The 144,179-nt window shown below is 34.4% G+C and overlaps 2 pseudogenes; one reads left to right on the top strand and one right to left on the bottom strand.

Annotated features, from left to right (window-relative positions):
* Positions 1–46,045: 46,045 nt before the first annotated feature.
* LOC114205715 (pre-mRNA-splicing regulator WTAP-like) lies at positions 46,046–137,421 on the top strand (annotated as a pseudogene).
* LOC148163893 (signal recognition particle RNA) lies at positions 137,136–137,405 on the bottom strand (annotated as a pseudogene).
* Positions 137,422–144,179: the final 6,758 nt, after the last annotated feature.

Genomic DNA, 144,179 nt, shown 5'->3' with positions numbered 1-144,179 from the left:
TTTTTTAATTTATTTATTTATTTGAAAGAGAGAGAGCAAGAGAGCACAAGCAGGGGGAGAAGCAGGCTCCTTCCTGAGCAAGGAGCTGGATGCGGCACTCGATCCCAGGACCCTGGGATCATGACTTGAGCTGAAGGCAGACGCTTAACTGACTGAGCCACCCAAGCATCCCAACAAATAAAAATTTTTAAAAACACTTCTTTTCATGCTATAAGAAGTTGCTGAAAGCTTATCATTTGAATAAAGACAAGTTGGAATTGATATAATGGACAAAAGGAGTTTAGAGAACAAGAGTAGGCACTCTTGATGAAATAAAAATGGAAGCTTAAAAGACACATTGTTTTTGGAAAGATGAAACAAATTTTTAAAATTGCTGCTTCAGAGGGTAGATGCTTTGCTGTTCTTGACTAGCAGATGCGAATAAATTTAACTTGTGTTTTCCAACAGGAAAGTAAAGAACAGAATGATTTGGGGTGAATGTTCAGGAAGCAAACTTTGGATATTTAGAACATGGATTTTTGGACCACTCAACCCCTAAAATATTTTCATTTGATTCATATGTGGTCTAGTCAGTTAAGGCCGCTTTAACAAAATGCATAGACTGGGTGGCTTAAATAACACAAAGTTATTTAACAGAGTCTGGAGTATAGGAAGTCCAAGATCAAAGTATCAGCATGTTTTAGTTCGGTGTGAGACCTCTTCCTGATTTGCTTTGTCCTCTGTCAGAGAGAGAGGGCTCTGGCCTCTTTCTTCTAATAAGGACACTAATCCCAGGGCACCTGGGTGGCTCATTCAGTTAAGCATCTGCCTTCCGCTCAGGTCAGGGTCCTGGGATTGAGCCCTGCATCAGACTCCCTGTTGAGTGGGGAGTCTGCTTCTCCCTCTCTCTCTGCCCCTCCCCACTGCTCGTGCACACAGGCTTGTGCTTGCATGCGTGCTCTCTCTTTCAAATAAATAAATAAATAAATAAATAAATAAATAAATAAATAAATAAATAAATAAAATCTTTAAAAAAAAATGACACTAATCCCATCATAGGGTTGCCATCCCAATAATCTAATCTAAACCCAATTACCTCTGAAAGCCCTCACCCCCAAATACCGTCACATTGAGGATCAGGGCTCAACACATGAATTTTGAGGGGACATAAGTATTCAGTTCATAGCAATATGTTTGGAAAAGGAATTCCAAGCAATTTACCTGATGAAGTATTTTTTTCTTTCATTTCTTATTTTTTCCAGTATAATTAACATATAGTGTTATATTGGTTTCAGGTATACAGTATGATGATTCAACAGTTCTGTACATTTGCCAGTGCTCATCATGATAAGTGTATACTTAATCTCCTTTATCTATTTCACGCATGCCCTCCACTCACCTCCTCGCTGGGATCTATCAGTTTGTTCAGTGTATTTAATGGTCCTTTTTTGGTTCATTCTTTTGTCTCATTTTTACTTTATTTGTTTTGCTTCTTAAATTCCACATTTGAGTAAAATCATATGGTATTTTTGTTTCTATGTCTGACTTATTTCACTTAGCATATTGTCCTCCAGCTCCATTGTTGTTGCAAAAGGCAAGATTTCATTCTTTTTTTTAATTTTATTGTTATGTTAATCACCATACATTACATCATTGGTGTTTGATGTAGTGTTCCATGATTCATTGTTTGCGTGTAACACCCAGTGCTCCATGCAGTATGTGCCCTCTTTAATACCCATCACCAGGCTAACCCATCCCCCCACCCCGCTCCCCTCTGGAACCCTCAGTTTGTTTCTCAGAGTCCATAGTCTCTCATGGTTTTTCTTCCCCTCCGATTCCACCCTTCATTTCTCCCTTCCTACTGTCTTCTTTTTTTTTTTTTAACATATAATGTATTATTTGTTTCAGAGGTAAAACATTATGTCATTGTGGTTTTAATTTACATTTCCCTGATGATTAATGATTTTAAACCTTTTTTCATATGTCTGATATCCATCTGTATGTAGTCGTCTTTCGAAAAATGCCTATTCAGGTCCTCTGACCATTTTAAACTGGATTGTGGTTTTTTGGTGTTGAGTTTTATAAGTTCTTTACATATTTTGGGTAATCCCTTACTGGATATATCATTTACAAATATATTCTCCCATTCGGTAAGTTGCCTTTTAGTTTTGTGGGTTGTTTCCTTTAATGAGCAGATGTAGTCCCAATAGTTTATTTTGATGTAGCCCCAATAGTTTAATTTTATTTTTGTTTCCTTTGCCTCAGGAGACATATCTAGAAAAATGTTGCTATGAATGATAACAGAGAAATTACTATCTGTGCTCTCTTGTAGGACTTTTATGGTTTCAGTTCTCACATTTAGGTCTTTAATCCATTTTTGTGTATGGTATAGGAAAGTGGTCGAATTTCATTCTTTTGCATGTGGCTGTCCCGTTTTCCCAGCACTATTTGTTGAAGATACTCTCTTTTCCCCTTTGTGTATTCTTGCCTCCTCTGTCATATTAATATTAGAAATGCCAAGTATCTACCAAATCTGCCTAAACTAAGGATTTAATTAGTCATTGTGTTAACTTAGAGTTTTACTATTTATGTCTTATTCATACCACTTGTTTTTAAAGACTAGGAACAGCTCCGTTAACAAAATTAAAATTTCCCTCCCCTCAGGACCTATTTATAGCTGTCTCTAATTTACATTCTTTACCAAAATCAACACAATGTATACTATTACATTTTTTTAATCTTTGTCAGCATGACCAATAAAGAACACAATCATCTTAATATCATGGCTTTCTTTATAATTACTATAATTTATAATTATCACTTTATAATTATTATAAAACTAATACATGTACTTGAGAATAGAATGAAACTGAAAAGAAAGTCTCTTGGCTCATCTCACCCCATTCATAATTCTTAATACTTTTTTATAGCTCTATTTTTATTACTTTTAGATACCATGAATTGACTCCAGACAATGAAAGATGAAAAATTTAGCTCACTTGTATGAACCATCACCTTCCCATATCGCCCTCCCCATGTGATTATTTTAGATCTGCAATTATTGTTTCTTCATTTGGTTATTTTGATAGCATAATATTTTCAGAAATTTTATTCCCTCAAAGTAGCTACTTCTTGAATCCGTATTATGCAGGATAATTTTTCCCTCTCATCATTGTATTTATAACATCAAGGTTTACAAAATGCACATCTTATTTTGTAATAAAAAGTGCCTCTGCTCTTCAACTATAAGTTTATTTTAAAAATCAACAATGCTTAGATTAGAAAAATTGCATAATTAATATTCTACATACAACAAAGTGCTGAGATTTTTCCAGTGAAAAAAGTGTGTTCCTTAAATTTTTTTTCTGTTATAAAATAGATCTGCTTTGATGTTTTTTATGAAAGAATACAGAAAGGAGAAGACATGCATTACCCTGTTTTCTTTTTCTTTTAGAGATGTTTTTCTTCTGCTCTGAGTTCTCTTTTATCCATTCTGTTTTTGCTTTATGCATATATTAACTTTTAAAATCTTTTTGAAGGCATTTTTTAAGGATTTTAAAAATTTATCTCTGTCCTCAGAGTAGTCTTTTTTATAACCAAACTGTGCCTTCTGGACCTTCTTAGATCTGATGCCAAATATGCTATTTCTGTCATGTAATAGATAGCTACCACATTCATACAAAGTTATGACTCAGTTGATAAAATAAATTTTGGCTCAGGATAGGCAGCTGTGGTCACAGTCACTTGATATCCTATGGTTTGATAATTAGTTTCAATCTATATCATGAAAGATGTTACTTTACAGTAGTGAATACTTTTTGCAGGAAAAGGAATATCTGCTCCATAACCATAGAACTGTATAGTGTGATTCTCATATGGGGGTGGTGAGAACACTCTCCAGCATTTTAATCCATTGCAGAAAGCACCACAGGATCTGCTGGGTAATAAGGCCCAGTAAGTAATAAGCTTGCCACCCAGTGGATCAGTGTAGAGGTCTGGGACTCACTTAGAACTGGCAATATTCCCAAGACTGTGCAATACTTCCTCCAACATCCAAAAGCCCACCAAACAATGTGGCTTTCTTTTAATGGTAGTATGTGAGATGCAAAAACTTATCTTTTACATTACAGGGAATATCATGTGAATATTTGCATATGTGTCATCCTCAGCATCTTGAGAAGTTTTTCTCCCATGCCTTGGTATCCATGTTTCTTGCTAGAGTATTTAGAGTACTTTGATTTTAACTGTGTACCAAATCCAATCAACATGATGTCGTCACTAAATTGGGCCAATCTGATGTTCTGCTAATGATGGAAATTCCTGAGTACTCTTCAGTGACAGCAGGAAACTTAAAATATCCCTTGGGCAAAATAGGGAGAGATTCCAACACCCCTTCTACATAAAAGCAAACACTTTTTTTGGATAGAATGTGGAGAAAAAAAAAAAGCCATGTTTGTCAGATTACTGGTCCCATAGCAAATGAACAGATTGGGGTATCTGTTTTGGTAAGAATTCCAAAGATAGCACAGCAACTGCCATTGCTCTTATCAGCTTGTTAAGTGATCGTAGACTGACATGATCTTTCTGTGTTTTGCAGGTGACAGTTAAGTAAATGGAAACAGGATATAATGTGACCTACAACTCTGCATCCTTTGGCACTAATCTGCAAATCCTCAAAAATTATGGTATAGTTTCTGCTTTACCATCTTGGTTGGAGGTAAAGAGATAGGGATGTGATCAATGCTAGGCATTTCCACTTTGCCATCCCTACTGTAGTGTTTTTTTTTTTTTTTTTTTTACTTATTTGGCAGGGAATAATATGTAGATTCTCATTTGCATTCAGGGATTAGAAAAATGCCCACAGGGTGAATCCATGGACCCACTGAGGCACAGATTTTAGACATTAGTCCATTTATCATTGGACCTCCTTAAGTTCCCAGTCTTAACTGAGTGCCATAGTGATGCTTGGGGTTTACTAACCTAAGTCAATGTATGAAATAGGTCTTTGGAGGTGTGAGATTTACCCTTTTCCAAGTATATATGTATCCTTATGAATGCACTCAGGTTTAGTTGGAGAAGAATTAAGTATTAGATATTTTATATTCTTGTAAGGTCAACTTCAAAGGAAAACAAACAAAACAAAACAAAACAAAACCAGAATCTCTTTCAATCAATAGACGCTGAGTATGGGGAAGTTATTTTGTCTGGAAATTGTTAGAGATTATCATTTACCTTTACTTTTGAGGCAGCTTCTACTTCCCAGATTTTGCCTTTTCTTCTAGGTTACAAAGTCCAGTACCACACTAGTTAATTTTCCATTGTTTTACTTCTACACTTTGCTCTACTAGCCACTGCCATGAATGACTACAGATTAAAACATTCTAGTTTCTCCTCTGGCTTTATTGCCTGGGCGGCATTTCTTTCTCCATAACAATGAGAATTGCCCTAGTGAGGAGAAACAGGGTCTTTGAGAAAATCTGTGTTGGCTCTCTATTGTAGTCCAGTGTGACCCTGAGAGCTATTGTCTTGCAACCAGGATCTTTGATATCAATAAGGATACTATGAGTCAAGAATAGCAGATCTGCTTTCCATTCCTTCAGGGAGTATACCTAAGAGGTAATTAATTTCTCAGGCTCACAAGACAATTCTACCCAAATATTCTTAATTCACTGAGTTTCTTTTCCTTTTTCCTCACTACTCTGTCAAGGCAGTTCCTACATCATCTCCTCATTTACTGCAAGGTATCATCATGCCCAAACTAGCATCTTGAACATGACTCCGAACCACAAATCACAAGAGAATACTTTTATGCCAATAAACCCTCCCTTATCTAACCGCAAGATTTACCTCCCACACATTTCCAATGCCCTCCAGATCTCCTCATGTATTGGTGAGGTGGTTCTTTGGATATGTGTACTACTCCTGGGAGGAGCCTAGGCTGACCCGACCCTAGTTGTTAGTTTGAAGATGGTGTGTACAAAGTAGGGATAAATATTGTGTAGAACAAGCACCCTCTTATGAGGCAACTGCCTGATTAGGGTTTTTTAGGGTCTTCATGACAGAGGCTTTTCTTTTCAAGAAGATGGAAGGAGCTGCTGCTACCAGCTTGGAGGCCTCAGGGAAATCTGACCTGGAAGAACCTCAGACTGTTCCACACAAATGACTCCATCCGAGGACTCAGATCTCATCGTTTCCCTATGGGGGCCCTGACTTCTGTTTAGAAGACTTGTTGAGGCTATGTATTCATCTTTTGTAGCTCCTAGTTAAAAGTAAATCCTGGGTCTGATTTTCATCACTGTTTGCCCTGAGGTTATCAGAGTTAAATATGTAACAATAGCTTGGGTGCTTTCTTTCCTGTGTGCCTTGACTTGTGATTTGGTATTCTGAATTTGCACAATTTTGTGAGTTTTTTAAAGCTCTTAACAGAATTCCTCTAACCCTACAGCTTTTATAATTACAATTGCCTTCCTATGTTAACAAATGATACTGTTGGTGAAGTGGTACGCTTTCCCTACTTAATACTATTGGCCAAATAACAAAACATTATTTGATGGCAAGCAGGAAATTCATTCAATGGACCTAGAATGGAGAAGGGGAGCTCATGCTCTAAAGGCACATTCTCCCCAATTAAGTCTCATGGTTCAGGTTTTAGGGGTTAGGGTAATTAAGGGGCTGATAAGCCAGCTGATATAGAGGTTTTTCAGGGAAGGGATGAGTGGCTTCTCTAAATCAGAATGCCCCCTCTTTTCTTCCCTTAAATGGGTGCAGTATGATCTGTTATGGCACTGGTAGGTGTGGTTTTTGTTTTTATGATTAGATCGTAATGATCCCAGGGTCATCCATAGGGTTAGCAAGGTGTCTGAACTGGATCAAACTGGTTGAAAACTGGGTCGTAGGGGCTTGTTTGGAGCTTGTGGCTTTTGGCATCTGGCCTTAGTTTCTAGTGGCAAGCAGCACCTGTAGGCAGAGCTAGAAAAATGGATTATTGTGGCTTGTTATCGAGCCCCTGGTGACAATACTGGTAACTCAAAAACTCAGTGATTTACCTTCTGAATACACCTCAGTCAAGTGCTGCTATAAACAAGAACTGTTTTTTGTTTGTTTGTTTTTTACCTTTCCACTTGCCACAGGCAATAAGGTTGTTTTTACCATCTGACCAGTTGGTTAATTACCAAGTTCAGAGTCCCATCCTGAGATTATACTTTTCAGGGCAACTACAAACAAGAGTTGTAGCCTGGGTTTGCACCCTGAAAAAGAGCTAGAGTCAAGGGTTTGCATGCAGGCAGATTTCTTAGGGAAGTGATTCCAAGGAACAGGAGTGGGAAACTGAAAACGGGGAAGAAAAATATAATCCAACTGTGGGTTATTGAGCTAAATACTACACTGGGAAACAAGGTTATGATCCCACTAGTGCCTTTAAAGAGGCAAGTAGAATGCACCTGAGAATTAACTGCCTGAGTATATATGTATCAACCAGAGTTTCATCTTGTTGCATTTTAACTCCCTTACATGTCTAGATTTGCACATGAATCAGAATTGCTGAGTGGATTCCAAAACTCATCCTGGTGGAGGTGGAGGCTGTGATGATGACCCAGGGCAGAATGTGAGTTCTCTGCAACTGCTTGCCAAAACAGCTGGGGTTAAGTCAAAAAAATAAAAGGTGGACCAGATGGGACACCAAAAAAGTTTTACATGCTGTTGTAGCAATTCCATCTCGATGGTTTTACACAAGTCTTTCTTTGAAAAATAGTCACAGTGATTCACATCGAAGGGGCTTTTCATTACAGCACTGTTTGTAATATCACATATTATAACCAACTTACATCAGAAGTCTCATTAGTGAGAGAGTGGCCTCAAACATAGTACACAACACTGTACAGTAGATAAAATGAATAATTTTCACATGGAGAGTATGGTATCATGAACATAAAATGGGAAAACAGCAAAAATGTAACTTGTTATATAAAAGCATATATGTATCGTAAAATTGCAAAAACCTAAAAGGTAAGGAAAGATACCAACTTCAGGAGATTGTTGAGTGCTAGCAAAATAGAGAAGCAAAGGGGTTGGGGAGGGCTGCATAGTCAGCTGCAACTGTCTGCAAAATTGTATTTATTTTTTCAATATGTTAACTGTTTAACTTGAGATTTCATTATATTTCCACTTCTTTCTAAGTTTATACTATTTTTTTAATTAAAATGGGTTTCAAAAACAGTTAGTAGTGGGGCACCTGGGTGGCTCAGTCGTTAAGCGTCTGCCTTCCGCTCAGGTCATGATCCCTGGGTCCTGGGATCGAGCCTCACATCGGGCTCCCTGCTCAGCAGGAAGCCTGCTTCTCCCTCTCCCACTCCCCCTGCTTGTGTTCCCTCTCTCGCTGTGTCTCTCTCTGTCAAATAAATAAATAAAATCTTAAAAAAAAACCAAAAAACAAAACAGTTAGTAGAAGGTACTACCCTACAATCCAGCAATTGCACTACTAGGTATTTGCCTAAAAGATACAAAAATACCAATTGAAGGGGCACATGCACCCCGATGTTTATAGCAGCATTATCAGCAATAGCCAAATTATAGAAAGAGCCCACATTTCCATCAGCTGATGAGTGGATAAAGAAATTATGGTATATATATATATATATATATATATATATATATATATACACACACACACACACAATGAAATATTACTCAGTCACAGAAGTGAACGAAATTGTGCCATTTGCAGTGACATGGATGGAGCTAGAGTGTATTATCCTAAGAGAAATATCAGTCAGAGAAAGACAAATACCATATGTGGAATTTAAGAAACAAAACAGATGAACATAGCGAGAAAGAAAAGAGGCAAACCATAAAAAAGACTCTTAAAGATAGAGAACAAACTGAGGGTTGCTGGAGTGGAGGGTGGAAGGGGGATGGGCTAAATGGGTGATGGGTATTAAGGAGAGCACTTGTCATGCTGATCACTGGGTATTGTATATGTGATGAATCACTAAATTCTACTCCTGAAACTAATATTTCACTCTATGTTAACTAGTATTTTAAAAAAACTTGAAACAAATAAATAAACAAATAAATAAATAATAAGAAATTGACACAGTGTGTAGAGGCCATTATCTCAGGTGAATTCTCTCTATGGGGGCAGGTTATAGGTTCAGTAACTTTTTTTTTTTTTCATTTTGTTTTTAAGAGAGAGGTGAGCATTTTTAAGTTGAGTGTATTTATATATCTATTTTGTTTTAGAATTTAATACAATAGGGGTGCCTTGGTAGCTGAATCAGTTAAGCATCTGCCTTCAGCTCAGGTCAGGTCATAATCCCAGGGTCCTAGGATCTAGTGCCCTATCATGCTCCCTGCTCAGCACGGAAGTCTGCTGCTCCCTCTCCCTCTGCCTATGCTCTCTCTCTCACACTTTCTCTCAAATAAATAAATAAAATCTTAAAAAAATAAATAAATAAAATTTAATACAATAAATTAAGAAAGAGTACAGAATAAATGATAACATATCAATGTGTAAAAATTGTAAGAAGAAATAAGAAAATAGTACAATTTTTAAATGATGAGAATACATGTACTGGAGAATTAAAAATAAGATCTCAATGATAAATGCATAATATAGTTTCAACTCAGAAATAATCAGATAAAATCAAAATTATATATAAATATATGTTATATAAATATAAAAATGAAATACTGATATTAGCTATTAAACTAATGTTTAAAAATAAAAATACTCATATGTAAATGGAAATATATGTGCACATATATCCAATATTCATATATATGTGAGGATCTAAGTAGGGGTGTGTGTGTGTGTCCTATTATATAGTATCCAATACAAATATTTGCCCCCTTTGATATTTCTTTTTCTAGTTTTATTGAAAAATATTTGACATACATCATTATAATTTAAGGTATATAGCATGATAGTTTCATTTACATATATTGTGAATTAATTACCACTATAGCTTTAGCTAACATATAGCTTCCTCTCATATAGATAGAATAAAAAGAAAAGAAAGAAAAAAAGGAAAAAATACTCTTCTTGTGATGAGAACTCTTATGATTACTCTCTTAACAACTTTCCTGTATATCCTACAGCAGTGTTAGCTACAGTCGTCATTTTGTACATTACATCCCTTGTACTTATTTTTCCTATAACTTGAAGTTTATACCTTTTGGCCACCTTTCTCCAATTCTCCCTCTTCCACCCTCCATCTCTAATAACCACAAGTCTGATCTCTTTTTCTGTGAGGTTTTTTTTCTTTGATTCCACATGTAAGTGAAATCATATTGTATTTGTCTTTTCTGTCTGGTTTATTTCACTTAGCATAATGCTTTCAATGTCCATCCATGAGGCTGCAGTGGTGGGTTTTCTTCATTTTTTTTTTTTTTTTGGAGGCTGGATAATATGCCTTTATATATAACATAGCTTCTTTATCCATTCATCCATAGATGGACACTTAAATTATATCCATGTCTTGGCTATTATAAATAATATTGCTATGGACATGGGGGTGCAGATGCCTTTTCAAGTTAATATTTTTGTTTCCTTTGAATATATTCCCAAAAGTGGAATTCCTGAATCACATGGTAATTCTATTTTAAATTTTTAGAGCATCTCCTATACTGATTTTCATAGTAGCTGTAGTAATTTGTAATTCTACCAATGGTATACAAGGGTTTCCTTTTCTCCACATTCATGCCAGCATTTATCGCTTGTTTTTTTGTTTGTTCATTTGTTCTCGTGTGTGTGATAGCCATTCTACCAGGCATGATTGATATTTCACTGTAGTTCAAATTTACATTTCTCTAATGACTAGTGATGTTGAGCATCTTTTCATGCACTTGTTGGTCTATTATATATCTTCTCTGGAGAAATGTTTATTCAGGTCCTGTGTCCATCTTTTAATTGGGTTGTTTTTCGTTTTGGTTTTGTTTTGCTATTGAATAGTATGAGTTCTTTATGTATTTTGAATATTAATCCCTTATTAGATACATGATTTACAAATATTTTTCCCCATTCCACAGTTGAATTTTCACCGTTTATGGTTTCTTTTCTGTGTAGAAGGTTTTTAGTTTGATGTATCACCACTTGTTCATTTTTTATTTTGTTGCTTGTATTTTAGATGCCACATCCAAAAAAAAAAAAATATTACCAAGACTCATTTCAAGGAGATTTATTCCTATGTTTTCTTCTTGGGGTTTCATAGTTCTAGGTCTTACATTTGAGTCTATAATCCATTTCAAGTTAATTTTTGTGAATAGTGTAGATAGGAGTCCAGTTGTGAATGTCCTTTTGCATGTGAATGTCCAATTACCTCAGCATATTTATTGAAGAGACTGTCTTCTCTCCATTGAATATTCTTGGCTCCTTGTCAAATATTAGTTGCCCATATATTCTTGGGTTTATTTTGGAGTTCTATTCCATCGTTCTATTTGTCTGTTTTATGCCAATATTCCAAAGTTTTGATAACTATAGCTCCATAATATAGCCTGCAGTTAGAAGTGTGATGCCTCCTCCTTTTTTCCCCTCACCATTCTTTTGGCCATTTGGGATCTTTTGTGGTTCCATATAAATTTTAGGATGTTTTTCCTACTTCTGTAAAAAATGTCATTGGAATCTGATAGAAATTGCATTGAATCTATAGATCATTTTAGTAGTATTGACATTTTAACATATTGATTTTTCCAATCCATGGACATGGGATACCTCTCCATTTATTTGTCTCTACGTGGGTTTCTTTCATCACTGTGTTGTAATTTTCAGAGTAGTGATTTTTCATCCCTTCAGTTAAATTTATTCCTAAGTATTTTATTGTTTTTGCTACTATTGTAAATGGGATCAATTTATTTATTTCTTTTTCAGAAAATTTGTTAGTCTGTAGAAACACTACAGATGTCTCTGTGTTGATTTGGTATCCTGCAACTTTATTGAATTCATTTATTAGATCTAACAGTTTTTTGGTCAGTCTTTCTTTTATATAAACTGATATTATCTGTAAATGGAGATAATTTTACTTCTTCCTTTCCAATTCTAATTCCTTTTACTTCTTTTACTTGCCTGATCTTTCTTGCTAAGACTTCTGATACTATGCTGAATAGGAGTGGTGAATGGACACCATTGTCTTGTTCCTGATCTTCGAGGAAAAACTTTCAAACCTTCACCATTGAGTCAGATATTAGCTGTGGGCTTATTTCATATGGCCTTTATTAAGTTGAGATGTTACTTCTATGCCTCATTTGCTAAGAGTTTCTATTATTAATGGAAGTTAAATTTTGTCAAATAATTTTTCTGCATCTATTGAAATGATTATATGATTATTTTCTTTCATTCTGTTAATGTGATAGAGCACATTGATTGATTTGCATATGTTGAACCATTCTCACATCCCAGGGGTAAATCCCTTTGATTATGGTGAATGATTGTTTTAATGTGCTGCTGAATCCCCTTTGCAATTATTTTATTGAGAGTTTTTGCATCTATATTCATCAGGGATATTGATCTGTAGTTTTCTTGTAGTGTCCTTTTCTGGTTTTGGTATCAAGACAATGCTGGTCTCATCAAATGAGTTTGGGAGTGTTCCCTCCTGTTCAATTTTTTGGAACAGTGTGAGGACTGGTGTTAATTCTTCTTTAAACTTATGGTAAAATTTGCCAGTGATACCATCTGGTCCTGGGCTTTTCTGTGTAGTGAGATTTTTTTATTACTGATTCCATATCCTTACTACTAAGTGCTTTATTCAGATTTTCTATTTATTCCTGATTCAGTCTTGGTAAGTTGTATGTTTCCAAGAATTTTTCCATTTCTTCTACGTTGTCCAACTTGTTGCTGTATGTATAGTTGTTTATACCAGTGTTAAATTTATAACATAAATTTGGTAAAGTACAGAGAAGCTATTCATATATTCACACAGAAAATCCAGTTTAGAATTTCTCCAAAGAAAAATACCCAAAAATATGTTAAGCATAGTTTTTCTCATTCTTTTATATTTTGTTTAGTTTTTGTTTTTAACAAATGTAAAATATTTACTTTGGTATTTCCTATATCTGATATTTGAAAAAAATGAATGGTTGATATAATAAAATGTACTGCATCATTTGATAGAATTTAGATTTTAAAAATGATTTGATTTAGAATATTTAAGACTGTTGGATATATTCATGATGCAGTTTGTAGCATATGCATAGAATCCAATTAATTTAAAGTATATGTGTTATACTTTATGTGTATATATGTGTGCATACATATATACAAATAGTGTTGTTAGTATACTTGATATGCATGTTTTTTTGAGCAACATTCTTCATTCCATCTCTGGGTTGTCCTAAAACACATCCTATATTTTCATTTTCTTCTTAAGGCTCTTCTCTAAAAATTATTTACAATAAGTATATATAATTCTTCATATTCTGATTTAAAAACACATTTTGTAGAAATATAAAAAATGTACAGCTTTGTTAAATTATATCATATTCTTTTATTGTAAGTAATACATAACAGGCCATAATTTCCTCTTTATGCTTTAGTTCATGCTCATTCCTTCAAATTAGAATATTTGTTACTTGATATTGTAGAACTTCCATATGATTACTATACTTGTAACTTTAATTACTTCAGTACCCTACACCAAACATACTGTGCATCTTTTTTGGTGACTGGTCATTTGGCTCTGAGAGATAGATGCTTCATATTTAAAGGACACATTATACTTTATTAGTAATAGACATTCAGATATAATCCACTGTGAACTCTAGTTGGTTAATCAAGATTTTATGAAGGAAACAAAGGCCATTCTAAGGATTTAAAGCAAAAAGGTATTTAATGCAGGAAGCTAGAGTCTCCCAGAAGCATCATGGTTCACATGGGAAACATAAGACATTCAGTCATCAATTGCAGGATTCTCATGGAAGCCTCCTTGAATGATGTCACCTGCTTGTAGTATCCAGTTATTGACTAGCGTGAGCTTGTCCAGAAGTTTCTAAAAATCTGCAATCTAAAGCTTTTTGGCAACTTCTACCATATAATTATAGTTTCCTTTCTTTTCATTTTCCAAATCACTTATGAATGACTTTCATTAATAGCATCTAACCCACAAAACTGCTTTTAAGGAATTCTGAGAAATGGAATTCCCAGGCTTCTTCCCTCAGGTGTGGGAAGAGGCAGAGCTGAGTTAATAATCAATAATCAGGTACACTTGAGACTAAAGTTCATAAAAGTTAATATTACACTGATTTCATTTCCCAACCATCTGAGAGAAAAGAGAAATATAAAAACAATTCATTTTATTTTGTCTTCTTGGAATTCAATTTGATAGCAACTTCTCTAATATAAGGTTAATTTGGGAGTAAGAACTTAAAATGCAGACAAGAAATGATTTTATGTAAGATAGATACATGTACATAGACTGGCAATAAATAGTAAGGGAACATCAAGAATGAAAAATGGCAGTCTCAGTATATGAAACAGACTTGCCTAAGATTTATTTCATCTAAGTGACCAGTTTGTCCACATGATATGGAATAATTTTCTCTACATAGCCATTTCTTTTTCTCTCTGACAATTTTCTCTATTTTCTTTATTTGACTAAAGCCCCATTTTAAAAAATGCCCTTTCTCATTAATTTTTTGAAAATAATATTACTGCAGCTATAACATCATCATAGCCTTAATCTGCAATGGAAGGTACTATCTCAATTAATATCATATGCAATTCCTACAGATTAGTCCAAATTTCCAATAAATGATTGGTTGTATAATTTGTATGTCATCCAGTCTAGCATTCTATTTTATATACCATAGAGTCTAGCATTTTATTCTATTATTCTTGAATATGTGTCCTTTAAGCAATCTCTTAAATGTCTAATAAAATCTATATGGATTATTAATCTATAAAAATTATATCATTTTTATTGATAAAATGTTGTAGACAGAATTGAAGTCTTGATCCCAATCTCTTCCTTCTCTTAACAGAGGCCACATTTATTCTAAAATAAGTATCTGTCAGCCTGGAACATATATTAATGGTTTTATTATACTTGATTTTTTTTCTACAAGTACTATAATGATTTTTCCCCAGGTTATTCCTGATGATATAGTTCATTATAGTTTACTCATTTCCCACCACTGTATGATGTCTCATTGTAAAAGTATATAAAAATGTTTCCATTTCCTTATGGGGTATTTAGTTTCTTTCCTTTTCTGTCTCTCTTAAAAAAAATCCATGTATATATATGTGTCTTCTTATTCATGTATATAAGAATTTCTCTAAAGGACCCAAGATCAGAATTTGCTTCAGATACCACTATAGTAGTTTCATCTGTTACCCCTAACTGCCAGATCTGTTGCCATTTTTACCTTTTTCACTTCCTAATACATTTCTACTCATTTTGAGTACATATTTCAAGCATTGCTTAAATAACATTTTCTTAAAAATGGAAAGTCACTTTCTTATGTAACTTGGGCACAGAGGTTAAAATAAGGATCTTTCCATCATGAAGCCTGTGCCAGATGTAATGAAGGAAGTGCAGGGTACTAAAAATGGTGAATACAAAAATAGAAGATAATTGATCTTAGGAGCTGGAAAAGTCTTTTACAAGTAAGGTGAAACCTGAAGGATAAATAGATGCCACCCAGATGAAAGGAAGAATGGTAGAAAATGCTTAATACACAGAGAATATAATAAAAATATTAAATGCTCAAATGTCTGAGCATAGTTCCATGTGACTTGAGTCTGTAAAAGTGTCACGTAAAGAGGTGAAGAGAGAAAACCCAGTTCATTTAGGAACTCAGGTGCCATATTAAAATACTTTTATCTCAAGGGCAATGGAAAGTAGAGTAATGTTCGAATTTTAGAATGACCATTTCAACAGGTAAAGAGATAAAGAATAGCCAAGTAAGACACAAAATAGGAAAAATAAATTTTAAGGAAGTCAGGTAATTTAGACAAGATACTGTGGTGACTCAGGGAAGTAGCAGTGAGGTTCTAGCAATGTAGCTGGATTTGATAGATATTGAAGAGATTGAATTGGCCAGCTTAGATTACAAGAAACAGGAGTTAAGGCAGGAGATCATCCATAAAAATTGTGCAGTATGAGGAAGAAAAGTAACATCCATAATAGAGCTCAAACACACATTTTTAATGGATATATTCAGGACCATATATGGGGTATTTGATACCCAGAATGCATGTGTCATCATTTTTTAATATTCCCCCATCTACAGGCAAAATTATTTTCAGTAATAATCTTATCATCAGGAATAATAAGCAGAGTTTCATGATTCATTCTTTAGTTTCCAAGCAATTAACAATAAAATGAAACTAAAGTTCAAAGACATAATTCAATTTCAGTAAAATACTGCATGTATGAACTAAACTTGGTAATTTACCAAACACAAGTATAGTGTCTTAGATTCCTTCTCTCCTTCACTGTTTTAAGCTGTAGACGCAGATGAAATCTCGATTAGTCTTCTAGACTGACAGAATTGAAGTTACTCAAGGTGCATTTTTTTTTCAACAATCATTGTAATACCTTTGCCAATTTTGAATCTACTGTTTAAAGGCAGGAATGAGGAGTACCATAGAGTTTTGAGACAAAACAAGCTCCAGATATTCCCAACCATTATGAACTTCCTTTCAAAAGAAACATGGATAGATGAGTCACTGTGTGTCAGGAAGCCAGCTGCATAACTTTGAGATCTCCAGATTAATTCAATTTAAATGACAATGTACAATGTCAATGTTTATTAAAGAATAAGTAATGAATTGTGTTAATCTGAAGCAATGTATATATCATATAAAATAGTATATACAAGCTGTACATATAAATACAATTGATGTGTATATATATATATATATATATATATATACACACACACATAAGTACTGTGATATTTATGTATTATATATTATGTTGATATGCACTTAGAAAGATAAAATACTCAGTTGTTTAAAGGCTAGTGCTAAGTCTGGTAATGCTTTACACCCTGTAACAATATCTAATGGAGTGAAAAACAGTCTATATCATTTTACCTCTACTTCCTAATAACAGCCTATATTGATTCTGTTTACTAGATCAGTGAGTCATTCTTTTCTAAACCTGCTCAAAATCACCTGACAGAGTAGGATAAAAGAGACAGGAGAAAACTGTACAAGAAACAACAAAGGGATTTAGAAGATATTTAACTTCTCAGAAGAATGAAAAGAAAAAAGAGCTATTTTTTTTCACTGAGTGCTTTATAGTGAGAAGCTCTAGATATACTATCATATCTAAACTGTCTTTTTAAAACTGGGGCATTTATAATTAAACAACAGTGAGTTAATTGACTATCAGGCTCAGTTCCATAATCAAGCAAACGGAATTTGATATTGTATTCTATTTAGGACAGAAAAAATCAATTATCTTCTCTTCTATTTTTTATAACATTTGAAGATTGATTTTCATTAAAGAATTTATCAATAATTGTCATTTAACATAACATAGTACTTAACTAAACTCTTCACTTACGGAGTTGAGGACAAAATTTATAAAGTTCAGGGGAGCCTGGGTGGTGGCTCAGTTCGTTAAGCATCTGACTCTTTTTTTATTTTTAAGATTTTATTTATTTATGAGAGAGAGTGCAAGGGGAGGGTTTGGGGGAGAGGGAGAGAATCTCAAGCAGACTCCCCGCTGAGCAGGGAGCCTGACATGGGGCTCAATCTCAGGACCCAGAGATCATGACCTGAGTGTAAATCAAGAATCAGATGCTTAATCAACTGAGCCACCTGGGCACCCCAAGCATCTGACTCTTGATCTCAGCTCAGGTCTCAGTCTCAGGGTAGTGAGTTCAAGCTTCCCATCAAGCTCCGGGCTGGCGTGTAGCCTACTTAAAAAAAAAAAAAAAAAAATTATAAGGGTCAAAAATATACCATTTTGAAAATCTCAGGCAATCAAAAGAGTACACATAGAAAAAATTAAGGACATATGTGATAGAATAATAATAAAAATAAAATCAATTTTTAAATTAAATTTTTAATAAAAAACTTTATAACAAATATTGTGACTTCCATCTCCTCCCATCATTTGCAGCTGTATAGGTAGGTTTTATTTGTCAATGAAGCAAAGTTTCTACAAGTCAGATAATCTGGGTTTAAATTTTTCTTCTATAAAATTCTGAGTAGTGTGACCAGATCATTAAACTTCTAGACGTCTCAGCGTATGACCTGAGATCTGTATTTCCACTTTATAGGATTGTTTGCATTATAAAATCCACTTCAAATCCACTAGTCTAGCTAGTCTAGCTTCAGCTTTCCAAGACTTTAACTCTGTTTATCGCTCTACCCTTGAGGAATGTAACAGTTCCCCACAGTTGCTTTTGTGACTGATATTTAACCCCCATATATGTTTCTTCTATCCTGCTAATACCTTTAGGAATATTTTCTTTATTACTGTTTCTCAAGTTAAATCATTTTAATTATGTTATCAGTATCCTTCCAGATACTTAATACGTAATGCTTAGCTTTTAAATGCTCCATTTGAGACAAATGTATGTCTTAGAAAACATAAACTAATAAACCAAATTTTGATTGGATATATTTTATTAAAACTCAAGAATTTATTTGATAAATTCACTTAGAATATATATATCATAATTCCACTGAATACTACTTGATTTATCTACCCAATTTTGTTTCTTTTATTAATAATATATTTCCCCTTAAGATATTTGACTTTTTATATGTAACCACCAAAAAATGAAAGCACATGATGTGTTTATGATTAGAAATTCAATATTTTTATCATAAAATATGTATGGAAAATTCAAACAGGAATGCATCTTATGAATTTGAATCTATAACAAATAATATCCGTATGCATTTTGTGAGAAAATTGATGCTTTAAGCAGTTATTCAAATCAAATATAATGTCAAGGAACTGTAACATATATGTACAAAGATAATGAGAGGTATAAAAGATTGTCATTCTCCATATAAAAGTAGGAAGTACCAATCTTCCCACTGATAATAGTTTTGAAGATCTTTACATGTATTTGAGAGTTTTTTGAAAGGGGAAGCATTTTACATCATATATTGTAAAATAAAGTGATTATAATCTTATATTATTATAAGCAAATCTTATATTTGCTTTTCCACTGTGATGTCAAAAGAGCTATAATTATTGCCAACTCAATTTATAAATGGCTACTTGTAAGAATAAATAATTAACAACAACCCAGGACTAATGAGTTGCGATTACAACATGAGTGATAATCTTCTAGTTTGTCAAATAAAGGAATGCATTTTGGAGACAGAGATAACTATAATAAATAAGTCAATCTGTAGTGTCATTTAACTATGAGTAAATATATTCATCTTTTGATATTTTAAATACATAATGATTTTGCATGTAGCTGCAATTAACTAATTCATTCCTAGTTTGTCCTCTTATAGTGTCATGTTTGTAACACTGCAGTTAAGACTATGTCAGCCCTTTCATTAAAAATCCATATTTGAAGCCATGAAATGTGATAAAAATTATTTTCATAATAATACATGGATTGTAAAAGCTCTTCCTAGGAGGTATTTTAAATAAATTTTCAAGACTGATTTTTTACAGGAAGGGTATATCTAATTATGAGAAGGGTGTATATTGATAAGTGATGGGCTATTGGTAGTTCTAAATTACTTCCTTTCTGCCTTTTAATGAGTATTTCTGGTAAATGAGAAAAATAATAGATGTTATTAAATAATTTCATTTTTGATTAAAAATAGACAAGGATTACATTAGTTTTATAAATATGTTTAAGGCAATAATTGATACACTACTATGCCTTTGAAGGTTGTTTCCAAGTTTTAAAAAGAGATTGATAGGCAGAAAAATATGTATGAAATTATTTGATAACTTTGATCTTTCAAAATCAACTTTAACCAACTTTACTGGTTGTTAATTAACCATATAGATAAATAAAGCTAAGTGATATGCTTCTTACCACACTTTTGTATTTCAACTACTTACATTTTAAACAAGCCAAAAAAATTTAACAGTAATAAATCAACAAATACTAATGTTGAAAAAATATCTTACTTCTTCATGGTCAAATTCAATGTAAGACTACTAGCATAATAGATGTAAAAGTAAAACCATTAAAATATTATTTCAATATAGTAGATGTTTTGTAGATAATAAAAATTTCATATTTGTTTTAAGTAAAGTCTATGGTAAAGTCCACAACCATAAGAATTATATTAAAATTCTAATTTACACTATTTTATTGATTCAATCATTGATATTTTTTTACTAGTCATTCTGAAATTTTATTTTATGAAGAAGATCAGGCTTTATAATAGCAGTTATAAAATCTGGAAATTTTATGAGGCAAATTATCCCTCAAAAATAAATTTTTAAAGAAATTCAGCAAATATAATCTTTGGAATTACTGACTATACCTCTGTTAGGGTTTGTGTTCATAGTAAGATTTCTAAATTCAGTAAGTTTTTTAAAGTATAAAAGTGTGTAAATCATATCCCTTGTTATAAAATACATAAAGCAGATTGCAACTATTTTTAAATACCTAAGTAAATCTTTATAAAAAATATTAAATTACTAATATTTCTGAAAATTTTGTATATGCTTTCCTGACAATATATAAATGTGTGCTAGATATCGAAATATCTCATTCTTTCCTTGATAACTTTTGAAATAGCCAAAATAATATAAAAGATAAAAGTTATATCAAACCTCCAAGGTTTGGAGTAACATTATCCTTAGAAAAGATATTTGAAGGACTGCTACTGTAGTGAAAATATTTGTGTTGAGTTAGAAAAAGGCACAAGAATTGTATTTGGTGATTATTTTTCTGATGAAATGCAAGAAGTGGAAGTAAACTAGTTTAAAGAGTCTGCCCAGTCAAGCTAACTACCTGACTGCAATAGATGCATGCTGAATGTGAGAGGCCTTTGGGGCCAAATAGGAAGCATATTCTAGGTTCCTCCTTTCAAACCAGCTACACTACTTGAGACATTAGAGAGTGCTGGGGAGAGGCTACCCCTTCCAGGCAAGATCAAGTGAAAGACCAGATTAACCTTCCCATCTGAAACAGCTAATAATAAGGGAATATATGTTGGGGGGAAAAATGACCCTCAAGACATTAGATATCAGGCAATAAAAGAGATCCATGGAAGATGGGGAATAAAGAGTGTACTCAAATTGGCTTAGCAAATGACTTGGAGAAAGTGCATAGGCTACAGTCTAAGGAGGTAAACACAAGATGAGCCCAGCTATCACCCCAAGCCAAGATTCCAGGGAAGGGAAGGTTAATAGAATTCGTAGGGCAGATTAAGAGAAAAGAATAATGTGGATAAAGAGAGTTGCAGAGATCTGTGCAGGATCAGGCTTGAGTATTCAGGTACTTGGTCATAGCATGTACCTGAGTCTAAGGAAAGAACCAAAGCAGGAGTAGAGGTATCGTGAGTGCCAAGAGCTCACATAGGGCCTGCAAAATGCCTGTTCCCAAAAGCCAGATTGGAAAACCTCATAATTCAGGATACATCAGTTGGAATAGTAAAATTCTTGCCTCAATTATGGGAAAAAAATTAACCTAACATAAACACAGCTCTTCCCGGGCGCCTGGGTGGCTCAGTTGGTTAAGCGACTGCCTTCGGCTCAGGTCATGATCCTGGAGTCCCGGGATCGAGTCCCACATCGGGCTCCCTGCTCAGCAGGGAGTCTGCTTCTCCCTGTGACCCTCTTCCCTCTCATGCTCTCTATCTCTCATTCTCTCTCTCTCAAATAAATAAATAAATAAAATCTTTAAAAAAAAAAAAAAAAACACAGCTCTTCCCTCCTGCCTCACCCAAAAGTGTAACAGTTTAAAGAAGAACCTAATAGATTACATTGTTTCCAAATACCCCATGCCCTAGAACAGAGTTTTAAAGGATATTAATGGAAGACAAATAATACAGCACTCCACAAGGTAAAATGTCTGATATCTAATCTGACATTGCCAGACATGCAGAGAAGCAGGGAAATAAAATTCCTAATGAGAAAATCAAACAAAACTGACCCCCAAATGACAGATTACATAATCAGTAGAAAAGACCTTAAAACAGTCAGTATGACTATATTCCATATGTTCAGTTAGCTAGAGCAGGTGTCAGCAAACTTTACTTACTTATTTGTAAAAAGCCAGATAGAAAAAAAAAATTAGGTTTTGTGAGACACATAGTTTCTGGTATAACTGTAGTATAAAAACGGCCATTAATAATATGTAAATAATTGGATGTGACTGGTTTCAGTATGAGATTATTCACAAAAAAAAGTCTGACTGTAGCCCATGGACTGTAAATTACTGACTCCTGAGGTAGACGAAATAATTCATATTGCAGAAGATAATACAGAAGAAAATATTACTGAACAAATCAATAGAAACTATTCAAACACAGAGACCAATAGACGCAACAGAATTTACCCAAAATGAAACGTAGATGAAAGAAAGAAACTTTTTTGAAAAGCATTAGTGAACTGGGACAAAGCTTCAAGTAACCAAATAATTGTGTAATTGGAGTCCTCTAAGGAGATGAAAGCAAGAAAGTAACAAAACACTTTTCCTTCAAACACTCTTTCACTCTATCTTCCTATCTTCCCATGGTTTCTTAAGAGAGTTCCAATGTAATTCTTATTTCTGCTCCTCTGTAAAGGAGGTATTCCCCCCAATCCCCCAACCCTGGCATCCTTCAAGATTTTCTACTTGTCTTTTATTTTCTGTCATTTGAATATGTTATGCCTAGTGTAGATATTTTCGTGTTTACCAGTTTGGCGTTCTCTGAATTTCCTGGATCAGTGGTTTGGTATCATTAGTTTTGAAAAATTCTGTCATTATAGCTTCCTTTCTTACTTCTTCTTCTGGTATTTCAACTATGTGCATATCTTTTATAATTGTCTCATTGTTCTTGGCTATTCTGTTCCATTTTTTTTCATTCTTTTTTTTCTCTTGCATTTCGATTATATGTTTCTTGACATTTCTTTAAACTCATTGATTTTTTTTCTTTGGTGCTTTCTATTATATTGATGATTCATTAAAGGTATACTTCATTTCTTTTATGACCTTTTTGATCGCTTCCACTTCCTTTTGATTCTATCTTAGAGTTTCGATCTCCTTGTTACCTTATCCACATATTCTTGCATGTTGTCCAGTTTCTCCCTTAGAGCCCTTATCATATTAATCATAGTTGTTTTAAATTCATAGTCTAGTAATTCCAACACCTTTTGCATATCTAAGTCTGTTTCTTGTGTTTTCTCTATCTCTTTAAGCTGTGTTTTTTTTGTCTTTTAGTATGCTTCATAATTTGTTGTTGTTGTTGAAAGCCTGCTATGGACTAAATTGTGTCAACTCAAAAATCCAATCTTAAAGCCCTAAGCCTCAATGCGACTGTACTTGGAGATGTACACCTACAATGAGGTGATAAGGGTTAAATGAGGTCCTAAGAGCGTGGCCCTAATCTGATTGGGCTGGTGCCCTTATAGAAAGAGGAAAAGACACTGGAATTTCTCGCTTTGCCATGTGAAGAAATGCTTAGACATCTGTCTGCAAACCAGAAAGAAGGCTCTCACCAGAAACCAGATCAGCTGGATTCTTGATCTTGAACCTTCTGGCCTCCAGAATTATGAGAAAATACATTTCTGTTGTTTAAGTTTCCCAGTCTGTGCTATCTTCTTGTGACACCATGAGCTGACAGACAATGCTGGACACGATGTACTGGGTAAAAGTAATCAAATTAAATAGGCCTTTACTGTGAGGTTTTTTTTGTTTATCTGACTAGGACTCAGGCTCTTTTTACTGTTTGCTGTAGCCGCAAATGTCAGAGGTTAAAATGTCTCTCATGTCCTTTCTTTATCTACTGTGTTGTCTTTGGGTCTCCCTAGAGAGTTCTTTTTTAAGTGAGGTCTGAGATATGTAGTACTTTTGGTTGTACTCCCTGTTATAAGAAGGTAAGATTTGGGGAAGCAGAAGGATCCTATAATCCTAGCAATAGTCCTTAATTTTTTCTTGCTTCTGTCCTCCTGGAGTATGACTTTCCCAAGTGTTTTTCAGATTGGTTCCCCTCCTTTAGGTGAGACAGGAAAGCTAGAAGTTAGGGTTTTTTATTTCCCAAAGTCCATTATACTTGCAAAGCCCCTAGACACTAGGAAAATAATTTCCCTTGAGGGAAAGCCATGTTAAGACATATAGAATGCTCTGGACATATTTAAAGATAGCAACTTTTTTTCCTCCAGCCACAGGAAGCACAAGGAGATATTTTTTTTCTTTTTCCTTTCTGATCCTCACTGTTTAAACCTGGTAGGGTTTCTGGAGGTAAAATTCACAAATGCATGGATGCCCCCTTCCTAATTTTAAGAACCACTGAAATGTTTAACTTTCAAACTTATCCACATTGAACCCCCAAACAGTTCTTCAGCTGTTGAAGTTTTGTGAGCAAGGGGCGCCTAGGTGGCTCAGTCGTTGAGTGTCTGCCTTTGGCTCAGGTCATGATCCCGGAGTCCTGGGATGGATCCCTGCATCGGGCTCCCTGCTCAGCGGGAAGCCTGCTTCTCCCTCTCCCACTCCCCCTGCTTGTGTTCCCTCTCTGTGTCTCTCTCTGTCAAATAAATAAAATCTTTAAAAAAAAAAAAGTTTTGTGAGCCATATAGTTTCTGTTGTAACTGTGGTGTGAATAATACATAAATGAACGGCTGTAGCAGGGTTTCCTTACACCAGATGCAGCGAAAGTTTCTGTTCCTAGGCTTGTCCTCCAGCAAGCTGGGATTCTCTCTCTCTCTGTCTCTTTCTCTGATTTTTCAGCGCAGTAGTTTGTCCTGTGACCTCATTACCCGTGGATCTAAGAAGAGTTGCTGCTTTTCAGTTTGTTTAGCTTTTGTTGTTGTGTGAAGACTAGAGTGGTAAATTTCAAGCTCCCTTCATGTTGGACTGGAAAGTGGAAGTCTCAAAATCTGCCAGTGTTTACAGTGCAGTGACCAAATGTTTACAAAATTGATGAAAACTGTAAACTCATGGATCCAAGAAACTTAAACCTCAAGGAAAAGACACATAAAGAAAGCTGCCCAAGGCAAATTGTATTAGTTTGTAAGGACTGCTGTAACAAAGTACGGCAGACATAGTGCCTTCAACAACCATTATTTTCTCACAGTTTTAGAGGTTAGAAATCTGAGATTGAGGTTTAAGTAGGGTTCATTCCTTCCAAGGGCCATAAGGGAAGGATCTGCTTCAGGCTTGAAAAGGCCTGTCTTCTCCTTGTGTTTTCACCTTGTCTTCCCTCTCTACATGTCTGGTTCCCACTTTTGTCTTCTAATAAGGACACCAGTCATATTGGATTAGGGCTTACACAAATGACCTCATTTAATTTAATTACCCCCTTAGAGACCCTATCTCCAAATAAGCTCATATTCTGAAGTGATATGGGCTAGGACTTCAACATATGAACTTCTGGAGAGGGGGGACACAAGTCAGCCCCTGAAACACATCATAATCTTTTTTTTTTTTTTAGAAACCAGAAATAAGGAGAAAGTCTTAAAATCAACCAGATATCAAAAGAACACATTGCATACAAAGGAGCAAAGGTAAAAATAATAGTAGACTTCTTGTCCAGTTTGACACAAGAGGAATATGAAGAGGCCCAAACATCTGGTCAGCTTTGCCTACAGGCATTTATTGATTTCAGGGAACTACATTAGAGGTGGTGGATGCGATGCTGCATGCTTTCAAGAGACAAAAAGAGAAAAAAGAAAAAAATCTCTCATAATTTCTCAATATTTAGAAGTCAGATAACTTCAATATTAAAGGTGGCCTTCTTCAATCTTTCAGCCAGTCTTTCTAACAAGAGGTTTGCCAGATTTTAAAGCTGTGGGGTAGAAAGTGAGGGAGTATAAAATGAAGACAAAGGACTTACTCAAAACCCACACAGGGCAAAACCAAATCTCCCACAGTCTTTAGTCTTTCAATTAAGACTCTGTATTATTTTACTCCTTGACTTTGCAGACTCTCAAGGATGGAGAAGATATACAAGACATACTTCTCCTTGAAGCCACACAAAGGAGTAGAAATTTACAGCAAGAAAGGAAAAAAAGGGGGGTGTGTGTATCTTACCTCTAAGTCTTTGATAAGAAAAGGTTTTATGCCTCCTTGAAAGAGCGTGACACACAGAAATCTTCCAAAGCCCAATAAAACATTTAATTTGCATTGGTGTGCCTGGAAATGTCTTCCAGATCCTTTTGACCCCAACTTATTTGTGTAAGAGTTCCCTGTCAGAAGAATTAGCTCTCAAATTTGTTGGTCAGGAAAAGAATGCAATTAACACTCCAGGGGACCTATATACACAGAACAGCTTTCTCTCTCAAAACAAAGATACACATTTTGTGTTTCGATAAACTTAGATAATTATGAACAGTTTCTGTTTTCTAGCACTTACAATTTTGCTCTGGTTAGATACTAATAGTTTGATTTTTGTAGGTATTAAGATGCCATAAAATAAAAGCTCACTTATACTGAGTCTCAGATTTAATGTAAGGAAGGTCAAGCTGAATATTTATTAATGGGATTAACAGATACTGAAATATATTAAAGGGAGTATAAGTGTAAAATGTAGTAAAACTTAAACAAGTCGGAAAATTCTGACTAAAGCATAAAAGACTTTCCAAAACTTACCTGATAAGCAATCAGTTATTTTTTTCACCTTAATTAAACATTTACTTAATGAACTAAAATAGAGTAACAGAACTGCTGGGGACCAATTTAAAATAAAAGTGAAAGAAATATTAGGCATCTTTGAGAGAAATTATGAATCAAGGAGGAAAAAGAAGAGAGACTTGGACGATGGATCAGATCTATAATGCAAATAATAGGAATTCTAGAAATAAAATAACACATGATGAAAAATAATTGAGAGCAAAAGGATATTCATCTGAGCTAAATAGGGACCTAAGTTGCATACTTTATAGGTCCATTAATTCAGACAAATAAATCTCAAAATGCAAGTCCTGAATTTCACAATTAAAAAAAAAAAAGCCTTAGGGCGCCTGGGTGGCTCAGATGGTTAAGCGTCTGCCTTCGGCTCAGGTCATGATCCCAGGGTCCTGGGATCGAGTCCCGCATCGGGCTCCTTGCTCAGCGGGGAGTCTGCTTCTCCCTCTCCCTCTGCTTCTCCCCCTGCTTGTTCTCTCTCTGTCTCTCTCACAAATGAATAAATAAAATCTTAAAAAAAAAACCTTAAATATCCCAGAGAAAAGAAAAATGATACGTTTATAATAAAATCATATTGAAATTTGACTTTTTGTTTTCACTCATGTAAATAAATTCTTATATAAAACATGATGAGGTAAAGGCATTGGGACCCTGAAATCTATACCCAGCCATGATATAATTTTCCTGTCATGGCAAGAAGACCAAAAAAAAAAAGCAGAGCAAAAAAAATTTTAGGCATATAAGAATACCGAGACTATTCCTCTCATATAATATAATGTATTTGAGAAAAATACATATTCTAACATAATTACCTTTAGAGGAGGCATCTTACTAGGGAGTAAGGTTTATTTTTGAAATGTTCCTGACAGATGAAACACATATGTCCTCTCATGCCTAACTATTACCAGAAATATTAATCAGAGTAAGTGTAATACAAAGAGTCAAATTGTCAGATCCAATTCCCAAGGACCATATATATAATACTGAATGATTTAAAGGATACTAATGATTTAAAGAATACAGGGAATTACAAGACACAGAGTAACCATTCTTCCTTGGGGGAATCCAGGACATTGGACAAACCTTTCCAACATTGGCAAACCTTTCCGTGAATCCTTTCTCTCCATAATTAGAATGGCTTCTACATTGGATTTAGTATGCAAAATTCATTCAAACCAATTTACATGGAGACCTTACTTGTAAAGACTGTGCCATTTCACTAATGGAACATACTCATTTTATCTTCCACTATTAATTCACCTTATATGCTCATCCTTCATTATTCATCCAGCTATCATAAACTCCATAAAAATTCTTAAGTTAAAGGAGTTTTGTTGTTTTGTTTTTTACAATAAGTGGCCCAGGTTTAAAACAATTCATAGATAATGAAAATGCATTAGCATTCTTCTTGTAAGCATCATAAGTATTTTTCGAGAGGTCTGGATACTAGTATTACTCTCCAGCTCCTCCTGGTCAAGAAAAAGACCTCCCTTTCCTTACTATTGTAGAATCTTAAACAAGTAATAGGAACAAAGAGAATACACCAAAACTCAAAAAAGACAATAAAAGAAGGAAAAGGAAAAAAGAAAGAAAAATGTAAATGCACAATAGTAAAACCTAAGATATGAACAACCAATTTGTTTATTGTAATGAATCTGAATGGGATGAATTCTCCATGGAAATAGTAACAAAAACCTGCATATAAGTAGAAAACACTGGGAATCAAGATTATTCAAAGAAAATTTAACTGCATGAATATATAAATATGCATATAAAGTGATAAAATTTATTTTATGTACATTTGAGACAGACAAAAGTCTCAAAAATTTCAGAGAATTGGGAATATCAGCAATAACATACTACTTAAAAATTATAGTATAGCTAAATTAGAGATAAATATGAAAATATACACATTAAATGTGTTTGGATTATTTTTTATTTATTTTCTTATAGTTTCAAGTTTTTATTTAAATGCCTGTTAGTTAAGAGCACCTGGGTGGCTCAGTGGGTTGAGCATCTAACTCTTGGTTTTCAGCTCAGGTCATGATCTCATGGTCCTGAGATCGAACCCCCTGTCAGGCTCCATGCTCAGTGCGTGGAGAGTCAGCTTGAAGATTCTCTCCTTCTGCCCTTCCCTGAACTCGCTCTTTCTCTCTCAAATAAATAAATCCTTAAAAAAATAAATATAAATTCTGGTTAGTTAACATACAGTGTAATATTGGCTTCAGGTGTAGGATTTAGTAATTCATGACTTATATACAATACCCAGTGCTCAATACAAGTGCCCTCCTTAATACCCATCTCCCCTCCAGTAACTCTGTTTGTTCTCTGTGGTTAAGAGTTTGTTTTATGGCTTGCCTCTCTCTTTTCCCCCTCCTATGTTCATCTGTTTTGCTTAAGTTCCACATATGACTGAAATCATATATTTGTCTTTCTCTGACAGATTTATTTCACTCAGCATAATACTCTCTAGCTCCATCTGCGTCATTGTGCATGACAAGATTTCATTCTTTTTAATGGCTGAATAATGTTCCATTGTGCATATTTATCCATTCATCATTCAATGGGCATTTGGGCTCTTTCTATAATTTGGCTATTGTTGATAACACTGCTATTATCATCAGGATGTATGAAACCCTTTCAAATAAGTATGTCTGTATCCTTTGAGTAACTACTTAATAGTGCAGTTGCTGGATCATATGGTAGTTCTATTTTTTTGATGTTTTTATTTTTTTATGTTTTATTTTTTAAATTTTATTATGTTAATCATCATGACGTGGATGGAACTAGAGGGTATTATGCTAAGTGAAATAAGTCAATCAGAGAAAGACATGTATCATATGATCTCACTGATATGAGGAATTCTTAATCTCAGGAAATAAACTGAGGGTTGCTGGTGTGGTAGTTCTATTTTTTTAAAGATATAATTTATTTAGTTGACAGAGAGAGATAGCAAGAGCAGGAACACAAGCAGGGGGAGTGGGAGAGGGAGAAGCAGGCTTCCTGCAGAGCAGGGAACCCAAAGGAGGGCTCCATCCCAGGACCCCAGGATCATGACCTAAGCTGAAGGCAGATGCTTAATGATTGAGCCACCCAGGTACCCCATGGTAGTTCTATTTTTAACTTTTTGAGGAACCTCTATACTGTTTTCCAGAGTGATGCACCAGTTTGCATTCCCACCAACAGTGCAAGAGGGTTCCCATTTCTCTGCATCCTAGCCACCATCTGTTGTTTCCTGTGTTGTTAATTTTAGCTACTCCAACAGGCATGAGGTTATATCTCATTGTACTTTTGATTTGTATTTCCCTGATGATAAGTGATGTTGAGATCTTTTCATGTGTGTGTGTTGGCCATCTGGATGTCTTCTTTGGAAACACATCTATTCATGTCTTCTACCCATTTCTTAACTGGATTATTTGTTTGTTGAGTGGTGAGTTTGATAAGTTCATTACATATTTGGGTCCTAACCTTTCATCAGATATGTTTGTTGTAAATATCTTCTTCCATTTGAAGGTTGCCTTTTTGTTTTGTTGGTTGTTTCCTTCACTGTGCAGAAACTTTTTATCTTGATGGAGTCCTGACATTTCAATTTTCCTTTTGTTTCCCCTCATATCTAGTAAGAAGTTGCTGTGGCTGACGTCAAAGAGGCTACTGCCTGTGTTCTCCTCTAGGATTTTTATGGTTTTAAGTCTCACATTTAGGTCTTTCATCCATTATTAATTTATTTTTGTGTATGGTAAGAAAGTGGTCCAGGCTCACTCTTCTGCATATAGCTGCCTAGTTCTCCCAACCCCATTTGTTGAAGAGACTGTCTTTTTTCCATTGGATATTCTTTTCTGTTTGTCAAAGATTAGTTGACCATATGGTGTTGTGTCCATTTCTGCGTTTTGTAATCTATGTGTCTGTTTTTGTGCCAGTACCATACTGTCTTGATCACAGCTCTGTAATGTAACTTGAAGTTCATAATTGTGATGCCTCCAGCTTTTCTTTTCTTTTTCTAGATTGCTTTGGCTATTTGGGGTCTTTTGTGATTCCATACAAATTTTAGGATTGTTTGTCTAGCTCTGTGAAAAATGCTGTTGATATTTTGATAGGGATTGCTTTCAATGTGCAGATTGCTTTGTGTAGTATAGACATTTTAACAATATTTGTTCTTGAATTTTTTTATTTTTATTTATTTTTATTTTTTTTAAGATTTTTTATTTATTTATTTGAGAGAGAGAGAGAATGAGAGATAGAGAGCACGAGAGGGGAGAGGGTCAAGGGAGAAGCAGACTCCCCGCTGAGCAGGGAGCCTGATGCGGGACTCGATCCCGGGACTCCAGGATCATGACCTGAGCCGAAGGCAGTTGCTTAACCAACTGAGCCACCCAGGCGCCCCGTGTTCTTGAATTTTTTTAAATGAAGCCCAATATAACTCCAGTATTAGAAAGGAAACCACAATAGAAATTACAATATATTTAGAATAGAATGGTAATGATATTATATATCAAAGCAGGAAGGAAAAAACTGGAGTAGTAATTAGGGATATTGAAGTCTTAAAATATTTTTTATAAATACTATGTTTAAAACAAATGTACAGCCTTGTCTTAGTTCAGGCTATTATAACAAAGTACCATAAAACAGTTGACTAATAAATGAATTTATTTTTCATAGTTCTAGAGGCTGAAAGTCTGTGATCAGGTTTATCAGCATGGTTTAATTCTGGTAAGAACTTTCTTTCTGGTTGTAGACTACCAATTTCTCATGTCTTTAAATGACAGAGAACAGAGTGGAAGCAAACTTTCTTGCGATTCTTATAAGGCATTAATTCCATTCACAAGAGCTCCACCCTCATAAATTTAACTCATCCTAGTTACCTCCCAAAGCCCTATGTCCTAATACCAATGCATTACAGAATAGGGTTTCAACATATGAATTTGGGTGGGGACACGCTCAGTTAATAACAAACATGTTCTATTAAATAATTCAATAAAATTGTAAAAAAAACAAAGTAATTATAAAGAAGGAATAATAAGAGCAGAAATCATGAAATAGAAAACCAAAAAATAAGAGATTTTAATAGGTTAAAATTAAAACCCTTAAAAAAAATCTATGCAATAGATCTCCAGTAATATATTTAAAGAGAAAAATGAAAAGAAAATAGTATTAGGGAGAAAACGTGGATATGATTTTATTACTTAACAAAGAATAATATTTACACCTTTGCTAATGGAAAACTTGAGGACATATTTTTTTTCTTATTGGATATTTATTTTTAAATAATCATAGATGTTAGATGTAATAATTTATATATATTTGAATATAGTTCCAATCTAGAGTGTAACTGTATGTATATAATAATATATTTTTTCTGTAATGTTTCTTCTTCTGACCACTAACACAAAATAAATAATGAAAGGATAAAAATTCTAATTATTTTAAATTGAAGTTCTTAGTTATGGGTAAAAATATGGGTTGTGAGGATCACTTCTTGTAATATTTCCTTTGTTCATTTTAATGAAAATTAAATTGACAGAATTTTTCTGATATTGTAAAGGTCTGAGAAGAGAAAAAAGAGAGCATAAATTATGTACAATGAAATATATCCATATGTTTTATGAATTTTTATTCTTATGATATATATACTAAGTGATATGGTATACTATACCACAAAGCTGAAGGTTTGGCATTCATTTGTAATTGTTATTTTGTTAATTCTCTTCTGGGTCACATGACAATTTTCAGCATATCTGAAACCTTACAGAATCTGTGTCACTCAGCTGGAGGTCTTATAAATTTGACATACTGCCATTTATCATTAAACATCATGCCATTTTCCAGTCAGTTTTCATGACAGTGTTCGTGTCCCAAACACCTTCAATACATTTTGCATAATGTTATATCTAACATTATATTCAACATTTGAATAACTTCAAGATACGTCAGTTTATATTTTTAGCAATTCTGTCAAAAACCATTCTGTTTTGTTTAATATGATAAATCTTTTAAAACTCAATCTACTCATTGTCTGGAATCACATTATAATGCACTTAAACTTTCTTCCTCCTTCATTTTTACTCTTTAATTTATTTCCTAAGTAGAATGGTTGGTAATAATTTGGAGAACATTAAAGGATTTACATCCCCATATATTGTTTAGGAAAGTCAGGTATCATTGTAAATAGTGTGTAAATGTGTTAGTTGCTTTGATGCCAAGAGAAATTATACAAACTATTTAATACAAATTAAGTATACTTTCTTGTTAGCAAAAGATAATAGCAATATTTTAACTATTTTACTTTAATAAAAATGCCTTGTGTTCTTCACCAAAGTATTTATGGGAGTTTAGTTGTTAATAAGACTAATAAATCTTTCCTTTCTCAATCTATTTACTTTTATCACACTTGCATATTATTTATTTATTTTGAAATTATTATTATTTTGGAGTATAGTTGGCATAGAGTTCTATTCGTTTCGGGTATACAATATAGTGATCCAACTCTACATGGTATGCTATGCTCATTAAAAGTGTAGCTGGCATCTGTCACCCTACAATGCTAGTATATTATCATTTACTGTATTCTTTATGCTGTGCCTTTTATTTCCATGACTTACTCATTCCATAATTGAAAACCTGTATCTCCTACTCCCTTTCACCCATTTTGTCCTTTCCTTGACCCCCTTCTCTCTGGTGACCAGTTTGATCTCTGTATTTATGAGTCTGGTTCTACTTTCTGTTTGTTACTCATTTGTTTTGTTTTTCAGATTCCACATATGATTGAGATCATGTGGTATTTATCTTTGTCAGTCTGACTTATTTCACTTAGCATAATAAACTCAAGGTCCATCAATGTTGTAATGGTAAAATGGTAAAATCTCATCTGTTTTTATGACTGCATAATATTTCCTTGTGTGTTTATGTGTGTATACATACACACACATACCACATCATCTTTATCCATTCATCTATCAGTGGACTTCCATATCTTGGCTATTGTAAATAACGTTTTATAAAAATAGGGGTACATATATCTTTTCAAAATTACTGTTTTTGTTTTCTTTGGATAAATACCCAGCTGTGAAATTATCTGATCATATAGTATTTCTATTTTAATTTTTTAAGAAACCTCCATACTCTTTTCCATAGTGGCTGTACCAATTTATATTCCCACCAAGAGTACACAAGCATTGCTTTTTCTCCACATCCTTGCCAAAATCTGGTATTTTTTGTCTTTTTGATTTTAGCCATTCTAACAGGAGTAAGGTGATATCTCATTATGTTTTTTGTGTGATTTTTTTGTTTTAATTAAATTCAAGTTAGTTAGCATACAGTGTAATATTAGTTTTGGGTGTACTATATAGTGATTCAATACTTCCACACAACAGCTAGTGCTCATCACAGCAAGTGTAGTCCTTAATCACCATCAAACCCATCCCCGCCACTTACCTCCCCTCTGGTAACCATCAGTTTGTTCTCTGTATTTAAGAGTCTTTTTTGGGGGCACCTGGGTGGCTCAGTTGGTTAAGCGACTGCCTTTGGCTCAGGTCATGATTCTAGAGTCCCAGGATCGAGTCCTGCATTGGGCTCCCTGCTCAGCAGGGAGTCTGCTTCTCCCTCTGACCCTAACCCCTCTCATGTGCTCTCTCTCTCTCTCATTCTCTCTCTCAAATAAATAAATAAAATCCTTAAAAAAAAAAAAAAGTCTTTTTTGGCTTGCCTCCTTCTCTCTATTTTCCCTTTGTTCACTTATTTTGTTTCTTAAATTTGATTTGAATCTCCCTGATGATGTTAAAGCATATTTTCATGTGTCTGTTGGCCTTCTGTATTTCTTATTTGGAAAAAATGTCTATTCAGGTCCTCTGCCCATTTTTTAATTGGATATATCCAATAAGGGGTCAATATCCAAAATATATAAAGAAATTGTAAGATTCAACACCAAAAAATAAGCATGATATTAATGTGTGGAAGAATAAACTTCCACTTTTCTGATTATTGGATTAAAGCACTCTTGTCCTTTATTATAACATTCCAAGTGCATTTATGAACTGTAAAGACTCACATGTGGTAGGCCACACCATGTTCTCTTCTAAAATCGTTAACTTAGGTATGAATTTGCTAAGTGTCTGCTCTCAAATGTTTGTTAGTTTTACTTGTGGTGGTTAGTTAATCAAATATTTTAAGACCCTCTTATTAAATATTACATAAATTATATTTGGAAAAGAGTGTGTTTCTATAAAATCGTTGAAAAATTTTGAAAAACTCAAAAAAGACTTTCAAATTAGCAACATATGCCGGATATTTAGTGGAAAGATAACAAAAACTATAAGAATTCTATGTACATATCATTTCACAAAGGTTTTTAAGTTCTTGATTGTGTCTCCGGAAATTTTTTTTAAAAGATGAAAATAGCAGGAGATGCAATTTTGACTTTTTTTTCAAGAAATTTGCCAGATAACTCCTATAATGTAAAACATATTTAATGGAATTATTTTCTTAAAAAACCTTGGTGAAAATGTAGTTTTAAATATTTTTAAAAATATATTTGAGTTAAATACACACTTTTAAAACAGTTTATTAACTTATCCGTTGCAGTGTCATCAGACTCCAACAGTATTTGTTGATTTGCAAAGAAATCTAGTTTGGTGAAGTCATATCCATCATTAATTGTGTTCATCATATAAGAACATCTTATGCTTCTATTTTATTAATGTTATCATAAATCTGTCTCCTTGTAAATATACATGTAATACTTAGAAACTCCCACCCTCTTCACATCTGCCTTTATCCTATAAAAATATGTGGCTTTTTGTTTGTGTCCTAAATCTGTTTGAACAATGTTTAGCACCACTCTCGCTATGCCACATCATTCCCAAATGGATTTTTAAGCAATACAAATGAAACCACTTATGTGCAGATTCTTCACAGCCTATCTTCATAGGTCAACCAAGTAGAGTACTCAATACAAGGCTTTCAATTAGAGATGAGAAATTAGTCCATAGGGGTGTTATAGGCCAATAATTTCATAAATATTCAAAGGGCAAATAAACAAACAGAAGCATAGGAAAAGGTATGACACGAATAGCACACTTCCCATTCTCCTACACAAGGCCCAACAGAGTCATGCAGGTCTGGATGGAATTGGTTGCTAATTTCCATGGTATAAGAAACATGACTGCTTAAATGCAGTGATTTCCAGGTGGTTTGCTTGCCTTCTTTGCCAGAAATTAATGGGGTTTGGATTTGGTCTTAAATAGACTTGGACAAGTTAGATATATCCTACAAAATTTCTACCATCTGAACTCACACCACAAATTCTCATTTTTTTCTCCATTAAGCAATGGGTTCCTCACACCTCCCTCTAGGTTAGTTTTCTATACCTTTCAGAAGAGAATTGTACAAGTGTAGAGCTCTCTTTAGTATGTGTTCAAATATGTTAACTTGGTTAGGCTATAGAGTTTACTTATATTGGGGGGGAAATTGGAGGGGGAGATGAACCATGAGAGACTATGGACTCTGAGAAACAAACTGAGGGTTCTAGAGGGGAGGGGGGTGGGGGGATAGGTTAGCCTGGTGATGGGTATTAAAGAGGGCATGTACTGCATGGAGCCCTGGGTGTTACACGCAAACAATGAATCATGGAACACTACATCAAAAACTAATGATGTAATGTATGGTGATTAACATAACATTATAATAAAAAAAAGAAAACAAAGCATCCTTCTAATGTAATTACACTGAATGTTATAATTTGTCTTTAATTAATTCTATATTTTAAATATAAGCATGGTTATTATTTAGTGTTGTTCCTCAGTCGAGGAAGTGTCTCTCTTCTAAGGCACAATCATGGTTTCTCTGGCCTTCTAATGACTTGCATATTATTGACTCTCCCACCTCTTTTCTCTGTCTTTAATCTCACCTTGACTTCTACTCATCCTTCTTATTTAGAATTTAAGTATAAGTCTTTCTTTGTTTTGGCTTTTGTTTTTTAAAATCAAACATACTCTTTCAAAACCCATTCTCTGTCTTACTACTATTCTGGCTATTCTCTTAACAGCCTAAATGATCTCCATATTCTGATTCAGTTTCATCATCTGACACTCCTCAATTTACTTGGCCTCTGTTTCTATCAGTACACTGAATGAACCCTCCTCATTAAGGTCAGCAATTACCTCTGTTAATTGAAATTTAAAGATTTATTTCTTATATAACTTGACTTTATATCATTCTATACATTTGATAATTTCTCCAGTTGAAACACTCTCCATCTGTAATTCCCTGAGCTTTCCTTACAACTCACTTTTATGAAGGGCATAACTGTCTAACTCAAAATCCAACCTGATATCCTAAGCCACATTTATATCTGAAATTATTAATCTCACTGCCTACATAGAAATCAGTAAATGAAAGTGAAAAATATCAGTGAAATGGTCTGCTGAAATTAATAATCTGTTTGGCATATATATATGTCTACTGTGCAAACTAGATATTGCATTTTAATTATTTTTTTAAGATTTTATTTATTTATTTGAGAGAGAGAGAATGAGAGCCAGAGAGCATGAGAGGGGGGAGGGTCAGAGGGAGAAGCAGACTCCCCACTGAGCAGGGAGCCCAATGCCGGACTCGATCCTGGGACTCCAGGATCATGACCCGAGCCAAAGGTAGTTGCTCAACCAACTGAGCCACCCAGGCACCAGGCATTTTCATTACCTTTTGGTTAAATATTTCAGTGTCCTTTTAAATATTAATAGAATTCCTTGCATCATGATTTAAAGTAAATCATTAAGATCTGTCAACTTTTTTTTCCTTTGTAGTATTGGGTTTGGAGTGAATTCAGCAGCCCTTAGTCATGAGTATTGCCTTAGAGTCATTTTATTCCTAGTGAGTGGAACTGTGAGCTGACAAACTTGTCCTTACACTTTGCCAGTATTGAAACTGTTACAAAGGGATTATGAGATTTATCCAGGGCCAGAGTGCTAGTCATTGACTAGTTGGCTGAAAATTATGTTGCAGATGTCTGGTTCTTAACCCAGTTGGCTGTGTAACATCCCTAGAGAACATTGGTGCTAAAAGATTCAGCCTGTTTCAATTTACTCTTTTAATTAAAACATAGAACTGGAGAAGAAACAAGTAAAAACGATGAAAACAGAGCTTAAAATATCCTCTAGCTCACCCTCAGTATTCTTTGTTACAATTCTGCAATAAGGCTCCATCAACATATCTCTAAACAACTGCCACTTTTTCTTTTTCATTATGCAACATGCCACATTTACAGGCTCAAAATGATACTTCACATTCCATTTCCTCAACATAGCATCATTAGAAGGAGCACATAATTCCACACCCTGACACCTAGAAAATGCGAGGCATTGTGTTACTTCATAATACTTTCTCGTTTAGTTAGAGACTGTAGATTAAAGAATCCATCAGCAACTCTTACCAAGCACAAAGTGTTCAGAACCTATCAAATATAGGCAGTGGCTTAATAGTAAAAAAATAAAACTTGTTTTTAAGAGACTGGTGTTAACATATGTTGGTGAAGAGGGAAGGACTAAAAGCACAGTGTGGTCTAAATGATTTATACATGTAAAAACAGATCCCCTCTCTCCACCAAGAACAACTCGTTATGGATTTAAAGGTATTAAAAAAAAATAATAAAATTGGGGAGAATTATTTTAGTTTTCATTATGTATTCATTCATTTAGCACAAACTGGGTCTGTGCTAAGCATTAAAGAAATAGACATGGCTCTTCCCCACAAGTAGCTTATATTCTATAAAGTGGGGCAGACAACATGTATTTACCCTACACAAAAATCAGATACTGATAAGTGGTAAGTATCAGGAAAGAAAAATCCAGGACATTTAGAATTTGCTATTGAATGAGCTTGAGTATGTGACTTGTGAAATTTGGATACACTGCGTTTTTTCCAGTTACTTTTATAACTCTAATGACAATAAACACATATTTAAGAGAAAAAAATAACTGACATAATTAATTCTTGATGAAAATCTAATTAAAATATAATGGCAACAAAATAGTTTATTGCTCTGGCAAACTTATTGTGATCTGGTTAAATATCCATCATAAATACAGGTTTAGATATGATCAGGACCTATAATTAATGTAATTGAATCTATGTAATTGTGCTATGGCTTCGCTGTCTTTCTTGGCTTTGGAGAAATATTCCAAGATAGGTCTACATAGAGAGATGATAAGGTTACATTTACCTGTGTTGTTAATACAAGTCATACAAGTATGTTCTTATTTGACAGGAGCATGCATATTTTAAGTGCAAGGTTACCTTCACACAGTATAATGCAGTGTTGATATTATAGATTCTGGAACCAGAACCACTGTACATGAATCTCAGTTTTGCCACTTAACTGAGTTATAGGATACTGGACAAGATATTTAAACTATCTAGCATCAGTTAACTCGTCTATTAAATATAGAAAAACAGTATTTCTTACATGTTTTTGTAAGGATTAATTAACTTGATACATATATGAATTTATTACAACAGTGCCAGCTTCATGTTGAATATTCAATACAAAATATAGTGACGTTGAGGCTTACAATAATACTGATGCTAGAATATTAAGAGACAGTCAAATTTAAACTTACGGTATAACATCAATAAATGCAATTGTGGACTATGATTTTTTCATCGTCCTGCATTCATACTTAATCAGTTAATGTCCAATCAGGAGAAAGAAACCACACATTAATTTAAACAGGGGAGTTTAACATAAAGAATTATTAGTTGTAACAGAGGACTAGAGTGAGAAGGGATTGGCTAGTAAGAAGTAGATAACTCTAAATATAGAAACAGTAGATGCTAACCCTAGGGCTGAGCCCAGATACCTGCAGAAGACTCCTGCTTCCCTGAGGCTGAGGTGCCGTCCTTGTTACAGAAGGCACAGGTGAATGGCAGAGAAGTACCTAACCCTACCCTTACCCTTAACCCTAACCCTAACCTGTGGGAGAAACTGCCGTAAGTCTGCCCTCTGGGGTGCCAGAGAAAGCTGTCCTTTGTGGGTGCTGCTGGCTATCATGCACTGAAGGAGCAGGGCATGGGGAAGCTGAGTGTGACTCAGGAGTCTGAGGGACTCTGCCATAAACATCCCTGGTGATGGGAGGAAGGTGGTGAGGAAGGGGCTGCAGCAGAGTGCCCATGAGCAGGCGCTGTAGGAGCTGGGCTGAGAAGAACCTGCAAGCACTAAGAGAGCTGGAGAGACTCTGCTACAAAGTGGAGGGGTCTGGGTGCCTGGAGAAGCTACGAGCTGCTTAGTGTTGCTGGCCCCTGTGTTCTACAGGAATGGGCACTGAAGAGGTACAAGTGCTTGTAGGAGTCCATTGCCTTGTGAGTGAGCAGAACTGAAGTGGGAAGAAAAACTCCTTCCTGAAACTCCTCTTCAGTCCCTTCTACTGATAAAGCTTCTTGTCAACTGTAACAGGAAAAAATGTGTATGTGTTTGAGGGTCAAGTACCATTTTCACAGAGCAGTCTAACAGGGTCAGTTTGGAGCTGGAAGGCAGTAAAACAGTAAGTGACACATTAGGACAAACAAAAAATTGAGTATGAGAAGTTCATATTTCTATTCTTTGTGCTAATTTATTAAACATACTTCATTCCCATGTGGATTCTAGAAATTCTTATGAATGGGAAAATTTACAAATATTATTTGCATTTATAGTATTGAAAACAAAATCTCTAATTGACAACCAATCCTTAAGAAAATAATGTACTCGTGGGGCGCCTGGGTGGCTCAGTTGTGGAGTATCCATCCGACACTTGATTTTGGCTCAGGTTGTAATCTCAGGGCCCTGAGATGGAGCCCAGCATCTGGCTGTCTCCCTGCTCAGTGGGGAGTCTGCTTGAGATTTTGTCTGCCCTTCCCCACCCCCCACTCACTTGCACGTGCTCTCTCTCAGATAAATAAATACTTTTTAAAATATTTTATTTATTTATTAGAGAGAGAGCATGAGAACGGGGAGTGTCAGAGGGAGAAGCAGACGCCCCGCTGAGCAGGGAGCCTGATGTGGGACTTGATCTTGGGACTCCAGGATCAATAATAAATAAATAATTTTTTACAGAAGAGAGTATACTCTTGAGGGGAGCCTCTGCAGTATTGACCAGAGTGACATCATCTATTAGAAATCTATTTGTATTCACATATTTTAAAACTTTTACAGAGATGTTTTACTATTTTAACATAAAAGCAATCCTGTCTCACGTTAGTTTTTCATTATTTCACCCATCAGCACATTCCCTCATTGCTGAAACATTTTAAAATTGGTTTCCAAACTGCCAAGTTCTCTTTTCGTACTGCTTTCTACTCTGTCCTTTTCACTTGCTAATCCCTACAAGTACTATTTGCTCATAAGATGTCTTGTCTACCTGTGTTTACTTACTAGCTCCTCAGTTCCATGCCTTCTACCAGAATTGAAGATTCCCATTTATAAGAATAGAGTACAAGCACTATTATTATTATTTTTTAATATACTCAACAGACTGATTTGGGGCAGGAAAGGGAACAACACACACATGGCATCTTCAATCATGCTAGGTACCAAGGAATCCCCACCAACCCTCAAACATAGGGATAGGTGGTGGCCAGAATCAACAGCTTTTCAGTAGAAGTGATAGAGAGTATAATATGGACACATCCAACAAGTCTAAGAATGAAGATAATGCCAACAACTTTTACACCCCAAACAAGAGGCATTAGGCTGAGTAGCCAGTAGGTGAGTAAATCTGAGAAAACTGACAAAATTTAAAATCCTCACAGGTTTCAATAATTAAAAAGTACAAAAGGAACTTCTCTTCCAATTGATAGAAGTTTACCCCCAAACTCTGCAGGGGGCAGAAATGCTGGGCACAAATTCTGGGACTCCCAGATGTAGAGTGGTTCAAATATGAAGAGAGGTTTAAAGGAGGCCAGGTTCTGAAAGTAGTATAGCAGCAAAATATTTCATAAACAAGAGAACTACTTTAAGGGACAGGTTTATTGAGCTCTGAAAGGTACAAATACAAAAAGATACAAAGGAAGTACTTCTGAATTGACTTACCTGTGAGGAATAGAGATGTGACCACACAAAACGTTTTTTTCAATACCTCATGGTAAAAATACAAAGGGAAAGGCTGGATATCAGTTGTTAGACTGGGGAAGCCAACCTGCTCTATCACTTCACTGTTTGTGGAAAGTTCTTCCTAATAATCTAGGAAAAGTCAACTCTTTTAACCATGAAAAATCAGTAAGAATGATTATCAATTCACCTATATGTATTTTGTAACAAAAGGTGAAAATTAATGAAGTCCAAGAGTTAATTACACACACACACACACACACACACACACACACACACACAGGAAAAATATAGTGTCAGGGCAGATGAGAATAGCAACAATATTTCAAAGTGAGTTATAACAAATTAAGAAAATGATAAAGTGATTCCTATGAACAGAATGTGTTAAATGTTTAAAATTAATGGTTAAACTATAGCACAGTGTTACAAGAAAGCTGACAGAACTTAGAAATAAAATAGAAAAAAATCATTTTAAAAAGACTACATTCAAAGGTGTACAGGAGTGAACTGACATAAGAGAAATCAAGGGAATAAAAAATGATGAGCTAAAATAAGGATATAGAAGCCAAAAAAAAAAAAGAGGCAAAAAATTTCTAGAGTTATGGTAAAGGAGATAAACAATAGAACAGTTCTACCAAAATGATTAAATCAATAGAAGAAAAAATATTTAAACTCATTCATTTAAGAAAAATTTCCTGAATGAAAGCTCAAATATACATATTTTAAAAGCATACACATTATATAGTGAAACAAAACCTAAAATATTCAACAGTGAGACATATCTCAGTGAAATTATTGGGTATTCAGAATAATTAAAAAAATATTTTGGACACCCACATAAAAGATCAGGTGCTTTTAAGGGAAAGAAAATCTGATTGGACTCATAATTTTTTTTTTAAGATTTTATTTATTTGACAGGGACAGCAAGAGAGGGAACACAAGCAGGGGGAGAGGGAGAAGCAGGCTTCCAAGCAGGGAGCCCAATGTGGGGCTTAATCTCAGGACCCTGGGATCATGACCTGAGCAGAAGGCAGATGCTTAACTGACTGAGCCACCCAGGTGCCCCATGTGTCCTATTATTTTCAAGTACAAGCTTATTCCTCACCTTTGTGTGCTCCTATGCACATGGGTAACACTTGACATAGTTATTAAACGAAATGAAAATAGTGAGTTTGCATATCAATATTCACTTATTTTTTAAGATTTATTTATTTTAGAGAGAAAGAGTGAGGGTGGGAGGGGAAGAGGGAGAGGAAGACAGAATCTTAAGCAGATTCTGTGCTGAGCATGGATCCCTATGCAGAGCTCAGTCTCATGACCCCGAGATCATGACCTGAGCTGAAACTGAGTCTGATGCTTAACAGACTACACCACACAGGCACCCCTCAATATTCATTTCTAAACCTCATGTTCATGGAGAGGAAGGGGTGGCACCATATTTAATCTCTCTTTTAGGCACATTGCAAAGTGCTTGGCACATAGTTAATGTGTAGCAAATATTGATTAAACAAATGATGAAAAATGGATGAATGTTATAGAAATTCATATATGCTAAATTTTCATTAGGATGATCAAAGAGAATTTTTGCTGAGTTGGCATGTAAACTGAGTCATGAACATGGAGGATTATTCAAGTAGAACAGTACGCCAAATTGCCAAAGATATAAAAAAATCTGAAGTGATACTAGAAAATATCAAGAATATGAAGCTTACCTCTATTTTGGAGTATTTATGCTAAGGACAAGTTAGAGATTTAAAAAAAAAAATCAAGTAGCCTGCAATTAAATCCAGAAACATCACAAAAATATTCAGAGAAACAGAAATTAATATAAGGACCAATTTGAGATAAATTTAGTTTCCTAGAAATTATATGTAGAGGGAAAAGAACTTAAAATTTTTTAAGGAAACAGTAATAAAATAAATGTTAGAACCATTCTTATTTTGCTAAGTGGCTAAAATAAAGCAATGACATACTATGTAATGATTTTTTTTTTTTGAATGAGGGTCTTAACCATAAGTTTAAGTTAAATGGTTAAAAAAAAAAGTAATGATATTACTACATTTTATTTTCTATTCAACCTCCCAAACACCATAATACAAAACATGGTTATTAAGTGTTTTCCTGAGCTATACAAAACTCACTTTTCAGGCTAAATAAAAAAAAAAATCCATTAAATTCTTTCTTAATTTATAAATTATGCTCATACTTTTCTTTAATTATATCACATAAAAAAGTTGTAGCCCTTAATAGAAAATGCAATATTTTCTATGTATCTTTACCATATGTAAAGATAAAATAAAATAAATGACTTTTTGTGAATGTTTCTTGCATCCAACAACCCTCATCTTCATGAGATCAAAGATCATGTCTTATTTATCTTGGCATTTCAATCCTCGCTCTAGTGCCTTGCATGCTGATACACTCATACAGTGAAAAATAAGACTGAATAGAATTTATCAAGAATTTATCTTGTTCTATGCAATATACATTGTGTGAATCACCACATATAATTTTAGCAGCAGCTGATGTGATAGGTACTAGTGTCTTCCTGTCTTTTACAGGAGAAACTAAGCCTGAAGGATGAACAGTTAAAAAAGAAAACTCTTCTGAAGTCATGTCACTGGGAAGTAGCTAACCCAAAATTTGAATCTAGGCAGGCTAGCTCTCAAATATGATTCTGTAATTACCAGAGGGTACTTTTTTTCTAGAAATGGAAAACAGGTGGGTTATTAAAAGCATGATTACTTTTGTTTTAAAAATTTGAGGCCAGCAGTTATATATCTTATAAAGGTTTTATATTTTTATTCTGGTGCTAAAGTCAGTGTATGTCACGCATATTTGATTTCAAATTGCTTCAATATTTATTTAGCAGTAATTAAATTTGAGTTTATACTTAATGTAATCTATAAGTAGTACCTGTTGAGAAACAATTCTCCCTGGGTCTTGTGGGGTTTTTCGTTTTTGCTTTTAGTTTTTGATGTAGTGTTCAGTGATTCATTATTTGTGTATAACACCCAGGGCTCAAAGTACTGGTTGCTATTCTTCCAGACTTTTTTGCAAGGATATTTTCATAGTAAATGGCCTTCAAGATAGAAATATTGTCACCTCTGGAACAAAGGAAAGGTACACTAATTTCTAATTAGAAGAGATTTGATTTCTCTAAACACAGAGTTCCTCTGCCATAATATAATCCACTGTATGTGTGCAGTTATCATCTGGGTCTCTTTTGTGTCTCCCCATTAAAATGGGACTCGGGGAAATTACACAAATATGTGGATACTCTGGCTACTGCTATGGATTAACAATAAACTGTCCATTTTTAACTCAGGAATCTATCAACATACATAAAACTGTGGCAAGCAAGTTCATTAGCTTGTATATAGTATGAAATCTTAGACCCTTTAAAGTTCCTAACATATATATTGTGTGATTTTTTATTACATATTATTAAATGACTTATTTTTTTAGGAAAGGAATTTGCTGATTTATCTAATATTTTAAAAAAGACCCAAGATTTGAATGATTAGAAGAGTCCATGAAAACCCATCAAAGATTTATATTTATTTTTCAAATAGTTCAAATGCTTAAATATTCAATCTATTCCTTATCATCTTTAATATATATTTGGCTGGTGATGAATATTTTTAAAACCTTAGACCAGCTGTTCACAACAGGAGCCAATCTGTCTCCTGGGGAATATTTAGCAACATCTGGAAACATCTTTGCTACACACTGCTTGAGTTATTTACATTCATTGCTTGTCTCAGCTGAGAGTGGTGTTCGTTACTATTAGCATTTAGTGGATATAGAGACCAGGGATGCTGTTAAACATCCCATAGTGTACAGGACAACCTCCCATAATTAATTATTTGGTCCCAAATGTCAATTATGATAATGTTGAGAACCCAGATATACATATATGCTTCCACATCTGAACTTGAGAGATCTAAGTCAATTTTCTCAATGATAAGAATTAATCTGGATATAAAGTTAGAAAGATATAAGTATCTCTACATTTGTCTATCATATGTGTATAATACAGCATTTCATGAAAATCAAACCATAATGTAAACAACAGCAAATAATCAACAGAAAACCAAAATTTCAATCATTTCCAAATTTTTAGGATGTACCATATTTAGACATATTAGAGTAATATAGTCAAGCCTTTATTATTATTATTATTACTGATAAGGAGGTATACCCAATAATGTATATACAGAAAACAAACTTTTATTGTGTATGTGGATGGGGGTGGATGGTTATGGTATGGATATTAAAAAGATGGGTATGGCCAAAGACGGGTATTAAAGAGGGCACACACTGCATGGAGCACTGGGTGTTATATGCAAACAATGAATCATGGAACACTACATCAAAAACTAATGATGTAATGTATGGTGATTAACATAACATAATAAAATTAAAAAAAAACAAAAAAATGAAAAAAAATAAAAAGATGGGTTTGGACATTATAAAGATGGGTATGGATATGAACATTAAAAAGAAATTATCCTGTATTTGGTTACTTAAGTCTATGCTGTTACTATGGAAAATGCAATACTATATATCTATTTGTTATTATAACAATCTGTCGAGGAAATTCTGTAATTTGTATACATTACTTTTCCAAATTGTAATATTGTATTTGAATATTACCTGGTTTATAGAACAATCCTTAAGCATCCATGACTTTACAAATTATAGTTACAAAATTATAAGTATGACCAGCATATGTGTATGCATATATGTATACATGCATATATACACAACTACTCACATATAATTAGCTAACATACACTGAACATCTGTGTCATGGGGTCAAATAAAATTGTCAAAATTGATATAGTATTATCTGATTCACAAGTGAGGACTAACAGTGTCTTCATTCATATCATCCAGTGTTAGAAGAATCCATCTATATACAATTAGAACTTTTATTTTTCAGGGGAAAATTAATGTTGTTTTAAAGACACTAAAAAGAAATACATTGGGCACCTGGGTGGCTCAGTCAGTTAAGCATCTGCCTTCGGCTCAGGTCATGGTCCCAGGGTCCTGGGATCGAGCCCCACATCAGGCTCCCTGCTCAGTGGGGAGTCTGCTTCTCCCTCTCCCTCTGCTGCTCCCCTGCTTGTGTTCCTCCCACCCGCTCGTGCTCTCTCTCTCTCTCTCATGCTCACTCTCTGTTTCAAATACATAAAATCTAGATAGATAGATAAATAGGTAGATAGAAAGAAAGAAAGAAATCCAGTGCAGGAGGAGGAGTTGGGAGGCTGGGGTAGCACAGTCTGGTGGCCTGGGTTGCAAGTGGGCAATGCTGCTTTGGCCTATGTGACTGGTGCTGGCCTCTGTCTGGAGAGGATTCAAGCTAACCATTGAGGACCCTCTTCTCAAAAAGGTTCGACTGAGTGAAGTAGACTTCAAAATTATGGCACAAGATGAGTTAATTCTAAGATGGAAATAATATGAAGTATATGTCCAAGCTTTGGAGAGTAAGTATACAGATCTTAATTCTAATGATGCAACTGGCTTAAGGGAGTCTGAAGAAAAACTAAAGCAGCAACAAGAGTCTGCACACAGGGAAAAATTCGTGTAATGTGACTAGCAACCAAGGAGCAAGAGATACAATTGTATACTACTCAAATCCAGTACCTCAAGCAAGTCCAGCAGCCAAGTGTTACCCAAATGAGATGAACAATGGTAGACGCAGCGATCAACTTGTTTTTCCTAAAAATGAAAGGCGAATTGGAACAGACTAAAGACAAACTGGAACAAGCCTGGAATAAACTGTGTACCTGGAAGTTTATGCCTGATAGGTAAACAGTCATACTCCCCAGTCAAGACTTCCCTGACCATCCCAGGAAAAATCTGTGGTGAGACAGCCAAGTACTCCTTTCCACAGCAAGACTTAGACTTTTTGAGCCAAAAAAAGCCACATTCTTATACTTTCCAGCTTGGAATTGTTCATATAAAACTTACCAGATGAACCTTGTGTTCGGCTTTTTTCTCTTCCTCTTACCCTTATTTCAGAGGCCTGATGATGTGGGACTATTCCGAAGAAGCGCCACTTCCAAAAATATTCCCTTCTAGAACTTGTAGACACTTGAGAAATCTTTCTGTTTGAAGAAACTAGACAGAGAAAGAGAAGTCTCAAGCCTGGGCACGCTGTGACTTCAGACAGTTTGAAGGAATGAAAACCTAGAAATTTAAAATCATGAATTGAACATGTAAAATTCCAGTAAAATGTGAAAATGGAATGTGCATCACTCTTAACCTTGAGCATACTGACTGAGAGACACTGTATATCAGTTTTGTCAATAAGACTATGGACTTCATGATTGTTGTTGAACTTCTGGTTCTAAACTCAAATGAGCCAAACAGGCAAAGTGTTAATGGCAAAGTGTTGAATGCTTAAACTAAGGAGAATCAAGAGCTTGTAAATCAGCTGTCCCAGGGATGTGTTGCACACCTCGAAGCAGAGTTGGCTTTACAGAAAAAATATAGCCAGGAGCTTAAATGCAGTCAAAATGAACTGAATGTCTTCATCATTCAACTTGACAGAAATAGAAGGTATGCTGAGCACCATTCTAGTTCGTCAGCAGCAACTGAAAGAGACATGCCGGTAGTTGGCTCAGTACCAACAGTCGCAATCTCACACTCCAGCCCCAAGTACCAGCAGGACTACATCTTCTGAGCCTGTATGACAGGCAGAGGCCACAGGTAAAGACTGCAGTTGGCTGGCCAATGGACCGAGTAATGGCAGTTCCCCTAGCAGAGGACATCTGGGTCCAGATTTCACAGAAAGAGGGACATAGCCAGAAATGACTTTCCTTCTTCTCCAGAGAATGGTAATAAAGCTTCCAACAGTTCAGAGGAGAGAACTGGCAGAGGAGGTAGTAGTTATGCAAGCCAGCTCAATTCAGGGTATGAAAGTGTAGACTTTCCACTGGCAGTGAAAACTCTCACACACCACTCAAATGACACAGACTCTAATCATGACCCTCAAGAGGAGAAAACAGTGAATGGGAAAGGTAACTGAACTGGGAGTTCCTGCAATGTTCAGAATGGCTTGGACTCAAGTGTAAATGTGCAGGGTTCAGTTTTGTAGTATATTTTTCAACAAATTGTCATACAGTGCCATTTAATTTGGGGGAGATTCTGCTCAGGAAATAAACACATACTTTTGTCACAATTTACCTTTTTTTGTGGATGTGTTTTTCTTCTTTTCCTTTTTTTTTCTTTCTTTGTTTCAATACCTCTGTCACTTTGGAAATTGTAACAGTTAATTACTTTGTTGTCAAAAGGACATTTTGTGTAGTGTCACGTTACTGTTATATGAGTTAATGTATAGTTATAAATGGAAATCTTTCTTTAAAGCATAACACAATTATCTCTGTAGAAATCTGTGTCTATCTTAGGACCCGTGCTGTGTAAGGGCATTCTTACCCATGCTTGAGTTAGCTGTTAGAGTAGATATAGTTTTATGACTGCCAAGTTTGCCCAGTACTATAGTTTTATCATACAAATTAGACTTGCTGATGGAGTCCTATAGTAGTTTAGGGGTTAGATACAGTTTTTCCCATCATGCATCTGTGCCTTTTCTCTTTAGGTGACTGAATGTTTAAGAAATTTATGTTTATAGTTACTCAGTTTTTTTTTTAAAGATTTTATTTATTTATTTGAGAGAGAGAGAATGAGAGATAGAGAGCACGAGAGGGAAGAGGGTCAGAGGGAGAAGCAGCCTCCCCGTCGAGCAGGGAGCCCGATGTGGGACTCGATCCCGGAACTCCAGAATCATGACCTGAGCCGAAGGCAGTCGCTCAACCAACTGAGCCACCCAGGCGCCCAGTTACTCAGTTTTTATGAACTGTTGTATCCTGTTAATGCATATTGCTCTGTGACTCCAATATATCTTGCCTATACTGACCAAACCTAAATAAAAATTTGTATTGTAAAAAAGAAAGGGAGGGAGGGAGGGAGGGAGGGAGGAAGGAAGGAAGGAAGGAAGGAAGGAAGGAAGGAAGGAAGGAAGGAATAAAGAAAGAAGGAAGGAAGGAAAGAAAGGAAGAAAGAAATCCAATATAGGGAACAATTAATTTTATTATTGTTTGGATAGTAACTGATTTTGATGGATGAGTGTGATAATAACCTATTTGTGAATAATCTTTGCAAATATAATTAATACTTATGAGATTCCAAAGAGGAAAAATAAATTAACTAGTACATTCACAATTGAGGGACATTATTCACACATATTCAAGACAAAAATTTCATTTTAAATCAAAATTTTAGCCTTCCTTTTACTCAAAATCTATCAATTGTTGAATATATTTTAAATAGAATGTTAAAATGCAACATCTTACTGACTAAAGAAATACCAATTTTAAAGAATTTCTTTCAAATTCTGAGTTATTAAAATACAGATTTACTTACATTTTCATTAGTTGTTATTTTACCATGCAGCCAGAAGTATTTTCTACTCTGTGTGAATGTGGGGGTGGGGGAGGGGGTCCAGGCTTAGTTACAAAAAATTAGTCCAGAGGTACCTGGCTGGCTCAGTTCGTAGAGCATAAAACTCTTGATCTCAGGGTCATGAGTTTGAGCCCCATTCTGGGCATGGAGCCTACCTAAAATGTCAAAAAAATATATAGTCCAAAACTGAAATGAAAGAAGTTGTGAGAGAAGGTTGAGAGAAATTATGAACTAAAATAGTGTTTAAATATACTTTAAATCTACTGAATAGAAAAGAAAAACTTTCCATCTAGTTGTTATGATTAAAGAAAAATATTTTTTAATGGTGATGTAATTGACCTAAAACATTATATTAGTTTCAGGTGTACAATATAATGATTTAATATTTGGAAATATTGCAAAATGATCACCATAATAGGTCTCGTTAACATCCATTGCCATACATAGAGTTTTTTTATGATGAGAACTTTTAAGATCTACTCTTTTAGCAACTTTCAAATACACAGAATAGCTAGAGTCACCATGCTGTACGTAACATCACCATGACTTACTTATTTTATAAGTAGAGAATCAAATTTCTACACCACAAAACATGAATAAGTGAAAACTGAGATTTTTTAAATAACTGAATTTCAAAACAATTAAGAAACTTGAGATATCAAGTCAGGAACAAGGCAGGGATGTCCACTCTCTCCATTGCTACAGAACACAGTACTGGAAGTCCTAGCCTCAGCAATCAGACAATAAAAAGAAGTAAAAGGCATCCAAATCATCAAGGAAGAAATCAAACTTTCACTCTTCAGAGACAACATGATACTCTGTAGAAAACCTGAAAGACACCACCAAAAAATTGCTAGAACAGATTCACAAACTCAGCAAAGTTGCAGGATACAAAAATCAACATAATCTGTTGCATTTCTGTACACCAATAATGAAGCAGCAGAAAGAGAAGTCAAGGAATTGATCCTTTTTACAAATTGCACCAAAAAAAAAAAACATAAAATACCTAGGAATAAACCTAACCAAAGAGGTAAAAGATCTGTATGCTGAAAACTATAGGACACTGATGAATTAATTTGAAGAAGGTACAAAGAAATGGATACACATTCCATGCTCATGGATTAGAAAAATAAATGTTGTTAAAATGTTTATAGTACCCAAAGTAGTCCACAGATTCAGTGCCATCCTGATCAAAGTAATACCAGCACTTTTCACAGAGCTAGAACAATCTTAAAATTGTATGGAAACACAAAAGACCCCCAATAGTAATGGTAATGTTGAAAAAGAAAAGCAAAGTGGGAGGCATCATAATCCTTGACTTCAAGTTAAATTACAAAGCTGTAATGATCAAGACAGTATGGTACAGGCACAAAAATAGACACATTGATCAATGGAACAGAATAGAAAACCCAGGATTTGAACCCATCACTGTTTGGTCAACTAATCTTTGACAAAGCTGGAAAGACTATCCAATGGAAAAAAGAGTCTCTTCAACAAATGGGGCTGGGAGAACTGGATGGTTACATGCAAAAGAATGAAACCGGATCACTTCTTTTTGGCCTACATAAAAATAAATTCAAAATGGATGAAAGACCTAAATATGAGATAAAAACATCAAAATCCTAGGGGAGAACACTGGTAGCATCCTCTTTGACCCCCAACTGTAGCAACTTCTTACTTGACACGTCTCCTAAAGCAAAGGAAACAGAAGCACAAATGAACTATTAGGACATCATAAAGATAAAAAAAACACACTTCTGCACAGTGAAGGAAACAATCAACAAAATTAAAAGGTGACCAACAGAATGAAAGAAGATATATGCAAATGACATATGTGCTAAAAGGTCAGTATCCAAAATCTATAAAGAACTTATCAAAGTCCATTGACAGATGAATGGATAAAGAAGATGTGGTATATATATATATATATATATATATATATATATATATATATATACAATGGAATATTATGCAGCCATCAAAAGGAATGATATCTTGCCATTTGCAATGACGTGGATGGAACTGGAGGGTATTATGCTGAGCAAAATAAGTCAATCAGAGAAAGACATGTATCATATGATCTCATTGATATGAGGAATTCTTAATCTCAGGAAACAAACTGAGTGTTGCTGGAGTGGTGGGGGGTGGGAGGGATGGGGTAGCTGGGTGATAGACATTGGGGAGGGTATGTGCTACGGTGAGCGCTGTGAATTGTGTAAGACTGATGAATCACAAACCTGTACCTCTGAAACAAATAATACATTATAAGTTAAAAAAAAAAGAAGAAGATAGCAGGAAGGGAAGAATGAAGGGGGGGAAATCGGAGGGGGAGACAAACCATGAGAGACTATGGACTCTGAGAAACAAACTGAGGGTTCTAGAGGGGAGGGGGGTGGGGAATGGGTTAGCTAATGGACACTAAAGAGGGCACGTACTGAATGGAGCACTGGGTGTTATATGCAAACAATGAATCATGGAACACTACATCAAAAACTAATGATGTAATGTATGGTGATTAACATAATATAATAAAATAAAATAGAGAACTTATCAAATCTAATATACCGTAGGACAAAACTGCCCCACACCATCATGCGTACACCTCCACTGAGTACTCTCATTATCCTCCCTCCTTTCTATATTGACATAATTGTCTGAAAATAATCAGACAATGCCTATATTGCTTGATGCCATTCTTTTTCTTTTCACCATGTGGTGTTTGATAATCATCAGGATACTCTGCAAGGTTAGAGTTTTCTCCCATCTTCCTTGGGGATTTTCCAGCAGCAGCCTTCTCTCATGTTATTTGGTTACATCTGTACTGCTCTATGCAATCAGTAGAATTGCATCTAAAATATGTATCTCAAACTTTTCAGAAGCATGAGAGAACTGAATGCTGTATTGGATTGTGCTCTGGTAAAACCTATGTTTTCTACTAAAGAATAACATGGAAATGAATCAGTCAGCCAAACATTAAAGTCGATTTGCCACATGGCTATTGTTAAATGTTTCTCAGAAGATCTCAGTATACCTTCCTGGAATCCTGTGTTTTTCTATAATCAAAATTATTTTTTATCTATTTCAGGTGGTCAGCCACACCCAGCACATAGAACAATGCATTCATTGCCAAACTCACTGCATTTAATGAATGCTTTTTTTAAAAAAAGATTTTGTTTATTTATTTGACAGAGAGAAACACGGTGAGAGAGGGAACACAAGTAGGAGGAGTGGGAGAGGGAGAAGCAGGCCTCCCACTGAGCGGGGAGCCTGATGCAGGGCTCGATCCCAGGACCGTGGGATCATGACCTGAGCCAAAGGCAGATGCTTAATGACTGAGCCACCCAGGCGCCCCTAATGAATGTTTTGCTTTCCAATGTATTACCCTACTTTCAAGTTATATATTTTAAATATGCATTTTAATAATTCCCAATTTGTGATAAGAAGCAGTGCATTACCTTCATTTAAAGCCCTTTCTTTTAAGGTGATGCAGATAATAAAACCTAAACTACTTTCAACAACCAATATTGGATACAACTTTCTTTTTCCCTCATTAATGTACATGTTAGGGAGAATACTGTCTGCTGATGAGTTCCAGAAATTCTCCATAAGCAGTTTTCAGAGAAGCTTCCTTAGTCCATGCTACCGTAATTGTTCACAGTGGCTAATGTTGATATTTGCTGGTTCTTTCTCACTGATGCTCCTGAGGAAATTAATAAATATCTTTCATGGAATATATAGCTGTTTTAAAAAAATGGAGCCTTGAGTTGTATCTATTTGAATATGCCAATATTTTTGAAAATACACATTTTGATTTTCACTTGTTTCTTTTTATGTATTTCTATCCATATAAATTTAAAACAAAAAAATGATAAAGGTGTTAGAGTGGAAAATTTTGTCAATGTTTCCTTTTCCAGAATATCTCAGGTATTATTTCCTCAGATTTCCATTAGATCTTTCAACATTTATACAGGCTTCTAAACTTAAAATTTATTTTTATTTTTTATCAAAATTCTTTTATCTCTTTGTCCTATCAAAAACTGCATTAAATTTAACTCAACATAAAAAAAAAAAACCTATGTCTATCAGGCACCATATTTTAGGCCACAGAAATATAAAATATTAATTTAGCACATGTATTTTTAACATTTATCCGAACAATTACAAATAACTATTAAATTATATCTACAATCATGGCAAGTAAAACAATATATTTTAAAATTTGATAGGTTAATAATCAAAGAAACAAAGATATTTCATGATCAAATATGATGGAACCCACTGAAACAGGCTTTCTGCTGAGCAGGGAGCCCGACGCGGGACTGGATCCCAAGACCCTGAGATCATGACCTGAGCTGAAGGCAGACGCTTAACCGACAGAGCCACCCAAGGACCCTTATGGAACACATTTTTTTAAGACTGAAATCTTTTATAAAAATTGTGCTGGTTACAGGATTTAAAGACATATATAGAAATGTATTGCTTTATGATTTTGTTTAGTAGAATCATTATAGTAATCATAAGTGGTATATATATATATATATATATATATATATAGTAATCATAAGTAGAATCATTATAATAATAGATTGCATTATAATTGGGTGCTTTACATGTTATTCCCTACACTTTAGAGTTATTCATATGGTGAATGTTTCATAATCTGTAAACAGAGATGGAGGGAGTACACAGATGGAGATGCTTTCTTGGGTAGGGCACATGAACACTAGGTCTGACCGAAAGAGTATGTTATTCACTACATCAGGGCCTAGGGCATTTCCTAAAAAATGAGAATGTGTTATCTTCATGACAGGATTATTTTAAAAATAGGTAATGGGCTTTATATAGCACAGGTGATCTACAAATGTTAACTCCTTTGTTTAAACTAATAACTATATACAATTTTAGGGAGCAGTACTCTGTATTGCTGTAGATAACATCACAGGAATGGCCATTAAGTTTTTTATTTTATTTTTTATTGTTATGTTAATCACCATATATTACATCATTAATTTTTGATGTAGTGTTCCATGATTCATTGTTTGTGCATAACACCCAGTGCTCCATGCAGAATGTGCCCTCTTTAATACCCATCACCAGGCTAACCCATGCCCCTACCCTCCTCCCCTCTAGAACCCTCAGTTTGTTTTTCAGAGTCCATCGTCTCTCATGGTATGTCTCCCCCTCCAACTTAAGCCCCTTCATTCTTCCCCTCCTGCTATCTTCTTCTTTTTCTTTTTTCTTAACATATGTTGCATTATTTGTTTCAGAAGTACGGATCTGTGATTCAACAGTCTTGCACAATTCACAGCGTTCACCATAGCACATAGCCTACCCAATGTCTATCACCCAGCCACCCCATCCCTCCCACCCCCCACCACTCCAGCAACCCTCAGTTTGTTCCTGAGATTAAGAATTCCTCATATCAGTGAGGTCATAGGATACATGTCTTTCTCTGACTGACTTATTTCACTCAGCATAACACCCTCCAGTTCCATCCATGTCGTTGCAAATGGCAAGATCTCATTCCTTTTGATGGCTGCATAATATTCCATTGTGTATATATACCACCTCATCTTTATCCATTCATCTGTCGATGGACATCTTGGCTCTTTCCACAATTTGGGTATTGTGGACATTGCTGCTATAAACAATAGGGTGCACGTACCCCTTCGGATCCCTACATTTGTATCTTGTGGTAAATACCCAGTAGTGCAATTGCTGGATCGTATGGTAGCTCTATTTTCAACTGTTTGAGGAACCTCCATACTGTTTTCCAGAGGGGTTGCACCAGCTTGCATTCCCACCAACACTGTAGGAGTGTTCCCCTTTCTCCACATCCCCGCCACAGCTGTCGTTTCCTGACTTATTAATTTTAGCCATTCTGACTGGTGTGAGGTGGTATCTCATTGAGGTTTTAATTTGGATTTCCCTGATGCCAAGCGATGTTGAGCACTTTTTCATGTGTCTGTTGGCCATTTGGAGGTCTTCTTTGGAAAAATGTCTGCTCATATCTTCTGCCCATTTCTTCATTGGATTATTTGTTCTTTGGGTGTTGAGTTTGATAAGTTCTTTATAGATTTTGGATACTAGCCCTTTATCTGATATGTCATTTGCAAATATTTTCTCCCATTCTGTCGGTTGTCTTTTGGTTTTGTGGACTGTTTCTTTTGCTGTGCAAAAGCTTTTTATCTTGATGAAATCCCAATAGTTCATTTTTGCCCTGGCTTCCCTTGCCTTTGGCGATGTTTCTAGGAAGAAGTTGCTGCGGCTGAGGTCGAAGAGGTTGCTGCCTGTGATCTCCTTTAGGATTTTGATGGACTCCTGTCTCACGTTTAGGTCTTTCAACCATTTGGAGTCTATTTTTGTGTGTGGTGTAAGGAAATGGTCCAGTTTCATTCCTCTGCATGGGGCTGTCCAATTTTCCCAACATCATTTGTTGAAGAGACTCTCTTTTTGCCATTGGACATTCTGTCCTGCTTTGTCAAAGATAAGTTGACCATAGACTTGAGGGTACATTTCTGGGCTCTCGATTCTGTTCCTTGATCTATGTGTCTGTTTTTGTGCCAGTACCATACTGTCTTGATGATGACAGCTTTGTAATAGAGCTGGAAGTCCGGAATTGTGATGCCACCAGCTTTGCTTTTCTTTTTCAATATTCCTCTGGCTATTCGGGGTCTCTTCTGGTTCCTTACAAATTTTAGGATTATTTGTTCCGTTTCTTTGAAAAAAGTGGATTGTATTTTGATGGGGATTGCATTGAATGTGTAAATTGCTCTAGGTAGTATTGACATCTTCACAATGTTGGTTCTCCCAATCTATGAGCATGGAACATTTTTCCATTTCTTTGTGTCTTCTTCAATTTCTTTCATGAGTATTTTATAGTTTTCTGAGTACAGATCCTTTGTCTATTTGGTTAAATTTATTCCTAGGTATCTTATGGTTTTGGGTGCAATTGTAATTGGGATTGACTTCTTGATTTGTCTCTCTTCTGTCTTGTTGTTGGTGTATAGGAATGCCACTGATTTCTATGCATTGATTTTATAGCCTGCTACTTGACTGAATTCCTGTATGAGCTCTAGCAGTTTTGGGGTGGAGTCTTTGGGTTTTCCACATACAGTATCATGTCATCTGCAAAGAGTGAGAGTTTGACTTCCTCTTTGCCGATTTGGATGCCTTTGATTTGTTTTTGTTGTCTGATTGCTGTGGCTAGGACTTCTAATATTATGTTGAATAGCAGTGGTGAGAGTGGACATCCCTGCCGCATTCCTGACAGGGGAAAAGCTCTCAGCTTTTCCCCATTGAGAATGATATTCGCTGTAGGTTTTTCATAGATGGCTTTTATGATACTGAGGTATGTACCCTCTAGCCCTATACGCTGAAGAGTTTTGATCAAGAAAGGATGCTGTACTTTGTCAAATGCTTTGTCTGCATCTATTGAGAGGATCATATGATTCTTGTTCTTTCTTTTGTTAATGTATTGTATCACGTTGATTGATTTGCGGATGTTGAACCATCCTTGCAGCCCAGGGATTATTCCCACTTGGTCGTTTTGAATAATCCTTTTAATGTAATGTTGGATCATATTGGCTAGTATTTTGGTGAGAATTTTTGCATCCATATTCATCAAGGATATTGGTCTGTAATTCTCCTTTTGGATGGGGTCTTTGTCTGGTTTTGGGATCAAGGAAATGCTGGCCTCATAAAATGAGTTTGGAAGTTTTCCTTCCATTTCTATTTTTTGGAACAGTTTCAAGAGAATAGGTATTAATTCTTCTTTAAAAGTCTGATAGAATTCCCCTGGGAAGCCATCTGGCCCTGGGCCCTTGTTTGTTGGGAGATTTTTGATGACTGCTTCCATTTCCTTAGGGGCTATAGGTCTGTTCAGGTTTTCTGTTTCTTCCTGGTTCAATTTTGGTAGTTGATACATCTCTAGAAATGCACCTATTTCTTCCAGGTTATCTAATTTGCTGGCATAGAGTTGCTCATAATTTGTTCTTATAATTGTTTGTATTTCTTTGGTGTTGGTTGTGATCTCTCCTCTTTCATTCATGATTTTGTTGATTTGGGTCATTTCTCTTTTCTTTTTGATAAGTCTGGCCAGGGGTTTATCAATCTTGTTAATTCTTTCAAAGAACCAGCTCCTTGTTTCGTTGATCTGTTCTACTGTTCTTTTGGTTTCTAGTTCATTGAATTCTGCTCTGATCTTTATTATTTTTCTTCTCCTGCTGGGTTTAGGCTTTCTTTGCTGTTCGTTCTCCAGCTCCTTTAGGTGTAGGGTTAGGTTGTGTATTTTAGACCTTTCTTGTTTCTTGAGAAAGGCTTGTATTGCTTTATACTTTCATGTCAGGACTGCCTTTGCTGTATCCCAAAGATTTTGAACAGTTGTGCTTTCATTTTCATTGGTTTCCATGAATTTTTTTAATTCTTGTTTAATTTCCTGGTTGACTCATTCATTCTTTAGTAGGATGCTCTTTAGCCTCCATGTATTTGAGTTCTTTCCGACTTTCCTCTTGTGATTGAGTTCTAGTTTCAAAGCATTGTGGTCTGAAAATATGCAGGGAATAATCCCAATCTTTTGGTACTGGTTGAGACCTGATTTGTGACCTAGGATGTGATCAATTCTGGAAAATGTTCCATGGGCACTAGAGAAGAATGTGTATTCCGTTTCTTTGGGATGGAATGTTCTGAATATGTCTTTGAAGTCCATTTGGTCCAGTGTGTGTTATTTAAAGTCTTTAATTCCTTGTGATCTTTTGCTTAGATGATCTGTCCATTTCAGTCAGGGGGTGTTAAAGTCCCCCACTATTATTGTATTGTTGTCAATGTGTTTCTTCGCTTTTGTTATTAATTGCCTTATATAATTGGCTGCTCCCATGTTAGGGGCATAGATATTTACAATTGTTAGATCTTCTTGTTGGATAGACCCTTTATGTAGGATATAGTGTCCTTCCTCATCTCTTATTACAGTCTTTGTTTTAAAATCTAATTTGTCTGATATAAGGATTGCCACCCCAGCTTTCTTTTGGTGTCCATTAACATGGTAAATGGTTTTCCACCCCCTCACTTTCAATGTGGGGGTGTCTTTGGGTCTAAAATTAGTGTCTTGCAGACAGCATATTGATGGGTCTTATTTTTTAATCCAATCTGATAGCCTGTGTCTTTTGATTGGGGCATTTAGCCCATTTACATTCAGGGTAACTATTGAAAGATAGGAATTTAGGGCCATTGTATTGACTGTAAGGTGACTGTTCCTGTATATTGTCTGTGTTCCTTTCTCATCTATCTGCTTTCAGGCTCTCTCCTTGCTTAGAGGACCCCTTCAATATTTCTTGGAGGGCTGGTTTCGTGTTTGCAAATTCCTTTAGTTTTTGTTTGTCCTGGAAGATTTCTATCTCTCCTTCTATTTTCAATGACAGCCTAGCTGGATATAGTATTCTTGGCTGCATATTTTTCTCGTTTAGTGCTCTGAAGACATCTTGCCAGTCCTTTCTGGCCTGCCAGGTCTCTGTGGATAGGTCTGTTGCCAATCTAATATTTCTACCATTGTAGGTTACATATCTCTTCTCCCGAGCTGCTTTCAGGATTTTCTCTTTGTCTCTGAGACTCGTAAGTTTTACTATTAGATGTCAGGGTGTTGACCTATTATTATTGATTTTGAGCGGGGTTCTCTGTGCCTCCTGGATTTTAATACCTGTTTTCTTCCTCAATTAAGGAAGTTCTCTGCTATTATTTTCTCCAATATACCTTCTGCCCCTCTCTCTCTCTTTCTTCTTCTCCTGGGATCCCAATTATTCTAATGTTGTTTCGTCTTATCGTATCACTTATCTCTCGAATTCTGCCCTCGTGTTCCTGTAGTTGTTTATCTCTCTTTTTCTCAGCCTCTTTATTTTCCATCATTTGGTCTTCTATATCACTGATTCTCTCTTCTGCCTCATTTATCCTAGCAGTGCCCCCATATTTGATTGCACCTCATCAATAGCCTTTTTGATTTCAACTTGGTTAGATTTTAGTTCTTTTATTTCTCCAGAAAGGGTTTCTCTAATAACTTCCACGCTTTTTTCAAGCCCAGCTAGTATCTTTAAAGTCATGATTCTGAACTCTACGTCCGACATCGTACTAATGTCCGTATTGAGTAGGTCCCTGGCTGACGGTACTACCTCTTGTTCTTTTTGCTGAGGTGATTTTTTTCATCCTGTCATTTTGTCCAGAGGAGAATAGATGAATGAGAGAACAAAATGCTAACAGGTTAACTACGTCCCCAGCAAATATACTCTACACAAATCAGAAAAGACCTGAAACCAGGGGAAAAGAAAGGGAAAGAAAGAAAAAAGAAAGAGGAAAAAAAAAAAAGAAAAAAGAGATAAAAACAAAAACAGAACAATACAAAAAAAGCAGAATATGATCAAATATGATCAGGCTAGTGCATAGATCAGTGCCACACACTAGATTTTGGGCGTATTTTGGTCTGTTAGAAAAAAGTGCCTCCTAAAATTTTTTTAAAGGAAGAAAGACCTATATGTACAAAATAAGGGTTGATACCATGAGGGGATGGAAGATGAGTGTAAAGATGAAAATTATAAAAGATTTTATAAAAGGAATTGATAAGATAAGTTGTTTGAAAAAAGAAAGAAGAAGATTTAAAAAAAAAAAGAAAAAAGAAAAAAGGGAGAGAATGTGATCAGGCAGGAGACTAGAACAAAGCCATACACTAGTGATTTAGGGTATATTTTGATCTGTTAGAAGAAACTGTATCTCAAAATTTTAAAGAGAGAACTACTTATATATATATGCCAAAAATAAGGGTAACTACTATGAAGGGATAAAATATGACTTAAAAATGAAAAATAAAAAATGTTTTTTTTTTTAAAGGGATTGATAAGATGTTGGTTGAAAAAGGGAAAAAGAAAAATTAAAAAAAAAAGTTAAAAAAATTAACTTTGATGAACTAATGAATCATGGTAAAAAAAAAAAGCCATGAATTCTATGTGCTGTATTCCCCTAGCGCTGGAGTTCTCCCGTTTTCCTTGATCGATAAACTTGGTCTTGGCTTGCTGGCTGTTCGTGCTGATCTTCTGGGGGAGGGGCCTGTTGCCGTGGTTTCCAAATGTCTTTGCTGGAGGCTGAATTGCCCCGCCCTTGTCGGTCCGGGCTAAGCAAGCTGCTTGGGTTTGCTCTCGGGAGCTTTTGTTCCCTGCAAGCTCTTGGTACAGCTTTGGAGGACCAGGGCGAAAATGGTGGCCTCCCAATCTCCACGCAGAGGAGCTGAGAACTCACGGCCCCGCTCCTCAGTGCGCCCCCAGAGAAAAGCAGTCACTCCCGTCTCCCTGGTATCTGGCCGCACTCCGTGCTCACCTGGCCTGTGACCGAGCATTTGTATCTCTGGCACCCGACCCCGTGTGGAGTCTCCAAACCCAGCAGATCCCTGTGGTGCACCCGTGCCGCTCCTCCCAGGGGAAGAAAGGGAGTCTCCCCAGCTCTGCTGCTTGTTGGGTCCCTGCTGGAGGAGCAGTAGCCCGACTGAGCTGCGGATCACGGTTTATGGCAACCCCGAGCTGAGAGCCCGCGCCTCAGCTCCGTCTCTGCAGCCGGCTTCCCCGCTCCGATACCTGGGAGCTCTGGCGCACTCAGGCACCCCCGGTCTTTCTGTGACCCCGAGGGTCCTGAGACCATACTGTCCCGCGAGGGTTCCACCCCCCGCTTAGCCACTGCAGCGACGTCCCTCAGCGGAGCCGACTTCTAAAAGGTTCGATTTTGTGCTCCGCGGCTCTATCACTCGCCAGAAGCGGCTGACAGAGGCCCCGTCCCCTGCCGTCTATCCTCCCAAATATCGCCTCGGATTCACTTCTCCGCACGTCCTACCTTCCAGAAAGTGGTCGCTTCTCTGTTCAGAGAGTTGTTGCTACTCTCCTCTTCGATCTCCTGTTGAGTTTGTAGGTGTTCAGAATGGTTTGATCCCTATTCAGCTGAATTCCTGAGACCAGACGAGATCTAGGTCTCCTACTCCTCTGCCATCTTGCTCCGCCCCTCAGGAATGGCCATTAAGTTTTACAAGATGGATTTAGCAACTCAGTTTTATAAACAATATGATTGTTAGGGCTTTACATCCTCTTTAGCAGGAATATGTTATAAAGATATTTTGATTTCCTTCAACCCAATTTTAATCATCAGTCCTGCCTTTTTTCTCCTTCTTCTTATTACTATTTAAATAATAATTAAACTTGGGGGAGGTCTTTTGTATTAAAATAATAGGTAAATAATAAATTCTCAAATATCCATTTGTTTGAATATACAATGTAATTTTGACTAAATTGTATTTTATTTAATGTTATCCTGAAACATGGAGTTGTGAAATGTACTGTAAACTACAAATCACCCATTTTGCTACAAATAAAATCAATTCCATTCATTTACTGAAATTTTCTACATATAATCAATAAATCAGTAAATAAACATGGATATTAAATTCAAATCTAACATGTTGATAAAGTAAATGGGAAGGTGGTACTAAATATGGAGTTGAATGACACAGAACTACATGATAGCACTAACGATATCTGTTGTTAGAAAGTTTCCATGCAGGGAATTAATCAAATCATTAATAATGGAGACAGAAATTTTAAAAAGGGTGTCAGAACCAAGGCCACCATCTGAATGTGAAACATAATAATCAGTGCTGTCAAATTATCTTCCCATAAGAGTAAATGTAGTATTTTGACATTTGAGAAATGGCTATACCTAATTGGAGGGACTTTGTATATACTTTTATAGAAAGATGAATCCATAGTTGGGTTATAATTTGGGTGACTAAGTAACAATTGTATAAAGAAAATGATGTGGTTTTCACAGAAACCTCAAACTTCTAATGTTCATTTGATTTTGTTATATATTTCAGATTGTCTCCAGAATTACTTGAAGAGGTAGTACGCATGGTCAATTAACACAGGTATTTTCATTCACTTGTCATTTACATTCTTAAAGTGGAACTTTGAAGTTTCAGACTTGAGGATTTAGTCAGAAAGAATCTATTCGTTCCTTTGTCCAGGTGCTATGATTACCAAACTATCTCCTATATATCTACTGATTAACCTTGTAACAGGTTACCTTCTGTAATTTTGAACAGAGTGAAACTAATCAACTTCGGTTCTCTAGCCCAATAACCTGGTGACACACTTGGCCTTCATCTGCCAAGTACTATCCACAAAAATAATAGTCATCATTCATCTGGCATCGTACTATAAATGAAAAAGTAAGTATCCTTCACGATGAATGAGTTTATGCATTGTTTATATTTATATTATAAATATATTATTTACATGTATTATTTTATTTATAAGCATTAGATGGATTTAAGGGAAATTATGAAAAGAATCATAATTTGCTTATCATCTTCCCATACCCTTCAACAAAATTGATAAGTTGAAATGATACCCATTTTTATAATCATTTATTCTTTAGATCTATTCCTTATAATAGGCAGTTGAATGAAGACTACTATACTTAATAAATAGTAAAGAATACTATATTTAAATTTTTCATTGAAATTCACATTGTATTAACTCATTTGTATAGTTTCTGCTTTTGAGATAACAGATCATACTGCACTGATATCAGTATAGGACTAGATAGAGGTCATCTGTGAGAATGTGTAGGCAATAAGGATTGCACTCTTTTTCTCCACTGTATCAGAGATTAAGATGCCATACTAGTTCATAAAATCCCAACTAAGAAATTACAAGTTAAAAAGTATACTGTGGTGATGTATTTCTGTCTTATTATTAACCAAATGTAGGGTTATTTGATTGTGTTAATTTAAGTAATAGATCTTCCTTTTCAACATGCTAATACAAATTCACACTTTCAAACTGTAATGTTAATTGCAATGGAAATGATGAAATATGTAAGTGTTATCTCCTGCTAAAATTTTATTTTAAAAGTAATATTTACTTTAACAAAATGTAAAAAATTTGGGTCTGGATTTAGATGTATCTGTACAACTAATGTTCAGGATAGGGTTTAAGAGCAAGAGGTCTGTCTATGAATCTCAACTCTACATTTATTGCTGATTTAACTGTGCAAAAAAAAAAAAAAAATGAACCAAACAAGATATTTTCAGAGTGTTTGATTGAGTACAGTATATATATATATATACATATATATATATATATATGTATATGTAATAAACAAGTATACTTGAAGGTGCCCATTCTTTAAAAGGACGAATTAGTTAAGAAAATTTGCAGATTTAGAGTAATAATTTTTTTAAAAGATTTTTTATTTATTTATTTGACAGACAGAGACATAGAGAGAGAGGGAACACAAGCAGGGGGAGTGGGAGAGGGAGAAGCAGGCTTCCTGCTGAACAGGGAGCCCAATGTGGGGCTTGATCCCAGGACCCCGGGACCATGACCTGAGCCGAAGGCAGGTGCTTAATGACTGAGCCCCCCAGGTGCCCCGATTTACAGTAATAATTTTAAGATAACTAAAATGAATCACTTGTGTTAAATTTTTACATTCTTTTTTCATTGTTTCTGGCTGGGATTTCTCATGACATTGCATGGATAGAGTGGTTGGGTACAGAGGATCCTCTCAAAGACTTCTTTAGTCAAGTATCTGGTTCTGAACTGGGTAGTCTTGAATATCTGGGAGCTGGAGGGGATTGCACTCCTCTGTTCTCTCTATATGCTCTCTCTGACAAGGCAGCTTCAGGGGAGTCAAACATTCTCCAGAGATACTCAGGGCTCCAAAGGCATAAATCCTAATAAAGACCTGAGAGAAACCTGTTTGCAAATGTCCAACTGTGTCACTTCCGCTACTTCCCCTCTTTTAAAAGCAAATCAGTATGCTGGCCCATTTTTGAGAAGTGAGAAGTTAGACTCCAGTTTTTGTGAAAAGAATGTCCAAAAAAGAAATGCTGACGAGTTTTAAAATCACCATTGTGTGCCATCTGCCCACAATTATTTATATTCCTTCCATGCTCACAATAAACTCTCCTCCCCTCAACTGACCAGTGAAATTGTATCTCTTATAGCGTCAGGCATAGGCTCAGATTCTAGGATCTCATCTTTTCAATCAGGTTCAGGTAGAGAGGAGACAGCATGGATGCCATTTCTTGAGTTCAGCAACTTAAGTCCAGTTCTTCATATGAGGAGGGCCTTGATCTAAAGAGGCAGTTATGCTCTCCATCCCCACCACACCAAAGAGGCAACAGTGGGACAGGAATAGGGTAAGCGCTATAGTTTCTTCTGCTTAAGATGAGTATGTGAGGGGAAACAGAAGGCAAATAGGAGTCATTATGGTGGTAGAAGGAACCATTTTTAAAGAATGTCACAGCATAACTTTCATCTGTTTTCAAAAGTATAAACCAGAAATCAGAAATATATATACTATCAGATAAGAAAGAAAATTGAAGATTATTTGGACAACTGTTCCTTAAATTTAGTCCCTGGACTACATGCTTCAGCATAATCCAAGATACTTAAAAATAAAAATATAGATGTCTACATTTCAGCACAATTCTAATGAAACATATTTTTTATTTGGAAACTGGTGATTTCATTTTTTAGCAAGGCCAAGAGGTGATGATTTTGTAAATTACAGAGATACACCAAATAGAGTGAATGCTTATATTTCATGGATTAAAAAATGGAGAAAATTAAAGTTCTAACAAGTGTAAATTCTATATAAAAACAAACAAAATAGCAATATTATGGAACAAAACAGATCATGTTAGTGGGTAATTTTTATATGCAATGGGGTAATTTAAATCTCATTAATTTTTGTTAGTTATTGAACTTGAGATAAAAAGAGCTAAAAGTAAGGAAAAACATTGAACTATATGAGGTGATTACATAAATGTATTTCAGACAGGAAGCATCACTCTTGATTCTGAACAAATTATATTAGGCTATCACAACTCATTGCTATTTTTAAAAATAAAAATAGATTTTAGTGCAAAAATACAAAATGGTTGGGATAATGTCTATAGATGATGGCAGAGAAAACTATGAAATTATTAAAACAGACAAAAAAGTCAAAATAACTTATACTTTAAAGTGAGTGCGAGGGCTTCCTGGGTGGCTCAGTTGGTTAAGTGTCTGACTTTTGATTTTGGCTCAGGTCATGAATTCAGGGTTGTGAGATAGAACCCCATGTCAGGCTCCTCGCTGGGTGTGGAGCCTGCTTAAGATTCTCTCTCTCTCTCTCTCTCTCTCTCTCCCTCTCCCTCTGCCCCCCAGATTTGCGTGTGAAAAACAAAAAGTGAATGTGAAAGATATATAGCAACTATACATAAAGAAATGCATTATTTTATATAAAATTCTTAGCTCTTCAGTAGCACCAAAAATACAATGAAAGAAAGGTAGCAATGTAGTACAGAAATTTTAAAAATTCATTCTCTTTGTTAGGTGCACCTGAGTGGCTCTAGTCGGTTAAGCCTCCACCTCTTGGTTTCGACTCAGGTCATGATCTCAGGGTCCTGTGATCGAGTCTCACATTGGGCTCCATATTCAGAGCAGAGTCTGCTTGTGCCTCTCCCTCCCCCTCTGCTCCTCCCTCACCATCTCTGTGCATACATGCATGCTCTCTCTCAAATAAATAAATAAAATCTTAAAAAAAAAATTTCATCCCATTTGTTCCAAGTACCCAATAAGCCAGGCAATACAGAGAGGAGAAAAATCAGTTTCAGTCTTCCAGAGAAGTAGTATATAAGTCTCATGGATACAATAATAAATATAGTTCATGGACACAAGGAGAAAAATTAGAAAAAAAATCACTTTAATGTGGAATTTATCTGGGAATATAGAAGTTGTATTCGACTTCTGCCAAGTAGAGAATACGTAGAACCTAAGGCCACCAATTCTCTCTGATTACAAAGAGTTGGTCTCAATGAATTTCCCAGTTAATAAAAATACACAAAACAAATACAGGTCAACAAACTCATCTGGAAAATTCACAGGAAGAGTAGATTTCTAAGGATGATTTGTAGGACAGCTGTAAGAATATGTGGAATCTTCATTATGACTACAGATAACATGACTTGTAGGTAGAAAGTACAGCAAACCACTGGGAAATGGGCAAGATAAGAAGAATGGCAAAGAAAGGAAAGAATTTAGCATCAATATTTGCAACTTTATATAGAGAAATATAGAACAAAAGCATGTCTGTTGAACAACAAAAATTGGTATGTTAGAAGATAAAAAAGACTTTAAGCATAAGAATCTGATAACCTCAAAGTGTTTGAATTCAAGTGTTTGAATTTGGAATAATAAGGTTAGGTATAGAATGTGTTCAGTCTTGTGAAAGGGAAAAAGAGGATTGTTTTTCTGATATAGTAAGAGCGAAAACCCTAGTATTAATAATAAATAATCAGGCAGCGTAAATGGGTCTTGTCCTAGATTTTATTAGCAAAACCTAGTCCAGGACTGTAGTTAAAACTTAGAGTAGTCACCTGAGTAATTTTACCAAACAATACAGAATAAAATTTTTTCAAGATTCTGAAACCTATTTTTTATCTCTTATTAGCCTGAGTCTCATCATAATGACCTATGAAATTGAGGGTATTCGGTCAAAGCAACATGGTCTGTAGAAACGGTGAACAAACACTGTCATAAAAGCTGAAAAGTGAGTTTCTTCCACTTGACTTATACATTCATTATGTACCAATCTTTGTCTCAGATATAATTTTTCCTTCGAAAATTTAAATATACAAATTGTTGTAGAGCTGCTGTTGTAAATACCAATCACATAAGTTTTGCTATTCTACCATTAGGAGAAAACTGAGTTAATTGTTTTCCCAGTATGGACACAGGAAATTCTAACCTTATTTAAAACTGATTGAAATATGAGATTTTCTTCACCACACAATTTAACCATTGCATAGTTTATTTGCAAAGAATATGCAAAAGAAGTTTTAATATCACTAAGAAAAGCTACATAAAAGGAAATGGGTTTTCATCAGGTGAAACATTTCTGTTTAATATGCTTATCTGTGAAGTATGGAACATGGAGAGGCTAGTCCTGTGAAGCCTGTGGCTGTCAGGATAACAGTAGGCCAGGAGAGAGCTGAAGAACATCCTCCATTTCCTTAACCAACTTCTTAATACATTGGGGATATCTCATTCTCTGGCTGATAATTTCCATTCTATTTAAATAGAACAGATTTTATTCAAGGGTTTTCGTACTAAGTGGTTCCTTTTATAGTTGACACTATCTTGCCTGTTTTCAGTTAAATTTCCTATGCAACAAATCATCCCAAACTCACTAGTGGATTGAAAGACAAGCATGTATTATTTCTCACAATCTTGTGGTTTAGTTGAGTATTTCTATCCATCTGGACCAGATCAACTGTTAAAGAACAGGTCACTGAACTAGACAGGATGGTGTTGGTGGCCTCATTCTTCTATTTCTTGGTTGGCCCAGTATCCGCAGGGATGATGGGATTAACGTGGTCATGTCCACATGTCTCTCATCATGATGATAATAGGGAAGTTGATTTCTTCACCTGGTAAGTGGATTCCAAAAGCAGCAAGTGAACAACTACAAAGAAGTAGTTTACAGTTGTCATTTTGTGTCATGTTTGCTAATTGTCTCATAGCCAAAACAGGTCACAAAATTGGCCCATATCATTTGGAAGGATAGTCCAAAAGGATATAAAATTTATACCCATATTTTATAATTTATCACACTTACTTAAGATGAAAGCTAGAAAATGTGATATGTGGGTTTTTTGTTTGTTTGTTTGTTTGTTTAGAGAGAGAGTGAACAGGGGGAGGGGCAGAGGGAGAGAGAGAGAGAATCTTAAGCAGGCTCCATGCTCAACACAGAGCCCAATGCAGGGCTCAATCTCATGACCCTGAGATCATGATCTGAGCTGAAATCAAGAGTAAGATCCTTAACCGACTTAGCCACACAGGCACCCCGAAAATGTTTTAATAGATCTAATGGGATTTAGTAATTATCTTGAAAAGGTGTATGGATCCTGTCTTAGTTCATTCAGATGCTATAATAAAGTCATTGATGAGTGGCTTATAAACAACAGAAATTTATTTTTCACAGTTCTGGAGTCTTCATTCAGTGTCTGGTGAGAGCCTGCTTCCTGGTTCATAGATGGTTGTCTTTTCACTATATTCTCAGAAGGCAGAAAGGGTTAGGGAGCTCTGTAGAGTATCTTTTATCAGAGTACTAATCCCATTCATGAGGGCTCCACCCTCATGACCAAGGCACCTCTCAAAGGTCCATCTCCAATGTTATCACCTTGGGGGGTAGAATTTGTTTTTTAATTTTTTAAAAAGATTTTATTTATTTATTTGACAGAGAGAGACACAGCGAGAGAGGGAACACAAGCAGGGGGAGTGGGGGAGGGAGAAACAGGCTTCCCACAGAGCAGGGAGCCCGATGCGGGGCTTGATCCCAGAAGCCTGGGATCATGACCTGAGCCGAAGGCAGACACTTAAGGACTGAACCACCCAGGCGCCCCAGGGGTAGAATTTTGATGTATGAATTTTGGAGAGACACAAGCATTCAGTCCGTAGCAGATCCCTACCAGTCAAGAAGATCAGAAACGTGGCTAGGATGTCATAGAGCATCTCAAAGAGATGCTGAGGAGATTTGGGCTCATGTTAAGTGATACTGCTGAAAGATTTAAGAGGGCATAATTTTCCTTTAGGTTAAGTGGGGAAAAAGTACAGCAAACTACCTGGAAATGGGCCACAAAGAAGAATGGTAAAGAAAGGAAAGGATTTGATATCAATGTTTGCAGCTTTATATGGAGAAATATAGAACAGCAGTGTGTCTATTGAACATTAGAAACTGAGTAGGTTAGAAGATAACAAAGACCTTAAAGGAATGAAGAAGAGGTGATTGACTTTACACCAAGAATATGTGGACATACAGTTAAGGATTATTGGTTCTTTGAAGAAAGTAAAAGCTGAGTCATTGGAAGTGGATCTACTTGAGACAGTGATTGAAATAAGACTCTAAATTGAACAAAAATGGTATAAGTAGAGTAGATAAAATAATTAAAACATATTTACACTTTCATGCAACTGGGCAATTTTCTCATAACTCAAAGGGTAAAGAAAAACCATCTGTGGTTCAGAAAAATTTTAAGACATTTTTAGAAGGTACTTCAAAACATACTGTCCTCAAAAAATTGTGAGAAACTTTTAAGAACAGAAAAAGATGTAATAAAAAGAACATATTTTTTTCATTCAAGAATTTTAAAACTAGCTAATTTGTTGATCTTTTAATGGTCATAAACGTATTTTCAGTTACACAAGGGTCTAACAGTCAAATCATGTATGAATTAAAAAGATAATTGTTGTGCCTATAAAAAATAAAAATTTTAAATATTTTTAAAAAGATACATGAAGATGTACTATGACAAAGAAAGAGTTAACAAAATTTTCAAGTGTTAATGGGAAAGTCATGATATAAAAGTCAACAATGTTGAAGACATAGAAATGTATAATCATTATACATCTTGTTGAAATATGACTAATTCATAAAATGTAATTCTCAAAATAATGGCATAATGCAAGTATATATGTAGTGGACATTTTTATTAAGGAAGTAGTGAGAGATAAAGAGGGAAACTGAAAAGAATGCCGATCGCAAGGTGTAAAAGGATGGACTGTATTACAAGAGTAACAAACTGCTGGAAGCCTTCTAGCAAGGAAGAAACATTATCAGATTTGTATTTTAGAAAGGTAACCCAAGCTGAAATAAAAATCAATGATAGAATAAGATTGGACCTTGAGAGTCCATTTAAGGATCTACTTCAAGAAGCCAGCAGGCACTGAAAATGAAGACAAGAGATCTAAGAGATACTCACAAGATACAGTCAGACCATTCTGTGCTTATTAGAATATATGTTCAAGTATATGGAGGTGTCCCAGGTGCTTCAAAATCAGTGAAGATCCATGAATATTATTGATAAAGTAATCCTGATGCAATGGATCTGCAAATACTTATTATTGCTAAAAGAAAATATACAGAATAGTACTGCCTTAATTTTAATTTTGTTCATAAGACCGTAAGACTTACCAAAGTTCACTTAGTGATAAAATGACCACACAAATGTTCTTGGTGCTTAAGTTAACTGAAGTAGTCTTCCTCTAACTCATATCTGCTGTTTCTTGTGTTTGTAGTTCGTTACTTGGGTGTTTTGCTAGAGCATAAGACTTAATCTAATAACCTCAAAGTGTTTGAATTCATGTGTTTGAATTCAGAATGTTAAAGATAAGGTATAGAATGTGTTCAGTCTTGTGAAAGGGAAAAAGAGGGTTGCTTTTCTGATATAGTAAGAGCGAAAACTCTAGTATCAATAATATATAATCAGGAAGCATAAATGGGTCTTGACCTAGATTTTATTAGCAAAACCTAGTCCAGGAGTTACTATAGTTAAACTATGAGTGGTCACCTGAGTAATTTAACCAAACTATACAGAACAAATTTTTTTTCAAGATTGTGAAATTATTCTATCAAAACTTATTTTTTTATCTTATTAGTCTCAGTCTCATTATAATCACCTATGAAATGGAGGGTATTTGGTCAGAGCAACATAGTCTGTAGAAATAGTCCACAAACACTGTCATAAAAGCTGAGAAGTGAGTTTCTCCCATTTGACCATACATTATGTTATGGAGCATCTCAAAGAGATGGAGAGATTTGGGCTTGTATTAAGTGATATTGGTGAAAAGTTTAAAGGGCATGGTTTTCCTTTAGGTTAAGTATTGCCAGAAAACAGGATCAATACTCCTATTTTTGTATGGAAGTGGGAGAACTGAAGCAGGGCTAAGGCTAAATTTAGTAAAGAAGCTAGGGAAGATATGTGTCTATCTAGACATATATATAGATGTGTATTGAGAGAGAAAATCAGTTTTGTGGGCTTCGTGGATTGTTTTTGCCCGTGTTTAGACATAACTTATCTTGTTTTAACTCTCTCAATCCTACTTATGAGTAACCTTCTTGGATATTGGTGCTCTGCAAAAATATCTGTGATCATCAGAATACTGTGTCCCATCTCTTAGTGCTAGGCAACTTGCTACTAACATTAGTTGGTTTGTTTTTCCCTCTTTCTGAAGTATAAACAACACCCAAGAAGGGTCTTCAGAATATGAGTGTGTGTGTGTGTGTGTGTGTGTGTGTGTGTGTGTGTGAATTTAAATCTGATGCCACATTGATAAATGGTAAGTATCTTAGCAACTTCTCACTCCAGGGCAAGTCCATGAGTTCGGTTCTCCCTCAAACAATCCAGTCCTGACATTGGAAACATTTGGTGTCAATGCACCTGTTGTCTTGTGCTATCTGTGTTACAAATTACACCTAATGTAGAATTATAAAATATTAAAATGACAGAAAACCCAGCATATAGAAATATATTTGAGTAACTGTAGCATCTTGGCTTGAATTGCTTTCCCACTTACCAGAGAAACAAGAAAGAGTTTGCATTTTAACATTTTAATTTTACCACATCATTATTATAATACCTCCCTGTTTCCAAATAATTCCAGCACTGCATATTTTGGCATACAGTTTGTTTTGATGGTATTCTTTCCTTTCATATGCATATACATCTGTGTGAAAATTTCATGGAGAACTTTTTTCAGTAGTTGTGGGTGATCCAGAGACACAGTTACTTTGATCTTATTGTTAATAGTGGCTATCTCCAAGTAATGATTTTACAGAGAGATCTTGAGGGGAGAGTCTCAGAAATGTTACTGAGATGAAGGGAGTGTTTTTTTTTTTTTTTTAAGATTTTGTTTATTTGACAGAGAGAGCACAAGCAGAAGGGGAGAGAGGGAGAAGCAGGCTCCCTGCTGAGCAAGGAGCCCAATGTGGGACTCGATTCCAGGACCCTGGGATCATGACCCTGAAGGCAGCCGCTTAACCAACTGAGCCACCCAGGCGTCCCAAGATGAAGGAAGTGTTTTATAATATAATGAAACTTAATGTAAACTTACATATATGTAAGCTAGTGAAATAATTCCAAAAGTGAACTACTTCCTTGGGAACAGAAACATAGACTCAGAGGTGAATATAAAAACAAGTTAGAACAGAGTTATCAAGAAGGCAGGACATCCCACCACACATGCAATGGATTTTGAACAAATTACATTTGGATCTCAAAGGAAAAGGTACCGGAGCTGACAACCGGATAATATACCTGAGGTCTCTTGAGGTTGGTGTTGTAAACAACCAACTTTAATGTAATTAATACCCTAGAATTGAGCCAGGACAATATTTTTATTATGACTGACAAACTTTAAATACCTGATTATGGAGAGTATTAATTAACACAGTATTAATTAACATGAGGATGTTCATACCTCATGAGATATCAGCGCCGTCTGATGAAGTTGTAGAAAGTGTTTTGTAATCAACATTAAAGACTATGCAGGATACAATTAGAAATTAAATGTTTCAGATGAAAAACCATGCATGTGAAGTGCTTTGTAATCACTATCCTGTGATTCGTAGCAAGTGATTCCTCCACAATGTAATGTGTGTGGAGGCATGCAGAAAATAAGAAAGTAAACCAAGCAAATAATTTTTAAATTCTTTTATCTAATTCATTTAACCAAAGAATTCTTGGGTTGAATAGGTCCTCCAGCTGTCAAAGCATATAAACCCAAGGGCCTATCTCATAGAGTGAAAAGTGATTAGGTTTGGGGCATCTGGCTGATACCATTTGCTACCAAACTGAATATGGTTTTAGGAAAGTGCCATGAATTGAAAATAAGGAAACATCACAAGAATAATAGAGTCTAATATAGAAATGAAGACAGTTACTAGACTTTTCCTAATCTCCATGTTAAGAAACACCTACAGCCTTAAACCTTACATTTTCTCTTATGCTGTGGTCTAGTCAGTCAGGAATTACTCAAGTCAATAGGTAGTCAGTAAAATGAAGGGTATCTGGGTCTGTAGGAAACGATCTGCATGTTGTATTATGACCAGAGACTGACAAATATAAAGGTACTACTGTGCCTACCCTCCCACACCCCCAAAAGAAAGGGTTCAGTTGCAGCATGTAGATATGTGGACCCTCAAGTTTTCTAGGAAAGTAACAGGGCATTCCTGTAAGTCCTTACTTCTTTTGAGTAAGGTGTATCGAGAAGTGAATGGGAGCTATGTGTAAAATTCTCCTCTGCATTCCTGTAAATGCGCATAAGGATAGAGAAGACTTCCTAATGGACCCACTCAGTCCTGAGGTGCCTTAGAAATTGGGAAGCCTGGAAACTTAAAGTTTGGGTCTGAGGCTTTACTCATTTCCAGAACTCATCCTCAATCAGGATTAAGGAGCAGGCCGACTCCACCTGTTAAATTGGCACCAGTGAGAAAAAAAACTTAATCGTAAACTGGGACACTGTAAGCTACTGAAAACTCTAACTTGCAGTATTTTGGTACTTAAAATGAACATTATTTTCCAAACTGCTTACATAATGAGATTGTGGTTCTGATCACAGATTTTTTTGAAAGATTTTATTTATTTATTTTTGCGAGAGAGACAGAGAGAGAGAACACAAGCAGGAGTAGGGGGAGAGGGAGAGGGAGAAGCAGACTCCCCGCTGAGTGGGGAGCCCTGTGCAGGGCTCCATCCCAGGACCCTGGGATCATGACCTGAACCAAAGGCAGATGCGTAACTGACTGAGCCACCCAGTGTCCCTGATCATGGATTTTTTTCTGTGTGTATGAAGTTAAAGGACATAATCCTTACAAAACATCACAATGACTGTTGTATGACAAATATGCAATCAATATGATCAATTTATTTTTATTCATAAAAACTGTCAATCCGTATTTTAAGTATTCAGCCTATTATATATGTATACTCTTCTCTTTTATACCATATGTCTCTTGTTGCAACTTAGTGTAGGAAGCTATTTGTGAAAACTTCGGAATCTATAACTGATGTGTCCAAGTCTGGTGCTAGGAGTGTGCCATTTCCTGAATTTTCCCACTTTAGACTTTCATATTCTCAGTTAAGAATTATTGCTCACATAGGAAGAGCCCCTGAACCCATGGCTGCAGCACTGTATCTCTAGGGGACAGTAATGTATGATTCCATGAGTCAGTGCTCCTCACTGACTGTCCTATACCTCTCTTAGCAGTACTCTTGACCCATTGACTGAGCGGGGATGTCAATATGTGTTAGTATACTTGGGTATCAAGTAAGGAAAGTGAAATTCGTGTTCCCCAAATGAATGGAAGTAGTAAGGACACCAGTTCCTTATTAGAAATAGAGAGAATGTAGGAAAAGAAAGAAATATTTTCTATGTTCTGTTTCTGTATTTTCTCTCTTTTTAGGGGGGAAAGGGGAGAAGCATGAAAGGTGCAAAAATGTCAGGTATGCTCTGTAGTCAGAATAATTATAGCACAGAATGTCTAGGATTGTGAGAAGAAGGAAAGGAGGATTAGACATGACCTGGGACCTATTACCTCAAACCTGAGTTTTCACATAACATGCCCAAATGATTTGAAGATAATTTTGCATGCTATTTTCTGTAACCCAAGTGTGGATGGGTCCATTATTTTTTGTTTGTTCCTTTCAAGAATATAATGAAAATTTAGTTGGTCTACTTCTGAAATATATTTCCCTTTCTTAGCTGTCCTGGCCGAAACGGGACATCTCAGCTGAGACAGGGCAACTGCCCCTCAAAGTCATTGGAGATTCTAGATCATAGTTCACTCAAGGGGATAATGACATTTACCTCTGAAGAAAATAAATCCCAGTGATCCTCTAGCTATCATTTCCCTTTAGAAAAATACAAATAAAAAGGAGTGATATGAACGTACAAAAAATTATACACTGAAAGTGGGTGTCCTAGAGCAATCCCTAGAGAAGTATTAAGATTAGAAAGAACAAAGTTGAAGTTCTCAACAAAATCAAACGTTTTATTGTGCCATGTAAGGGAAGATAGTTCAAACCTTAGTATCATTCAAAGATGTATCTATGAACACCACTTCAACTCCTGACCTCATTCTTCTTTCCAGGTGTTCACATCTGCATATATTCTCCTTCTCCCCCTCCCTTCATTTCCCCCACCATTTTCTCTCTCGCTCTCCTCACCTTGAAGGCTTTCAGTCTAAAATCATACATCTCCTAGTCTTCGGCAAGTCAACCCCTATTCACAGGAGGAAGTGTTGCTTTGGGATTCCTTTTAGAATTCTCATTCTCACCTGACATCGAAAGTCTTGGTCAAAATGCATTTGCAAAAATGTAAAGGTTCAAGGTGGGTTATGAATGCTAATCACTGAAGTGTTCTATTCCAAAGCTACTTTAATGGAGAATGACACTTCAGGAGCCTATTTTTGAAAGGATATGGGATGACTGTGTTCAGTGTGAATTTGTTTAATCATCCCCAGTGTCCATTCTAAATCTTGGATTGTATGACAGAAAAAAAAAATCCTGCAGAATGTTCTCCAAATTCTAAGAATATGAAAGTCACCAATCAATCTAAAATCTATGAGGTCCAAGTACAAATGAATAGAAAAATATGGTAAAGATGGCTGAACTTCTGCCAAAATAAACCCAAGAGAAGACAAGGGGAAGTCATCATAGATGTTTCAGCATTGGGCAGCATTTTAAAAATCATCTATTCAAAAGCCAGTATCCTACATCCAATTTTCATCCAGTCCCTCACCTATAATAGATGTTTTGTTGTTGTAGAGACCCACATAAAGAGTGGTCTTGACATGTGCCATGTGCTCAGTGGTAAATATGTGTTGAATGAATGAATGAGCAAACAGATTTTATTTCTTAATAGGTTCTCTTGCTGGTCTTTATTTGTCATCCTTTTTTTTTTATTTTAGGGTATGAGCACATTAACTAATGTTTCTTTTTTTATGTTATGTTAATCGCCATATATATATATACCACATCTTCTTTATCCATTCATCTGTCAATGGACATCTTGGCTCTTTCCATAGTTTGGCTATTGTGGACATTGCTGCTATAAACATCAGGGTGCACATACCCCTTCAGATCCCTACATTTGTATCTTTGGGGTAAATATCCAATAGTGCAATTGCTGGGTCATATGGTGGCTCTATTTTCAACTTTTTGAGGAACCTCCATACTGTTTTCCAGAGTGGCTGCACCAGCTTGCATTCCCACCAACAGTGTAGTGGAATCAAAAATCTATAGTGGAAGGAGCCTTCTTTTTCCACAAAAGGTAGTGGGGATGTTGAATAGAAAAAAATGGTCACCCTTTCTAAGCCAAATAGAATTTTGTAGACCATAAGATTTTGATAATTTAAAAAAATGGTGAAATGGAGCCTGGATTTCTTTCTTAACTCTCTTCTACAATACTTGACTTAAGTTAATGGCTCATATTTTTATCCTTTAAAATTGAATATAAATAAGGCACCTGGGTGGCTCAGTCATTAAGTGTCTGCCTTTGGCTTGGGTCATGATCCCAGGGTCCTGGGATTGAGTCCCGCATCGGGTTCCCTGTTTGGCAGGAAGCCTGCTTCTCCCTCTCCCACTCCCCCTGCTTGTGTTCCTGCTCTCACTATCTCTCTCTCTGTCAAAAAAATAAATAAAATATTTAAAAAATATTGAATATAAATATATTTCAAAACAATGTCTAATATACAATAAAATTCTACAGATAATGTACAGTGCTTAATTTCATATGTAATTATTAAGCTATGTCTGGTTTCTCAACATTTTTGATAAAAATGTTTGGAAAGGTACCCAGAGAAATGAAAACATTTGGATTTCTCAGGATGATAACGAGGACTTATTCCTTCTACTATTATTTTTCTATTATCTCTATATTTCTATTCATTTCATTAATGTGGTCACTTTATCATGCAGAATGATTAAAATAAACTTTCTTATAATTCTCCAAAAAAAAAAAAAATGGAGAATGACACTTCAGCCAGCTTCTTTACATGATAGTCTAAGTTAGACCTCTGTCAAAAACATCATTTTCTCTCTGTGGCAACAACGTAATGGCATAATGAAGAAAGCATAGTGCCTTTATTAGGGAGGATTTGGCCCTGTCCTCTAAGTACAATGGTATCCTATTATTGTGCTAAGGAAAATTAGTCTTTGTTCTGTTCTGCCTGTGGCCTGTGCCACAAAGAAACCTCAATAATCAATGTTCTTTTAGTTTACTGAGGAAAGAGTAGAGGGTCTGATTCCAGGCTTTCCTTTGAGTGAGAGCCTTGTAGGAGATGTCATTCCTTCCTCCGCAATAGTCTTACTTTTGGCATAATGATAAAAGCAGGCAAAGAAGACTCAGAATTATTTGTGTACTTTTTGAAATTACTCACTCTGATTTCTAAAATCAGTGTGTACAAAGACCCAGTCAGAGTCTTTTTCCCTCTAAGCAACCCTGAAGAAAACCTATTTCTGATTTTATACTTTATCTAGAAGTATATAATGAAATAAAAATGCAATATTAATTATATTATTTCCCCAAATTTAGGAGTTTTATGTCTAATAGACTTTACAACAATCTAAAACATTTATCAAAAGGGAAAAACATCAAACTCTTTAAAATTATGGTTTATTTTCTTTCATTTAGCATTGATTAATGCTATTCATTTCTTTTATTCTCTGTTTGTGTTTGTTCCTCATACTTTGTGTGATGTTTCAGGCTAGACCTATCTGAAATATCATGGATCTATGTGGCAACACATGGTTTTCAAAGCTAAAACTGTATCAATATAAATTATATGATTATATGTGTTATTGTATTCATAAACATGTACATATAACTGTTACTTTGCACTGCTTTGTACAGGAAATTACTTACAGGAAATAATCTAATACTCATATTTAATAACAATGAAACTCAGAATCTTACATGTTTCTCAATGGGGAAAGTATTTCCCAGAAAGATGCATTTTGGAAACATAACGGAGGTGTTTTCAGTTGTCATAATGACTATGTAAATATTATAGGCAGGAGCTACTGATGTTACATGTTTAAAAAAAACAAAAACAAAAACGTGTGTTGGTACAGTAAATGGAAGAATTTTGTGTCCTCTCCAAAGTTTGAAAGCCTCATCAAGAATCATGAGGTCAAATATGTCTGTAATTGTCTACTGTGATCAACTGATTGCATTTTACATAAGAAGATAATACATTTTTGCACTGTTTTAATATATACTGACTTTTTCCAAGAATACAATATTGGATACATGCAGACAATGCCTGCTTTCTCTAGAATTTTGACCAAAATTATTTGTCATTTCAGAAAATAGTATGAATGATGACAACATACTTTTTGAAGTATTTGATCATTGATGAAACATACTTGCATTAACTAGCATTTGTAACTTTAGCATTCAAAGATTGCACACAACACACACACACACACACACACACACACACACACAACTTATACCAAGTGCAAAATACAAGGAAAAATCTAATCTGTTGAATGTTTGCTTACTCCTAATAAGCACATTTTTAAAGTTTATGACTTCTTTATGATGAATACTAATTTCTGGAAATGATATTACTAGATGGATGAGACTTTCATTTTTTTCTCACTCTTTCTGTTTCCTTGTCACTCTACTTGTCACTTGTGGCAAATCTCATGAAAACTCATCCCTTCCAAAAAGTTGAGACTGATTCTTGGTCATAGTAGAAGTGAAATAGTGGATGTTAACAATATAGTTTTGTTAACTTCGGTTGCTTTTCACAGCATAACTTGTATGTTGTGAGTTTTTATGCTAACTGTCCTCTCTCCGTTATGGATAAGGAGAAAAAAACACCGTGTGTGTGTGTGTGTGTGTGTGTGTGTGTGTGTGTGTGTGTAAAACCTTACTTCCAATATTTGTCTTTATTAAATACCTGCAAATTTAATATTTCATTAATCAGAGACATGAAAACTGAAACCACTCTATAATTTTATGTTACTTAGAAAATTTATAAAGCCTTTATAGTATTTGAAAATTTTTAGACAGGTAGAATATCAGAATTCAAAGTAAAAAATCTGGCTACTGCCTTCAACAATTGATCATGCTTCCTACTAAAATTACTCAAGTTGCAATAGTATTGAAAGGGTTAACTTGGGGCACCTGGGTGGGCTTAGCCATTTGAGCTTCAGACTCTTGATTTGGGCTCAGGTCAGGATTTCAGGGTCCTGGGATCACAGCCCCTGCTGTGCCTTGGGTTCTGTGCTCAGCTGAGGCATCTGCTTTTCTCTCTGCCCCTCCCCCTGCTTGCATTCACTCTCTCTCTCTAAAATATACATATCTTAAAAAAATAAAGGGTTAACTCTAGTTGTGAGTTGCTAATGAAGCACGAGTTTCCTCTAACATACTTTATTATCAATTTATCCAGTAATTATGAATTATGCATTGTTAAAATACAGCATCCATTATTTTTCTGTGACATATGTTCAGTATATTTTCTTTTTTAATAAATATCTTTATGTTTGTGTGTTTGAAATTTGTGTTTCAAAATGTAATGGGATTCTATCTAACCGTAGTAATTGCAACTTTGCAACATTTTTAATAAGTTTTAATATTGGGTTTTCTAATTCATTTTTATTTTATTTTATATTTTTACTTTTTACTATTTTTCTCCTATACTTTTGGCTATTTATTGATTACTTTATCCTTCCAAGAAAAATCAGGAATTGTCACTTTTGAGAGTATTTCCCCTGATTTGTGGCACATGAATATATTTGTATTCTGCAGTTTTTCAAAATGGTTCCAGTAATGAAATAGCATGCAGTAATACATATATGAAGCTACATTAATATCAAACTAAATCTGGCTTTTGGTTTTGTAGTTCTTAATGATATCATTTAAAGAATATATTTTCCTAATTAATAATCACCCAATAATTTCATTAAATCAATTAAAATAAATTAAGCTTTTTACTTAAATAAAAATATATAAGTAATTAAGAAATAAAAGCATTATTTTTGATTTGCAACAGTGGAGAATTCTTCAAATGAGTAACACTTTAGCACTGAGCTTTATAAAATATGCTTTATAAAATATATAAAGATGTCATCAAACATTTTGAGAAATTTCAATAGTTATGTTGTTTCAAAAATAATTATAATGGTTAAAATAAATCAAAGGAATAAGAATATTTTGTGACAGGTAAAAAAAAATATTTAAGGAATGTAAGTATCAGTACCCGTTAGTTTCACTAGGCTACAAACACATATTCTCTTATATATTGGCTATAGCTTGCTGTCACACTGCAAGGGTGGTATGCATTTGAGTAAATGCAGCAAATATGGTATGGCCAGCAAAATTTAACATATTTACAATATGAAACTTTACAGAAGAGTTTGTGACCCACGACCAAATAAATGAATTAATAATATCTCAAGTATGACAAAGAAGAATGGGACAAAGTACCTGAGTAGACATTTTTCTAATGAAGACATACAGATGGCCAACAGGTAATGAAAATGCTCAACATAACTAATCACCAGTGAAATGCAAAACCAACCCACAATGATACATAATCTCACACTGTTATGATGTCTATTAACAAAAAAAAAAACAAAAGTTAACAAATGGCGGATGTGGATGTGGAGAAAAGGGAAGTCTTGGGCATTCATTGTTGGTGGGAATGTAAACTGAGGCAAGCACTATGGAAAACAGTGTGGAGCTTCCCCAAGAAAATAATCTATTCTTTGGGAAAATGTCTATTCAGGTCCTTGCCCAATTTTTAATTGTTTTTTGTTTGTTTGTTGCTCTTGAGTTTTATGAACTTCCATGTTTCAGATATTAAGCTCTTACTGGTATGTAGTTTGAAAATATTTTTTTTCCCATTCTTAGGTTGCCTTTTAATTTATTGATGATTTCCTTTCCTTTCCAAACTTTTTAACTCGTAGTTTCACTTGTTGGTTTTTCGTTGCCTTTGTTTTTGGTGTCTAATATAAAAAATAATTGCCAAGACCAGTGCCAAGCAGCTTACATGCTATATTTTCTTCCAGGAGGTTTATGGTTTCAGGTCTTACATTTAAGTCTTTAATCAATTTTGAGTTGAATTTTATGTATGTTTTAAAACAATGTTCCAGTATTATCCCTTTGCAAGTGGCTGTCCCAACACAATTTACTGGAGAAACTATCATTTCCCCATTGTACGTTCTTGGCTTCTTGGTCAAAATGTAACTGACCATATGTTTATGGGTTTATTTCTGGGATCCCTATTATGTCCCATTTATCTATGTCTCTGTTTTTATGCCACTACCATACTCCCTTGATTACTACAGCTTTATAATATAGTTTGAAATCAGGAAGCAGGATACCTCCAGATTTGCTCCTTTTTCTCAAGATTGCTATGACTATCCATGGTTTTATGTAGTTCCATAAGAACTAGGGTCTTTGGCTGTCCTTAGTATTTTATTGTTTTTGATATTATTGTAAATGGGATTGTTTACTTAATTTCTCTCTCTGATAGTTAATTGTATAGAAACACTACTGATTTTTATATATTGATTTTGTATCCTGTAGCTTCACTGAACTGTTTATTCTGTTTTTGATGGAATCTTTAGGGTTTTCTATATATAATATGGAAATACATAAAATTTATATAAAATAATATGTCAATCTGCATAGACAATTATATATACTTCTTCCTTATCTTTTTCATTTTATTTTATTTTATTTTTACCTATTGCTCTAGCTGAGAGTGGGCTTCTCTGATTGTTCCTATCTTAGAAGAAAAGATTCCAGCTTTTCACTGTTGAGGCTGATATTTTCTGTGGGCTTGTCAAATACAGCCTTTATTACACTGAGATACATTTCATCTATATTTAATTTTTGAGAGTTTTTATCATGCATCTGTTGAGAGGATCATAAGATTTTTAGAATTCATTCTATTAATGTGGTATATCACATTTAAAAAAAAAAAACTTTTTTTTGCCTATGTTGAACTATCTTTGCATCCCAGAAAAGAATCCCATTTGATCATGTTGTATGATTCTTTAATGTATTGTTGAATTTGGTTTGCTAATATTTTGTTGGGTATCTCTGTATTATGTTCATTAAGGATATTGGCCTGTAATTTGTTTTTAGTTAGTGTCTTTGGTTTTAGTGTCAGGGTAATGCTGGCCTCATAAAATGAGTTTACAAGTGTTTCCTTTTCTTTAGTTTTTTTGGAAGAATTAGAAAAGGATTGGTTTTAATTATCTTATAAATATTTGGTAGAATTCACCAGTGAAGTCGTCTGATCCTGGGCTCTTCTTTGAAGGTTTTTGATTGTTCATTCAATCTTGTTGCTAGTAATTGGCCTATTCAGATTTCTATGTCGTCATGATTCAGTCTTAAAGGTCATACATTTCTAGGAACTTACCATTTCTAATTCGTTGGCAAATTATCCATATCAATTTCTCAGGATTCTTAATCTTTCTGTGTTATTAGTTGTAATGTTCCTTCTTTCACTTTTTGATTTATTTGAGTCTTCTCCCTTTAGGTCATAGCCTTAAGCAGAGGCTAATTTGAAACTGGATCCTCAGGCAGCAGCTGGTAAAGTATTCAAACCCTTCCCAGGAAAAAAACTGGGATATTGGTATTCTTGTCTGCAGTCTCTGCATTAAGCAAGGAAGAGGAGGAAGAGTGGCAGGAAGCATTCTCACACTGTTAGCAACTGCTACTTTCTTTGTTATAATGTCATAGTCCTGTGGGACTCATAAACACCAGCCCCACTGGTTCTTGGGTATAGCTGATTTGAGGGCTCATCCCTCAGGTGGCAGCTTTAAAAGTAAGGGCACTATGTATGTGGTCCAAATCCTTTGCTCCTCAGAGAAACTGGGAGTTCAGAGTTTCCTCCCAATTGTAAGGTGCTGTGTTGGAGCTGGAGTTTATAGCAAGAGCCTTTTTTACCCATTGCAATGTGTGTATTTTCTCAGTTTCCCCATGTGGAGGAGTCACTCAACTAGTCTGGATTTCTCTCAGAGGGAATCAATTCATGTGCAGCTTTACATTTGGTGCAAACTTGGGAGGACAGAAATTCAGGAGCCTCCTATATCACCATCTTGATTAAGTCCTGGGATTCGTTCTTGGTTCTCTATATCTTTCAACAGTATAACAAACTATTCACTAAGTCCAGAAAATTCAATTTCTATAAATTTCTGCAATTGACCATTACCTCTCCATCATCTCTGTTTATGCATTAATTCTATTCTTCATCATGGGTAACTGGTTTACTCTTTGCCTCATCAGTTTCATTCTTCACACTGTCATCATTGTTGTCTTTGACCTTTAATTAAGTTCTACTTGAAATCATTCAGCAGTTTTTCAAAAATATAAAGATAATATGGAACTTCATTCATAATCTGGATTATGCCTAGCATTTCAGTCTTACTGTCAGTAATGTGTTAATATTTACCTCTTCCTCCAGTTATACCCACAGGACCTTGTTAGGATTAAATTAGATACTATGTCCAATATGCTGTTCAATGTGTAATCTGTGCCATGCATTGTTTTAATTATAGCAATTGGAAAGTAATAAAATATAGGCTATACATTTAGGAACTGTCTCATCCAAGATCTGATCCCAAGTGACTCTTTGTATGTGATTCTGGTGCAGCAAAAATGTTTTTTGTTTGTTTGGTTGGTTGGTTTTATTTTGTTTTTGTTTTCTGGGGGTTTGTTTGTGTCTGGTCATGAAATGCCACTGAAATATTTTTCTGTAGTTACCAGCTTTAGTCACTTAAGTTACTTGTATTTCCCCACCTTCTATATCCCTTTTTCTTTATGGAACTTTTAACATGGTGGCTTTCTGCATTATATTATTAATTCTGAAATTACAGAGAGATTATTCTAAAAAACATTTATAGCCTTTTGTAAATCCAACTAATTTATCGAAGTAATTGCTTATTAAATGCTCATTTATTTACTTGTTAATAAATTTCAACTAAATCAGGACATAAGGATACCATTTGCTACAAAGATTCAGCATTGTGCTTGATGCATTTATTGTAAGAGTTCTTGGCTAATTGTTTAATTGATATTGTGAAGAATGATTCAGTGTTTGGTTGGCCTATAAGAGTTAATGAAAGCTCCAAACATTATTAGTATTATTAGGAAATAATGGGAACAAGGAAAAGCATTACTTGGACTTTATACTTATGAAATATCCTATGACATAAGTTTTATAGTTAAGATATTTTTGTCTGGAAACAATATGTTGGGTTAGCTGGCCATGAAAAACCTTTCATCTCTATTTTTAGTAAAAAAAATACCTTGAAAATTGATCTCTGGAGATGCAGAGGTGAGCTAGAAGAAAAATAAAAGAATGTTGGTATCACTATTGCTTGTAGTAGAAATGTCACAGAACAGCTACAACTCTGCTATATAACCTAACCTTTCTATGTACTGGCCATTTATTTCTTTAATTTCTTGACAATAGAATTGTGACTTTTCTTAGTTTAAATTAGAAATGTCTTCTAGACATTTATCTTCATTGTGACCCCCTGTATAAGGTTCAGGGATTTGGCTGTTCTAATACTTAATAGAATCTCTTCAAGTCTTTAAAATATAGTGCCTGTAGATACAGTGGTGTTAAGCATGACATAATCATATCCATTTAAACACATTTCTTTTTTGAAGTTATGCATTGTACACTATAAGAATATGACAAATGGAAATGATAACTCATTGAATGAGTTATGTACAATGTTAGTTATGTTTGGTGTGTATATACAATACAAAACAAACAGAAAAAGACCACTCCTTTGTTGAAACATGAATATTTTTTAACAATGAGAATGTTTGTTATTTGTCTGTTTGAGCAAAATTTAAGTGGAATCCACTTTAGGCAACAATCCTGGTCTGTCCTTTTTAAGTACAATCGCAGATCATGCATCTTTTTCCTAGCATCTCTAAACGTAGCTCATGTCTCTGCTCTCTGATCCTCCGGTTGCTAGTTCATTTTACTTGACGCAAACATATTATTCTGCAAGTTGTAGCGAGTAGATATTATGATCTGAATCATTTTACTTTTAGCTTTTAAACGGAAGGACTTATGTCTTACAAAAAGAATTTGGGGTATCAACTAGGCAAAGTGGTGTTTGTGAGGCCAGCTAGTAATAGACTTAAAATTGCACTAGATTTAAAGTAGGTTTGCTGCTGATGTTTCTTTTTTTCTATTCTTTTTTTTTTTTTAAGAGTGATATGGGGGGCAAGGAGTGGTAATAAGGTTAAATATGTTCATTTAAAATTTCCCACTGAGGGTGCCTGGGTGGCTCAGTTGGTTAAGCGACTGCCTTCGGCTCAGGTCATGATCCTGGAGTCCCGGGATCGAGTCCCACATTGGGCTCCCTGCTAAGCAGGGAGTCTGCTTCTCCCTCTGACCCTCCCCCCTCTCATGTGCTCTCTCTCTCTCTGTCTCATTCTCACTCTCTCAAATAAATAAATAAAATCTTTAAAAAAATAAAAAATAAAATAAAATTTCCCACTGAGTCAAAAGCTCTATGTACTGAGACCCAGATGGTGGGGACAAAATATTTCATCCCCTTAAGCATTGACTTCTAATGCATAAATATATTCCTTTATACTTAATGTTGTTTTGAGAAATACTGAAACATACCATTCTGCCTGCCATTTCTACTACTGGGCTATGAAGTATCCTAGAAAGAGATGTAATGTTGGTCTACACTTTGTTTTCAATATAAGTATAGCTGTATTTCTCCTTTGAGGGAAGTCATAATTCATTTTCTTCTTCAAATCCATGAAGTTTAAATTTGAAAATTACATTGTGATAAATTGCAAGAAAGTTGATATGTTATTTGATTTAGAATAAAGGATTTGTAGTTAAAAGAATTTCTGTCAAATTTTTTCAATGTGCTGGTAAAGTGATAAGTACCTGAAAATTAAAATATTTGTAACCTCTATTTATATTTTTTTATCCTTTTGAGAGGAAAACTCTGTATTATTCTTAATTGGAACATCAGACAGATGCTACATATAAAATTATGTTTGATTTTCCATTATGACTAAAAATACCTACTGGGAATGTAATTCAGAGAAATATAATGCAAAACTTATTTTGCCTCTAAAATTTCTAAATACAACAGCTGTTACATGAGCCTGTATAATAAATCATTAAACAGTCCCATAAATAAACTCAAAAGAAATATAAAACTGTAAGGATATCTTTTAGCAACATTATCTTAGAATATTTACTGTTAGCCATGAAGAACTAAGAATAAAAATTAATGTTTTGTTGGTGATAAAAGAGTTTTACCAGGCTAGGAAGTTGAAAGGGTAAAAAGTAAGATGTAGTTTTGATAATTATAAGTAAGTGATATAAGTGGGTATAAGTGATATCAGCTATGTAATAAAATAATTGTCTAAATTACCCCATTACATAAATAAATCAATATGTATACGGATGAAAATGAAAACTAGTAAACATATAAATGTTTATATTTCAAGTGAATCAGTTATTTAGTCTTCCAAAAGAGAAATAAATTTCTGAGGAAAAAAGTTAGTATTTTACAAATCTAAAATTAGTTTAAATTTAGGTTTGATAGAAAATGTTCTAAATATTAAAAGAAAAATTAAGTAAAATTATCATGTTTACATACTATGAGGGGGAATTATTTTCTGTAAATGTTTACTTTATTTTGTTTGGTCATTGATGTAATTTCTTTCCATATGACTCCACACAGCTGGTTTTGTCTGTTTGTTTTTCCCTGATGTCAAAAGAAATCTGAACTTCCTCTCTCTTTTTGTGGACATGAAAAGAATATTTAGATTGATAAAAGGTACATAAATTTACACATGCTGGTTCTTACAGATAGGACTGTTTATATACACTCATTCACATACTGATATACCCTCAGGTCCCTCCCGTTCGCAACAGTTGTTTATACTTGAGTTCATCAATAGTGCCTTAAATCCAGGATTGGAGGTAGTTGTAGTTCTCTTGTTAGAAGTCAACATTTCTAATTAGGATTTTATATCCCACCCATTCCACCTTTCTCTAAATAAAATATGTTATTGTTTTCTTTATTTTCAAATTCTAACGTGTCTCAAGTATGTGTACCTGTCCAATTTGGTGCTGGTAAAAATAATTTTCACTTAGTGGAACATAATTCTTAAAAAGAGCTTTTATTTCCTTTCAATATATTCTCAACTGATTTAATGTGTATACTTTCATAATTTTCATATAAATTAAATTTATTTTCCACTTGAAACTACTTTGTTTTCTTATGTCAGTATGTGTCAGCAGAATGCACTTATCTAAACTAAGTGCCATAAAAAATAAAATTGGGAATATCTAAAAGTGAGTTGATACTTGGAAGAAGAGAAAGATGTGGGTAATTTTCTCATTCTTAAACCTTTCACCTTAGGCTTTGACTGGTGCTATATGAAGTATATGAAGCTATATGTGTGTGTGTAATTTATTTTGGTTTCTTAAATCTTATCTATTCTGACCTATCAACTCTTATTGTCCAAATCAACCATCCTTCATTATCTCTTTCATATCTTCAGCATTTTACTTTCTCCAAAGGTATTTTTAACATATTTGTATGGTAAATCTGAGGCATTATATTTATGAGATTGTTTATAAAATGGCCTTATATTTGGTAAATTTGTTTGGATACAAAATTCTAGACACAGTGTTATCTTGTTGAAAATAATGCTGTATTCTTGAAAATACAGCATTCTTTGAATGCTTTGAATTCTTTGAAAATAGATTCTTAAATCTTGTTATTGAAAAATTTAATGTTAAGTTGACCCTGACTCAATTGCAAGTATGATCTCCTTTTGAAAATTTGTTTTATTATGTTCCTATTTCTCTATATTTAAATTTGCTTATTTCCCTATCTTAGTACTGTCTATAGGCTTCTTTATCCTTAAGTTATTCATCCTTCTTACATTCTACAAAACATGTTTTTTTGTTTAAGTATTTTTTTTCTGTTCTTTTTAAATTTTCTCTGAGATTTGTGTCATTAGTTTGTGGCAATGAGATGACAGCATTTCTCTCTTACCCTTCATACACAGTATTTCCCTTTCTTCATTTTTATTATATATTTATTATTCTTTGTCCTTTTTTACTACATTTTTGGGAGTGCCTGTTTATCTGAGCTATCATTTCAGCAATTTTTTCCACAGCTGTATTCATTATATTATTTATCCAGTCTACTCTTTTCTATACTTCGGTAATCACATCCTTAAACATAATATTCCCATGTGGATTCCTCTTATGATTTTTAGTTTATTACATAATGATTCTCATTTCCTGTTTTTTTTTTATTTTAGTGTGATTAATAGGTTTATATTCAATTATTTTTCTCTCTCTTATGGTAGCCTGTTTCTGATGGAATTCATAGTCCGGTTTCTTGTTTTTCTTTTAAGATAATTTGTTCTCTTCCTGTGTCTTGATATTTTGGCACGTCAGAATCCTATAATGGGATTGTGGTTACTTTTGTACTGAAAAGTATATAGAAGACAGGCTGAATATCCAAATTAGGTTTAAAAAATAAGAGATTGAGTCATCTCTTGTATTGAGATCCCAATCACCATAATTTCATATTTCATTCCATTACACATCTCCTTATTTCAAAGATTCATCCTCTAGCTCTATTCAGCATTCTCCCAAGTGATATGAAGAAGGCTCCTTTTTGACTGCTGTCCACAAGCACTGAGTTTAGAATTTAGATAGGGAAGCTACGGTTTAAAGCCAGTCAACTCCTCCCCCCTACCTGTTTCTTGTCCTCAACCCTGCAGGGTTTCTGCATTGACCTAATTTTACTCCTACGATATCTTGAGCAGTATAGAAGCAGGCACTTACAGTCCTAAAGCAAGAGAAATGGATAAACAAAACTGGAATTTTTTTCTATTTCTTTTTATCATACTAGAGCCATGATTCCCTGCTGCCACCAAATTCACATATACCATTTCAAAGCAGCACTTTGTTACCCCAGATACTATCTTACAGTTTAGTCCATGTCTTGACGTATTTTTTCTATAATTCCCTTGATCATGGAAGACGAAGTCAGCAATCTGTGGTTATTTCTGGTAATTTCTAGAAAATACTAATGGAGGCTTCTCTAAAATCCTATCATTTACTTAAAAGCTACTATTAGTAATTCTTTCTTTCTTTCTTTCTTTCTTTCTTTCTTTCTTTCTTTCTTTCTTTCTCTTTTCTTTCTTTCTTCCTTTCTTTTCTTTCTTCTTTCTTCTTCCTTCTTTCTTTCTTTCCTTCCTTCCTCCACCCCTTTTACTTTCTTTCTTTTTCTTTCTTTCTTTCTTCCCTCCCTCCCTCCCTCTCTCCTTCCCTCTTTCTTCTATTGTTCCTAGTGCTGAAGGAATCACTAATTTACAAAATAACATGTACATTTTCTATTAACAAAAATATCCATTATAAAAGTAATGAATATATAGATAAATCTCAATTAAAATAATAAAATTCACTTAAAATCACTCAGATATTAACTGACAGCATGCTGTATATTAACTTTTAATATTTTATTATGCATAAAATATAGTTAGAATTATATATATAATTATATATATAAACACATATATTTATAAAAGCAAGCATAACAAATAACATATATTTTCACATATAAATATCAATTAAATTCATTTCAATCCTAAAGAAACAGGTTAAAATGTACACATTAAAACATACTTATTTTTCTTTAAAATTTCAGACCAAATTATATGATATATGTATATTTTAAAATTTTAAATAAAATGTTTCTAATATTCTAAATTTAACATATTTTCCTCCCTTAATGTTCTTTTTTTTTTAAGATTTTATTTATTTAACAGAGAGAGAGACAGCGAGAGAGGGAACACAAGCAGGCGGAGTGGAAGAGGGAGAAGCAGGCTTCCTGCCGACTAGGGAGCCCGATGCAGGGCTCGATCCCAGGACCCTGGGATCATGACCTGAGCCGAAGGCAGACGCTTAACGACTGAGCCACCCAGGCACCCCCTCCCTTAATGTTCTTTACAATTTACAAATTTTCTCAAAATTTTTCAAGATAACTTCAGAGAAAATCTGACTGCAGTTAATCTGACTGAAGAAGGGATGAACACTTTGTTTTTTGTAAAACCCAAAGCTTTCTCTGTATGGCTCAATTTTGAAAATGTCAGTATTTGTATGACATTTTAAATTTCATCATCAAGGCCATGTACTTTTTAAAGGTGTTTTTTAAAATAGATCAATTGCAAAATCATATAATTAAATTTTATACAAAAAAAAGAGTGCCCCAGTGATTTAAAGTTAAATCATAACTATGGAGGGGCACCTGGGGGGCTCATTTGTTAAGCATCTGCCCTTGGCTCAGGTCATGATCCCAGGGTCCTGGGATGGAGTCCGCATCAGTCTTCTTGCTTGGCGGGGAGCCTGCTTCTCCCTCTCCCACTCCCCATGCTTGTGTTCTCTCTCTCTCGCTGTCTCTCTCTCTCTTTGTCAAATAAATAAATAAATAAAATCTTAAAAAAATAAATAAATCATAACTACGGAATTTTGTAAAGCATAGAAAGTTTAAACTTCTATTTATGTTCTCTATTCTCCATAGGAAAAAATTGATTTATGGTTAAGTCAATACTTACTATATAATCAAGCTATAAAACATAAAAACTTAAAATTCTATTTAATATCAAATCACATATACAAATTTACCTGATAAATTGTATAATATGTATTTTCTGTCACTTGGCTTCTATAGTTTTCAGAAAAATATTATTTACATAAAACATGTTATATAATTCCATAAATCAAATAATCATGTTGAAATTATCTTTTAACATATAGATGATATCTACATGTTTATTCTTTGATAAACAGCATTCATTAAAATTGCCCTGAGAAAACTGAGATGTGATAAATCAATGACAGATTTAAAAGAACAAAAACAAATAAATATGTTTTGTACATTCTAGGATTCTTTACCAATAAGCATTTTTTTTTTAATAAGGACACTAAACTAATGGTCACCAAATAGGTTTACTTTGTGCCACCTGAACACCAGTTAAGGTACAGCATGGAGAGAGATTGCAGTTATATAGTAGGTAGACATAATAAAATTAAAACTTTTTGACCAGAGAATCCAACTTATAACTGTGTTCCCTGGGAGGGGCCAGAGGTCATATCTGTTGAGAGACATGTCTTTCATGTTTCTGCACATCTTATAAGCAAAGGTGTTGGCTGTTTTTGTTTCACACTACCTTTCTGAGAGTGTATTTATTTGAAAGTGCCTTGGCACATCGAGTTCATCCCTCTGGAGTGAAGGGAGGATTTCCTTGTTTGTATCCTATTATAATAAGTTTGGGTTTCCCAAAGTTGGAGTTCTTCAGTCATGACATAAACCCACTGTGTGTGCAGCATCTACCTTAGCCTCTTGTTTCACCACTATATGGTCATACGGGAGGTATTACCACAAACTTAGGGCTTAAGACAACACAAATGTATTATGTCACAGTTTCTATAGGTCAGAAGTTCAAAACTTTATTCAGGCTCTCATTGGACTGAAATCTTAAGCTTTGAGTAGAGCTGTGGTTGTCACCTGGGCCTCAGAGGCCTCTTCCTACCTCATTACTTGCTGATAGAATTAATTTCCTTGCAACTGTAGGGAGTGTGGTATCTGTTTTGCTGCTACCTGTCTGCAAGGGACTGCTTTTAGCTCCTACAGGCCATCCTGAGGTCCTTGACATGTGGCCCCACAGAATATTAGAAAGCATGTTTCCATTGTTTCCGGCCAATCTGGGCATGTCTCTCTGACTTCATCTTCTGCAACCAGGCAAAGATAACCCTCTGCCTTTAGAAGACTCATCTGACTAAGGCAGGCCCACTCAAGATAGTCTCCCTTTGCCATATAGCATAACATAATCACAGGAAAGATATCTCAAAATATTCACAATTTCTTCCAAGACTCAAAGGAAGTTTTCATACAAGGATGAACAGGGTCACTGGGATCATATAAGAGTGATACCTCTTAGGGTGGCCAAGAGGAAATAAGGCAGATGTAAGTTATGTAGCTTGTTGTGCAATGTGTAATAAAGTCAGTTGTCTTTGAGAGAGGAATCTTGTACCTTCTCCCAATACTTTATATTAGTATAAATTGTTTGCTTCAAATTAGGGTGATATCTCAGGCAATTCACGATTTTTGACAATTGTCTTCACCAAAGCAATAGATAGTTGCATTGGCTAGAAAGATGCAAAATATATTTGAGAAACATTGTTTATTTCTGCTTTAGGCTAAAGATAATAGTAAGGTGTGCTTTTTGGGATTGAGCAAACTGACATAATGTTACATGGTAGCATGTCACATTCAGATGTAATTATGACCAGTATAAGTATAGGGAGCATGTCCCAGCATTCTCATATTGGTGTCCTGACACGTGAAATGAGAGTAGAAATTATAATAGAAAGACAAAAATGAAAGCTTCTGAATGTGTCCTCCCACCTCAGCCAGGATGGTATGTCAGATGTCTTCCTGAATCCCATCAGGAAATGCTGAGACTGGCAACCCCATCAAAATCTTTAATGTGGGTTCCCTATAATATCCTTGTTTAGACCACTTGTCTGGATCTTAGAAAACTACATGGAACATGGAAAATGATGGCAAACTACTGGAAACTACCAGAAACAAGATTGCCCCCAAACCAACTGTGCTGTCTTGGACCAGTGTCACTGCCACAAGATAAACAGGAAAATATGTTCTTTACTTTGCTCATAAATAATAAAAAGATCGTATCAATTATTTTTATGTGGGAAAGATAGCAGTATAGATTCACTATCTTATTCAAGATTATGTTAACATTTTATTGTTTTGTGAAAATATAGTCTTCAGGGAATGTGGTAGTCTTGAACCTTCCTGAGAACATCATGTTGATCCACCATATTGATGACATTTTGCTATTATGCAACAGGATTTGATAAGCAGGAAGTGTAAGTACTCTGCATACCATAGAAAGACACATGTAAATTAAAGGATTGGAGATAAGTCTTATGTAGATGCAGAGACTTGACAGATCAATGAAATTATTATGGCTCCAGTCATCTTGGTCCTCCTGGACTTTCTGCTTTAAGTTAAAGGTCACATTGCTACAGTCCTTTTAAGGATCAAATATTTGTGTTTCTCCCAAATTCATATGTTGGTAGCCTAATGCCCAATGTGATGATATTAGGAGGGCGAGGCCTTTGAGATGTGATTAAATTATGAAAGGGGTACCCTCATGAATGGTAGTACCTTTATGATGGTGACCCCAGAAATCTTTCTCACCCCCTTTGCCATGTAAGGACACAGCAAGAAGACCACCTATGAACCAGGAAATGGGCCCTCACCTGACACTGACTCTCACAGCACCTTGATCTTGGGCTTCCTGGCCTCCAGAACTGTCAGAAATATACTTCTGTTCTTATAAGCCATATAGTCTATAGCACTTTGTTATAGCACCCTGGATGGACTAAGGTACTCACCAAATCAAAGGGTCATGTAGGTGAAACAGCAACCTATCATAACCCAGAAATGGTAAATTTGAGATGGAGGCAAGCATGTACAGTTTTTTATTTCAACTAACTCTTTTGCACCAAAATCTCCTTCCCAAATGGTACCTGGAGCCTCAAGTGGGAGAAGAAAAACAGCTCAGTCTGATTCACAGATGGGTTGACCGAATATGATGTATTAAGTGATAACAGAAGATGAACTGCTATAACACTACAAACTAAGTGAGGCATGTCTAAGAACACTGGTGAAGGAAATATTCCCAGTGGCAGAAATGTGAGCAGAACACTTGGTCAGTCATTTTTTTTTTTTAAAGATTTTATTTATTTATTTGTTTGTTTGTTTGTTTGTTTGACAGAGAGACAGTGAGAGAGGGAACACAAGCAGAGGGAGTCTGAGATGGAGAAGCAGGCTTCCCGCCAAGCAGGGAGCCCGATGCGGGGCTCCATCCCAAGACCCTGGGATCATGACCTGAGACAAAGGCAGACACTTAACGACTGAGCCACCCAGGCACCCCCAGTCATTTTTTTATGAAGGTTGAAATGGTCCAAATTAAGAACATTTATAGACTGTTAGTGTGAGAATGGCTTGACTGGTTGGCCAAAGGCCTATAAGGAACAACTTTAGAAGACAAAATGCAAGAGAGTTTTGGGAGAAGGCCTCTGTATAAAACTGCTTAAGCATAAAGTGGCAGATCTTCATATTTCATATTTATGTCCACTGCAGTGCTTCACTACAAAGATTTTTTTGTGCATTTAAACAAGATAATTTTTTTACGACTGCTAGTCTTTCTCACTGGCTGGTACAATGGTGTATGTCAAAAAAGAAATGCCTGATTTACTATCCTAAGAGTTCCAAAAACCTTACTGTTGACCATGAGACTTATTTTGCCGAATGATATGTAATAATGGATCATGATCATGGAATCAAGTTTTCCTAATCTAGGCCTTCATCTTACAGAAGCTGCAGTTCTAACAGAAAATAGATTGCACGTTTATATTCTAAACTAACACATCAGCTCAGAGAAATCTTCTGATGGGTTTGAGTAATATTCTTGAGGATACAATAATTTCACAGAACTAGTAAGTAATATATTATTTTCAAATACATGAAATCAAAAGACAGAAATATCTCTGGTCTCTCTAACAATCATTTCTAGTGAACCATTTAGAGATTTTTTCCCCCCCAAATTCCTGAATCCTTAGGTTTTGCTGAATTAGAGGTCAGGAGTCCTGGTACTAGTAGTGAGAGCTGATGAAGTTGCTTCCACTAGGGGGCACAGGCAGATGTTGTAGTTACTATTACCTTGCAGTCTGGGCTCTATTTATGGAACAGCGGACAGAGTTACTTTATTTGCATGGGTCATTGGATCTGATGACCATCAAAAGCTAGATTTGCTGCTACATTTATGGGTGCAGGAAAATGTATGGAACCCCTGAAGCCCACTGCAAGTCGCTTCATTCTTCCATGCCTGATGATGGTGGTAAATGGGCACTTCCAAAAGCCATGGGCCACAAAGGGTAAAACAAGGAGGGGTTTGACTTCTTCAGGATAAAGTTTGTAATCAACCAACCTAGATTTTCTGAAATACTAGCCACAGATAAGGACAATCTATCTTTGGTACTGGAGGAGGCAGAAAATTTTAGCTTTGGAAAAAGTTGCTGCAATAAGGAATGTAGCTTGTTCCAGTAACACTTCCGATTTATGTCTTTTGTAGATAATGCAGACTGTGTTCCTAGACTACTCCAAGATTTGTTACAATTTTGGCTTCTTTCTGGTTTAAATAAGATTTTTTAAAATTGTTTGTTTCAGTCACTTGAACTCAAACTGAATACTAATAGAAAATTCTATATGTAAAAGAGATTGGTCCAGAAAATCTTTTTCAAGTGAAAGAGCAAACAGATGGGAATGTAACACTAGGGAATTCTAATATTTAAGGTTTGTGAAGGGAATGAAGTCCCTACAGAGAATAAAATTGCTGGACCAGAAGGTAGTACAAAACTAATGATGTTGAAGGTATTAAGCCAAAATAAGATTTCAAGTAGGAAGAAGCAGCCAATAATGTCAGTTATCATAAAGAACCAAACAAGATATAGAAATACTCTTTTTATGTTTTTTTTTTGATTTGGTAATTACTAGGTATTTGGCTATTAGAGTAGCTTCTTTGATTTTAAAACTCAGTAACACATACTTCCCTTGCATCGATTTTGCTCTTACTCTATTGAGTATATTTTCATATTAGCAATATTATTTTTTATGCCAGCTATTTTCAAGTCGTTTATATTTCCAATAGCTTTTTCTATCCTTTTTGGAAATGTTTATGCTTATTTAAAACTCTTGGTCTTGGTGTTCTATTAACCCATTTATAAAAAAGAGAGAGAGAAAATATACACATACCAATGTGTTAATATCCATATAATAAGATTCCAAAATGAAAGGTAGTAGTAATAGAGAGAAAAATATTTGAAGAAATAGTGATTAGGAATTTTCTCATATTCAAGGAAGATGAGACCTTCTACTTATCTTCAGATAATGAAAAAGCACAATATTAAAAAAAAAACTATATTCACAACCAGCATAGAGGAATTTAAGAACAGAATATGCATCAACTAAAATATGCATATCCTTTTCAATTACACACAAAAATGACAATATACTAAAAAGATGTACTTTTATATGCTAGCAATTCACAACAAAAATAATTAAAACTATTTAAAATTGCATCCAAATACATGAAATACTTGAGGATAAATTTAACGATTTGCATGAGGAATCAAGCTCCTGACTAGAAAATAAAACTGTGTGGTTTTTTGGATCCAACCATAGGCAATTACAAAAGCTTTACCTGGCAGACCTCATGGGGAAGAGCTACCTTCCCCACACCAGATTTGGTGCACAGTCAGTACACTGCAGTATCTAAAGAAAATTACAGTCAAGGAATCATGCTCCCCTAGCTGGCCATCTTCTTAGGCTTAACTACATTCCTAGTCCAGGTGCCCTCTATTTGGAGGTGTCTGTAAGTGAAATCTGAAGACATTTTTTTCTCCATTCTCACTCAGTACTCAGTACTTTCCCACTCGTATTCCTTTCCCTATCCCTTCTCCTGTCCCTAGGTCCATAGAATTGTAAGAGTCTTTTGGGGAGAGGGCAATCATTCTCAATAGTGTAATGATCCTCTCCCATCTCCATGTGCTGACCCACTTGAGTCATGTTCCATGAAGGAAAAATGGAACAGGAAGCAGTTGGCATCTTCTCTGTTTTTAGATTCTTGCTTATACTATGGCAGTAAATGATTAAAGTCTTGACTGTCACTTTCATTTCTGGCTTGTTGCTTTGTCTGTCCTGACACCTGCTAACTCAAACTCTCTCTCCATTTCAGCTGAGCTCCTGACAATGTATTTAAGACTTGTACACTAAAAAGTACAAACATTCTTGAGAGAAATTAAAGAAGAAAAAGACGTATTACATTAAAGAATTGGAAAAATCCATGTTTTGAAGATATCAATTCTCCCAACTTAATCTATAGATTAATCTCAGAATCCCAGTCAGATTTTTTTTTAAAACACTGACAAGCAAATTCTAAAATTTATGGAAATACAAAGGATATAAAATAGTCAAAATAATTTGAAATAGATGAGCAAACTTGAAAGATATATAGCTTATTTAGTTACAACATTCAAGAGACTGTGGTATTTAAATAAGGATAGGTATATATATTAATGGAACATTTTACAGAATACAGCTATGCATACACAGAAATGGTCCAGTGGTTGTTTTTTGTTGTTATTCCAGATTTCTATTTACTTGTCATGTTGAAATGATTAACTTCCAGAAAAGTTGAAAATAGAGCACCAACATGTTCCAAATATCCTTTACCCAGCTTTCCATAAGGTTAACATCTTACATAACCATGGAAAATTTAAAACCAATAAATCAATATTGATAAAATACTATTAACCAAACTATTGACTTTGCTTGGATTTCAGCAGTTTTTCCAAGTTTTTTTTCCTGTTCCAGAATGCAAACCAAGATGCTACAATGTATTTAGTTTTCATGCCTTAGTCTCCTGCAGTCTGTGTCTCCGTCTGTTTTTCCTTGTTTTCCATGCATGATCTTGATACTTTTGAAGAGTGCCTTAGTCTCTACTCTCCTGAGAAATCACAGGAAAATGCAATCTTTTAATCTACTTAAGTCATATGTTAGTTCTGCTATTGAATGCTATATATTTTGAAGGTTTTTTTTTTTCTGATAATGACTAAAATAAAGTGAAGTCATTTTGTTAGGTTAAAAGTATTTTGCCAAACATATTATTCCAAGTCTTTGAGAGGTGTTCTTTATCACTTGCCAGGAAGTTATCATTTTAGCATCTCAGGCCAAAGTACAGGATACTAAATCCTTTTCATCCTCACCATCTAATTAACCAACTGCTCAATTGCACAGTTACTTTTCTTCCAAAATCTCACATTTCAACTAGAATAAGAGTTAAAACCCCATCCTCTATCCTCAAATCTTCTAATTTTTCACAATATCCTTTGCTCGAATTTTTCATTTTTAAAATGTTTTGATTATATATACACCAAAGTTGTATAGTTACATAATTAGCACCTTGTTAATTTCTTTAAGTCATTACTAAATTACTTTCTCTTCAACGAAGTAGTCATTATCCTATTGCTGCATATTTTGGAATAGATAGATACTTTTTTTTTTCTTATGATTAGTTGAATTTTGCTGGGTCTGGAAAAAATGTAAACATTTATTCTAGTGGCATATATAAAATAGGATGCACTTTTATTTATTTTTTATTTATTTTTAATTTTATTTATTTATTTATTTGAGAGAGAGAGAGCACATGAGAGTTGGGAGGGTCAGACGGAGAAGCAGACTCCCTGCTGAGCGGGGAGCCTGATGTGGGACTCGATCCTGGGACTCCAGGATCATGACCTGAGCCAAAGGCAGTCGCTTAACCAACTGAGCCAACCCAGGCGCCCTAGGATGCACTTTTAAACAATAACTCAACTACCTTGATTGGCAGAGTATCATGGGAAATTTTACATACCTGATTATAGAAGATTTAAGTTATTTTTAATATTCTGTTTTCTACTGATTTTACTTTCAAATTTTTAAGAAAAGTATGTTCACAAAGTTGACAAAATGGGGTAACAATCACAAGGTTAAAAAGTGTACTCAATTAAACAAATATTCTACTTTGTTCTACAAAGATTACCTTCCCTGAGTTTTGAAATCAATAAACAAAGCTATTGGAATGCTTCATTCATATTTCTGGCATTAAAGCAATTCATAATCAAATTAAATGCTCCAATAAATGCTCTAATTTATTATTTTATTTGACTGCATATTTAAGAAATACTTGTTGTATTATTAAAGTTGCACCTCCTCATTTTTCTTTTATAACTCATTTTGTAACCCATAAATGTACTGACATAAAAGCAAGTGAAAAGTTTAGGAGAAAAAAAAATTATTTATCCATGCTTGTTACCAAAAACCCAAGTTCAGCTGCCCATCGTTCAAAAAGCCAATACTCAAGAAATGAGTTTTGATTGAAAGGAGTCTCAGCTTTATTTAGGAGGCCAGCCACCTGGGGAGAAGGTGGACTCTTGTCCAACCCCAACGTTTCTGCCTGGCCCAGGGATTTTTAAAGGGATTTAGGGCAGCTAATCAGTTCAGGGAGTGCAATGGTCTGTAACATCTCTGGATTACAAGCAGACTCCGTGCCAGCTACAAACCTTATCATGGTGTTCAGAGGTTGTGCAAGGGGATCTAGGCCCTTAGTGCCCAGGGCTTGTGCAAAAGGGGCTTGGGGTCTGGTTCCTTAGTGCTAGGGGTGGGGTTGTGCATGAGGCTCTGGTTTCTGTTTCATGACATGTAGAAGTTCTCTGTTTTTTGTTTAGGAAAGAATGCATGATCTATAGATATACAAAGAAAGGTTTAACTAATCAATCATGTGGGCTATGGGTGCCTGTTGAAGCTGAAACACTATTAGGTTGGCGGGAGGGGTCAAGGCAAAGCCATGCTCAGTAATATGATTTAGTTTAAATATTTAAATATAAATCTATCTTGTAGCCCTAAATGTGCAATTAGATGTAGAGAGCTATATAACTTATTTTCATAACTACATATTTAAACTTGAATTTATTTGTCAAATTATATTTATACTCGCCTGACTTAGAGTTTCAATTAAGAGTGCTAACTAGTGTACTTTTAAAAATTGAGATGTAATTTAAATACCATAAATTCATACTTTTAAAGTATACAATTCTGTTTGTGTTAGTATATTGACAAAGTTCTGCAACCATCCTGTCACCACTCTCTAACTCCAGAATATTTCATCCCAAAAGTAAAGTACATACCCATTAGTAGCCCCTCCCTCTTTCTCCTTCTCCTATCCTTGGAAATCACTAATGTAATGTTTTTATGGAAATGCTAATTTTGAGTTTACATATAAATGGAATTATACAGTATGTGATTTTTGTGTCTGGTTTTGTCCCTTTACCATAAGTGTTTAAAGATTCCACCATGATGTGGCATATATCAGCACTCCATTTTGAAGTCTAAATACTATTCCAGTGTACAGATACAGTGTATTTTATTTCTCTTTTCATCAGTTGATAGATATTTGGGTTGTTTCCCTTTTTTAGCTGTCAAGAATAATGCTGCCATGAACATTCATGTACAACTTTTCATGTGAACATGTTTTCAGTTTTCTTGTGGATATACTTAGGAGTGGAATTGTTGGGTCCTACGCTAACTCTGTGTTGAACTTTATTGAGGAATTGCACAACTGTTTTCCAAAGCAAATGCAACCTTTTACATGCCCACCAATGTGTATGAGGCTTCCAATTGCTATACTTCCTTACCAACACTTGTTATTGTCTATCCCTTAACTATAGCTATTCAAGTGGCTGTAAATTGTATCTCATTTTGATTTGCATTGCACAGATGACTAAAACTGCTAAAACCCTTTTTATGTGCTTTTTTGCCATTTGTATATCTTTTGTTTTAGCACTAGCTTTCCAATATGTTAGAAGAAATATGGTAGGGCAGGGAGCTAGAATAGCTGAAGAAAGTTAGTTGCAGACTTTTAAAAATCTTTCTTAATCTCAAAATTATTGAGTTTATATTTAGTCAGCCAACAATTGCAATCAATATGAAGAAACAATAATAGCGAAAACAACTAAGAGCTATACGTTTTAAAAACCCATTACTTTCCTTGGTGTCTAGATGAGCACTTGTCCTTGTAAAAAAGATTGAATCACAATGAAAATATTTGAATTATCTAAACTTTAAGAGTCCTTTCAACCAAAGTGATTTTTATTTTCATATTCATTATGTTTATTCTCTCTATATTCATCCCAACAGCTCCATCATAACTGATTTACAAAATGCTATTTCCTTAGATCTGTTTCTTTGTCTTATTGAATACTCAAAAATATATAGCATTCAAATTATTGAATGGTTAAATATCTATATATATAAATTATATAGTATATAAAAATTAATATATATTATAAAAATATAAAACTAATTATTAAACCAAAAGCAACTCTGATGAGTCAAAGTTTTACACAGAAGAGGAATAAACTAATTGAACAGTAAGACATGTAATAAATTTTTAAACAAAATTTGTGTTTGAAAATAGTAATGAAACCATCAATAATACTGAAGATAAAAAGTGAAAATGTTATTTATCTATCTTTTCTCTGAGGTTTCAAGAACTTCCATATAAAGTATACTTGGACATATTTTAAATAATCTGTAAAGAATTGAGTACCAGAGCTACAGAAGTTTCATTAACGTTGTTGTTAACCAGCTTTCTTTTGTACTGACTGCAAGAAAGTTAAATGAGAAATTGTCACACATGAGGTATCAGATTAAAAAAAAAAAAAGTGAACTTTTTTAGGTACATAGATACCAAGAACAATTCAGAGCTTTTCATTCAGAAGGAAGTTGGAAGCATACCTATCACTTGTGCTATCCACTGTCACCTTTTAATGTATCTAGTTTCTAGGGCTACTCTAAGTTGCTTATACCCCATTGTGCAAGAGTGCCAAAATTGATCAATGATTAGTACTTGCTTTTCATTTTTTTGCACTTGTCACTGCAGAGTTTAGTGATAATTCATTGCTATCTGTATAGTCTACTTTTTATTTACTTATTTATTTTTTTTAAGATTTTATTTATTTATTCATGAGACAGAGGAGGAGAGAGAGAGAGAGGGAGAGAGAGAGAGAGAAGCAGAGGGAGAAGCAGGCTCCCAAGAAACAGGGAGCCCGATGCGGGACTCGATCCCAGGACCCTGGGATCATGACCTGAGCCGAAGGCAGACGCTTAACCATCTGAGCCACCCAGGCGCCCTGTATAGTCTACTTTTTAAGTATTTTACCAATTTATCTTGTATATTGTCTATCACCTGCATTAAAATGTAGTTTTCATGAGGGCAGGGTTTTTTCCTACTTTGATCATAGCTCTATTCTCATTGTTTGTAAATATGCTTGGTGAAGGTAGGTGTTCAACAATTATATGTTGAATAGAATGAGTCATTCTTAGATTGGAATTTAGATATTATTCATATCACCACCCAACTCTTCATTCAACAAATATTCACTCAGTATCTAATATGGGTTAGGTACCGTGATACAGTGTGGAAATACATGAATGAGCTTGTAGTCTTGTCCAAATGTTACCGAAATTTATGGAATTTTGTCACTATGTGTCATACATAAAAATCTTAAATTTTTGCTGTATAATGGAAGATTTTTAAATTGGATTCCATTCTGGATTAATGGGTACTTTTTCTATTTTGCTATAAGTCATATTTCCTGACCCTGAGAAGGTTTATTAAACCACTCAATGGTAAGATAGAGTTCTTCTCCCAGTATTTGAGTGTTTGCTTACCAAGAGTCAGCTGTTCAGGCCACAAAGCTATTTATATCAATTATAGGTGTTATTGTATTTAAAAATAGTTTTATATCCTATAGACCAATGAAATATGGGTATAAAATAATACAAATTGTTCTTTCTATAGGAAATAGTTTGAAAGTTTCTGAAAGATTGATAAATGGGATAAAATCAAACGCTATTAGATTAGACATGGGTAAGAATTTTTTAAAGCTGGTATAAAAATCTATAGAAAGTGATGCCAGGTAAGTGTACTTCTCACTCTGCTTTAAAAAAAAAAACCTGAAAATTATATATTAAACTAAAGCACATACAAATAGGTAACATGTGTAACATTTTTATGATTCTCTGAAATAAATTTGTTCTATCATATGCAGATTTTGGGGGTATGATAAAATAGAAAAACATGTTAGAGTGTTTAACATGAGTTAAAAACCTTGTGCCATTCATAATCTATAAGAATCAATATCAAAATAGCTAATTTCATGGTCTTCAGTTTTCTAATCTGTAAAATTTTGTGATGTTTCATAACATAAAAAACAAAGTAAATGCGAAAACAAGATCACTCAAAACTTAAAGATGATGTTGCAAACATTTAATTCTTAGAAGTTAAAAGTAAATTTCAAATAATGCAAAACATTAATCGCCCTGAGAGTCTTCATCTTTGTGTTTTATGACAAAATTTTCAAACATAGATCAGTTTAATTCAGTTTGCTTTGACCTTGGTGAAATGGTTAAGAATGTATTGGAAAGCCATTCAAGCTGGGTGTTAGGGTACATGTCGTTTCATATAAACTCACTTCCTTTGTTTAATTATGAATACTTTTGATTTTGCTGGTATGATCAAAATCGCCTTTGTTAATGATTTCAGTTAAAAAAAAGATTTCAGTTATTGAATGCATATTGAAGTATTTTGTATTTTTTCTACTAAAGTACTTATAAAAATGGTAGCCTATAGAGAATAATGAAATATTGGAAAATGAAGTGAGTAGTAGGAAATAGTAATCAAATAAGGCAATATTCAAATTTCATAGCAGATTAACAGCACTCCACAGAATCACGTGTCAAACCTGCCAATGTAAGACTACCATTTACTCAGATGGCATTAATAAATTCTGCGTATCCACATTTAATTTGTACTATACATGTGATCCATGAATATTCAAACATTATTTTTATATATGTAAATACTTGCAGTGAAACTGAATATTAACTATCCCTAGGTAAAATCTACAACATTCAATATATAATATATAATTAAATTTATGGAGAGGAGTTTTGGAATTTGACTTACTAAGGAGATTGACTTGTATAAAATGTAATTGAAGTCTTGAATATTAAATATACATTTTTTCTTTTTTTTTTAAAGATTTTATTTATTTATTGGACAGAGAGAGACAGCGAGAGCAGGAACACAAGCAGGGGGAGTGGGAGAGGGAGAAGCAGGCTTCCTGCTGAGCAGGGAGCCTGATGTGGGACTCGATCCCAGGACCCTGGGATCATGACCTGAGCCGAAGGCAGATGCTTAATGACTGAGCCACCCAGGCGCCCTACATTTTTTTTTCTAATCACTGTTTCTCACATTCTTGTCAGAATACAACAGAAAATATATGCAGATATATTTATATATCTGCAGATATATATATAACTCAGTGAATCTTGATGGTGTTTTAAGTCATACCACCTCCAACATGATCATATATATTTTAATATTCTTTAAATATGTTTTAAATATTCTTTAGAATGTCTAAAATTTTTTTTAGTAAAATTTGTCTTCTAACAAGATACAGGAAATCCCATGGTAATTTTTCATGGGGTAAAAACACAACACCTTTCACATTTCTATTTATAAACTTAACAATGGATCAATAGGCAGATATTCATTTAAAAAGCTCATGGTAAATACCCATAAATGTCTGCACAAGGGAAATGTCGTGTTTTTATCTCTGTTTCCCTAACCCGTAAGAACTGCTGGAGGAAAAAAGACGATGTAAGTGATAGTATTGCTGAATAAATACTGAATAAATGACTTACACTCAAATGATTAAGGTAAAAATGAGGGAGAAAGGAGAAATGGATAGAAGGAGAAAGTGGAGAGCGAGAAAGTCTTGACACCAAACACAAATTTGACTTAAGATGATGGTAGAAAGTTTGAGATTTTGAATATCTCTTAAGAGATAATTTAGTTGATCTTTAAAAAATACATTTATCCTCACTTAGAAAAGATTTGAAGTGGTCTTGAATCTCTACTAGCTTTTGATTAAATTTGCAATGATAAAGGACTCCTGTTAGATATCTATCACGGCTCAGTAAGGACAACATTCTTCAGTCCAGACAAGAAAGTAAATGCAGAGCATTAGAAAAAGGTCAATTTAATTATAGATCCTAAGCTATATAAAATATACTTACAAATGGATTATTTAAAAAAGTACTCAGATCAGAGAAAAATATCTGTACAACTTTGAGACTATTATCCACTATTAATTGCCAGGTGAAATTTTATTGAGCTGATCCATCAACTTTTTTTCCACTTTCTGAAACTATTTGTTTTGGTGCTGATTGTTCCTGAAGCTCTTCTTCACTTATTTTCCCTGATATGCTAATATAAACATACTTGTCATTAAATACAACATAATAACAATAGATCTAGAAACACCCTAAGATTACAAAACATTATTGAATTAAATATTTTCATAAAATAAGTGGTAGAGTTTTAATAATATACATTTTTTTTAGCTTTAAGACTACAATTCTTCTTCCTTCCCTTTTATTAGGGACAGGGTTATATAAAAGATGGCATTTAAGATTATGTGCTACATTTTTACAAAAAATCTTATTTTACCATAAATGAAAATGTATATTCTATGAAGGCCAGGAAATCTAGAATAATAAAGAGAAAGAATTTTCAGGATTGATTGATAATTTGTCCCTAGGAGAAAAATAATGGGGAAAAAAATGATTAGGAAAAAAAAACAAGTGTTATTAACAATTTTACTTAAAGTTTATTTATTATTTAAGAATATTTTTAAAGAATTTAAATTTTAAAGAATTATTTAAGAAGTGTTGAAAAAGTCATCTTTATTGGATTCACTGGTCCTAGCATCCTCTTGTCAAAATACAAATTCTCATGGAATACCAGGATAGAAAGAAAAAGATACAAAGAATATTAAAATTTGGGACTATTGCCTCTTTCTTGTGTGTTAAAGATATATTGAATGTCTGTCTGATGAGTAAATATTTAAATTTGTCAATGTTTACATCTTAATGTATAAAATGTTTGGAATATTCTAGTCAAAAAATTAATTAACTTTGATATTGTGTTGAAACTCTTCTATTATTTTGAATTTGATGTTGGGTACATGACTGTATATATTTTCCAAAATCATAAAATTGTATGCTTAAAAGGGTGACTCATACTCTATTTAAATGTCTCAATAAAAATGTATAAATTATAAATTGGTTTTAATATTCATTATAGAGCAGACTCTATATATATAATAGGAAAAATCTCTTGCAATGCAAATAAACTGCATAGAATTATTTTACCATTTAAATAATGACATTATAATTAATTTTTGAGAAATAATTTTTAAAAATACAGTTTAATTATTTCTCTTTAAAACACTAATATGTAAGGGGAGCCTGGGTGGTTCAATTGGTTAAGTGTCTAACTCTTGATTTTGGCTCAGGTCATGATCTCAGGGTTGTGAGATTGAGCCCTGCGTCAGGCTCTGCACTGGGTGTGGAACTTGCTGAAGATTGTCTCTCTCCTGGGACGCCTGGGTGGCTCAGTTGGTTAAGTGTCCAACTCTTGGTTTCCACTCAGGTCATGATCTTGGGGCCCTGGGATCGAGTTCTGCATTCAGCTCTGCATAGAGTCTCCTGGAGATTCTCTCCCTCTCCCTCTGCTCCTCCCCTGCTGGTGCTCTCTCTCTCTCTCTCTCTCTAAAATACATAAACAAAATCTTAAAAAGAAAAAAAGGATTCTCTCCTCCCTTTGTCCCTCCACCCGCTCAGGCATGCATGCATGCATGCTTGCTCTCTCTCTCTCAAAAAAAGAAAAAAAACACACACACACAAAACACTGTAAGATACATGTTTCAAAGATCAATCTATTGACTTAATATAATGTGAGAATTTGAAATATTTATATAGTAAATAGACTGTATGAATTTTTTTCATTAAATACCAAAATCTGTTTTTTTTTAAGAGACTGAAATATTAAATATCAAGGACTATTTCTTGGCTATAATACTCAGCTAATATTTCTCAGAATTTTACAACATAATTATACTGTTAATTATTGGAATTCTGTAATATAAAAAAAAATTTATTTAGGAATTGTCTCAAACTTATAGAAAAGTACAGTAAAGAGAACTAGATCATAATTTTGAAGTACTCCAGTCCTCCTGTGTTCTAACAGAGTTTGTGTAGGTATATTAGCTTCTTTCCCCTTCGAGCTTCTGGTGGCTCCCAGCAATGCTTGACATTGCCTGGCTTAGCAGCTATATCATTCCAAGGTCTGTCTTTATATTCTCACGGCCTTGTTTTTTGTGTCTTTGTGTTTCCTCTTCTTATAAGAATACCAGTCATTGAATTTGGGGCCCACCCTAGATCCAGTGTGATATTCTCTTGAGATCTTTGCTAATTACATTGTCAAAGACCCTAATGATAAATGAAGTGACATTCTAGGATTCGTTGTGCATATGATTTTTTTGGGGGGTAGGACTGAAATTATTTATCCTTAAATGTTTGATAGAATTCATCAGTGAAATATGAATATCTTTTGGTGTAGTTTTTCTCTAAGACTTTACTTATTATTTTTTTTATAGTAGTTTTAGTTTCATAGGAAAATTTAGAGGGAGGTACAGAGATTTCCCATGCTTTCTACCCCCATACATGCATAGTCTCCTCCATTATCAGCAGCTCCTGCCAGAATGGTACATTTCTTACAACTGATGAATCTACTTTGACACATTTTAATCACCCTAGGTCCATACTTTACATTAGGGTTCATCTTTGGTGTTGTATATGCTGTGGCTTTGGACAAATTTATAATGGCATGTATTCACCACTGTAGTACAGAAAGAATATATTCATGGTGTTAAAAATCTTCTGTTCCCTATCTATCCATCCCTTCCATCCCTGAAACCCTGACAGTCAATCTTTTTTATTGTTTTCATAGTTTTGCTATTTACAGAATGTCATATAGTTGGAATTCTACAGTATGTAGCCTTTTCAGAGAATTGGCTTCCTTCACTTAGTAATATAAAATTAAGTTTCCAAGGTCCCTGGGCATCCAACTCTTGATTTTGGCTCAGGTCATGATCTCAAGGTTGTAGGATCCAACCCCACATGGCTCTGTGCTCAGTATGAGTCTGCTTGTCTCTCCCCCTCCCCATCTGCCCCTCTGCCAGCACACTTTCTCTCTCTAAAATAAATAAATATATTTTTTTAAATTAAGTTTTCTCCATGTCTTTTCATGGCTTGATAGCTCATTTCTTTTGAGCACAGAATACCATTCCATTGTCTGGTTGTACCATGGTTTATTTATCTACTCACTTACTGCAGGATGTCTTTGTTATTTCCAAGTTTTGGCAATTATAGATAAAGATGCTCTACATATTTACAGGAAACATTTTGTGTGGATACAAGTTCTGGAAAGGTTTTTAATAACAAATTCAATATATGTAATTGTTAAAGAACTAGACATATTCTCTATTTCTCATGAGGCAGTTTTTGTAATTTGTGCTCTTCAGGGAATTCATCCATCTCATCTACCTTTTTACATTTATTGACTATCAATAATAGATAGGAAATCTAAATATCTTAATCTCTTTCCTTATTATTTTATAACTTATCGATACTCCCTAATGTTTACTCAAACTCAATTGACAGATGTTATCTCAAGAAGAATCCTGTTCATGAGCTATAGGACCAAGCAAAGTTTTTTTATTAGAAATGGATATCGATTTTTTATTATGTTCAGTTAGCCAGCATATAGTACATCATTAGTTTTTGAGGTAATGTTCAGTGATTCATTAGTTGTGTTATACACAACTCAGTGCTCATCATAACATGTGCCCTCCTCAATGCCCATTACCCAGTTACCCCATCTCCCTACACCCCTCCCTCTGTAACCCTCAGTTTCCCCAGAGTCCAGAGTCTCTCAAGGTTTGTCTCCCTCTCTGTTTTCTTTCCATTCAGTTTTCCCTTCCCCTGTGGTCCTCCTCACTATTCCCTATGTTACACATATGAGTGAAACCGTATGATAATTGTCTTTCTCTGCTTGACTTACGTCACTTAGCATAATCCCCTCTAGTTCCATCCATGTTGATACAAATTGTAGGTATTAATTTTATCTAAGACTTTATTAGTTTCTAATATGATGTTATTATCTTTCCATTAATATATCATTAATATTTTTTAAAACCTTGCATTCCTAGATTAATAAAATGAGATGTAGAGCACTGTCTTATTTTGTGTTCTGTAACCAAGTTCTTGTAACATGTAGACGATCTGTGCTCTAAATGTTGAGTATGTTTGCAGCTTAAGGTATATGGTTCTGGTATTTTGGGGAGAAAACATTAACCATTTATTTAATTTTAATGTTTCTAGGATTAATACTTTCTGTTTTTGAGTCAGTTTTTAAGTTGTATTTTTCTAGTAATTTCCTCTTCTCATCGACATTTTTATATGTCAGAAAATATTATACATAATATTCTCTCAGTGTCTGTTTAATCTCCATAGTGCCTGGGATGTCTCCCTTTGAACATTTAATACTCTGTATAAACTCTGACCATTTTTTTATTCAGAATATAGAGATTTTTCTATATCATACTTTTTTCCAGACAATCAGTTTTGTTGATCTGTGTTGGATATTTGATTATACTCTATTATTTCTGTACTTACATTTAATATTTTCTTCCTCCTAATTCTTTATTGTTCTTTTTCATATTTCAAGTGTTGAAAGCTTAGATTGTTTTGTTTTTTCCTTAGTAAACATTTAAGACTATAACTTTTTGTCTAAGAAACATTTATTGCCTCCTACAGGTTTAAAGTTAGTGTTTTTATTGTGATAAAATTCTAAGTATTTTCAAATTTGTCATGATTTATCCTTTAACTCATGATTTTTTAGAACTGATTTTTTAACATATATATATGTGGCTCTCAAAATTTAAAAAAATCAACTATAAGTGCAATGTGGTGAGAAAATATATTTTGTGTAATACAAACTTTTTTTAATATTTGAAGGCCTGCTTTATGTCCCAGCAAATGCCCACCTACTATAAATGTGCCCTTGAAAATATATACTTAAAAATGGGTATATTCTGTTAATACAGAGTTCTTAATATATTTGTCCATTGGATCAATCTTACTAACTGAATTTCTAAAGTCTTCTATTATCTTTGATTTTTTTTGTCTCCTTGATCTGATAATTATAGTCATAAGTATATTAAAATTCCTCATGACATAGTAGATTAATTCATTTCTTCTTATGTCTATCATTTTTGAGGCTTATTCTTTTAAAACAAAGTTTAATATTTTTATGTTTTTGGTCATTAAAACAGTTTTCATTATATATTTATTACATTTCTTTAAGGAATTTAAGCTTCAATTTCCTTTTTTCTAAATAATATACAGGTTCTACTTTCTTTTAGCTGAATGCTTCTTGGTTGAATCTCTCTATGGACTTTTTTGTGTAACAAAGATTAGAAAATGGACAAGAGGGACACCTGGGTGGCTCAGTTGGTTAAGTGTTGCACTCTTGATTTTGGCTTGGGTCATGAACTCAGGGTCCTGAGATTGAGTCTCATGGCACTGGGCTCTGCAATGGGCACGGAGCCTACTTAAGATTCTCTCTCTCCCTCTGCCCCTCTTCAATATATATATACATATATATATATATACATATATATATATGTATATATATTCAGTTTTAGGATTAACTTGGAGAGTATAATTTTTGGAGAGAATATCACCAGATAAGATATTCTGCCCCATCTATCTTTTATTTTTGTCATTTCCTGGAAAATGTACATTTCCCCTTCCTCTTAAGAAGGATAGTGATTAGAAAGCTTAAAGTAAAACCATGAAATATAATTAGTGTATTAAATATTTCAGTTTCAGGGGGTTTTTTGTTTGTTTTGCTTTTGAGAGAAAGAGAGAGAGAGTGCTGAACTTGAGCATGACCTGGGGGGAGGGCCAGAGAGGGAGAGGAAGAGAGAGAATCCCAAGCAGGCTCCACACCCAGGGTGGAAGCATCATAGGGCTCCATCTCCTGACCCTGAGATCATGACCTGAGCTGAAATCAAGAGTCAGAGCCTTACCCGAATGAGTTACCCAGGCTCTCCTTGAGGTTTTTCTTTTTTAAACAACAAAATTGTCTGCCTTGTTTTCTTCTCTGATTAGTGCTTCCGCCAAGTCTCAAACATGCTGCATTTTCTTTTGACTTAGACCTTTATTATCAGGAATCATTATATACACACAGCTGGAACAGGTTAAATTTACCATATTAAGTAGAAATTATTAAATGTACTGGTTGCTCAGGCTAATATACTTGAGATAACCTAACACTGTACCATCCCAGTATCTAGGTAGTGGTAATTAAATGATAAATAAAGATTTAATTAATATAATTTTTAAATTAGTGATAGAATATTATCTGTCCAAAAAAGCTGAAATAATATGTTTATAAAAATAGAATGCTTACTTGTAGGTTCAGTAGATTCAGCACATATGGATGAGATGGCATTTACAGCAGGCCATGGTTAGTATGTGGGACATGGAGATAGAAGATAAAATAATTTCAGTTGTAGGTAAAAGGGTGAGCAAACTCACCATAGAGAAGTTGTGGTTCTTTGATAAAAAACTAACAAAATATATTTATGCGAAATATCAATGGTATTAAGATGAGTTTATGTCCTTTCAGTGTATATGGTGGGTACCATATCTTGTGGCCTGCCCCGTGTCAGTCATTCCTCTCGTCCTTGTTAATAGATCATAATTATATTGGTGCAGTGAAGTGACCAGCTGAAAAGCTATTCTACATCCTTCCTTGCACTGGCTGCTGCCATGTAATTAACATCTGTTTAATAGATGTAGAAAAAGCTGTTGAGCAGATCTTTCATAAAAGTTTGTTAAAGGTGGTACAGGAGGGGGTTGACTTAGCCTGCACATATCTCTTGTTCATTGCCTTTTCCTTTCTTTTATCTTATTTCCTGCAATATTAACATTATGAATGGAACTCCTGTAGTATCTTGGAACTGTGCATGAATAAGTGCATAAGTACATGAATAAGAGTCTGGGTTCATAAAAACACTAAAGGGCTTTAGGACTAGCCCTGGACCACCACCTTTGTATTTCTTCTTATGTGATAAAAGTAACCCCCTAATTTTTTCAAGCCATGCTTTTTAAGCCAGGATTCAGATGCAGTTCCTTGCTTATATAATACGAAGGTCAAATTTTATTTTTAATTATAATTTATAAGATACATATCCTTTTGAAAACAAAACTAAAATTAACATTCCCTTGACAAAATATTCCTTTATGTTAGTAATGAAAACTATTTTATCAGATAGTTTAAATACTTAAATATTGGAAATTAAATATTGAAACCATATTTTTTTAAGATACTAGTGAACACATATTATCCCAAATATTTAATGCAGAGTTCTTATACAGTGCTACAAAAGTTTGGTTTGTTTGTGTATTTTTTCATGGGGTAAATCAGCATTAATGAAGTACAGAAATATACATTTTGGGGTTTTCTATTTAACTATGGACATTGTAATAAAATTGTATACATTGAAAGAACTCTATTTTTTTAAGATTTTTATTTATGTGTGTGAGAGAGCGAGCACAAGCAGGGGGAGGAGCAAAAGGGGAGGGAAAGAGAGAAGCAGACTTCCTGCTGAGTGGGGAGCCGGATGGGGGGTGGGGCTGGATGTGGGGGGCAGGGCTGGATGCGGGGGCCTGGATGCTGGGGTTGGATGCGGTGCTTGATCCCAGGACCCTGAGATCATAACCTGAACTGAAGGCAGACGTTTAACCTACTGAGCCACCCAGGCACCCCTGAAAGAACTCTTTAAATAAATACTGGCATAGGAAGGTGAACTGAATTGCATATAACTTACACCTCAACTGAACTGCATAAAGAATCTCATGTGATTCTTTTATTTTTCCTCATGTGATTCTTATGAGGGGTGTAACATTGAGTCATTTATTCACACAAATGGATTGTAGATGCCATAAATATGAAAGTCTATTGAATGAAATACCACTTAATATTCTTTTTATGATAAAGGAAATAGTTGTCAGAACCATCACGTTGAAACAAGTTTTGGAAGTATGATTGTGCCTGTTCTAGCAGTTTGCTATTGTGAATATTTCATAGATTTGTTTTTAAACAAACTAAGCTAATTTAAGGTTGATGATGAACCTGTCAGCTGTGAAATTCTTCCATTTTCTCTGTAAGGATAATATCGGTGTGTATCATTCAATTAAACTTTATCGATAGAGCTGCCTTTACTTATCTTGAAAACTGTTTTTGTTTGCCCCAATTCAGGCCCATATAAAAGCTTTAGCTCGGGGTTGTTGGGATAGTACTATATGCAACTCCTGAAAGGAAACTGAAATCTAGAGAAGTATAATAATATTATCATTATTGGGCGCCTGGGTGGCTCAGATGGTTAAGCGTCTGCCTTCGGCTCAGGTCATGATCCCAGGGTCCTGGGATCGAGTTCCGCATCGGGCTCCCTGCTCCTTGGGAGCCTGCCTCTCCCTCTGCCTCTCTCTCTCTCTCTCTGTCTCTCATGAGTAAATAAATAAAAAGTTTAAAATAATAATAATATTATCATTATTATTTCATGTGTTTCAGTTAGTCATAATACTGCATTATAGCATATGCCTTCTGTAAAATTTACCAGAGATGCTGTATGTGCTAAACCTGCATGAATTCTCAAATGTATTTAATGAAACTCCTGCTACTTTGGCCAGTAACAGATTTTTCTGTAGGATTAAGTGGGTTCCAATGATAGCTGAAAGATTTGTGTTAGTGGGACTGCATAGTCTGGTCAGTTTTTGGTGCATTTATACTTGAATGAGAGTATGCCTGCATGCATTGCTTTTTCTGAGACTTTAGAAAGAAGAAAACCCTCAAACACAAGAACACCATGCATTTTTATCAGCTTGCTTAGAGAAATAGTCTGACACAATTTATTTTCATTTTGTGTCTCTCAAGGTAAAGTACATGCTCCAGGGTAAGAAAAGAAATAGGGAACAGATCTTTCCCTAAATTGATAGACATGACATTTGTGCAAGTAGGTAGATAGAATGATTCACAAAAATGGACTAGGAAGGAAGAAAGGGGAAATGTAAAAGGTGGAACTAATGTTATCAGCTCAATCTGTTATGTGAGCTCACAAGTTAAACATAGTATTGCAGTGTCAGCATTTCTCCAGGAAAGTAGAACGCTATAAATATCCACTGCTTGGAAGCGATATTTGACCTATAAAGAACCACTATCCCAACAGTACTTGCTGCAAAAATTGGATAATGGTTGCTGCAAAGTGGCAGGCTTTCTTTGGAGTCTGGCCTGAACGGAGTTCTGTGTAAAATAGCAATAGAATATGTTGTGAATTTTCAGGTTTTGACTGACATGTTTTGTTCATTATACATTTTCAAGAATTACCAGATTTAGCTCAGTATCCTGAGCACTGTCTTAACAGAAACTGTGATATTTCAATTCCAAACTACACTAAAATTCTAGTTGGATGGTGCAATCCCATAAAACCTATAATCCTAATAGATGGAATGGCACTATTATTTCCTGTTTCAAAGCATGTGTTCTTAGGGCTAATGACTTATAAGTGTTTAAAACACAAGTTAAAGAATATTTAGAAATCATTGGGCTTATCTTTATTTTGGTTTTGTTTGTGGTTTGGGCTGATCAGAGAAATGCTAATGGCACAAATACTCCAGTATTTTCCCTATTGCAGAAAACTATGTTGATTATTTTGATCTAGCAGCACTGTTTTTCACACTTTTCAAAGCAGAACATGAGAGCATTTGCATTAGGCATCAGTCTCAGAGCAACAGATTTATTTAAAGGTTATTTACCATGCTCTTTTCTGAAACAGTTTCTGAAGATTCTCTGTTAGCAACACTGTCTGCTACTATTCTAACATTTGATTTCAATTTATTTAACTTCCATCCAACCTGAAAAAAAGTAATTTTAGTCATGTACTCTTTCACAAATGCCCATCTTCTCTAAAATTTTTATTCTTTGTTATGCAATATTTTATAATGAAAAATTTTAAATTATTATTTTAAAAATATCATGATTCCTCCATAGTTGTCAAGACAAATAGTTTAATGTCTTGATTTTCTCGATGAAATATTTTTTAATTACTCTTATTTTTTTACCTCCTCATCTGTTTTATCATTGTGACTTTGTTTTACCCTCACAATGTATCTCAAAGGTGACCAGTTGTGAGGACTCCCCCAAAACTTCCTTAGTTATGTCTCCATTATGTCTTGCATCAACTCCAACACCACCCTCTAGCAGATTTCCCTGCTTCACTTCTTTCTCACCTATAATCCACAGCAGTCAAAGGGACCTTTAAAAATCTAGTTGACACTATCAGTCTTGCCTGTAAGCTCTCAGAAAGGTCCATATTACTTAGAGTAAATCCAAACTCCTTTTCCCTAACTGGAAGACCCTGCCTGCCTCCTCAAATTGATTGTACATTATCATTCTCCTACTTCACCAGAATCACATCCCCATTCCCTCTGTTGCATCTTCTTGCCAAATCTCTTCTCAAATCAAATTTTCATTCTCAGAAAATCCTTCACCATTCCTCTATCTAAATTGCCCCCACTAACATACAGGCTTTCAGTTATGGAATGAATAAGTCATGGGGATGAATGGCACAACACAGGGAATATAGTCAATGATATTGTAATAGCATTGTGTGCTGACAGATGGTAGCTACACTTGAGGTGAGCATAGCATAATGTACAGTTGCTGAACCATTAGGCTGTACACCAGAAACTAAAATAACATTGTGTGTCAACTATACTCAAACAGGAAAATTAAAATTAAAAACAGAATTACATTTTTACTATTATAAATAAATGACACCCACTATTATGAGGTGCTCCTGCATACATTATCCGATTTTAATTTCCTCAAATTATATGCTAAAATATCACATAGATTTAGTTATTTTATTATTTGGAATATCTCCTATCCAGTCTGAGAATCTAAGCTTTATTAGAGTAGATCATCAATAAGTTGTTGATCATTTGAACAAGGCAGAAAAAATGTTAGGAAAAGAAGATAAAAATTGCAAGAGAGAGTGAATTAAAAGAGGTTTTCAAACTGCAGATAAGATTTAAAAGAAAAACAAAAGAAATAGTAGTCTCTTTTTCCCCCATGTTCACAATTTTCTTGCATTGTTTACTCTAAATGTAATATCATCCCCCCACTGCTATACAAGTCCAAATTGTCATAAATTTTTAAGGTTTAAATAGAATTTTTTGAGTGACACTTTCCAGGATGTCCAGGGCTAAAGTAGTTTCTTTTACATTAAAACACTTGAAACATTTTATCTGTACTTGGTTAATACTACTTAGCATCAGTATAGGACGTAGCTCTGGTCTCTATTTCTATACCCCTACTGTTCTGAACATGATTGCTTCCATATGATGAATTTATTATTAACAAAATAATGGACAGGGATCAAACATGTATTTACTGGAAAATAATTTATGTCCCATGCATTCCAAATCAGATTCATGATGCATTAACACTTAATTTTGTGTCACTATTCAGGCGATCATAATACATTTTTAAAACTTTCATGTTTATTTGAAAAAGTGGAGATTACATATTTAAATAACACTTAAATATTTAACTATACATATTTTCTTCCATTCCCTTTGTTTGTACACTTGTTTGCCTTTTTTATTTCTTTCTAATTGTTTTTAAATTAAGTGTATAAATTATCCTTGGCCACTATCCAGAATTTCTGAGAGAACAATCTCTCAAGTTTGGCCATAATTTATCAAGAATTTTATTTAGTGAAATGACACTTCCCATGATGTAAAATAGTTTGAATATTTCAATATTAAAGGCAGTGGTTTTGTTTTGTTTTTTTGTATTATTGATCAAGCAAATACAGGTGATTATAGATCTAGATATATCAATACAGATATGTATTTAGATATGCATAGATGTGTATTTGGATATATAGATATAGATATTTACTTAATATGCATAGATGTATATTTAGGTAGATATGCGTTTATATGGATAAATACCTAGATATAGATAAAATTTTTTCCTAATACTTAACAAGGTAGGAGCATGATATGGAAGTTTTCCTTCCTTTTACATATCAGCCTTAAAGTGTTTAAACTCCTTGGTTAGGATTACTAGGAGAATAAATTCAGGACAGATATCAATCTCTGGTTTGTCTGGCTTCAAAACTCTTGATTGTGCCCTTCCATCTCTGGACACTCTCTTTGCCTCCCAAGATAGGCTCTATCTACTTTGAGAATATCATCCATATTTTCCTTCTGTTTCAGGATCCTAGGTACATTAACTCACCAGCATTTCTTATTGTCATCTAGAAAGCACGTACATACACCTTAATGATGGCAGTTGGGCAGAGTTCAGTTGCTACAGAAATGACTCATGGGACCAAAATAACAATTTTTTACAAATTTATGATTTATTAAAAGAATATTTTACCATATAGCAACATATTTCTTAAGATAGAATTATAATCATGGTGCCTGGGTGGCTCAGTCAGTTGAGTGTCTGACTCTTCGTTTCAGCTTAGGTCATGATCTCACAGTTGTGAGATCAAGCCCCACATTGGGCACTTAGTGTAGAGTCTGCTCGAGGTTTTCCCACTTTCCCTCTCCCAACTCATGCTGTCTCTCTCTCTAAAATAAATAAATAAAATGTTAAAAAGAAAAAAGAAAATTATAATCACATTGAAAGGCTGTCTTTGAACAGCAAGAGTTCAAAGAGTCTGAGTTCAATCTCCAACCATATTGCCTTTGCAGGGGTACCACATTATACTTTCTCTTTTGGACCAGGGTCAAATATCTCATAGGTGGAACACTATGGAACCAGGGAGTCCAGTATAGCATATAGGCTCAGACTTCTATCCTGTAGATCACATTGGCTTGATTTTACTTTGTAACTTGCCCCAACCTCAGAGCCCTCTCATCGGTGTCACAGAGACACATGCATATCCTCAATCTCCATTGTCAATAAACTATGCTCACAAACTTAAACTGATCTTTGTACTAATGGTTATAAGTAAACAACTAATGGGTAAGTTGATGCCTTGATGAGAGGCTGATGTCATTCAACCATCCATTATTTCAGTAAAATGGCTCAGGACAATTCCAGATCTACTGGAATTAACTCTTATGGCACAATATATGTTGTAATGATCAGAAAGCATTTCTTTTTTTAAATCAGAAAGCATTTTTAAACACTTTTTAGCTGATACAGTGCAATGCAACTGAGTATGTTAAAGCTTACTCTTTCTGAGAGACCCCAATCTACCAGTTTGTCCCCAGTCCCTAAAACTGACATATCCAATAATCATGAGATTCATATATGTGATTTCTCATTTTAATTTATGTATTTTTATAGAAATTGTCCAGTCTCCAACCTTTTATCAGCCAGTCCTTTCCTTTTTTTATTTTAATATGAAATGTTACTTGTTAACTTCACTACATAGATTAGATTAAAAATGAACTTCTCTATTTAGGAAAAAGGTAAAAGGATTTTTCTACTCCCACTCTCTTCACATTCCCATCCCCATACGGTCCCTGAATATCATCAGGCAAATCCTAAGACTCCTTGAAACACAGCTTGAAAATTAGTGTTCCAACCCAATCCTGTTGTATAGAATATGAAACTGAGACATGTTGAGGCCAACCTTTATTTGAGAAGTGTTGCTTGTTAGTGAGAATGTTGATAAGTATCAGATTTTCTATTTAGCTTCCCACTCTTCTTTTCAAATGGAAGTATCAATAGCTGTCCAATTGGCACATAGATAATATTTTTTTAGAAATAATACTAATTATAGAGCAAAATTGGTGATTATAAGACTGTTAATTTAAGTGGTTAAATATGCTCATATATTTATGTACTCTTTTACTTTGCAGAGCTAATCTCTTTATCAGCAAATATGTTCAGCTTATGGAAAAGTATCATAAGCTTAAATAATTAATGTCTAAATATTTACTACCATATCTGTTGATTATCTACGTGCTAGGCTCATTTAATCATCTCTTCTAAATGCTTCTTAACCTGATGTCTATTTCATTAGTTTTTTTTTTTTTCTTTCAATAGGGGGACATAAAATAATGGTATTGTCTTAGAGTGGATGATACCTTAGTTTCATGAAATACATATATTTAGAAGGAGTTTCTGATGTCACTTAGGCCAGCATGTTAGTTGTGCTTGAGAGTTCAGTCACAGGTTTAACTTTACCTAAAATTCACTCAGCTTCACTCAAAAAATAATGTTCTCTATGGCTTTTTGCTACACCTAGTCTCTATCCATTCTAATACTATGGAAGAGTGAATTATTGTTCATAGTTATCAGGCCCCTTCTCTGTAGGCACAGAAAGGTTTGCTCTAGTGTAATCCATGCTAATCAACCTGCAGCTATAACTTGCTGCCAGGATGAAACAGTCCTGACCACTGCCATGTGAATTGCCTCAACTCCGATTGAAATCAGATTTGGCCAGATGACTTCCTAGGGCAACAGAATGTGAGAAGTGATATACTTTAAATATCATTACATTCTTTGCCATTGCCTTTTTCCCTCTACCATAACAATTACATGACCCAGCCGAGGGTGGCCCCTTCATCCTGTGTCCAAGACCAAAGACTTTTGGGGCATGTTGGGAACTGACTCAAATCAAATATAAAACAAAAGCAAAAAATAACTTTATGTGTCAGCCACTGAAATTTGGGAGTTGCTTATTTCTACAGAAGAATTTAATGAAAACTGACTAAGATGAATTTATTTATTAAAATATTTATTTTTGTCACTTAGGTAAGACAATTTTAGCATTATGAAATAGAGTTGTTAGCAAGGCAAGCAACCCCCTTCAGGTAGCTTATTTTCTTGAGGGAGAAACAAACAATAAACATGTAAGATAATAAAAGAAAAATATTGTTTCTAAGAGCATTTGGTGTTATTGGCAATACATAATAATGTGTCTTTGAAACTAAGTCGTTCTAGGTCTTGAATGCAATGATTAGGAAGGTACTTCTAATAGGCATAAATTTAAGCTAAAAATCTGAATAATAAGAAGAAACTACTAATATGAATATCTGAGAGCATAAGCTTCTCAGCAGGGTTTACAGAAAATTCAAAGACTAGAGAGTAGGAATGGAACATATTAGAAAACAACAACAACAAAAAACCGAGTAAACATGGCATATGATGAGCTAGGAAGACAGTGGTAGAAATGTATTTGAAGAGGTGGTAGAGGCCAAGTTACATCAGGCTTTGGGCTCAGGAAAGGGTGTGCAGTCTATTCCTAGGTGAGTTCACAATAATCACCCTATACCTGTAGCATGCTTTCAGTACATAATAATATCAGTACCATCCTTAATACATCCTTATATCATTAATTTATTCCATTTAGTTCTTATTTCCCCATCTGTTTCTTTCCTCTCAATTTCATTGTCACCTTTGGTCCTTATCTCTTAGGCTATGCCAAAGATAGGGACTTGGGGATTCCTCCTATACTACAGTATACATTGAACCCTCTGAAATATCTCTTTTTGTCACTTAATCTCACCTCCAGGGACCTTCTCTGGTGCCAGCCTCTCTGTGGTTAACTAGCATGCCTGATGAATCCCATCTCCTTCTATGGAGGAAATATAAGTCTTTCTTTTTTTTTTTTTCCTTTTTTATTTAAATTCTCAGTCGAATTCAAGTTTTTATTCAGAAAGGTATTCTCTCTTTGGATGGTGGAGAATCAGTATTTAAGTTAGTTTTAGGGTCAGTTATTAAAAAAAAAAAGAGTAAGCATCAACCCTGTCTTCTGCATATGATTACTATAAACTTAAAATATTCTGCCTTTAGCATTTTTTGAAAATGAGAAATCAATTTTCTGTTAGTTTAGGGCATAAAAATAGCTAAAAATAAGATAATAGTTATATCTAATTAATCACAAAAGGATACAAAAAAATCTCTTTAGTCAAAAGTACCTGGATTTGGAGTAAAAAATACTGTCTTCATGTGTAGCTTTTAGCAACTTATTTAATAATCCTGAGTATCTACTTACCCTGCATATAATTTTGGTCCTCCAATATTTGTGAACATCATTCAAGAATACATGTTCTAGAAACTAAATTTCAAGGTCAGACAATATTTATGTGGAGAAGCAGGATTAAACTAGAGAATTTTTTCACATGAAGTATATGTTAGTGAAATTAAGACACATTTGATTCTGAGCTGCTTAGAAATAATCTAATTTTCAAGATTATTGTATATATTAATAGAATAACGAGTACAGATAAAAAGTTCAGTACAGCACCTAACAGGCATTAGTGTCATTAAGTAATAATACTGCATTGCTCTCTGCCTACTCAAGAATATTTTTTATGGTACTGAATATCCTGGTCTGAGAATTCTTCACATTGGAATTTTATATTTCATGTGAAGATGTAAAGGGATTACATCAATACTGAATTTCAAAATTATTTTGGCTAAAAATATATATGTTGGCTAACAGATCTAATGTGTTAGTCCAAATAATCTTAAATACATTTTCCAAAAATTTTCACTGATTAGGTATAAAATTGGATAGAATTTTCTGTCTAGACCCTGTTCCCAGTGAGGATGTGCTATTCACATTATGGCCTGTTCCCCTGGCTAGATCCTTCCTGCTGGCAGGAAATACAGCACAGCCTGTAGATAACCCCAAATTAGAACTTTCAAATGCTGGCAGGAAATATTCAGTATCTGGCAACTGAGGCTTTTTAGTATTTGCCTCTACCTCTTTTCAGTTTTATTTGCAATATTCCAAATCATTAGATGTCTTTTACTCATATGCTTCTATTTACCCTAAGTAATTCATTTTACCCGAAATATATCTTATCATGTGCAATGATAATTTTCAAGACATAGACATATTTCCTGAAGCTTATAATAAAAAATTATACTCTGAACATGGAAGCATCACTATAAACCAGCATATTGGCAGCCTATGGCCAACTCAGGAAAGCAATCATGGAAGAGGAGCTTGATTCAATTTAGATAAAAGGTGAACTCCTGTCATTATCTATAAAAACGTGTTTCATAGGTACTCCCTCTGGATGGAGGTGGGGTGATAATTAGTAATTTGAGGAAAAGGGTTGCTGTAAACAGGTAAGAAACTAAAATGAAATTCACTTTTGAATCTTGTAGGCAAACCAAGCTTTGATTTTTTATTTTATTTTGAATATCTTTTATTTTTTTAATTGAAGCAAAATTAACATACAGCACTGTATTAGTTTCAGGTGTACAATATAATGATTTAACATTTCTATATATTTCTCAGTGCTCTTCAAGATAGGTATACTCTTAATTACCTTATCTATTTCAATTACTCCCTACCACTCATCTCCCCTGTGGCAACTACCAATTTGTTCTCTGTATTGAAGGGTCTGTTTTTTTGTTTCTCTCTTGTTTTCTTTGTATGTTCATTTGTTTTGTTTCTTAAATTCGACATACAAGGGAAATAATATAGTATTTGTCTTTTCTTACTGACTTATTTCACTTAGCATTATACCCTTTAGGCCCATCTATGTTGTTATAAATGGCAAGATTTCATTCTTCTTTGTAGCTGAGTAATATTCCACTGTGTGTGTGTGTGTGTGTGTGTGTGTGTGTGTGTGTGTGTGTACACACCACATCTTCTTTCCATTCATTTATGGATGGACACTTGGGTTGCTTCCATATCTTGGCTATTGTAAATAGTGCTGCAAAAACCATAGGGGTACAAATATCTTCAAAGTAGCATTTTCTTTTTATTTGGATAAATACCCAGTAGCAGAATTACTGGATCATATGGTAAATCTTTTCTAATTTTTTTGAAGAACCTCCATATTGTTTACCACATTTCTCTAAAGAAAACATATGGATGGCCCACAGATATACGGAAAGATGCTCATCCCAAGGCTTTCACTAGTTCTTATGGGCTAGGGTGGATTCCAGTTAATATATTATTCTACATATTCATCTTTGTGTAAATATATTAATTGGATGCTTTTGAATTTCAGGTATTTCAGAGAAATGGAAAGTATTTTAATATAATATGCCTCTTAATTCTGCCTAACTTTGTAAATGATTCAAATGTGTACTTCTAAATGTATTCTACTAAAATACATAGTCAGATCTGAGTTCAAATTTTGGCTTAAAATAAAAAATAGAGACTAGCCTGAAAATTCTCAGAGCAGACAAAACCAGTTTAGGCATACACATAAAGCTTAATTTAGCTTGTTTTACAAGACTAGGAACTGGTCATCTCTTGTTTGTGCCTCCAGAATTCACAAGTAAAACTTAAATGGTTCCCCCAAACTGACATGAGGTGGTCACAAACGAAGTCCCTGTCATTTAGGAAATTCCTAAAATTATAACCAATCACTGTGAAGAATATAGAGTCACTATCTCCTCACTATATGCCGCTTTAAAACAATATACCCCTGAGCTTCATATGTTTATTTTGAGTGCTCCTGGTTTATGAACTCTTTTGGTGTGTGCACAAAAAAACTTTCAAAAATTACTACTTCCATGATTCACTGGTTTTACTTCTGTTATTTCTGAACTTTTGACAGATTTTATTACTAAGGTATTTCCAAATAAGATCAAATTATCATGTTAATCATAGTTAACCATGAGGTTCAAGTGAGATAATATAAACTAAGGTTTACAGAGCATACCATAAGCATTCAGTAAATTATGGGCTTTTATTTGTAATCAGAATAATCAAAACTAGTTCTAAATAAAACAATTTAAGAACAAAAGAATACATTCAAGCTGAGGTAATATCCCATATAGCTCGTCAGCCTGAACAAGGATCCTATGTGATAGATACTAGGCATATTTCCAATGTGACAGCTAGAAATATTTAATCAATAAAGTTATATTTCTGCTTATAATTTATCCCTAAATGAAGATTGTTAAGAGTTGTTTTTATGAAAAAACCTTAATCTGTAGTTTTATAATTTTATATGAGTAAGAGTATATATATATATATATATATATATACACAAATGCAATATTAATTTGAAAAATGCACATGAGTATTTGATCAGGAAATAATATAAGGTTTCATCAATGTTTTCTCTAGTCATAGGTTTAGAATGAAACACAACAGGAAAGGAGATGAGGCAGAATTATATTAAATCACATACTGAGATACTTTTCAATGGTTAAAAGGCATGCAGTTAAAACATGTCCTTAATGGGGCATCTGGGTGGCTCTGTCAGTTAAGCCTCCAACTCTTGATTTCAGCTCAGGTCATGATGTCAGGGTCATTAGTTCAAGCCCTGTCTCAGGCTCCATGCTAGGCATGGAGTCTGCTTAAGTTTCTCTTTCTCCCTCTCCCTCTGCCCCCCTCACACCCCCCCACTCACTCTCTCTCTCTCCAAAAAACAAAACAAACAAACAAACAAAAACATGTTCTTAGTTTTCCCAGATATTCAAGTTATGTGATCAGGTCTGCTCAACACAAGCTTGTGCTTTATATTGATAAATCTTTCTTTCTTTGGTATTTCATTAATTGTGACTTTGACTTTTCATTAATCATGTTATGACAGACAACTCCAATCCATTTTTTTAAAGCTAAATTTTGAAAACAACTCCATTTGAAGGAGAGTTGTAAGTTGCATTTCTCATGACAGTTGGTCATCAAAGGTTTTATTATGCTATTTATCATTCAAACCTGTTATATAAGAAGTAATACATTTTTAAAGACTCTAATAAATTTCCAAAGTTAGAGATCAATAGAATCTAAAAATATTGTACAGATGTTTTAATGCCTGTCAAACTGTAATATACATAACACTGATAATATTCAGAATTATTTTGTGTCACATTGATAAATTATTAATTTGATTTTACATTTATTGCTTGATAGAAAAAATTTGTCTAGAACAGGAAATCAATGACTTAATAGTTATTATTCCTAGGGCATGTCTTAGATATTCAGAATTGATTTAAAATTTAATAGAAAAATATTTCGTGGATATTAGTATAAGTGGTATATACATATGAAAAACACTGTCAAGATACGCAGGGAAGACTGAATTTTGAGAAATATTGCCAAGACAGCTATTAAATATTTTGTGATTATTTTAAAGTATCAGAAGTTATACTACTTGTTTTAGTTATCTAAGATGGTCTCAACAAAAAAGGCCACATTAAATTATCAGTTTAACCACATAATCTTTTAACTGCATTCCTGCAAAGTGCATTAAGTTCACAGTTTGTAAGTCATGTTTTTTGTTGTTTTAATGTAATCTTTATATTATCAATAAATGTTGAATTAATTCTATTCTAATTAGAATATCCTATAGGATATTCTAATTAAAGATCATTGTAATGATAGTTGACAGCATACTTCTTGTTCTTTGTTTTTAATAAAGTTACTATTTATATAGAACAACACAATTTGCAGTTGCTTATGTATATACTCAGAAGTATTTTCTATTTAAGAACTTTTGGCATTCTTACTGTTTGCATTGGTCAAGGCATGGGAATGATCAACTTTATTTTCTCAGTGTATCAGTCAGGATCCAAAGGAAAACAGATGGCACACACAAATTTTAATAACTCAGAGTTGTTTACAAAAAATAATTTCACAAGTTTGGGTGGCATGTAGGAGAAGCATAATGAATAGTTCTCAAATTTAGGTTAGCATCAGTACAACTATCATCACTTTTGGTGGCAAAAGTTAGAAAGGAGAGAAAGGCTTAGAATTCATAAGATAATTCTGTAAAACACACCACTTTGGGAAGAGTAGTGACATTTTGTGAAGGGATGCAGCAAGCACAAGTTAGGCTCATATGGTGAGAATCAGGAAACTATATTCCTTGACCTCTCTCTCCTCAATCCCTCCAATCTTTTGCCATGATTCCTCATTGATGAACCCAAAAGGCAGTCATAAGACATGTAAGCTCACTGATGTGATTTTTACAGTTCAGGTAACCTGAAAGAGGATAGAATAGGGACGAGTGGCTCTGGAAGTACACAAAATATATCCAGTATATTTAACCTCATTATATGCAGGTTATCACTGCTTTCTACTTCTGAGTTGTTTGGTGATGGTAATAGGTCTGAAATTGTTTTATATTATGTGACATTATTTGTTATGAAATAGTGTTATGCAAAATGATTTGTACCTAATACAGTGCTGCTGTAATTTGCATGTATTTGTGTTTAAATGTATGTTTATATGTCAATATAATATAGATGTGATGTGTTTGTGACCATATATGATAAAGCAGAGATTTAAAAAAGGAAAAAATCACCTCTCACTGTAGGCACTTTCTCACTGAAGTACCACCTGGGCTTCCGTATTTTCTTTACATAATTACTGGTTTAATTTTTCTTAATGTATATATCTCCTTTAGTAAATTTCAAACATAATACTCATATTTTTTCTTCTTTACATTTAAGCATATAGACGACCAAATATAGGGTATGTATATTGTGCATTGTTTTTATTTTTGATTTACACAAATACACATGCATACACACCTAGTGTATGTTTATTCATGTGACGATTTTGATATTCTTATTTATTTCTAATATAAGTACGACCTAATAAATGAATTGGTAATTATTTTTAATGACATTTACTTTTGTTAAATAGTTTGTAGATTAATATAAACACATTTCAATTTCGTTTGCTTTCTAAGTTAATTGGAAGATTCTACAATTAATTTTTAATGGAGGTTTTATGTCAACAATTATTCGTTACTTCTATTTGCACTTTGTTCACAGAAGACTTAATATAATTTACCTAATCCAAATATACCTCCTTATTTCATATAAAATGTTATGATTCTTGTCTCCCCATCAATTGAATCAGGAACCTAGGCAATGTTGGCTTTAACACTAGAAAGCGTAGTAATTTTTAGATTGCTCCTAATAGAGGACAGTATTTTCCTTAGATCACTGCTACTTGCTCCTGGCTTATGATTAGATCATCTCTACCACTTTTCTGACAACTAATTTATCTAGCTGTGAGAAGTAGCTTTACCAAGGAATCAACTATGTTATTTTAAAGTGTAGGCAGGGTAAAAATTTCAGTATTTTTCATCCTTACCAATTCCCAAAATCTAAGTGCTGATGTTTTCAGACAAAGGAAGTACTAAGGGAGGATTTGGAAATATCCATCCCAGGAACTATTTTAGAATAGCATAGAATTACAACTATTTCTGGTGTAGGTATATTCATGCTTGAAAATGTAGCTTCTCATTTTCACTCTCTTTAAAAAAAAAAGATTTTTTGTCAGTTGTTTAGAATTTTTTAAAGTAATAATGAAAGAGGAAGATAATTATAGAGAACTAGTATGTAAACATAAATATAATGAAAACCTAATGAAGAGACAGGCTATTTGCTTGATTAGTGTTAGGATAGTACTGGTAAACTAAATGTCTTTTAGAATAGAGACCACTCAGAATTAAGCATATCATAACCATTAAATAATTTCACACTATTTAACTTTTAGGTATTGACCTCTTGGTGAATTAACCTTGGATCATGTTCAGATTTCTCAGAAGAAAAGTTTTGAAAATAGTTTTGCAATACAATATTATCAGACAGTAGTACTTAAAGCACACTGTGAAACCCAATGTTGAACTTCTTTTTCCACTCTCAAAATAACAAAACAAATAATGTGGAGGCTATGTATGAGTCAGGGTAGGGCATATATGGGATATCTCTGTACGTTCCTTTCAATTTTGCTGTGAACCTAAAACTGTTCTAAAAAATAGTCTCTAAAATTAAAAGAACAGGTAAATATTTATTTAAAAATTTTAAAATATATAATTACAATAAAGATCACAGATTTTTTTCTCATAGGACTAGATAAGAATGGAAATAGCTAGCTGCAAGCCAGGTAGTAGCCTGGAATCTGCTATGCTCTGGGTCTAAAATGGGAAAATGGATGGGAGTCTGATTCTTGAAGTAATAATAATAAAAAAGACTGACAATGCACTGGGTATATAGTATTGCGCAATAAATTATATATATATATATATATATATACACTTTGAAATTTGATATAATTGTTTATTAATTCCAGGAGATTTTTGTCGTTTTTGTTGTTTTTGCTTCTTTGGGATTCTCATCATAGACAGAAAATATCTATGAACAAAGAAAGTTTTATTTCTTCCTTTCCAATATATATACTTTTTTTTCCTTTTCCTCATCCTATTGCATTATCTGGGACTGCCACTATGATGTTGTATAGGGTTAGTGGGAGGACATCCTTGCCTTGTTCTTGATTTTGGCTGGAAATATTGCAATTTCTCACTATTGACTGTGAGATTATTTGTAGTTTTTCATAGATTTTTTTTATCAAGTTTAGGCATTTAACTTCTATTCCTGGGTTGCTAAGATTTTTTTTTTTTTAAATCATGATGGATGTTCAGTTTTGTCAAAATCTATTCATTTTGTCTAAATCTATTGATATGACTATGTGATTTTTCTTAATTTAGCTCCTTGATGAGATTGTTTCAATTAATTGATTTTTGAATAATTAACCAGCATTGTATACCTGGAATAAAACCTAGTTGGTCATGTTGCATAATAATTTTCATACATTTCTGGATTCCATGTTTTAGTATTCTGCTTTAGATTTTTTGCATGTATGCTCATGAAAGATACTGGTTTATAGTTTTTCTTTCTAGCATCGTTTCTGGTTTGGGTATTAAGGTAATTCTGGCTTTATAGGATTAGTTAGAGTATTCACTATGCTTCTATTTAATGGAAGAATCTGTAGAGCACTGGTATAATTTCTTCCTTAAATGTGTGGTAGAATTCCCCAGTGAAACCATCTGGGCCTGGTGCTTTCTGGTTAAGAATGTTAATATTATTAATTCAATTTACTTAATAGAAATGCACCTATTTAGTTGGTAGAGCATGGGACCCTTGATCTCACAGTCATAAGCTGGAGCCGTATGTTGGGCACAGAGACTACAAAAAAAAAAAAGTATTCAGATTGTCTATTTCTTCTTGTGTGACTGGGTAGATTGTGTCTTTCAAAGAATTGGTCCATTTTAGGTAGGTTGTCAAATTTGTGGATACAGAGCTGTTATATTATTATTTTTAAATACCTTCTACAGAGATTATTGGATGTAAAAATTACAATTTTCATTTAAATTCCAGTTGTTTAACATACAGAAAAAAATTATGGACTATTTCCTTTTCATAATATCCTTAAAAATAAAGAATAAAATTATTTTCAAGTCTTTGGAAAGCTAAAGGACCGGGCATAAATTACAATTTTTAATGAAAAAAATACTTTTAAATAACACTTGATATGCAACAAAACAAATTTGAACTTTTATTTCACTGCATAATTAGTGGGGAAATGGATGACAAAACTCATGTTGCATATTTGAGATACATATTATATTGCCCATTAAGATCCATAAGAATATCTTCAGATCAACGAATAATAATATTCAAAATATAATATGCTATTTTATTATACTTTTGAAAGTCAGATCACACTTCAAATATTATCAAACCTAGATGATAAAGATTCATGGAGTTGCATAATGGAAAAATTTTTGTTGTAGAATCAGATAGGGACCTCTACTTCAGATCAAGATGGTAAACAAAGTAATAGACTTATCCTTCTGCTTTAAACAGATAGAAGAACAAGAAAAATACAATCAACCATGTATCTCATATATTAGAAAAGCAGTACTAAATGCCTATAAATTCCCAGAGAAAGAAAGAAGACATGATGGACTCTAGGATTATAACAGTTTACTGATTAGATGCAGTTTTCAAAAGAAAGAAGTAAAAATTCAGCTAAAAGAGTATCGGAGGGGAAAGAGATTCAAAGTTGGAAATCTCCAGATATCTCAAGAGAGGGCCCCTAGAGTCTTGACCTGAATATTGATCTGTGCATAAGGGCAAAGTGTCTAACATCCAGGAAGAGACCATCAGAAAGGAACAGTACAGAGCTCAGGGAGTTGGGAGTGGTTCATGTTGTCACAAGGTAGATGAGAAAGACATTGAAGTGCACAGGGCATGAGGTAAAACATATAGAGAGGTGTCTCTTTAGTAATAGCTAAATTGGCCCTAGATTATAAACTTTCTTACATCTACACTAAACAAAATTTATAGGGGCTCCTGGGTGGCTAAGTCAGTTAAGCGTCTGCCTTCGGCTCAGGTCATGATCCCAGGGTCTTGGGATGGAACCCCGCATCCAGCTCACTGCTCAGCAGGGGGCCTGCTTCTCCCTCTCCCTCTGCTGTTCCCCCTGCTTGTGCTCGCTCTCTCTGTCAAATAAATAAATAAAATCTTTTTAAAAATTTATAAGCCAGCTTGAAAAGTACCCTATGTATTTAAAGTATGTAATGGCATATCCAAGCTTCAATACTACTTAAAGGAATTACAACAAAATTCAGGTAGCAACAATATAAAATTCATAGTCTATCATCTTATCAAAACTTCTAGTCACAAAAAGGAGGGAAATATGGCCGTGATCTAGAGATAAATAAATCTGTAAGAACAAATATACATTAAATTGATGGTGCAATCTGGGAAAGGAAGTCAACAGTTATTGTGAATAGGCCACAAATGTTCAAGAAGGTAGAGGGAACTCGTACTACAATGAGAATAAAACAGATGATATAAAAATGACACACATCGAGCTCCAATATTCTTACTGACTTACTGTCTCTTTGTTTTAATTATTATTGACAAAGTGGTGGTGTGTGCTCTGATTATTTTATAGGCTGTAAGCTTTGCTACATATATATTGATACTCCGTTATTCAGTACATAAATATTTAGGATTTTTTTTAAGATTTTTTATTTATTTGACAGAGACACAGCAAGAGAGGTAACACAAACAGTGTTGTGGGGGCAGTGGGAGAGGGAGAAGCTGGCTTCCTGCGGAGCAGAGAGCCCGATGCAGGACTCGATCCAAGGACCCTGGGATCACGACCTGAGCTGAAGGCAGACGCTTAATGACTGAATCACCCAGGCGCCCCAAATATTTAGGATTTTTATGTCTTACTTAATTTACCACTTTATTATTCGGAAATGACCATTTTCATTTCTTATGACATTCTTTGCTTTGAAATCAGTTATTCTGATATTAATATAGCCACTTCAGTTTCATTGTTTGAATAATGTTAGCAGGTTAATATTTTCCTATCTTTTTATTTGTAATCAATTTTCTTCTTTATGTTTAAGTTTTAGTAAGCAACATATACGTGGGCCTAACTCTCTTACCTGATTTGAAAAACATCTACTGTTTGATTGGCTTGTTTGCTATTTACATCTAATGTGAATACTGATATGGCTTGATATATGTCTACAATCTTGATGTGGTTTTCTATTTGTCTCAACTTTTTTTCTTATTTTTTTGTTTTACTTTTTTTTTCTATTGAGTTTAAAACAATTTGCAAGTAAGTTACTGGAACTGATGAGAGAATTTGGAAGGTCAGAAGGATATATTTTCAATATATAAAAACAAAAAAAATATATATACACACTATTAATGAACAATTGTAAAATAATATAAAAATTTAATGCCTTATAGCATAAGGTATTGATAATATGTATAATTTGTATAATGAGTTATAAGATATAGTATATATTACTATTAGTATAATATAATATTAGTATAAGGTATAGTATAAAGCTTATATAGTAGTATCAAAAACATATCCTTACGATTAATTCTAACTAAATATGTGCAAAATTTCTGGGCTGAAATTACATATTTTTTACATATATATGTAAGGAATTTTAAAAAGCCTATATAGCTGGAAAAAATTCTTACAACTTAGTAATAACATGACAAAGACAATTTTAAAATGGGTAATATGTGTGAACCATCATTTTACTAAAAAGGAAAAAGTACATTTAAAAATCATCATCATTCAAATAATCATTTCAAAACACCATTATACATCTATTAGAATTGCTACAATTAAAATAGTAGCCAATACCATTTACTAGAATCCTTCACTTGTTCAGTACTTTTTTTCACACCATATTTTGTCTATAGACATTGTAGTTAGCAAGCCATCACCTTTACAATTTCACCTAAAATTGGCACCTATGATGTAGTTCAAATTTAGAGGGGTTTTTCACATTAAAAATGTAACATAATATTGATATCTAATATGAGGTGAAAGACTGATAAGCTTTAATCACTAGTTTCTATTTATTATTCATCAAGTGATTTAATAAGTACCTGTCAAACACCCACCACACACTAGGCAGTATCCCAGCACTAAGAATACGTCAGTGAATATAATGGACAAAATGACCCTGATCACATCAAGTCTAGGGCTTAGTCAGGGAAGAGGGACAAGAGTAAAGCATGGATAGGTAAAAGGGAGTGGGGGCTGGGGTCCTCAACAGGGTTTACAGAAAACCTGAGAAGATGGAATTTGAAGGGTGGCCGGAAGGAGAGGGCTTGAGTAGTGCAGATGTTGAAGTCCAGACAGAACTTCGTACTGCTGAAAAATGTCAGTGACAAAGGTGACATTTTATAAGTTAATGGGTATTAAGAAGGGCACGTACTGCATGGGGCACTGGGTGTTCTACGCAAACGATGAATCATGGAACACTACATCAAAAACTAATGATGTGATGTATGGTGATTAACATAACATAATAAAAAAATCATAACAAAAAAATAAATGTAGACCTTGAATACTTGATTTTAACATTAATGTAATTCAGTGTATGCATGCGCTACATTCATATTGCAGATGGGGGGAACTACTCTCTTTCAACTACCATTTCATCCTGTTAATTATTTCAGTAGATTTGCCGATTTTCATTTTTCTGTGGTAATCATGATCATCGTTATTAATATGAATTTATTCTAAGGGCAACTGGAGCAAAATCTCATGTGGGATGTTTAAATTCTCTCATTTGTAAGTTCAAGTAGATGGTAAAAATGGCCCACTATTCTATTAAACTGCTGTAACCTAAGGCAAGCTGTTCTGAAAATCACTGGGTGGGAATTAACTACCAAAATAAAGGTGAAGACCTGTTAGTCACATTTCACAGGATACACATGAATACATCTTCTTCAAAATTAAGACTAATTTCCCTAACTGCTGAACCAGAAATGGCTAGAAATCTGCCTGATATTCCATTTATAATCTCAGACACAGTAAATTTATGAGTATGTCACTTCATTATGTTTGCTATGTAATGCATGCATTTTTAATACTATATATTGTTTAGAAATTCGTTCTGCTGTAAATTCCTGAGGCTTTATTCTACAAATTTTACATATTAGGACTTATCATGAACTTTTTATGATAAAATAGTCCTCAGAATTTTTAGGTCCCAGCTTCTGTTATACATTTTAATTATATTTAAAATAATATAATTTATATTTATAATACAATAACATATTTCAAATAGTGTATGCTTGATAGGATTTTCAGTTTTTACATATTGCAATATTTTGTAGAAGTGAAGTGAAAATGAACAATTAACTAAAGTAAGCTAACTGAATTTGTTAACGTATTAACCTTTTAATTCTAAATTAAGTATTTACAAGTGCTAGGATAACAGACAAATTTACCCTTTGCATCAGACTCTAACTATGGCTGAGCCCTAAGTTACTAAATGCTTTCTCTTCACTTCTAGGATTTTTGTTTGGGTTATTATAATCATTGTTGGTGCTATTGTTGTTGTTGTTGATGATATGGAGTAGTAGTATTTTGATTCCTTTTAGGCTCTGTTAGAAAGCAGGAAATTCCAGCTGGGCTCACCTACCTTTTTCGGCACTAGAAAAAAGTTAGCATGGAATGCAACATGAAAATGTCAACAATATTTTACCTGAACTATAAAGACATTTGTTTAAATACTTCACGTAATTATCTTCATTTTGACAAGGTCCAAAGTCCCCTTTAACTCTCAATGCATATGTATAATCAAAGAGAAAACCTAATTTTCAAATCTTCTCTTTTTCCTTCCTTTTAAAGAGAATACAATGCTAAAACAACACAAAAGCTGTGCAAAACTAAGAATAAAAAATCAAATAAACAGTTTTTTTCTTAGGAGTAGAGGACAGTATAAAATCAATAATTTAACTTATTCCAAAATGAGTAGAGAGAAGAGAGAAAAAGAGAGGAGAGATAAACATGAAAATAAATAATGACTACAATCTGTCTTCAGAGAGGAAAATATTATTTTAAGTATGTTTATTCTTTGGGTAATATGTTCACCTGATACAAAATTCAAAAATTATAAGAGTATGGAATAAAAAGTGTCCCTCCCTGATCCCTAGTCACTCAGTTTCCCTACCTGATGGCCACCCAAGGTTTTCAGCTTTCAGAAATACCCTATGGATAAATACCTAGTAGTGCAATTGCTACTAGGGTAGTTCTATTTTTAATTTTTTGAGGAACCTCCAGGTTGTTACCCAAAGGATACAAAAATACTGATTGGAAGGTGCAAATACACCCTGATGTTTATAGCGGCATTATCAATATTAGCCAAATTATGGAAAGAGCCCAAATGTCCATCGACTGATGAATGGATAAAGAAAAAGTGTATGTATGCATATATATAACACAATGGAATATTACTCAGCTATCAAAAAGAATGAAATCTTGTCATTTGCAATGATGTGGGTGGAGCTAGAAAGTATTATGCTAAGAGAAATAAGTCAGTCAGAGAAAGACAAATGCCATATGATTTCACTCATATGTGGAATTTAAGAAACAAAACAGGTGAACATAGGGGAAGGGAAAAAAAAAGAGAGAGGGAAGCAAACTGTAAGAGACTTTAACTATAGAGAAAAAACTGAGGGTTGATGGAGGGAGGTGATGGGGAATGGGCTAAATGGGTGATGGGTATTAAGGAGGGTATTTGTTGTGATGAGCCCTGGGTAAGTGATGAATCACTGAATTTACTTCTGAAACCAGTATGACCCTATATATTAACTAACTAGAATTTAAATAAAAAACTTGAGACAAAAAAAAAAGAAATGCCCTACCCCTGTACAGTGATGTACACATATATTTTTATTTTCCTATTCGAATGGTAACATGTTATGCATATTTTAGTTTGTTTTACAATTTATATCTTATAAATCATCCCATATCAATACAGGAAGAACTTGTATTTTAGAAGCATCTATATCTGTTTCTGTATTTTATACTCTATTTAATATTATATTGTTGATTTTTTGCTTAGTATTTTAAAGAAACTTGCACATATTAAAGAAATCACTCTTTTATTTGTTACATGATTTGGAATCTTTTTTCTAGTTATCATAAACCATTTTCCCAGACAGAATTGCATTACTGTTTGTTTGGTCAAAATTATTAATATATGTTATTTTACTATTTTGCATCTTATATTTAGAAAAGCCTTTTCCATTCCAATAATAATGACAGCAAAAATATCTTGTGAGTTATGTTTGCACATTTAGAGTCTTTTTATACATGTGCCTTTGAAAAATGGAATTAATTTTTTGTTAAGTTTCACTTATATTTTTAGATATATATGAAGTTATCCCCAAACTATCTACTTATAACCTTTCTTATGTCATTATATTTTAAATGTTACTTCTAATGTATAATAAATCTCATATTTACTTGGGTATATTTTCTGACTTTCTACTCTTTTACATTGTTCTTTTCATCTATTTATGTGTTAATTACTACAGTGTAGCTCTTAAATGTATTTTAATTTCTTGAAGAGGTAGGCTTGTACCACCTTATTATTAATTTTTTTGAAAAACATATTAGCCAATATTGCATTTTAATTTATTCACATAGATTATTTTAAATAAAACTGATTAGTTTTTAAAAGTTGTGGTAATCAGTTTATAGTTTAACATAAGTAGATTTGATATGAGATTGTCTCTCTATTCAAATACCTGGAATCCTTTCCATTATTTTCCACATTTGGAGTGCAGGATCAGTAATGAGACAGGTTTTATATTTTAATATTTTGCTTATTTGGTCTTACACATACTTGTTTTAAGAATTATCATAAATGAGGATTTTTCTCGTTATGTCTTTTAAATGATTTCTGTAGATCTAATGAGACTATTTTAAAATATTATTTACATAACTACTTTGTTTTATATATTTTAATTTTCTTGGATTTTCAAAGTACACAACTTTCAAATAACACAATCAGTATCAAGACCTTTTAGGGAATGTAGGAAAAGACATACTTATCCAGGCTCAAGTGTGACTAAGAACCAATCATCATATGGCTGGGAGTGATACATCTCGTATATAGCATAAGCAGGACCAGAAGTCACAGGAAAGCTGAACTAACAGATATCCAGACCTTCTTGTCTTTGTAATTTTCAGCATTATGAAGTAGGCAACACTAAATTTGTTTTTGTATTTTATTATGCAGTCTTGACCTCCGTTTCCGACCTGGGCCAGTTCACCCCTCCTTAGGCAACCTGGTGGTCCCCTGCTCCCGGGAGGTCACCATATTGATGCAGAACTTAGTGCGGACACCGGATCGGCATAGCGCACTACAGCCCAGAACTCCTGGGCTCAAGCGATCATTCCGCCTCAGCCTCCCGAGTAGCTGGAACTACAGGCTCGCTCTACCGCGCCCGGCTATTATGCAGTCTTGAAAAATTTTCTGGCAATTTAGAATAGACTTGCTTGACATATGATTCTTTTTGATAAAATTCTTATTTTAGAATATATATATTTAATATTTAAAATTAATATGAAATAGGGGCACCTGGGTGGCTCAGTCGGTTGAGTGTCTGCCTTCAGCTCAGGTCATGAATCCAGGTCCTGGGATCCAGATGCGAGTTTTGCTCTCTGCTCAGCAAGCAGTCTGCTTCTCCCTCTGCCCCTCCCCCTGCTCATGCTCTCTCTCTCAAATAAATAAAATCTTTAAAAATTACTATGAAATATATAGAATTGGTATTTAATTAGTGATTACACTTTAAAAAATCCCATTTGAAAGTAATTTTAAAGATTTTATTTATTTATTTGACAAAGAGTGAGCAAGCAAACACACAAGCAGGGGTAGTTGGTAGACAGAGGGAGAGGGAGAAGCAGACTCTCCACTGAGCAGGGAGCCGGATGCAGCACTCGATCCCAGGACCCTGGGGTCATGATCTGAGCCAAAGGCAGATGCTTAACCTACTGAGCCACCCAGGTGCCCCTCAAACGGGATTTTAATATTAATGTAAACTATACTAAGCAGAAAAAACATATTTATAAATTTATATTTAGCTACAGTCAAATGGACATCACTATATATATATACTGTGTTTTGAATTGTTGAAATGATTTAAATAGAAACAAATTTCAGTTTTAAAAAATCATTTCAGCATCCCTCAGTTTGTTTCCTGAGATTAAGAATTCCTCATATCAGATATCTGGGTGGCTCAGTCTGTTAAGTGTCTGCCTTTGGCTCAGATCATGATCCCAGGGTCCTGGGATCGAGTCCCACACTGGGCTCCTTGCTCAGCGGGGAGCCTGCTTCTCCCTCTGCCACTCCCTCTGCTTGTGCCCCCCCGACAAATAAATAAAATCTTTAAAAAAATATTTCAGATTAATTGGCATTATTGAATAAAGTGAGTGGTTAGACATTTGTAGCATATTTCTTTCCTTCCTTCCTTCCTCTCTTTTTCTTTCTTTTTCTTTCTTTCTCTTTCTCTCTTTCTTTCTTGCTTTTCTCTTTCTTTCTTTCTTTCTTTCTTTCTTTCTTTCTTTCTTTCTTTCTTTCTTTCTTTCTTTCTTTCTTTCTTTCTTCTTTCTTTCTCAACTTAATAGCTAAAAAACTCTTCCAACTCTCACAGTAGAAGCTGGAAATTTCAGACACTTGCTTTCCTCACCACTTTTATGTCTAGAGTACAGGTACCTGATCCTACTTCAGCAGAAGCTTTGAGGGAAAAGCAGGAAGGGACATATTCCATCTGACATGTATGGCAAGAGAGAATATGCCTTCACTCAGTTTCTAGAGGCAGGAGTGATTCTGACTCTAACAATACCTAGTATTATCATTAGGTGATCTTAGCTTCAGGGTCCAACTGTGCGGGGTTATTGTGCAACCACCAACAGTGGTATGTGTGTCAAAACTTCTGCAACACAATCTGAAGGTGGTATTCCTGGCTGTGTCATCTTTAAACCTAAATCTCTGGCTCTCTTGCTGATTCTGTGAACTTTCAAGCATCCTTTAATAAATTACCATGCCTAATAAATTAGCTAGATTCTGTTCCAATTGCTTTTGTTAAAAAGTGCTAAATATCTATACTATAAATAAGTATTTCTTAACCTTCGCACTATTGATATGTCAGACTATATAATTCATTGTTGGGAGCTAGGGAGTGGTTGCCCTCTGCATTATGGGATATTTATCAGCCTTCACCTACTAGTGCCAATAGCATATTCCCATTTGTGCCAACCAAAAATGTCTCAAAGACATTGCCACATTTCTCCTGAGATGGAATTGCCCCCACCTCAACTGACAACCACTACTACAAATATATTGATAGTTAACAGAAAGGAAAATTGGATGATATGATACATACTGGGAGATTTTCTCATTAAATAGATTTGTATTTCAGTAAATATGAAAAGATAATCCTTCAAAATCTTATAATCATGAGGTTAAACTAATTGAAACTACTTATAAAATTTAATATAAAATATATATTTTATTAAAAGAACACAAGTGAGATACATTTTATCTCAGAGTAAAATCTGAAATTCTCCAGTGAGTAGTTCACAGAGCATATTAATGTTCTTTGCTGTTCCTACTATTATTATTAGAGATTTAAAATTAACAATAATAATTGCCAAGAATATTAAATCAATATTTTATATTCTGTTTCTCAATTCTGTGACTTTTGCACAAAATAATTTCTAGTTTATTACCAATTCCTAAATATATAATTGCTATGGCTATATAACAGATTAATAGATTAATTGATTAATAAATTAATACTCTTTGGTGACTTAACCATGCTATATATTTGAACATTTGAATCATTTCCATTTTTTGGTCACTATTATAATAACATGAATACTTCCTTTCACAGTACTTTTTTATACTTTCTAGATTTATTTCCTCAGAATATCCAAAGCAAATTTGCCAGATTAATAAATGTAGAATATTTAAAGCTCTTAAAACAACTTGTGTAAGTATATGTTAGTAGTAGTGTTATTCTAGTTTTGGTCTACAATGTATAGGAATTGCTAGTTTACTATGACCTTAGTATAATCAGATTGCTTTCTATTATTTACAACAGTTGATTCTTTATGTAAATGTTTTTGGCTTAATACCAGAATAAAACAGTATAGTCAAATTACAAGGTTTAGCAGATATTTTAAGAAATTAATAGATTATTATTTGTGGGACCTAAGACATTCAATACTGCTATCTACCTACCTTTCAATACTTTTTCTATGGATAAATTATATATATGGATATATCATATATATTATATAATACATATCTCTCTATCATCTCTCTATTATCTATCTATCTATCTACATACTTACACACACAGTAATATTAATGGTTCTTTGGTTTGCCCCTAAGGTGAAGTATGGTACCTCAAGAAATAAAAAAAAAAACCAAACACATAATTTGTTGATTTAGAATTGAAAGATTATGAAATAAAAGAGAAGATTAAACAAGAACAATACACTGATGGTTTTATTAAGAGATCTGTTGAGTAATTTGCCATTTTTTTCTGTGTAGAGTAGGGTCATGAAACTATGGCACTTCACTTTCTGAGAAAATATTTCCCCAAAGGTTGATAAATTACTTTATGGAAAAGCATGAATATGATTAATTTACTCTCACTTGGGGGTTTGGTTCTCAGTCTTACAGTTAAAAATTATATTTATCTGTCCAATTAGAAATTAGTAGACCTCAGTAAAGTGTGCATATAAACAAATTTACATGAGAATGATGAATGGAAAGCAAATTGAATACAAAATAGAAGGATGTATCTTCCTAGTGACTTAAATGTTCATATTTCTTATTGAGGATAGCATCACACTCTAAAATTAGGATATACTGCAACTCTATTAGTAAACAGTTGCTTTTGCATACAGGAGTAGACAAAGTAATTCTTACATATTCTTGTCTCATGTTTGTTTTTTTGTTATTTTTTTTACCCCATGTATAGAGCTAAATGCTTATTTCTCAATTTAAATGAGAAATTTTCTTCTTTAAATATTTTCAATATCACTAATCTCAAATTCAAAGAACCAATAATTAATCAGATCTGGAAATCCCTTATTTTCATGAGTTTTTCCTGTTATTTAATTTATTTTTTTTAGAGATTTAATTTAATGTATTTATTTGACAGAGAGAGACACAGCGAGAGAGGGAACATAAGCAGGGGGAGTGGGAGAGGGAGAAGCAGGCTTCCTGCTGAGCAAGGAGTCTGATGTGGCGCTCGATCCCAGGACCCCAGGACCATGACCCCAGCCGAAGGCAGACACTTAACAACTGAGCCACACAGGTGCCCCTTTCCTGTTATTTTAAAAATCCTCCTTGCTAGGGGTGTTTGGGTGGCTCAGTCAGTTAAGTGTCTGCTTTCAGCTCAAGTCATGATCCCAGGGTACTGGGATTGAGCCCCTTGTCAGGCTACCCTCTGAGTGGGGAGCCTGCTTCTCCCTCTCCCTCTGCTTGCAGCTCCCCCTGCTTGTACTCTCTCTCTCTCTGTCAAATAAATAAATAAAATCTTTTTAAAAAATCCTCCTTGCTAAAAAAGTCAATTTACTGCGTATCGTTATAGGTGTATTTTTTTTTAAGATTTTATTTATTTAATTGACAGAGAGAGAGAGAGACAGCGTGAGAAGGAACACAAGCAGGGGGAGTGGGAGACGGAGAAGCAGGCTTCCCGCAGAGCAGGGAGCCTGATGCGGGGCTTGATCCCAGGACCCTGGGATCATGACCTGAGCCGAAGGCAGATGCTTCACGAACTGAACCACCCAGGCGCCCCTATAAGTGTATTTTTAAGTGTACAATTCTGTAGCAAGTGTCAAGTGGCTGAATTTGAATATAAATTGTATAAGTTTATTATGGTTAGAATATGAATATTGGTTTTGGTTATATTAGAGTTAAAGCTAGAAAATACCAAATGAAGTAAGTATAAAGAAGTTTTTACTATCTTTATTCTCATACCCATCCATTAGGTAGCATATTGAGACCAAATGTTCAGGAACTTAAGAAGAGATGTCTTTGCCAATAGAAGTAACGTTTTTGCCAAAATGGCATGAGAATTGTGCATGTCAGTACATCTTAAAAATTATGATTTTTTTCACACACACACACAAAAGACAAATTGAGAAGTTTGGAACTCGAGCTTTTCTCAAGAGAAGAGAAAAGCTTTGTCTTGAAAACTCTATAGAGTTGCTTTGATTCACAATATATACTTTTGGTAAGAGCACAGACTTACACAAAAACATATGGAATTAAATTCTTCCTCTCTTCTTTATTTACACATATTGTCAAGCCACTTTTTCAATCTATACGACCTTAATTTTGTACTCTATGGAATGATGTCTGACTACTTATATTCTAGGCAAATTTTGTAATTTGAAATATTTTATATGATGCTTTAGGTGTCTTTTATTTGACAGACGATCAGCATTCAAGAATTATCAGTTGTCATTATCACTATTATTTTCATATTAAATAAAGAGGTGACAATGAAGCCTGGAAATAGTCTAGAACACCTATTCCTGATACAGAGAGAAAAGCAAAAACATAGTACAGTGGCATTTGACCAGAATCATTCATATATTTTTATTATGTTTTAATGTAGTTCTTGGAAGAACTGAAAATTAGGCTACTTGCCTTTATCATGCAAAGCAACACTTAGACATCTCTCTGGGTAGTCAAACCCCAATACCATCACCACCAGAAAGGAATTTCTATTTAGGGGGGGTTCTTCTGGAAACTTCACAGGCTCTTATAAATCGAAGACCTTCATGATTTGAAATGCGAACATTTGAGAAAGAATTTTCACTTATCATTATCACTAATTGCTTTTTATGTCAATCTGTATTCATATTCAAGACTCTAATAATCTTGAAATTCATTTTACCTACTTACAGGATAATTGGCAATTTAATTAACAGAGACATTCCTTTTGGTTTGTTGTGGTAAAATATACATAAAATTTACAGTTTGACCATTTTTAAATATACAGTTTTGTGGCATTAAGCATAGTCCCATCGTCATGCAACCATCAGCATCATTCTTCTCCAGAATTTGTCTTCCCAGTTAAGTGCTAATTCCCTTCAGTCCTCCCGCTACCCCCTGGTGACCATCATTCTACTTTATGTCTCTGTGAATTTGTTACTCTAGGAACCTTATACAAAATCAATCATGCAACTTTGTCCTTTTCTGATTGACTTATTTCACTTAGCTAATATTTTCAATGTTGTAGGATGTGTAAAAATTGCTTTCCCTTTTAAGGCTGAAAAATGTATAGATCACATTTTGTTGATCTGATCATCTGTTGGTACACACTTCGGTTACTTTGAGCATTTGGCTATTGTGAGTAACACTATTATGAGTATGAATATACACATATCTGTTTGAGTCCCTGCCTTCACTTATTTTGGGGATCTACCCAGAAGTAGAATTGCTGGATCATATACAGACACACTCTTAATTCATCATCTTTGCAAAATATTTTGTTGATAAAGAACATAGTATATCTCTTCTTTGTACTATGAAAGAGTTTACCATTTCTCTAATGACAACCCAAAGTACTTGACTAGATGGGGGTGGAAGTGTATTTACTTACTTGTTTACTTAGCTAGCTTATTAGTTAGATGGTTAGTAAGTACTACAAAGTACTGTTTCAAAAGAAATTGACAGCAAGATGTTCATACCTTGACTTATGGAGAATATATTTAATTAGGTTATTCTCTTAATTCAGTATTCTTCAGACTAACTTTCTGGGTAAAAGTCACTTACTTTAGATATCTCTTTGACTGATATTAAAAAGATACAACTTTATGTAGCCAATTTGCTATTAGGGAAAAGATCAGAAATGGGTATTTTCCAATAAAGGGGGGTTGGTTGTGTTGGAAAGGAATAACAAAGCATGGCCAACCTATGCAGAAATTGGCAGTCATTTGAAAATATTAAGTTATTTGAAAATCATTCTCTAAAGATTATCTCCATACAGATTGCTTTTGGAAAATGAAAAACACAGATATATGTGAAGAAGAAAATGGCAATAATAAATATATCCATTGGCCAAAAGTAGCCACTATTAACTATTTGGCATATTTCCTTCAGTCATTTTTATATAGATTTAAAGAAATTAAATTTACCCAAGAGAGTTAAAAATATGTACTCTTTGTCCATCATTCAAAAAGTAAAAAGGACACATAA

This window comes from Eumetopias jubatus, unplaced genomic scaffold (genome assembly GCF_037043125.1).
Source record: "Eumetopias jubatus isolate StellerSeaLion01/CBP00866 unplaced genomic scaffold, mEumJub1_p1.0 scaffold_7, whole genome shotgun sequence".
NCBI classification, from domain to species: domain Eukaryota; kingdom Metazoa; phylum Chordata; class Mammalia; order Carnivora; family Otariidae; genus Eumetopias; species Eumetopias jubatus.
The sequence above is the reverse complement of the archived record's forward strand: the minus strand, read 5'-3'. Positions and strand labels throughout refer to the sequence as shown.